Source organism: Centroberyx affinis, unplaced genomic scaffold (assembly GCF_046629955.1).
Source record: "Centroberyx affinis isolate AG114_WGS23_722 - 3 ecotype Tasmania unplaced genomic scaffold, CSIRO-AGI_Caff_v1 ptg003249l_1, whole genome shotgun sequence".
NCBI classification, from domain to species: Eukaryota; Metazoa; Chordata; class Actinopteri; order Beryciformes; family Berycidae; genus Centroberyx; species Centroberyx affinis.
In genome coordinates this window covers 70,001-201,161 of record NW_027281275.1, presented here as the reverse complement: position 1 = coordinate 201,161, position 131,161 = coordinate 70,001, and the positions used below count along the sequence as shown (strand labels likewise).

Genomic DNA, 131,161 nt, shown 5'->3' with positions numbered 1-131,161 from the left:
ATTATGTTTTGTGTTTGTATTTATATGTTTTAAAGGGCTATTGTCAAAGTGACTAAGCTTCATGGTGGATTGTAGCTACACAAAAACATTTGTTATTAGAGTTTAAATTCCAAAGCTATTATTACTATTGTTTGCCCACTGAAGAGGGAATGAGGATGAATATGACAAATTTCATATACAATGCAATTTATCACTGGATACCTGGAGGCATTACCACTGAATGCTGAAGTTAGGCCAAATATTGTCAGTGCCGGTCAACCTCTCTAAGAAGAGTGGAGGACAAATCATGCTGAATATTCAAAAATGTCTTGACAGGCAGGGAACCATTAGGACATGTGGTGGCTAATAGAGATGAAGCCGGTTTCCTAAGCTAATTAATGACTGGTTATTATTAAGGACTCCGACATATAATATTAACCTGGATGAATGGGAATCAGGTGAAGATGCAAAAGTGGTTGAGTAAGCACTAAGTGTAGCTGCTAAGTGTATTCATTAATTACTGGTTCCTGCGTAGTGATAAATGCAAGTAGCAAGTAGTGTTTGCTAGTTAATGGACAGGTAATATCAAGAACTTGGGAATAATTATTGCATAGCACAAATTAATGGGTATCTCAGGTGAAAAGGCAGTAGTTATTGATGGACTAATATATCCACAATTTATAATTTGTTGGAATCAGTAGTAGAGCATAGAACGTTATATGTTCTTTAATTCTTGCTTAGTCCACAGGTACTGAATAGTTATTTCAGGAACTGTATAGTAAAGTGTTGCTGGTTTACCTACTGTTGTTTCTGACGGATGCATAGGCCTTTGACAATGTAAACAAGATTTGCCAATATTTGACATGATATCACAGCTGCAGCCATACTTGCACTTTAGCACACGAGCAGAGGAACATCTGTTTTCATAACACAACAAAAAGCAACAAACATTTTTTTTTTTTTAACAGCCTACACACAAAATGCTACCCTTGCCCAAACCAGAGAAGGGAGAGCAAGAGTCTGGAAAGCTTCCTTAAGCCACATCCAGACTGTGCTATTTTTGCTCTGGTTTTGTCTTTAGGCTGTCCCAGTCAAACTTTATACAAACCTTTCTTGTCATGAACAATGATCAGCTGTCTTGAGTTGTTCAGTGACCTTGATCACATCACACAGTCTGACCTATAATGAGCGTGAAAGACGAATGAAACCCAAGACGGGGGCTGTGGAGCACATTGGGCACCGAGTCGCAACGACAAAATTGGGAGAAAATGGCAAACAAAAAAAGTGTTACTTGCCTATTTGGTGCATCTCCACTTATGAATATCTATAGACTACTTTTCAGACAATTATGAGTCTCACTTGAATCTCAGCACACACTCAAACAACATTGGACTATAAAGTGCAACCGAAAAGATCAACATTGCATTTACTCTGTGACAACTGAATAAATAATAATAGGAGGTGTGAAGTGGTCAGTCAGAGAAAATTATGACTGTTGTGTTTGTTGGAGGAAAACAAGAGACATATCAAACTATGCAAAAAGAAGCCAAAACATATTTTTTTCTAAGATGAACTCCCTGTCTTTGCCAAAGATACAAATTGACAATATTTGAATCCAAATTTCTTACTAACTAATTAGTCATACCATTTTGATATTATTACAAGAGATCAAAGTCCTCTTGGCCTGAGCAACGGCAGATCACACTGGTAAGCTTAAATGTCACTATTGGTTTCCAAGGTTTCTTATAATACTGTAAATACAGAACAATCAGCAGTACTGGGAGTATATGGTGTACAGTGCACAGCATTTGATGTTCCACCCAGCTGACTGGGATTTCAATGGTAGCATAGCAAAAAAAACATGCTGTAGTGGGTTATCATGTGCTCACTATCTAGCAGTCCAGATTGGTGAGTTCTGCATTTTGTCAAAGCCTCCTGTCTGATTGTTTCTGCACAGTTAAATTCAATATGAGAAGTCAAGCTTGTTAGGCTGTTAGTTTTTTACAGGAAGGGAAAACAATATAGTACAAATTGCTGTTCAGTTTGTTGATATCCAAGCAAACAGAGTGGCATTGCTTTTATAAACCTATAGCTGTTAACTGCCGAGGATTTATCCCCTGCTGAGGCCATCTGATCAAACCAAATCTCTCCATTCCACTCCCTCACCACAGCATGCTGTATCAAAGAACAAATGTGGATACACCTAAATATACTATGCTGTAGTAATAATAATAATGATGATGATGATGATAATAAATCATGAGAAGAAAGTCAATTACTATTGCACTTTCTAAAACTGAGTTTACAAAGTGTGGCAATCAAATTAAAGCAAATGTCAGACTCATAAAAAATATATTAAAACGAGTAAAAATAAGGCACCATGAGAAAAACAGATAACAATAGAAGATAGGATAAAATACATCACATTAAAGTCTGTATTAAAATATGTTTTTAAGAAGTGGTTTAAAACATGATTATGGCAGCATAAGCTACTTAGGCAAGCGGTTCCAAAGCCTCGGGCCCTGATGGCAAAAACCCAGTCACTTTTAGCCTAAAACCAGGACTTTGGAAAGGCCAGAAGGGTCCTGCCTGAGGATCTGAGGCTGCACTCTGTCCCATAGGAGGTTAAAAGGTCTGTGATATAGCTTGGGGTCATCTTATCATGCTTTACAAGTGACCCGTATAATCTAAAATTAATGCAAAACAGGTGAAGAGATGCCAGTATTGGAGTGATGTGATTTCATCTCTTTGCATCACTTAACATCCCAGCTTCTGCATCTTGAACAAGCTGGAGATGTGAAAGAGACTTTTGGCTGATGACAGAAAAAAGAGAGTTACAGTAATCGGTGATCAAGACTAAAGCAAGAATGACTTGAAGCTTAATTTTGGAAATGATTTCACCAGCGTAAACAATACATGCCATGATGCAATAATGTTATGCTATTTCTGATTTGCTGTAGACAATTTTGTGCATCCAGCACTTTACCAGTATGTCATTGAAGCATTCCTTGCGAGCGAGTCACAGGGTTTCAGAGGGAGATACAGTATGTACTTGACCCACAATGTCTGTATTTTTAAGTATCTGTCTTAGTCAACAACGGTTTATAAAAGCATTTTTATTTTACACTTTTCTCATCACCGCTTCCCAAGGAAATATCTTGCTATTTTCACGGCTTTATGTACACTGGCATCATCGCCCCGTAAACGACACACAGCCATCTATGTTTTGATCAATACAGTTTGTATTTCTCTGTTGCCCAGAAGTCAGCACTTTTCTTACCCTTTTTCCTACCAAGGGCTCTCTAAAAACTTCCACCGCATTCTAATGTTACGGCTCAGCAGGATATGCCATAAAACTGCAGTTCATTTTTCTCCTCCACAGATGGAGTAGATGGCTACTGCCTCCTTCTGTGCTTTAGTGCCGTGGTGTGGTGTAAGGTCCTGCTATTCACCACTCGTACAGCGTCCTCCTCTGCAGTTAGCTGACTCTCAGTCGGCAACTTCCCCTTCAAGTTAATTCTCCCCTTACAGGAAACAAGCATAAGCCAAATGGACTGTCTCTGTGTGTGTGTGTGTGTGTGTGTGTGTGTGTGTGTGTGTGTGTGGGGAGGGATTCAAAGTTACCAATACAGAAGAAGTTAAGGAAGCAGGAACTTGGGTGCTGATCTGTCAGTGTTTTCTGTATGCCCGTTGCTATTTTTCCAGTCCATTCCAATCCATCCAGCTATTTTTTGCAACTTGATTTTCTTTTTTTTTAGGCTAGAACTCGGTCACTAGTGGAAGTTGCGTTTTTGTACTTGGCATTATTTGCACTGTATGATCCTGACATTGCCTTTGGCTGCAATCTGAAGTTTTGCTGTGATTGTTTTTGAGAGCATATGTGGAAAGTTCTCCTGGCAAAAGCATCTGTGGAGTCTCTGATTTTGGCCAGCAGAGAACTTTCACACAAAGCAAGTCACACTACATGCATGTTTAGATTTTCCCCTAAATTAACATTGGGGGTTGCATTTCACACTCTTTCTCTTTCTTTCTCTTTCACCTCAGTGGTTAGCACTGTTGCCTCACAGCAAGAATGTCCTTGGTTCGAACCCCGGTCCGTCCCAAGGCCTTTCTGTGTGGAGTTTGCATGTTCTCCCCGTGTTTGTGTGGGTTTCCGCCAGGTGCTCTGGTTTCCTCCCACCATCAAAGACATGTATGTTAGGGTTAATACTCCTGTCAGTGCCCCTGACCAAGGCACTGGCAAAAGTACTGGAGTTGGTCCCCGGGCGCTGTACTGCGGCTGCCCACTGCTCCTAGTGTGTATATAGGATGGGTCAAATGCAGAGGAGAAATTTCCCCACGGGGATAATAAAGTATACAAATACAAAATACAAATACACACTGACAGTCTACCTAGGTGCGACCCAACTTTTTTCTCTGAATGTAAGAGCCTTACACTTAGCCCGAACCAGGCAGCGCAGAGGTGTCGACCCCAAAACAGCTTTCCTGCTCTTGTTCATAATAAACGCAGCCTATTTCTGTAGCCCGAGGTAAACACTGACCTTTAATAATACCATTCACTTCCCAGTGCACAGAGCTCTGCTTACCGTTGGGAGTTATATGTGCCTCATTATACCAACATGTCACATTTAGAGATGGATGTTTAGGACGGCATATTCATCCTCACTGGAGAACGACTCCCGATGTCCACACACTCAAGGAGAGGGATTCCCTGAAGTTACGAGCCAGCTTTCCTCTCGATTAATAATTTTAACTCGGAAGGCTCAGAAAAGCTTGCCCATTAGACTTTCTAAAAATATTTAACTTTGAAGATAGAACATACTGGTTCTGACAGGCACTGAAATTTTGATAACAGGCCCCGTCAGTCTGAATGACAATTCCAGAATTATTTCACAATCAACCAATAACAGAGCAGGTTGGTGAAGATCATTAACATCTGCAAATCACTAGCAGCACATCTACATCCTGCCCATCCTGCGCTGCGGGTGCTAGAACCCTATTATTTTGTTGATTCTTCTTCTTCTTCTACTTCTTCTTCTTTTTAACTTGTCAATAACTAAACCATAAGGCCTAGAATCAATTATTTTCCCTCAGATTATGTGACGCACAAAAGGATACAAACAGGACAGGATACATAATTTCTTAACACCTAAATGATGCAACGATAATGATGAAGCAAGCTTATATCATTGTCAAATCATTCGCCCCATGGGCTTGGACAGCGTTAGTGGCCGCTTGCAGCTATAAGTTATATCTGTCGGTCTGTCTGTCCAATAACAATATTCCAAGTAGTTTTTGGATTGTTTTGTAAGCAGTGCTGGACTATGGGAGGTTGTTAGCACAGATTATCTGGTGGATCTGGGCTGTGTTTATAAATGTGCCATTATGCCTGTGCCGCATGATATTTTTGTTTTAATAAAAAAAAAAGATCTCAGCTGAATGAACATTTTCATGTCTGTTAATTTTTAGAATTAATTAATTGTTTTACAATTTCGAGGATGTAAGCAGTCTGTGATTGTTAGATTCATATATATAGCCACAACCCATGGGACACAGAGCCAGGGTTTCCTCAGCAACATGAACCTGTTTGTTCGTATTATGAGTCCTATTACCTTTTCAGATATGCTCTGGTATGTGCCTGCAGACAGAACATAATCCATGTCAAACAAAGACGGGGAAGAGAGGGTGAATCACTGCACTCCTAATGCAGATATACATTGTCCTGCAGGCAATTTGTAGAGAAACTGTGATCAGATTCAGTACTGCTTTCTAGGGAAGGTAAGGACATGATCAAACCTTTGTGCACGGTTTTAGAGTGACAGTAATATCTACACAAACATCATTACTCATTTGCTTTATTACTTTAATTTTATTTTATAGTTTGTTCTCGGATAAATTATGTTTTTTAAATATTGTACCTAAAGGCAACTTCCACATATGATTCAGTTTTTATTGATGTTCATGCCCATTAAGACAATTTAGGGAATATTGTTACATTTGTTATTGTAGGGAAAAGGTGATAAATGCAGCTATATAATTTGTAATCAATGGAACAGGCACAGTGACATTTAAGCAGAATGAAGACATTTACCATGCGGTTTGTTGAGTTGCTCTTCATGATAAACATTGTGTGGCACAGATGGCAAAAGCTTTATATAGATTCCAGATTAAACAATGTCAGTTCTTTTTTGTATTTTCCTCAAAAGCTCTGCAGTGTTTGGTAAATATATTCTGACCCTGCAGCAAAGAGAGCATTTATGACGGTCAGCTCCCCATTAAAGAAGCCACCCAGCTATCTGTCTGACCTTGACGTCACCGAGCGCTCTTTCTCTTGTCTCCCTTAGGTCTGAAAGCTTTACATCCTCCATTATACAAGGTGTTTCACCTCTGTGTGGGCAGAAGATGATGACATTCAAAAGCTTTATTGCACCATAAACGACTTCCATTTCTAACGCCTCTCCCCTCTTCAAAAGATGATAAGGTCTTAATCAGAGAATGTTAAATGGATGCAAATTTAATCAACAAGAGATCAAAAACTTCAGAACACAGAATAATTCCTTTTCTCATAAGAGTGGTGACATTGAGGTGAGACCTACAAACTTCATAACCTGATCACTAAGCCAGCATGCCGCCTTATATTTTGATAGCCATCAAAGACACATTATCAAAGAGCATTTGGCCTATCAAATCAGCTTATTAATTACATTTTGCACTGTACACAGGAAAATGTGAAATAATAGCATATTAGTTTAATGATGGTACAAATTATGGTACAAATGATGTGGTGGAAAACGATAATAAACTAAATGCCATTACACAGCGACATTACAGTGACATCAGCATACCTGAATGGATCTATCTGACCCTGGGGCAACATGCAAGTTAACAGCCCATGCTTCACGTTGTATTAGGTCACTTCAGCAGACAGGAAGGGAAAAGGTGGTTGGTGCACTGGACCCTGAGTTGGACACATAATCAACCATGTTTTATTTAAGTCATGGCTGAGTAGATTATCTCAAAGGAAGATATCAACAATGCAGTAATGTTGATGGTTCATCAGCTCCACACTAGCTGTGTTTCCATCCAACTGCCAAGCAAGTCTTACAGTAAGCAAAATTGAGAAATGTTCAAAAAATCAAATGCAAATTAGGCATTTAGGCAATTAGGCAATTAAGCATTTCCATCCACTGGGTTGCGAATAAATTGGGTTCCTGAACAAAGAGCGTAGCTGCAAATACATCTAAGAAAAATGCAAAGAGCCCCTATGCTATGTCATTATTTATTCAACAAATGCATTTACATCACTATTTGTGTAAGGGGTATTATTGGGTGGTAACACATGCAGGTGGCTCCCTGGTGAAGACTTACTAGGTTGTCATGTATTGATCCTGTCTTTAATCTGTTATATAGGTGGGCAACGCAGGTGGGCAACGCAAGCACAAATCCCGGTAATCCTTGACACCAAAATTGCACTGCGCCGCTGGATCGCAATTGACACACCCGCTACTGTGTCAATCAAGTTCACGGCAAGTCACCAAAATACCAAACAGGTGCAGGTGATAAAACAAACCTGTGTGTGCCTGACAAAAATATCACTTTGCTGGTGGTGCAAAGCCCCGCCACGCGCACTCACAAAAATAGAGACCTTAAACTTTTTTAGGGTAGACAGCTGTGCTTTGGCGGATTTTGTGTTAGAGGGTCAAGCTTGGCCACCTACGCATACCCATGACATGTACCTTCTACCATGGGCAACTAATGGAATATGATTTCAAAGCTGGTTAAACCCACTATATGGCATATTTTTAAGGTATGGTAATATTTAAATTTTCTTGCTTTTTTAAATCTCTTTTCTCAGTAACAAATTGCATTCTGTCACACATTATTTCTTTCATTCACAGCTACATCACACCTGGTTGGCCCAAAGCCCCCGCAAGAAGCTAGACTGCTGAATTAATTCTCGAGTGGCTCTATTTGAACCCATTCAGGTTGACCGTAATGCACTTCTTAGATGATGGCTCGCTACTCTGGAATGGATGGATGGACAGAGCAGAAGCCAAATGGACACAGAGCCAAATTGTCTCTGGTGATTTTGAGAGAGAAAGGCAGCATTGTTGTTTGCTCTCGCCTCCCACAGCGGCAGGTTCTGGGTTTCTTCCATGGGTGGATGCTGTGCTATTCACTTCCCTGGCTCCACACATCTAATACCCAGCAGTGGCCTATAGTGTTTTAATAAAGAATTAAAAGCAGGGGATTTTTCAGGACATTTTTTTTAAACTGTTTGACCTTTTATCTGTGTCTTCAACCATATGCAGGAAAGTTAATTTAACCTTGAAAATTCATATTTAATGCCATTCAATTTCTCTGTAAGACATTTATTAGTTTTAAGCTTCATCTTTTGTTATACAGCCAAGACATCACTTTTTGAAAAGAAACTGCAGCTGAAACTGCAACATTAATAGTTTGCTGGAAAACAAATCCTAATCATCTGTAAATTATGTGTTAACTAATATTCGCCCTCTATAATGAAGATAAAAAAGTATTTGTGAATGATATTTTTCAAAATACAATGGGTTCAATTTGACCTTATATTTTGTAATGATACTGCATCAATCATTTCAAAAGACACAAAAGGTGATTCACAAATATATAAGACAAGGGTGTTGTCATTGACCCTGTCACAGGAATAATTTATAGGGGATAAAACCCTATAAATTTAATAACTTCTGAAGATCCCCCTTAGGGAGCCGTAGACGGGGCTTTAACACTGGGGGTGGTGAGGTGGTGGAGGGGCAAAGCAGCACACACACACACACTGAAATGACAGCAAGCATATGTGGATCATCACACACTTGTTTGTCAATCCTGGCAACCTGCTCCTCTGTGAACCTGTTGCTGCGAGGTGGGAGTTGTGTATACTGGCTGGCTGATAACCACCTAGACATGTTTTCATTTCAGTGTACGGAATATGAATTATGTCAAGCTCCAAAAGAACTTGTCAGTATAAAAGGGCATAAAAACAATAAATGAAAACAAATAGAAGAGGAAAACAGATGACAGAATGACGCATGACATGTCAACGTTTGTGTGCTTTGTTTGACATGTGTTTGCTATCAGATCATATCCCAGTAACAATTAATTAGTAGCCAGTATCATTAATCCATGTACATTCATCCATATAGATGCTAGCTACTAATGTCAGGATCAGCTTGTTGTTACTTGTAGACCAACATTAAACTGCCAGAGACAGCTAACATGCTGGCATCACATTAACTAAATGGGTTAAAAATATAGCTGTATGATAATTTGAGATTTTTCATGAATAAGTCATTTTGCTGGCTGAGCTGTGTTTTGTATGACCACCCTCTCAGGAGCACTAATGAAATATTTTTGCCCCAATAAGCCTCAGGACCCGACACTGAAGCTGCCTTCATTGGCCAGTGATAAAAAACAAAAAATAACTCACCAAATTAAAATGTGAACTCATTTTATTTCATTTCACTTGATCTCTCCTCCTCTGCTGGATTAAAAGTATTTGTAACCATTATTATGAATGTGATTGTCTATTTGTGTTAGGCCAGTGGCATCCAGCATGCTTCCCTGTCTTCTGCCCAGTGTATGCTGGGATAGGCTCCAGTGACCCTAAAAAAGGAATACACAGGTATAAAAAATGAATGAATGTTCAGTGTAGAGGCGGTTTTTTTTTTATCTCAAGCTTATATCGGAATACTCTGAATATAAGGATTCAGTGCTGTTTCTATGGTCAAGGATGGCTCCATTGTTTTGAACATGAGCAACTCTCTCCTAGAGTTAGAAACCAAAAAATAAAATTCTAAGCTGCCATCCACAGCTTGAATCTGCTCCATAGACAATGAAAAGAGACTGTAAACTCGTCAGAGGGACCCTGAACAAAATCCTGCCTCGGATCCCCCAAAGTTCAGGCCCGACCCTGCGTGGGGTAACATTTCTCACAGCACTGATCCATGATAGCAATCTGTTGGGCCGGGGGAAGGGAGGGAGGGTGAAGCAAGAGCTTCTGGCTGCTCTGTGACCTGAACATGTCTTCCTGATAAACTATCTGGGGCTCTGCTGAACCATCTTCACTCAGCAGAGGTGAGGGCCAGTGGTGGGATGGCCTCGCTATCATCATTCATCACAAACAAGCTGGTGGGCAATCCATATTTGTTTGACACACATGATGCTCTTTGGATTGAATCATATTCTAATGTATTCTGTGAACTCTGTATGATTAATTTTGGATGAAGAAAATAATACAATGGCCCCAGAAATCTGAATAGCCACCTTAGTAGCCAACCCAGATATATGCAGGACTCTCATGAGTTCAATAGCTATACATTTGTTATCAATGTAAAGATCAGCTTCTTATCTTTCCATTGAATTTTTCCATTGACTATTTGTTTCTGATCAACAGAGAATTCACTCGTCTTGGAGCTTCCTTTCCTCAGTTCCCTTTTCTGTTCTGTTACATTTACATCTACATTTTCCCAAACCCTGTGTTATTTCTAGGATGACAGTGACAGTGAGTAGGATCACCTCTGCTGAATGTAATGGACACAATTATGGACCTCTTCCAGGACCAAAATACTGCAAATAAAATAGAGAAAAAACATGTTCCCACATGTATGGTTGCCATTTGTGTGGGTAGAAGAGGGGGAAAAAAATCTCTCTTTTCTCTGTATATTCATTCAACATTAAATGATATATACTATATTATTTAAAAAAAAAATAAAGTCAGTGGGAATACAGTGTCTTTTAGCCAGCTGGTGTGATCAACAGAAGCAAAACAGTGACATCACCACAAGAAACCAGGACAGCTAATACTGGTGACTTCGACTTCGTTCATGAACAATAATAATCAATGCATTAGCGGTGGGCTTCTGCACACTGAACACCCTGAATGGACCCCGTTCTGTGGATTTCTCAGATTTAAGTAGCCTAGTTGTTTTGCTGGAACAATTACTCCCTAAAAGCCTTCTCTAAACAAGCCATGCGATATTCATCATATTGTCCTGGCTAGAGGCCCTTGGAGATTTGTGGTTCTGTGTCCATGCACAGTGATATCACAAATTATCGGAATAGTGGCATTTGCCAGACCTTATTAAGGCCTAAATGGCAAAGGCCTGTATGGCAAAAACCCAAGTTATAAAAGTTTCTAGTTGTGAGGGTACAGCCACCATCGTTTATTTAGGGGCAATTACAAGGATAGGTGTAGAATTAATTTGTTCTACAACATGATCATACAATGAAGCAAAAAGGAAGAGCTGAAAGACTTGCTAAAGCCAACATTTTGTTAGCTAGGAGCAGAAAGTAAGGAGAGGTTAAAGATGTTCATAACAGTCTCTGCTTTTAAATGTAAAGAAGTCCAGAGTACCAAAGGAAAACTGAAGTCATCAGAAAGTACTGGTGACGTGGTTGGAGATTTCTGTCACTGCCCTCAGCAACCTACTAATCTTTAATCTTTTTCAGGATACAGATTTTGAAAGCTGTTGTGTTTGCAAAAATGTCCCCCATAATAGGTTTTTTTTCCTCAAGGAGAGTAAAGTTCAGTTCACCCAGGAATTTCAGTGAAAAGCCAGAGACTGAGTTGGAGGAAAAAATCTTCTGTTTTAATATGTCAGCATGTTTGAACCAAAGGTGCCCAGGTGCAAAAAAAGGTACACCCACAAAAAAACAAAAAAACACAAAACAGCAGACTTTTGACACTCAATTTGTCATATTCAGTGCTAAACAAGGCAAGGGATCAGACCTTTACATTACAGCACATTCAGTCAAGTCACATGATTGACTAGTTATGTGCCACTTTACAGGTAAAACAAATCCTGACCTGTGAGTGAAGACATGAATGGAAGTTTAAATATAGGTCAGGTTTGCCTCAGAGAGTCAGGTGGTTAAATCCTGCACCTCTGGAGCCACACATGTGCTCCTGCTGGCTCAGGATCAAACCCACCAGAGCTTTCTCCCACATGTCCTTCTCTGCTTTCTGTCTAAAAATATAAAAAATACTCAAGGTCAGTGGGCTGTGCACTGCGCTGTTTGAGCAAGTATAAATCACATGACAATGTGGCCATCTTTCTGACCAAGTTATGACAATATGAGAGCTACTAGTGGTGTTTTACAACAGAATAGAATACAATACAACAGAATACAATGCCTTTATTGTCCACACGTGGAAGTTAATTTTGTTCGCGTCAGACACATACAAGACAAACAGGGAGTTTGACATAAACATACACAAAAATACAACAGAAATACTGCAAAATAAATATACAGATATCAGGGACACACAAAAGAGGAAGAAAGTGAAATCCTGACGTTTCATGTTGAGCTCTCGGGGGTGCGGTGTACATGTTTGCTAGATCTATATGGCTTCACAGCAAAGTGCTGTATACTCCTATACAGTATATGCAGCATAATGCTATTGGGAAAAGTACAAATTTATCTGGAAGCCAGAGGAGGCGTTGAAACTTGTGGTCAGGTGAAAACTGCTGTGAAAGGGAGAGAGTGAGCCAACTTCAGGCAAACTCACTTCCATTTATCACACCTAAAGCATAATTGCTACTTTCTTTTGCTGCATCTCTTTCTCTCTTTCAGGTGGAGCTATTATTATTTAAAATCACTACCGGCGGTACCACTCTATGGATTATTTTAGGCCTTAATAAGGTCTGGCAAATGCCACTATTCCGATAATTTGTAATAGCGTGGACACAGACCCATGAATCTCGAAGGGCCTCCAGCCAGGAGAATATGATGAATATCGCATGGCTTGTTTAGAGAAGGCTTTTAGGGAGTAATTGTTCCAGCAAAACAACTAGGCTACTTAAATCTGAGAAATCCAAAGAATGTCCATTCAGGGCGTGTGCAGAAGCCCACCGCTAATGCATTGATTATTATCTCACTTCACACAATGCTTATTCTCTCCATTTGTTATGCAACACTGTAGGAGTGTCAAGCTTGCTCGATTTTAAACAAAGTAATCATTAACACTTTCTCTCATAGACACTGTGGTTATGTAGGTTATTGTTGATGAGCAGACATTAATAAACGATTGTCTTGATGTTTGAAGTAAAAAAAAAAAAGCAAACCAATAAAAGCAATTTGCTGTTTCACAAACTGCCAATGTGTGGCTATAGCTATAGAAAACATTCAAAACTTCAGCAGATCACACTCAACTTCTGCTCTGACAAATTTGCACCCAAATGGTTTGCCAACAGGAGATTTCTTTATATTGTAAGAAACTTTCCAAATCTGCTGCACTGTTACAAAAGCATATCTCTCTGAAGGGCTCTCTAGGTATCAAGCATAAAAACAAACCGTAGTGGATATGAGTCATCTGTGTTACAGTCTGTGGTTAAGCACAGTACAAATCTCTCAGCAAATGGCCCACATGGGTATAAATCAGCAGGACCGTGCCTCTGCCCCGGCCCACACGGACCTCCCCTATAATCCACTCATCATCACCAAACAGAGGGGGTGAAGATAACAGACAGGTTTTGTTGGACAATGAACATATGCACTATATTGCACATATATTGGGTTTGATACAGAAGAATGTAGAGCGCTGTCCGCTCCTGCTGATTGGTTGACGAGTAAGTGAGGTGGGATTTCTACCTTCTAAGTTATCAATAATAAGCCTTATCTTTCAAATATCGAACAAACTGGCCACTCCTTTTTGGTGAAACAATGAGTGAATTATTAGAGTCATGTTATCAGCAGTGGTAAAGTGCAGCTGCACAAAGACAATAAAGTTTTATGAGACAATCTAGGAGTGAGTGGTGGATGTCTCATCATTTTCTGGAGAAATATTAACAGCAATTATCGTGCGGCTTGTAGTGAGGTCCTGGCACTGCAACGATACAGTAAAACAATTTCTAAAGGACCAGGGGTGCCCAGTCCAGGGAACTAAATCTAATAAGAATGGGAGAAAAGGGTTCATGACTTGATTAACTGGAAAATGTTGTCATCCGGCACCTTTTTCTTTCATCGTTATTTGTCATATAGCCGCGGATTCTCACTTGGTTTTGCATTGGGACTCACATTTGATCTCATCTGTGAAGTCATGGCCCCATGTGTAATTCATGAGAAAATCAACTAATCAAGACTAAATCGTATGATATCATTTCTGGCGGTAAAAATTTTAATCTGTAAACTCTTACTCATGTACTGCCAATGTCCCAAAATGTACGAGACAGTGTAGTCCTCATATAGGCAACTAACAGATAAATCCCAAATCATTTTTATTGGGTACACAGAACCTCGGCTCACATTATTTAATCACTTCTGGTTATTACTATTTATGTAATGTTTTGTCATATTTGCTTGTTTATTTTGAGTTTATATTTCCTGGAGTTATTTCATTTAATAAATTGATGTATATCCCGAATTTCCCCTAGGGGATCAATAAAGTGCATCTTATCTTATCTTAATACAATTATGCTTAATTTTATGATTTGTTGTATGCATCTTGTGAATTTTGTTTTTAGTTAAGTTGATTATGGTGTTATTATTGTTAGTATCAGTCCCTCAACCCACTGGATAAGAAACACTGTCAGAAAGCAGCTCTCCTGACCAGTTTTGTTGCAGGACTTGAGATGAGAACACATGAGGTTCAAGTCCCACATGGTGAAAGAGCTCAATGGACTCTCCTCACCCATCCACAGCGGAATGAAGCCAAAAACAGCCTCTTTGTACAGTCACCTCCAGGTTAATTAACACATGGAGAAGGAGCCATCTCCCCAAAGCGTCTGAGTTTAGCTCAGAACGGTCGCCTGCCAACAGCAGCTGCAGGTGGCCTGACCAGTGAGCACAAACAAATCCTTCCTTTGTAGGTTATCTTAATTGTAAACCCCACTCCAGAAGAACATACCAACAGCAGGTGCAGCAACCATGGCAGCCACGGTCATAATTACAGTTCAAGTATTTGTCTGTCACTCTATATCCAGAGTCTCTTTCTTTATAAAATGTTGCTTGACAGCATGCCCAGACAACTGCTGAAGTCTGGCTACTGCTCAAATAAATGCAATCATGGCCCATTCAGCATTACAAAGCATGCATTTACATTGATTTGACTTTATCTTTTTCCAAATTAAAAACAAACGCATTTCTTATTTACCTCTGTATGCTCAGTATTTGATATGTTTTTTTCCCCTTGTCGGTATGAACCTATCGAACAACCTACTGAACCTTATCTGTCTCTGCTCTGTGTTTGACCTCAAGGTCACATCTCTTGTTTTGATGTGGCTCTGTGAGCGATAGCCTCCTCACCATACTCCCAGGATGACTGCAGATGCAGTAAATCTCTCGCTGGGGAAGTCCCTATAACAGAGCGGGCCGCTCCGCTGGGTGTATGAGGGACCAGACTGCGTGTGGAGGACTTGCCATGGTAGGTTTCTGTCACGACAGAGTCAGGCCTTATCGTTTTTCTTTTGATGAGAGGAGAGCGGGGGAAGATAGTGTCTGAAGGTCAGCTCTCAGCACCGAGCAGGAACCTGATAAGGACTCAGCTCAGACCCAGCGAAGGGAAACCCTCCTGTCCCAGACCAACCACAACTATACCACTCAAAAATGGATGAATAGAATGGATTTTTCTTTTTCAAAGGAATTGTTGTGAAGACCATTGAACATTGTTGCTGATGTGGCACCTACTCTGAAAAACAATGATTACTGGCATGGAAGTACAATTCATTGTTGAGGATTATTGAGGTTATTCGCTATCTTGAGGGTTTTATTTACTTACAAACTAGGGTTAGGGTTAGTCTTTTTTTAGGGGATGTAACTGTGTGTGTTTCTAAATATTCGAGCATCTGTGTTCTTCAAATATTGAATATCAGGTAACATGTTCTTCCACAAAACGTTTATATATTGTTTTGGAATGAATCCCTTCATATGCGGATGATTTTTGAAGGCGATGTTCTATCCAAGAAGAGGCTTTTTGGCATATCAAATGTTGGAAACATTCTACTCGAACATCCAACCTGCAGCCAAAAAGCCTCTCTGGCTCTACTGCAGGCACTCGCTACTGCCAAAGTGAACGCAAACGAGTCAAACCAGTAGACACCAATGCCTACCGACCAGAAACTGCGACCCTCCACCCTGCACACAAAGTAATATTTAGGCAGATGTTCCCACAGTCACCGAGTTTCATGATAAACTCTCTTTAATCAGGCAGTCTATTTTCGTATTTTTTGCGAGTATAATCATTTTCTAAATTTCCCCTGCAGAAAAAGCATTTTATTGCCGGTGTGATTTGCTTATGGTTATTAGGGAGAGGGATATTTGACCTTAGGTTTAGTTACATTTATATTGTAAGTACTGCAGTGGGCGAGGCCAAGCAGTGTCCTATGATGATTTTTAATAGACTAGGTTAATTTATTGATCTCTCTCCAGTCATGATTGAGATATCTGCACTTAAAATTCACTCCCTTGCACTGTTCCCACAAGGCATTTTCTTACTGTTTTTTGCATTTTCCAATAATAAGCCAGGCTGTAACTGCATACTATGATTGTGTAAGCATAATCTAATCTAATAAGCAATCTCTGTCTGCTTTCTTCACTGATTTGCGTAACCTTAATAAAAGATGTTCAGTTAATGTGCAGATATCATATGACCCATGTTTCAAATGGCAGAAATTGTACTTTTCTATTTGCTATGCAAAGTCATTCACAGTCGTGTATTAACTGTTGTCACGACATGGGAGAATGTTTTTTTAATTTATGTGCCAGAGAATCCACTGTTGGTCATTTGAATGGATTTACATTGTCAGTTGTTATGACAGATGCCGTACAGTTAGAGGTGCAATGTATTGTTGTCAGATAATTAAGTTCCCCACTTCTTTAAAACATGTAGGCCCTACACACAATGACAAATCCACCGGAACAAATCATTTGTAAAATAGAAAAATAAGCCAGTTATTCAGTACTTATTGTATCCATATTCAAAGATGTTGGCTGTTCTCCAGTGATAACAGACAATCCGAGGAACAATATTATCACTCCCCCTTTTATTTGAATTTCAATTTATTTGAATCACAATGGAATGTGTGACATTTCTAACGGTATAAAGAACATTTCAAAGCATTTTGATGTGTATGTTGGCTGCATTTAATTTAAGTACACAATTCAACTTCTTATTTAATTATTATCCTACCATTTTTTAAAATGGATAATACTTCAATCAATCTGTCACTCAGGACCTTTGTATTTGTAATAATGTGCTTTCGATCCATCATGCATATTTCTTTTTACAGCGTCACAAATGACAAAAGATTTGCAGAATTGAATTAAGCTTGTGTTATTGCATTCCTTTTTATGCTGTCTTAAAAGTTGTTTTCATCGCAACAGTGGCTAGTGATCGCACCATTGGACTAAAATCCAACAGAGGAAACCTGAGAGCCAATCCAAGGAATTCTAGTCAGTGTTACTAAAGCAGCAGAGACAATAACCCCCAACAGCACATCAGTCCTCCTGATGCTGCAACTCAGTGTTGAAGATTCACTGGAGTCCTCACTTCCCAAATGTATTGATTTACCATCCGCTGTGCCTGGGCAGAAGAATTGCAGTCACCTAAAACACTTGGTTTTCAGACGCCACCCAAAAAACTCCCTAACACCAACCTTCCAATAAAGGACCATTCACTTTGGGTTCAGGACCAGTTATGGCTCCTGGATGTCCAGCCTTTACACATAGCTGCCCAAGAGCAGCAGCCCAACTGCACTGTGTGCTAATGAAGAGGTTCAAACAGTGAAATAACATTGATTACTGTCCTCTCCAAGGGCTAAGAGGAGGACTAATCTACCTAATAACCTTCAGCAGACTGCATGATGCAACAGCCAGTACAACAAGATGTAATTTTTCTTTTTAGTGGGGGAAAAAAGGAAAATACATGGGACCTGCATGTGACCTTGCCGTCTGGCAAGGCTGGATTCCAGGCCTTTGTTTATTAGTATCAGTAAGATGTCTTTATTGGTAATCCTGAGAGCTGTAAACATGTTTTTGGTAGTTTTTTGCATGAATGTTGTTGCATCTGTGCAATGAGTGAGGCAGCTATTAGTTGTCCTGTTTTGAGAGTGGCTGCTTGCACCTCTCCAGCATTGTCAAGAGTGTGTTTTCCTCCTTAGTCTGAAGTCCAGAACAACTGTTCCTGAATATTGATGACATGCAATAAAGTTGGCCTTTTAAAGATCATTATTCAACTAAATATGGCCACAGAAGACCCGCCAGTGTTATTTGATGTGCATTGCAATCAGCTCACTAGGGTTCATCGCAGTTATAATGCCATAAAGGCAGCAGTCTCCATTGTGCCATGCAGACGTTGGTATTAAACTGTGTATCACATAATCACTGGGATGGTGCAGCATCCGAGGCCTAACACGTGAAAATGGGAAAAGACCATGTCAGAGGATGAATCATTTTTAAAACCTCAATCATGCTGGTTGTAATATAATTGTTATTATCTCAATATGCAAATTTGATTAGGTCTTCAACAGGGTTCAACTACCAGAATTAGAGCCAGTATTTTGGTTATGCAGTGTTATATGGAGCTGAACAATGAAATGTAAAAGTTAGTAGTGCACTGTGATTTGATTGACTTGATAATGCATCTATAGAGTGAACAAGAGAGCCACATAATGCCTTATCTCACCATGGTCAAGGGTACTTGCACTACAAAGCCTGACAAATAAGCCAAAATAGTAACTCTTTAAAGTCTTACATCTTATCCATGAAACTTTATTATTCCACTTAAGTTAGTTTTCTCTCATTTACACACATTCTCAGAACTGACCTTGCAGTTTTTTCTGCGTACTGTATGATGAAATTGAAATTGATTTATTGATCCAAGGTCCGTATGCATTTGGGTTTGACTCCACAGCAGTTATTATGGATCAAGCTGCAGTTGCAGATTTGAACAGCAGAATTTTTGTGTAGATAATGATCATAATATAGATCTACTGATGAGGACGAGGCCTGTGATAATTAAAGAGACCTTCTTTGCCATTTCAGCATCTCAATATCGTCGTTGTCGGGAAGTTCTACCACTCTTGGTGCTAATGAAATTCTTTCAAAACCCCATTGACTAAATTGAAAATTGCACTGTGGTCAAGCTAAAAACAACAAGGCTGTATTCTTAGTTTGTGGAAAGTTGACATTTTGGAGATACAAGGTTTTCACCCAACAAGCGATACACAGTGTAACACCGCTAGACAATCCCTGACACTAGCAAAAGCTTGCCTGGTGTCCAGCCCCCATGAATCGCAGTCTTTAGCACTTTTTTAATTTGCATGGTGATTCATAGCAGTTTGGACACAAGCCTATCCACCAGCAGTTATTTCAGACAGATACTGTCCCACATACCTGATCGAATGGTCGATGTAGGCGGGACAACAACTACCATAATGGCAGCGCCGGCAAAGGAAATGGATGATAGCTAGATTTAGCGATTTCGTCAGTCCTTACACAACTTAATGGCATCGATGAATAAAACAGGAACAATCAGCATGTTTAAAAGCTCGGAAGTGAACGCCGCCATGATTGTTGTTGCTTGTTTTCAGATTACGTCAATCTGCTTTGGACGCTTTGGACACCAGGCACAACAAAAGCAGCAAACAAATGGGGAGACCTGGAGAAAATGAGGATTAACTGAAACACACATGGAAGGAAGTAGAGAAATTGGCCCAGAACAGAGTGAGCAGACAAATCTTTATGTCATTTCATCAGTATTACTAGATAAGTGTTACTAAAGTGTACTAAAGTATTACTAGAAAAGTGTGATGTGGGAATCATAACGCTTTGGGATGTTCTATCCATTTTCTGCTAATTTGCCTGTGGCCAGTTAATTTGAATCTGTAACCCACACTCTGCCCAGCTGCTCCTGTACATTATTGAACAAAACTGAATAAAAACCTTCAGTGAATGAGCAACAACAAAATTTTACGTCACTATAATTAAATTGTGCTCTGTTCAGAGACCATGGGAGTTGCGTGACTAGCTAATTTTATCGTGTCTGTAATTAACTGATGGTCACATGATTTGGAGGAAATATGCTTTCCAACAAATGTCGAGGGGACAACCACACAAGCAAATATGTGTTTGTGTATTGTATGTGTGCACATATGGCACAAAAAATAGAGAATATTGCAGGTTTTCTCACAACCTAAATACCTTCCCATCCTTTATCGTAGTGTCTTCAGGAATATTTTGCAAATAAATTGAATCTGTCTGTTCATCTGCCTGTCTGCCCCAAACCCTCCCACCCCCCCCTCAACCATTTGCATGTGCACACACCCACACACTCACTCACTTATTTTTTCTACCTGTGATGAGATAGATCACATATAAGAGGCTCTCTGCGCCCCCTCATCCCCAATATAAACCTGCTCTCTCTCCACTTGATTCTAGTAGTCAGCGGCTGGCAGGGAGGGGAAATTTCTGTGAGGCTGGGCTGATGCCTGAGACGGTCTTGTGGTGGTGCAGTTCTCAAGTTTTACCACATCAGCCCATTAGGTCATGCATTTATTGCCCATGACAGACTGGAGAGGAGAGGAGCGATAAGAAGAGATGAGAAACCCCAAAAGTCTTTTCCTACTGAGGATGGAATAGACAGAAGAGAGTAAGAAGAGAAAACAAAAGTCCGCCTGCCCTATTGCCTTACTGTCACCATGCAGCTCTACTGTAATGGAGACGAAAAGTAAGGGATTCGGTGTTTGTGGGATATGAACAGCGGCGGATAAAATAGTTCATCTCGATCTGACTGCAAAGGATCATGGAAATTAGTCCACTTGTCATTTAGCCACAGTTTTATGCAATCGACATCAGGATACCTCCGAGTCCGCCGACATCCATCGGCTGATTTGTATGGTTTGACTCTGCCACCCTCATACTAATTATGAAGCTGAATACTTTCCTTTCTTATGTGGCAGTGCAATTTTCAAAAGTGTCGTTTACAATTAAAACGTTTCAAGGACTTTCTGGAGTTGGTTACCTGTGAGATTTAGCACTTATCGACAGCAACGCAACGCACGGTGAATAGTGGAATTTTGATGAGCGTTCTGCCTGTTTGAATTCGTCCTCTGCCAGGACATGTGAAACTGCATTGTGGGGCCGCTGGCTTCCCGTGGAGGCAGCTCTTAAGTCGCCTGTTTGATGTGCCATTTAGGAGCCGGAACGGTCTTGAATGTTATTGGAGGCAGAGGGGAAATGTTAAGGACTCATTAGGTTTAACCTAGGGCAGAGAGAGAGAGAGAGAGAGAGAGAGAGAGAGAGGAAGGATGTGGTGGAGGAGGGGAGAAAGGGGGGAAGGAAGGAGAGGGGCAGACTTCATAGTATGCAAATGACGGAAAAAAAAAAGACCCGAGCAGGAATCAGACTGGAGAAAGAAACAGGGAAACCTCCTGGAGAGAAGAGGGTGGGGAAGGAAGAGAGGGTGTGAAAAAGAGAGAGAGAGAGAGAGAGAGAGAGAGAGAGAGAGAGAGAGAGAGAGATATGACGGACAGCTGCAGAAGGATGGATGAGCCGAGATGATAAACGATACATAAGCTGAGGAGAGTGGATGGAAAGCAGGGGGCCGACTGATTGACAGATAGGCCAATTGGTGACCGATGAGTGGGAGAGGCAGGCTACAAGTCATGCCTGAGTCGGAGTCCATCATTACAGTTTCAGATTTATTTGTCAGAGATAAATCTGTGTAGTCAGTCTGGTAGACAGAGTGGGCTGTGTGGATAGAGACAGAGTGCACCGCCGCTGTAATGTCCACACAGGAGTCAGATAGGACTCATTTTAACGCTAACTATTGCCTCAGTGGCTTTTAGTTATTTATCCATGGAGTGCAAACACTTGGATGCATGTAATACAATAATCTCAAGATGTACTGAAGCTCCCATCTGTGGCATTAAATTAGAAACAACAGGTTATCTTTTTAAAGGAATAGTTCACCCAAAAATTAAAATGAGGTCATTACCTACTCATCCTCATGCCAGTACAAACTCGGGTGTGAGTGTTTTTTCTTCATAGAACTTACCAGGAGTTTTCCAGGCTCACTGCCGGAGGAGCTTTCTTCCAAACAATTGCAGTAAATGGAGTCCAGTCCTTCGGCTTCAAAAAGGGCAGCAAATGTCCATAAAATGACTCCATACAGCTCATGTAGTATAATCCAAGTCTTCTGACACCATATGATCGCTCTGTGAGTGCAAAAAAACGAAATTTGATCCATTATTTCATGAAAATTGAGTCGATTTGCATTGTATTTACTTTCACCTGGAGAACTCCTGGTAAGCTGTATGAAGAAAAAACACTCACCCGAATTTGTACTGGCATGAGGATGAGTAGATAATGACGGAATTAAATTTTGGGGGGAATTGTTCCTTTAACTTACCTTTTTGTGTCAAATACAAGTTACCTGTATTTGACATACAGTTTTTGATATTGGAGAGCTGACTAAGGCAAAACATTATAGCTACAGTAACGGGATTAATGGTAGCACTGAAGGGCTGATCTGCTGGATAAAAGCTTTAAAGGAATAGTTCACCCAAAAATGAAAATTATGTCATCACCTCCTCACCCTCATGCCAAATGAAACACAGGTGAAATGTGTTAGTCCATATAACACACAGGGAGGTTGCCAGCACAACTTGGTAGCAGCCTTCTCCAAAACAACTGAAGTCAATGGGGACCTGTTCTTTAGAGTTCCAAAACAAAAACAGCCAAACAATCACACTGTGAATAGAAAGACCTATACACCATTATTTGTTGCAAATCAATCAGCTGTAGTTACAATTTGCACTAAATTATGGTGTAAATATACTGTAGGTCTTTTTGGAAATCTGAAGAACTGGTCCCCACTGACTTAAGTTGTTTTGGAGAAGGCTGCTATGGAGTTGTGCTGGCAACCTCCCTGTGTGCTATATGGACAAACTTCACCTGTGTTTCAACTGGCATGAGGGTGAGTAGATGATGACAGAATTTTCATTTTTGGGTGAGCTATTCCTTTAACAGAGCAGTTAAGGCTCTTAAAGTTATTCAAATTAACCTGACCTCCACAGGACAAAAAAAAGTGGATGAATGGAATGTGCACTTCACACTCAATTTCAACAACGTTGCATCTGCTCCTTTCCCTCTCATGGTGGATGGAAGTGCGTTTCAGATAAAAGAAAGTCTCCTGCACTTAAATCGAGTGGATAATAACTCGCACCTGAACAAGAAAAAGATGAAAGAAGGAGCAGTTCTTTAAAGCCACACATTTGTGCTCTACCCTCTGCATCGCTACAAGTGATACCATCAGAGACCTGATATGGTTTGAAAAAATTAGACTGAGATGGGTGTCAGTTTTTCAAGCACTCCTTTTGACGATATTATAACTAACGATTGGGCCTACTTAGTAAAGTACAGTACAGTACAATCAGTACAGTAGTCATGCAGTAAGTAGTACACACTTACTCTGCAGCAGCTTACTTTGTAAAGTAGACAAAATCTACTATTTTTAGAATGGTGTATCCAAGTAAGAGCGTTATAAATTCAACTTTGACATGCTAAATAGTTAGATGCTCTCAGTTTGCTCTCCATGAACTGGACGTACAATGTGTGTCTATGATCCGGATACAGAAGGGACGAGAGGCAAAAGATCTAACGTTGGTGAGTCCAGCTTTCTCCGTTTAGGTGACAGTTTGTATTTTCAAGTTTTGATTTGTCACTTCTTGTGGGCAGAGAAGTGAACACACCCAAGACCAGAATTAAATTTGGGTAAATAGGGTGAATTTGAGGTTTCAGTTAGGAGGAATGCAACGCTCTCCTATGTGGCAGCAGCACTGTGAATGTGGGTGTATTTTTATATAAAAATCCTGCCTAGTGCAGCTTTAACCACTCCCTGTGTGTAGAAACAGCTGCATTCACTGCTGTACAAACAAAACGAGCAGTTCCTTCGGACCCATTAATCAAGTTAAGTCAACAGTAGCAGCATCATAATCATTCAAACAAGCACACTTCCGCTTTGAATTAGTTACTTAGTAAATGGTTATGGAGTTGGGGTTAGAGTTTTGATTAAGGACATCGTTTGACACAAATTAGAATGAATCGTTCACAGTATTTGTAGCATTACATATGGTATCACATTTAACAGGAGTATGGAGTTTATGGCAATATGAATGTGCTGTGAAATACTAAAACTAGCTACAAATCCCATTGTGTGGCATATAAAAAAAAGTGTTGACTTTGTGAGTAATTGCGTCGCCTTCTCCAAACATTCCTGGCCAAAAGGAGAGGCCGATTGTTATCAGATAAGAGAGGAAACTTTTTTTTACGGATGAGGTGTGCTGTTATTTGATTCCTGTGGAAGGAGCAAATGAACTGTGAAGGTGAGGCAAGAAGAGAGAGAGATTGACACCTTTTTTTATCATGGAAATGTGTTTACACTAAACCCCCTTACGTAAGTTAGCAGCTGGGTAGTTCAACAATACACATACACGAGCACAACACACACACACACCACACACACACACACACACACACACACCTACCCAGCAGATGGAGACTTCATTATTACAGTAGAGAAGCAAGTCTTTATTAGGAACACAAGCACAGTCAATTCTGACCATAGTGGAGGACTGGCATTTATTTCTTCCAGTAAATGGACTCAATGTGAGCCATTTGATCTGCTCATTGATGTGATCCCAGGGATACAGAATTATCATTTCAATGTGATTTTTTTTTTTTTGGCTGAAAATTAATACTTGGGGCATTTTATAGAGACATTTCAGAACATTCTGTGGTATTGTTCTTTAAGCCCCTTAGTGCGTGTGTGTGTGTGTGTGGTGTGTGTGTGTGTGTGTGTGTGTGTGTGTGTGTGTGTGTGTCTCCAGACCCTGTCTATCTGCAGCTCTGTAGTGTATGGCTGACAGTCCCTTGGCAGGTGGAACAGCACTGCTGCTCCGGGATACTGCTCAGATGTTGTTAACTGCAAATCTGTCCCTACAAGCAAGAAACAGCAAGGTAGTAGATTCTCCCCTCATTCTGCACACTGGGACATCGCAGTAGCTGCAAGCCCATAACAAACATACGACCAAGGAGCCCATACTGTAATACAACCATACAATTCCTACAGCAATACAGCAATGTAGCCCAAACACAAATACAACAAATACAGTGTAGTCCATGTATATAAAAAATAATGTGAACCCTTATTTCCGAACCCGAGTAGAGTAGTAAAGAGTTTTATTCATTTCCATCAAGACAGTTTCAACTATATAGTTACTGAGAGACATACATTACAGCACCATTGTATGCAATATTGTTTCTATCTACATGGCATGTCGAAATCAGTGATACATAATATTACCATAGTGTGTGTGTGTGTGTGTGTGAGAGAGAGAGAGAGAGGGAGAGAGGGAGGGCGGGAGAGAGAGAGAGAGGGAGAGAGAGAGAGAGAGACAGGCAGGCAAGCAGACAGACAGACAGACAGAGAGAGAGAGAGAGAGAGAGAGAGAGAGAGGAAGGCAGGCAGACAGACAGATAGATAGATAGATAGATAGATAGATAGATAGATAGATGATTGTCCTCAGAAAGTCAATTCTTTTCACAGTCGGCACAAAGCCAACCGTATTAAAATGAATCACACACCATACAACAAACAAAATGCACTGACATCACAGAGAACATTAAACAGAGAATATAAAAATAACAGATTGTGTTGGTGAGATTGAGAAAGCAGGCGACTTATGAAAACATCTCACCTCCAAAGAAAGACAGACACAAAAAAAAATGTACATGAAAATGGAATCAAAAGGGAAGATGAGAGTGTGGCAGTGAATATGCATGTGTGTGTGAAAGAGATAGAGAGAGAGCGAGAGAGAGGCAGTGACTCTGTGTGTGTGTGTGTGTGTGTGTGTGTGTGTGTGTGTGTGTGTGTGTGTGTGTGTGTGTGTGTGTGTTCAAAGAAAGAAAAAAATAATGATCTACACAGTGGCTCAGTGGCTAATATTGTCACTTTACGGCATGAGGATCCGGGTTCGATCCCCGGTACTTTCTGTGGGTTTCCACCCACAGTCCAAAGACACGCAGGTCAGGAGGCCAATAGGTATGAATGTGACCAATCGTCTGTCTATCTGGGTTAACCTGTCCTGTGTGTGTTTTGTCTCCTGCCCAATGTGCGCTGGGACAGGCTCCAGCCCCCTGCCGGACACACAGATGGGACGCTCATCTAAACCTGCTGCTTTCTGTGGTGTCTGCCGTTCTGTGTCAGACATGAGCGAGCGTGAAGAGTGTCGGTGCGTCCCACAGGTCTGTGGGTAATAACAGGAATCATGTCCAGACCAACACCTCTTTCAAGTGAGGAAATGAATCATAAAAGAGAGGAATGTAAATGTCAGTGTAAAAAGAGACCGGGGTGTGCGGACGTGACATTTAGAGATGACATCGACATGAGGATCTGTACCGAGCGTGTGAGCGAGACGGCGATGGAGGACGGAGACGCCGGGCCCTTATCGGCCTTATCAAGTCGCACGCAAACCCACAGCGTCCGTCCTCTTCCGCGCTAACAAGCCTTCCTATCAGAATCGAAGAGCAGGCTCCAATTTTCTAATTTTACTTTCTCTGCTGAAACATCAGCAGCATTCCCTCTGAGTACCGAACGTCCTGTTGTCGCTGTGCCGCAAGTGGCTCTGATGCATTTCCCTCCGTCGTCTCTTCAGATCATAGTTTCACACAGTGAGAAATATACACTGGAAATAATCCCCTTTGCCTCGGCGAGAGATGGGCATCAATTACGATTGCTTATTGACAATAAGTCAGGTTGAAAACAATAGGGAGGCAGCGCCACTTTTGTATGAGTGTCAATGCGCTCCCGTGAGAGCCATTGTGTCTTAGCGGACCCCCTTTCTGTTCGGAGGCAAACAAGTGATTATGGAGCTAACTAAGCTTACAGGCAGGATGAAGGAGGGTCTCTGAGGATGCGCGTCTCGCCACGCAGAGAAAAGCTTTACGGTTTAAACACAAACACACACAGGTGCATGTTATTTTCTCTGGGCCCCGCGCTATCTTAGAATAGCACATGTAGGGCATGTTTAGAAATGTGAGAGGGCTTTCTTTCCCATGAGTCCACCTATGAGCTCGTATAAAATGGATTATTTCTCTGATCTCATTTTCTTAAAATGACATATATCGGCCTCTAGTATTATTAAAGCCTCTTTGCTTTTATAAAATTTCTGTATAGAATTGATGAGTTTCATTCCAAAATGAGATATCGACATTTAAAAAAAAAGACTCCTAGTCGAACAAATGATTGTTTTCATTTAAGTAAAGCACGTCATGGGTAACTATTAAAGTCAGCAGTCATATTAAGATCTTACAAAATGGTTTTTGTTAGATGAGGATAGAGTCATCTGTGTTTTCAAATACTGACTGATGAATCTCAGGTGGCGACATTTTTTTCAAAATGGATATACAGCATTTTGGAATGGAAGCCTTCAGTGTCATTTGGGTTGGTTTAAAATGTGCGCCTGTGTGTGTTTGGATAATCTGTCACACATACTAGTGCAGTGTGGAAGCTCTGTGTTTAATGGTCCAGTGGAGCTGCAGATGCACAGAGGTCACCAGCAATGCCCTCCAATTGTTTTTCGCACTCTACTGCTGCATGCACAAGCCAACAAGCCATGCCAGCTGCTATCTCCCTCTACCGCTCCTGGGACATTTTTCTCAGTGTGTGTGTGTGTGTGTGTGTGTGTGTGTGTGTGTGTGGGGGGGGGGGGGGGGGGGGGGGGGGGTCTGTGCCCTGAGATTACAAAATTATATAATTCTTTCACTATCAAAACAACTCCAGTTTTAACAGCATGGGTCTCAGGTGTCCTCAAAATACAGTACATACAATAAAATATCATCAAAAAACAGCACACCTCACCCGTAAAAAAAAGCTTCAGAGTTTCCTCTCTTATCTGATAACAATCGAAATCTGCTCACATCCATCATCTACCAAGCCTGGAGGGAGGGTGATACCTTAACACAGCTGTTCAGTATGTTTGTGTGTGTGTGTGTGTGTGTGTGTGTGCACTACAGGAGAGGCACCTGAATTTCCTCACTAACAGGCTGCCTTGCTAAAGAAAATTGGACAGTTTTGAGAATCGTTGAAAGAAGTAATTGTGAACACAACAGTTATTTGACTGTCTTCAATAAATTCACTACCTGTTTGATGTAAGAAAGCAGTATTATTTATTTTACACCGGCCTCATGGGGTTTTCTTGATTGAGCTCATTCTTTTCTACAAAAGTATATGTTCTGCTAACTCATAATTCTGCGTATTCCAAGTTGGTCAGACAGCAATGTGATTTACTCGATACACATCTCTTTGATGCTTTGATACATAGGCATTTCTTCTAGACTTAAACTGGACACCCTCCATCCCATCCATGTCAGACTGTACTGAACTGAAATAATTCTCCACCATGGGGGAACATTTTAACTATTTAGTAAGTGTGACTCCATTCGAGTTTATGGACAGACAACTATTAACTGTTATTAATTGGCCTGGGGATCTATACTGAACAAAAATATAAACGCAACACTTTTGTTTTTGCTCCCATTTTTCATGAGTTGAAAAACAAGATCGAAGACTTTTTCTATGCACACAAAAGGTTTATTTCTCTCAAATTTTGTTCACAAATTTGTTTAAATCCGTGTTAGTCAGCACTTCCACCTGAGAGGTGTGGCATATCAAGATGCTGATTAAACAGCATGATTATTGCACAGTTGTGCCTTGGGCTGGTCACAATAAAAGGCCACTCTAAAATCTGCAGTTTTATCACACAACACAATGCCACAGATGTCGCAAGTTTTGAGGGAGCGTGCAATTGGCATGCTGACTGCAGGAATGTCCACCAGAGCTGTTGCCCGTGAATTGAATGTTCATTTAACTACCATAAGCCGTCTCCAATGTAATTTCCGAGAATTTGGCAGTACATCCAACCGGCCTCACAACCGCAGATCACGTGTAACCACGCCAGCCCAGGATTTCCACATCCGGCTTCTTCACCTGCAAGATCGTCTGAGACCAGCCACCCGAACAGCTGATGCAACAGTTGGTTTGCGAAACCAAAGAATTTCTGCAAAAACTGTCAGAAACTCAGGGAAGCTCATCTGTGAGCTCGTCATCCTCACCGGGGTCTTGACCTGACTGCAGTTTGTCGTCGTAACCGACTTGAGTGGGCAAGTGCTCACCTTCAATGGCGTCTGGCACTTTGGAGAAGTGTTTTCTTCACAGATGAATCCCGGTTTTCACTGTACCGGGCAGATGGCAGACAGCATGTATGGCGTCGTGTGGGCAAGCGGTTTGCTGATGTCAGTGCTGTGAACAGAGTGCCTCATGGTGGCGGTGGGGTTATGGTATGGGCAGGCATAAGCTACGGACAACGAACACAGGTGCATTTTATTGATGGCAATTTGAATGCACAGAGATACCGTGACAAGATCCTGAGACCCGTTGTCGTTCCATTCATCCACCGCCATCACCTCATGTTGCAGCATGATAATGCATGGCCCCATGTTGCAAGGATCTGTACACAATTCCTGGAAGCTGAAAACACCCCAGTTCTTGCATGGCCTGCATACTCACCAGACATGTCACCCTTTGAGCATGTTTGGGATGCTCAAAAGGCAGCGACAGCGTGTTCCAATTCCTGCCGATATCCAGCAGCTTGGCACAGCCATTGAAGAGGAGTGGACCAACAATCCACAGGCCACAGTCAACAACCTGATCAACTCTATGCGAAGGAGATGTGTCGCACTGCATGAGGCAAATGGTGGTCACACCAGATACTAGCTGGTTTTCAAAAAATGCATATCTGTAGCCCTAGTCATGTGAGATCCATAGTTGTGCCTAATAAATGTCTTTATTCAAGATAAAACTGCACATTTTAAAGTGGCCTTTTATTGTGACCAGCCCAAGGCACACCTGTGCAATAATCATGCTGTTTAATCAGCATCTTGATATGCCACACCTGTCAGATGGATGGATTATCTTGGCAAAGGAGAAGTGCTCACTAACACAGATTTAAACAAATTTGTGAACAAAATTTGAGAGAAATAAGTATTTTGTGTGCATAGAAAAAGTCTTCGATCTTTTATTTCAACTCATGAAAAATGGGAGCAAAAACAAAAGTGTTGCATTTATATTTTTGTTCAGTATACATTTCATGTCCCTGACTTGATTTCATTTTGAAACCTATTCTTTAAAACATACAGCTAACACATATACAACCCTGGTCTAATCAGACCCTGATAATGTTTTTTTATCTGTGTTCATCGTCACAATTGTTCAAGAAGTAATTGTGCAGTAATCAATAAAAAAAGATAAAACATTCTGAATGTTGGTTGTGACCGTGGATTCCCAGAACACCTTCCCAGAGGTTGACTGTTCATGTATGCTGTGCATGAAGTTAAGTGAGTAGCATGTTGTGAACCAAGTCAGACACCTTGTGCATGCTATGCACTTGGCAAATAAATGTGACTCTGATTCTCACTGCTCCCCATCCTCTGCCAACCATCAAAAACCTTTTACCCTGCAGTATTGGTCATTTACTCTGAGGAATAAAATGCCTAGGCTAATTTTCAATGTCTGCAACCCACTTCAAGATAAAACCTATCAGGCTACACTTTACAATGATGGCCCAAGGCAAATTCCAGTCCCGGCAATAGACAAGAAGTCAGAACGCCCATGTTGATAGTATTGGGGATATACAAGATTACAGTAATCTCATACACATGTAGGCGGCCATGACCAGCACTGTTACATCTGTAATTGGATGCAGTGGGGTGCAGCTTCACTGCCCCCATATCTCACCACAATGTAATAAAGATTTTATGTGGGAGTTACCAATGGTCAGTGCTTCAGTCTCCTTCCTATAGCTTTCAACGTCTGTGTCTTATCTTCTGGAAACCATTGGCCAGCCTTTGACTGATACACACACACACACACACACACACACACACACACACACACACACAAACACACTGAACAGCTGTCTAAGGGTTTCACCCTCCCTCCAGGCTTGGTAGATGATGGATGTGAGCAGATTTCATCCACAAAAATTTAACCTTGTTTAGAAAGTAAATAGCATTGACAAGATGAGAAAACCTGACATTCACAATGTGAACTCTGACATCTTTTAATTTTTTAAAAATGCGATGTTAGTTTGTCTTGAAGACGTGTCACACGCACTGTCCAAAGGATAAATGGGTGGTCTGTCTATTCTACTTATCAGCCACTTTATCTTTATTCCATCTATCTGGCCATTTGAGGAGTAATCTACTGGACCCTCCGCTATCCATTTATCTCTTAAACCCATTTTCACTCTGAGTTCTCATTTCCCCAGCTGGTTGGGAGGAAAAAATCAAACAGCAACACATAGACGCAAACTCACTGTGTTGGGAGAAAAATCTGTTAATAAGACGATTTCTGACAGAGGCGAGGAGAGACTTACGTTACAGCTTGATAGAATAAAACACAGCTATTTCTCCAGAAGATGGACTCTTTACCTTGACCATGGCCCCATTCTCACATCGGCCATCAAAATTTAGGTCAGTCAGTCAGACCGAAGTGAGATACTTCAGCTCTCTGTGCCTGCGTACTATCAAATTTCATCAGGGTTTACAGCACTTGGAAAAAACATTTTCTATAAATTATGTATGTTATTCATTTAGCAGTATCTAATTGACAGGAAATTAAAATTATATTAATGTAAACTCCCATAATCCTCTTCTTTGTATTCAGATGAAATTTACATGACATCACGCGATGTGAAAGCTGTCTTCATTGCAATTAGTTTGTGACTGCTGGCAATATAGTACAAGCCATACAGATATATACATGGTGATATATATAGCTTTTTATGATTTTAAGACAAACATCTGGCAGTCTGGCATTTTATAATGAAGCACACTATTGTATGAGCAGTGCTTCTATGTAATCTGCTGTAAGCCACGTTTGCTAATGGTTCAGTTGCTAACATTAACTAGCGAGTCAAGTAGCCTTATGTTACTGTATTCTCCATAGAAGAGATTAAGGCACCTGATCATCTAGGGAGCCCGAGAGCTGAGATCACATTCAAATGAATCATTAATTAATTAGGTCTATTCGTCATTGCCACAAACGCGCAGTGGGACTGCAGAGAATCTGTACTTGTTGATTATTGCCGCCGCAGCTGTGGGGGTATCAGATATCCCCGAGCCTCAGAGAGACGCGCGCAGACTGAGCAGAGACTCGGGGTCTGGCCCCCGAGGCGCAGACAGACACAGCCTGCTGACCTTTGAGCCAGTTGCTGATTCTGCGGGTGGTGGCATGGAGGGTAAATAATGGCGACGTGCCTGTCACCTCAGGGTAACTGCTTGGAAGTTCGGAGGAGGAAGCTGTCATAAATTCAGCAGGCAGCCCAGGCCAGATTGGGTGGTCTGCTCCATCAACTGAGAGGCATTTCCATTTAACCGTTTTAGTAAAAGGTTAATACAGGAAACGCTGTGACGAGAAAAAGGGAGATTTCAGTATTTTTTCTGTACTTCAGTTTAAAATGGTAATAGTTATGTTAGAACCACAGCGGAATGTTGATGTACAAAAACAAGTAACACCTCACTGATAGTATCCTTTGTTATCGCCCCTTTATGTAAAAAAATAAAAGTTGGCCTCCTTGAACTATTCTGTGATTGACTGTTTTCTTAACTTTACTGTAATGGACTGTGTATTTAATGAATTTACTGCTTTAGTGGAGTTTCTGAAATAGTTACTGCATATATTATGTTATCAGCATTATACTGGAAAAAACACATATTGATCAGTTGAAGAACACCACGGCACATAGAGATAAAGCTGACACCATAGGAATTGGCTGAAAATTGCAGATGTCACGCCATGGTCTCAGAGATAAATGCCTAACTCTAGTTCACAAAATCAATTCAGCTCATTTGTCTCCTTCCAATGCTAGAATGGTCCCAGCACCCAAATGCTACTTAGCAACTTAAGGGATCAATAGAAAATAAGAGATTGAGATAGATTTATGAGGAAGGCCCCAGGTTAAGAATAAATGAGTTAGAATAAAAAGGAAGTGTGCACCTTTTGGTCGCCAGATGTAGTCAATAGAAGGGAAATGTATACTGTTATGTTTGTTGGTGACAGTGTAATTGCGCTATTTTCTACTGTGAGCAAAAAAGACCGATTTTTCTTGTCTCAGTGGAAATAGAACAATTCACCACAAACCTCCGTCTGCTGTAATTTCAGATTCTTATCATGGATATGATTGGATTGGAAACTCTAATTGCTTGATCTTTTCACTCTGTAGATAAAGCTTAGGCACCATTTAGTTGAAATAATCTAGATAAACCTTGACAAGGAAATCCAGTTTTAGAGGTAAACAGTTTGTGAAGGCAGTTTATAAAGCCACATTGTACTAACAGAAAGTACATTAAGATATCAGTGTAGCCATTTATTTGGTGGTCAGTGGGTTAATACATTACTGATAGGACAGCGGATGACCTAGCATTATAGGTTTCTTTACTTACTCATAATAGGGGCCAATAGACAGATGGGTTGGATAGAGGCAAAGTGGAATAAATGGTCCCAAGACATATTCTCACAGCAAGTGCAATTGCAACAAAGTTTCCACGGGGGAAAAACATAATTTCTTTTGTGATACAATGTTGTATTGGTTTGGCGCTTCTGAAATTATTTAGTTTATAACACTCCCTTAAAATAATTTAATAAATACAGTCATCAAAATAGTACAAAAGGCATTGTGCACCTGGCATTTAAATCCATTATTGTTTGAATGCTGTGCAGTGTTCAGCAGGATCCTGAATAAAGGAACATATGGTGCAGCATAATGCCCAGATGTGAGAGCAGAGGCGCTGCTCTCCCCTTGACTTGTGGGTCACTAGCAATATGAGCATCTTTGAAATGAATAAATGTATATGCAATATTTTACTGTGCCTAACCATGAACCTGCGAGCCTCTGTCATGTGCTCTTGATCCCTTTATGGCATACCGTGATGCCTGAGCCCCGGCCATTCACACACTGGAAAGACTAAGGGCATAAACATGCCAGAGATTTTAAAAGGTTGGAGATTGCATTGCATGTGTCACTGACCAAGGGCAATTTCAGGGTGGAACTAAATGAATGATGATAACATCTTGGGTCACCCTGCGGTCCAGTGATATGTTTCTCCTCCGTCTAATGTATTTCTGATTCCCCAGTATGAGCCGTGAATCCAGTCACTGGTGCCCAGTTTGCTGTGCGCTGTCAGTCTGTGATGAAAGGAAATAATGAAATATTCACTTCACTCACTTTGCAAGGGTACTACAGTTTTTATGATTTCTTTCCTGCTTATAATGAAAAAAGTGACATTATTCTTTATCAATATTTGAATTTCCACGCTGATGATTTTTTTTTTATCCCTCCCACATAAAAAGATGCAGAGGTTCACATGCTGCACACACTATTTATTCTAAGATCTAAGGTTGTTGGTGCCTGGTAGAAATAGGCAGGCTTGCCATGTCTTGCTAAAACCTGCTATTGTGTGTCATGTGCTTTGTTTAGCTTCCTTATGCTTGTGTTACATCCTGATCAGTTAGATCTTGTTCAGGCTCATTCTCTGTACAGTCCTTTGAGACATGCTTGTGATGAAGGGCTACATAAATAAATGAACTTGAAATATACACTATTATCCTCTATTGAGCCGATTTCACAGTCACAGTTAGGCATTTACTCAATGTTGTACCAGTGACCATGAGGATGAAATAAAGCCCATTCAGTAATTATGACAATGTCATAATGTACAGCTATAATGACTCAGCACTGCATTTCCTGCTACATTATCCCAGCACAAAGACGACCTCTCATCTCCCTCCTTAAGGTTTGTCTCCAGTCCCAGCAGACTTCTGAGATAACTTGGCCTGATCAAAGAATTAGAATGAATCATTCTGGGTCTGCAGGCCTTCAGCTCCAGGGAGATTCACAGCTTGATTGGATTTTCCACTTTCAGGAACAATCCTCCGTAATGTCACTGACACCTCACTAAAGCAACACTGTCATAGTCTGTTATCTGGTTCAATATTCTCCTATTGGCATTTTCCTCTCTGTGTAGAGCAGGGGACACAAGGAGAAAATGAGACAAGTCAGGGAATATTCTCCTTGTTATTTCCAGCCTGCAGGGAGGAAAAAAAGTAAAGCGGGGTTTTGTTACGTTGACAGCGGAGTCGACTGTCACAACATCTTGATACAGGTAGCATCACAGAGCCGTTAGCTCCACAAGTACAGCAGCACATCATCAATTATGCTCAGAGACTAAACATGGAGGCTTATTGACTCTCGTGGGAACACTCGAAATGAAGAGCTTGTTTCGTTAGTTCAGTGAGCTTATACCGCCACAAAGATACAGCTGTGTGTATATATGTGTGTGTTTGCGTATCCGTGTGGGCGGATGAGAATACATGCATGCCTATGTGAGGTAGAGATTGCATTTGTTCATTTGAGAGAACACTAATCTTGAATTGTTTGAGGCTGTTTTCAAACAAAATACTTAATTGACAGCAGTATTCTATAACGGAGCTCCTTTTGGGAGGAAGGGGTTGTTATAAGTGTCTCTTTCTACGATAACGATGATTTTAATGTATATCACCGAATTGTGTGTCTGTGTGCCTACCAAAATTTACATATATATATATATATATACACACTATACTGTCTCTCTGTGATGCCAAAAAATCAGCGTGGATTTTTTTCCTCCCTCTTAATTCTATTCACCTGAAATATGCTGCAAGCTTTAAATAGTAGATGAAAGCTTTCCTAGAGATTAGTCACAGCAGTTTGACGATTCTACTTATGTTACCTCATCAGTTTCTCTCTCATCATGGAATTCTCCCTGATCATGAATATCAGCTCCCTTATGAAAATATTGATTTTAGCTATCTCTGAAGCCAAGATTTCATTTATGCAGCGCAAACACAAAATCTTGCTCTCTCTCTTCCTCCCTCTTCTCATCCTGCTATTTTTTTTTTCTCGCTCACATGTGTACTTACATTCATGTGATTATTTATGAGGAGTTGCAAATGGTCTTATATTTCAATATAATGAACATCAATATCACCAAGGTTTTTGCCCAGGGACCCCCAGCTAAGGCAATTTTCCAATTTTCAAAATTTATTCAGTGAAGAATAATACATTTCATTTTACTTCATTTTAAGTAGGTGCCAGTGCTGGAGAAACGTCTGGTTGAAGCCATTCATCACATCCACAGTAATTGCACTGCCTATCTCATGCTATCATAATAAAAGCAGATAAAAGTATGAGGTTGATGGGCATCGCTTTGTGATTGTGTATACTAGTCGGCCTTTGTTGGCTGTGCCCCCATGTGGGACACAGACACCCAGGTCTATTAAACCGTTGCTGTGGTGCTAATGCGGTGCATGCATGAAAACTGGAGACTCTGATTGAATCATCAGGTGCACAAGCAATTTGCACTTATAAAACTGAAGAAACTTGAGTGCAGATATTTTACGCTAACCTAAACCTAGCAGCTGGAGAAAGCAAGTCAGCATCTCAAGCAGGCTATACTGTTACATGCTACATACTCTTGCTTTGCCTCCCAAAACGCCTGTGGTTGAAGGGAACAGGCAAGGGGACAAGACTGAAGAGATAAAGGGTGATAGATGAAGTGGGTGATGGTAGGAACACCAGGAGAGGGGTCATTACATTTTTGTCTTATGACCAGTTTGTTTTGACAGGGACCAAAGACAACCCCTTGCTTCTCTTTTTTCCCCACAGCATAAATGACCACAACTACTGTGTATTAAAGTTTCATGCTCAGTTAAGTTCTATAATTTGTTCTACAGTCCACCATTAAGTCATTTAAATTGACTCCCTGTCATTTTCCCAGAGTTCCTTGAGTCCCATTTTGAGAAGCACTGAGCAAGACCACATGTAGGGTGGACTAATATATTGGCTTCCTATATCAGGTTGATATTGGATGATACTTTATTAATTAAAAATCAGATATTGGCAAGTCAGTGTCATCTACCTCTCATGTGATGGATGTGATTTATTGCATAATTGATCAATACTGCACTGCGTATATGCTATGGGAAACCCTTAAACTGAATTGATTCTCATTTTGAATAGTATGCACTAATATGTTATTGTTATTAGTAGTAATATTACCATTATTATGGTCCATGGCTTTTAGTGGAGTTTGTGTCACATGATGGTCTAATGCTGCTTCAGAGGCTTTTCCACCCTGATACCATGAAAATGGTCAAATTTAAAGATTTAAAGAAGAAGCTTAAACCCAAAGCTTACAGCTTAAACCCAAAAATACTGATATCGTTGTGGCCCTGCAAAAACCTGAGTGTGTAATCACCTCTGCTGAAGTTAACTATAGACGAGGGGGACATTTATTCTGACATTCTCGACCAATAAATGTGCTCATTATTGCACATCTGCAAGGATTGAATTCATATTCCAGAATGTGCCATGTATCTATCTACCTTGAGGCGACATTTCAGGCATTATTAATGTGAATCATTTTTTTTATCTGCAACAGCCTATTCACATCAGCCTCTTGACATCACACAGACCAGCCTGGTCTCCTGAAATTTCATGAAATGAGCACAAAAGCACAAAAAATGAAAGAAATATGTCTCACAACGAAAGAAGTATGTTTCACAACACAAAAGGATTACATGCAGGAGAAATGACTAGAAGTAGGCTATATTCTGACATTGAAATATTCTGTTCTATGATCAGTTGTTGATCAGTTAGAGTTAGGCTCATTCTCTGTAAAGTCTTTTGAGGCATGCTTGTGATAAAGGGCTATAGAAATAAATAAATGAACAAGAGATAGTGTGGTGGAAAGTAAGGATGTTGTGCTGATGTTGTGGCTACTTTTACCATCAACTCCAGCAATAATTCTCAACTCATGAGGAAGTTTTCATTTTTATCTCCTTAGTCTTTCTTATTTAATCTGACCAAAACCTTACTCTAACCTTAACCAAAGTTGTTTCACTTTCGTAAACTTAACTGTCTAACCTTTTAACGTGATGAACAGGTGAAAATGGCGTGTCCAATTTGTGTTATTGTTATAATCCAATTCATGGTGGAGGAACAATGTTTGCATAATTAGTATCCACATATTCTGTGTTTCAGAGTTTGTGCTCATTTCACAAAGTCTTATGAGACTGTGCTGCATGGACAGCAGCTCCTGGTCTCCTGGTCTCTGGGAAACAGCCGCTGCACAGAACAGCCTGTTCCCAGGTGCAGTCATATCAAGTCCTCCACAGGGCAGCCATGTTTGAACATCCTAATCCTCAGCCTTCATTCTTCCCCAACTTCAATAGCTGCCGCTGTTGCCACTTCCCCCTCAACAACTGCCTCTCTCATGTTTTGCACACAAACCCAAAGAGGGTCCAGGCCGGAGGCTGTTTGCTTTGCACCCAAACATTCGTTAGGCCTTCAAAGGGGAGCTGAACCTGCTTGATGATAAAACACTGTTTCGACCTATCTCTTTGAAGAGTGTTACAATACATGAACTGTATGAAAAGTCTGAACCAACCTCTGAACACACACATGTTGTACAAACACTCTCTCTGTCAAAGGACCTGTGAAAGAATTAAAATCCTAACTAAATAATTTCACTTCCTTTCTACCTACACTACATACTACCTCTCTCTCTCTCTCTCTCTCTCCCTGTCTGTCTGTCTCTCTCTCTCACACACACACACACACACACACACACACACAGGGGAAAGAAGGATAGCGAGGGCGAGTACAGTCCATTTTGCAGCAACCTTCAGATCAATCCAGAAAAGGAAAGGGCAGAGTTTGCGTTCTCGCCCTATCAGTATAACAGAGTCTGTTGACCTTTTTAAATGAGTGAAAGATACGCTAAGGTAAAGTAAACAGTGGTTTGTTTGCAGCATCATGGCAAGCAGTATTGATCCCTATTCTCAGAAAAGGTCATACACTTGAGAGGTGATCGTTATTAGATAACCAAAAAACAGACGGTGAACTTTGTGATGTTGTAGGAGCAAAGGAAGACATTGCACTTTAATTAGATTGGCTCAGTATTATTTAGGCGTTGGAAGTTCTTTTCATTATGTTTCACTGCATGCACGTTTTTGCATTATGTACATTAGCTTGGCTTTGGGCTGACCTTTGTGCTGAGTCATGCACAGAGTTGTGTGTGGCAGGTCATTAGCTAACGAAGGCCAGTCTAATGTCTGCTAAATTGCTATTCTGCACTCTGAGGGATTGGAGCCAGAAGGGGCTAAATACTTTGCAAAATGCTTTCAGCATCCTCCTTGTAGGGCATTTTTAATCTTTAATGTTTTATTGCCTTAATCAATTTTGGTGATGAGGTCATCAGTGTACTTTTGCTGTTGAAATGAATGTCAAGGCAAACTCAAATGCGATGCTGATTTCTGCACAAATTGTCACATAAGCTCTTCTAGCCCTTCAAGCTCCTGACAATTCCCCCCCCCCACCCCCGCACACACAGACACACACACACACGCACACACACACACCCTGTCCCTGTCGCTCTCGGTTTCTCACTCTCCCTTTCTGTCTTTTCTTTCTGTCTGGATTGGGAGTTTAAAAAAACAACAACAGACTTGTTCAACAAACACACAGTCAGGTAAGAGTAGACGCTGTAGCACGGAAACTGAAAAGAGGGCTTTCAGTCAAACTCCAACTGACAAGTGACCAAAGAGGCTATATTGTGGAAGAGGATGTAGATGAAAATGGAGTCAGTGATTTTTTTCAAGGTCACTTTTATTCTTTCAAAATGTTTTTTTTTATCTTGAAAGGAAACACGGCATGATAATGACCTTCTGTGTTAGCCACTTAACGCGTTGTGGTTCGGCTGCGTTTGCCTCTTGCTTGTCTCTCCGTGCTGGAGCGAGTTCCCCAGACTGCTGCTAAGAAAGGAGCCCATCAAACATTGATGAATGCCACTCTCTGCATGCTGCTCCACTGATTTGCATCTCTGTCCTGGCAGTGATTTCCAGCACTAGGTCATATGGTGGGACTTTTACACGCCAATGCACGCCAATTAAACTAGGTACCTTTGTGCAGTAGAACAGCTTTCAGGTATCGAGTGACTGCTCTATTCAGCCAGTTCATTTATACAAAGTGTTAGACATTTTAAGACACACATGCATTGCACACACACACACACATATTGCCTTATTACATCACAATGCTGTTAGGGCAAGGCAGCAGTGCAGTCCTGTCTCAACATGTCCTGGGGGCAGGGCTATTTTCCACCCAAGCGCTTTTCTATTTTCCTCCTGCAAGTCTGCAAGGAGAAGAGCTGATATCCGTCTCATCGTACCTGTCTCACGCACATAATGCCCTTTGTAAACACATCTTTCATGTCCCATGAAAATTTATAGCTGTGGTGTGCGTGGAGCAAGCAGGGAGCCAGTAAAACAATATTTCTGATCGGCATTCTGGAGATCAAATTACTGCTGCGGATGCGGATGCTGATCTAAATCACAGTCTCCTCAGTCATATTTATTCCCTATTAAAAAATAGAATGGCGGCATAATGTTCACTGCATCTAGTTTAAAAGAGAGATCTATAGGGGTGCCTGCGAAAATGACCCGGTAATTCACAGGTTTCTGTATCTAGACACAACTACACAAGTTGAACCTGCACCTGCTGTGAATAAGGACACAGTTTCAACATGATGGCTGTCTTTATGCTGTAGATGTGATTACAGAAAATATTTTCTGCAGGCAAGGATGAAGCACCCATCATCTGTTGTGATTGTGCCAGACTTTATTCCAGCACTTAGACACACAAATTTTCTCTGTTTTGTATACAGGAGGGAGAGAGAGAGAGAGAGAGAGAGAGAGAGAGAGAGGGGGCGAGAGAGAGAGTAGGAGAGAGAGAGAGAGAGAGAGAGAGAGAGAGAGAGAGAGAGAGAGAGGGAGAGAGAGACTTGGGTCCTTTCAGGTCCTTTTATTCACTCCCAAGAGTGATTTGACATCCCCCAGATCTGAGGATTAAGAAGCAGCATGAGGGCCTTGGGGCATTCCCTAAGCTGGCTAAATCTGAGAGGCGATATGGCTCCTATTAGATAAGCAAATGTGTGTGTAAATACATAATACATGACCGCCAGAGGACTATGATTGGCTTGTTTTCGTACAAAGAACGGGTTTGAAGAACAAGGCAGTGTCTTGTGGCGCTGGAATGAATGCACTGTGAAGTACTTAAGGGTTTCTGTTATTCACAATTTACTGTTTTCTGAGCACCGATTTGTTCAAGGGAAAAATTGTGGGCTGGGTGAGAGTGAAAGGCAAAATCACACTTAGGGGTTCAAAGCACCCCCAATGCTTTGTATTGCTCTCATTTCCAAAGCCCTGAGATTGGGTGTCTGTTGTTCGGAGTGGATTGTTGACACGTGAAGCTTTCCTTGTAATGCAGAATATTTTGGACTTGGGCATCTGTTTCTTGCTGATATATACAAATTTAGAACTCTTACTGCACTAGAAATCATCTGGGCTCCCAGGATAGGAGATGAGTAATGTGTGTTCACATCAACTGGAGCTCATTTTAATGTGCAACAACACAAGATGGGGGTTTCTCTACAAACACGTGCCTCCATTACATGGCTTTACTAATCCAACCATGCAAATCCATGTCCAAAATGCGCCTTTTGTGTATAATCCCGACACAATTTCTATGGGATTAGGATTTAGCAAGAAAAAAATGGCTGGTGGAATACACTATGCTATATCAGTCATTGTGGTGTTTGTTGTTCATTCCCCCCCTCTATATACATTACATCACATCAAAGAGTTGGCCCTTTAAAAGAGGCAGCCGCAAGAAGTCGACTTCACAGAATTTGGAACCAAATTCTTCATGTTGATGTGCTGGTATGTGTGTTGTCGCTGTATATAAAGGATGAGAGATAGTCAGCATGTACAAACAGATTAAATTACTTTGTGCCACATCAAAACAATTCATACGACTTCAATCCACCTCTGCACTACCAGACGCAGAAAGATAGACTGCGCACTGTGTATGGTAAGCAGTCATGATATGTTTACGACAACACTGGCCACACTCTCCAAGATATTATCTTGCCCAGCCACCTACTCAGTCAGCCAGTCAGTCAGCCAGCCAGTCAGCGCTCTGCAGTGCAGACTCTCTGGAGCACACTGAGTGGTGATTTGGCCAGCAGCAATATGACTGGAAGAAAATACAAATGCTCCAATGTATCTGAGCTAAACAGATAGACAGGACCAATGACAATTTTCTTTTCCCCTGTGCTAAGCCTAAACATGGCTTCTACTGGCAAGAGCCTTAAATTAACTATTTGTTTACTGATTGAGTGACTTTTCATGGTTTACAAATGAATAGTATCAGTAGTTTGACATTTCCATCATATGTACAGCCTACAGATAGGCCGTGATTTACTAAAGCCTTTCATGGGTGCAAAAACTTTTATCATGTGCAAAACCAGTGACATAACTCCTGATTGGTCAAGCAAAGCCTTGCACCTATCACAAGTCTTAGTGCTGACTTTGAACATTGCAAAGGTTCTTGAACCCACTAAAGGTTTAGGTAAATCTGAGCCGTGGATGGTAAAAAATACCTCAAAAGTTGCAAATTACAGTTATGCCATTGATAAACGCAATAAAATAAATGACATACATACATACATAATACTGGTGGCAAGAAATGCATTTAATTAAAATGCATTAATTTTTTGTATTGTGAAAATACAGAATATAAACATATTTGAACAGTGAAATGTAGATATTCACAAACGTTAATCTCTCTCTCTTTGTTTGAAATATTCCTAGTTCAAGGAATTTTTTCTCTTTCTGTCTTTTAACTTCTCCCTATAAAGTGCCCTCACCTACATATCTGTTCTCTCTCTCTCTCTCTCTCTCTCTCTCTCTCTCTCTCTCTCTCTCTCTCTCTCTCTCTCTCTCTCTCTCTCTCTCTCTCTCTCTCTCTCTCTCTCTCTCTCTCTCTCTCTCTCTCTCTCTCTCTCTCTCTCTCTCTCTCTCTCTCTCTCTCTCTCTCTCTCTCTCTCTCTCTCTCTCTCTCTCTCGGCTTCCCCTCTCTTCTTTGACAGACTAAATGGACTTTGTTCTCTGGACTAACAAGGCGAACAGCCTGTTTACGACACTCGCGGCACCATTTGGAATGCACAACTGTGATCCACCTGAGGACGTCTCTGGGGGCGGCCATCTTATTTGGATTATGAGCCAGTGAACAGCAAAGAGCTCCGAAATGCAGCACAGACTGAGTCAAATCTAGAGGTTCTAAGCAGGAACAAGGGTTATCGTTTGTTTTCAAGTAGGCTTGTATGGGGAGAGAAGTGTGGGCCTACTAATCTATTCCACACATTTTAATTTTCAAACACTTGCATACTTTCTTAAAGTGACAACATAAATAAATAATGCAATTCATGTCAATTCTCCAAACAGGCTGCTCCAGATATAAGAGTGTATTCTAGTATATTTTTTGAAGGTAATTACAAAGCGTCTACAACCAAGAGGATTTGCTAAGATAATCTTCCGCTTTTGCTTGAGGCGGCAGAAGACTTTATTTTCAGAGCACAGCAGTTTGTCTCCTGCTGCAGGGGGAATGTCGTTTGTTTATTATTTCCCATAAATGTTTTGTGTTATTTTCTGAAAATTCCTCCCCAAACTGAAAACGCTCAAAACTAAACGATTTTCTCTGCGATGAGGGGCCGAGTGCATTGTGTGACATAATAAAGCATAAAGGACAGCTTCGTTTTGAGGGCCAAGATCTCAGCCCTTTCGGCTGAGATGGAGACAATGGAGCAGTGTGTTCATTTTCATCAATTTCTCACAGATTAATAATAATAATAACGATTATGTGATACTTAATTAATCCCTGCAGGGACGTTCTCTTTTCACTTGCTCCCCTCAGAGCGCAGGGTCAGCTACAGAACAGCAGAGGCGGGAGGGTCAGAGTGTTGCTCAAGGACACTTCAGCAGGGTGGAGGCTGAACTCCTCTAATCTGTCTTTACTGTAACGCTCCGCCTCAGGATTCAGATTCCACACAGATTGTGGGGCGGGGGAAACAGATATCTAGGTACTCTCTTGCTGCAGGCGCAGAGCAAATCATCTGTATCTTTTCCTGATCTCTATCCAGTTTCAAGCTGGAGGCGACCTACAGCTTAAGACATTAGTCATGGAGGAAGGAGGAGTAGCTCACTCACAGCGCTGCAGTACATGCCTATTCTCAACATCTTTCAACAACATGAGGACAATTTGTAGTGGATCAGTATGACGTTGACAAGAAATGGAGTCTACACAAGAGTGATACGCCAAAGAAAATAGGTTGCTTGTCACAACAAGGCTGCTACAAACAGATGTAGTTAAAGACAGAGTTGTCGAGCCTTTCACACCAATACGGCACATGATGCAGATGCAGAGAGACGTGACTGAACGAGTCAATCATCGCGCTCTATGCATCAAATATCACACCCAAATAAAGCAGTACCACTCTAATTTACAGCTCCAACTTGAAAAGCCTCCTTAACATTCACCTTCACACAAAATGTCACTTCACAGTGCTTCCGGCTTTGAGGTATGTGGTTTAGATAATATGTTACTGGGGAGGTGGGGGGTGGGGTGGGGTGCTCCTTAATGCAAACACTATGCGTCCATAAGGTCTATGCGGCAGTGGGACTTGACCCCACCAGCCCCGACAACAAACACTTGGTGGGATCAAAGGATTGGAACTCACCCTGGGGATCATCTGACCTGAATTCAATTAAACCTTTATAGGCAGACCAGAGGGGAGGCTCCAAGAGGGGAAACACTGTTGTAGATAGCTAACATGTCTGAGAGAGAGAGAGAGAGAGAGAGAGAGAGAGAGAGAGAGAGAGAGAGAGAGAGAGAGAGAGAGGGAGAGAGAGAGAGGGAGAGGGAGAGGGAGAGAGAGTTTGTGTATGTGAGTGTACGTGTGTAATGTATTCCTCTCCCCCACCCACCCACACACACACACACACACACACACACACAGACACACACACACAGCTCTGGTTTACTCAGCCTGTGGGCAAATGTGACTTTAATGAGCCAGTGCTGAATGGACATTAGGCAGAGATTCTCACGCCGGATCACTGGCTTGGTTTGAGCTTAACTGCACTCCAGCATTTTTTGGCAACTACCTCACAGCATGATTTCATGTTTAATTGTTGACCACATGTTCAAGAAATTGAACAGGACATGTGCTTCTTTGATGGTAAGGTGCATTCACTGATCACTGTTAAAACTAATTGATGAGGTAAGAAAAAAAAAGGACTCAAGAGCACATTTAATAAACTGTATGAAAGTGGTTCAAATGCAGTCGCTTTAACATAGGTGGTTGGTTAGTAACAATTTGGCCAGAATAAACACAGCTCCGCTACAAGCACCACACTGGGCTGTGCGTGCATGGAATGGGAGTAGAGTCCGTGACGTCAGTACTTCTCAAACTCCACTCGTCAGTTGGAAACATGCTGCCTTCAAGTGCGTCTTGTCGGCTGTGTCTCTACCTCTAAATGTGGAAGTTGTAGGCATATGACAAGATGCGCATTCAATTGCTTTTGGTAGGAAATAATGACAAAATAGACCGTGGAACAAAAGCCTTTTTTTTTTTTGGTGGTTGGTGTTTTATTTTAATAATGATGTGTCATTGAGCAACTTTGTGCTATACAGCAGCAGAAAGAAGAGGACCAGGGGTGTAATTGATGTTTTAAATAATTTATTAGACAAAGGCTGTTTTATATGCGTGACAAAGCAATCAGTGAAAAACGGAACTTAGGAAAATACTACTTATTTACACAGGAAGCCAAACAATAACATGTTAATAGCCTAATAAAAGACATCACTTTTACCAGCAGTTGTTGATAAGGCGTCTATTCTCTCTGCCCCCTCAATACCACATCTCAGTAACTCGGGTGTCATAGAAAATCCCGATTTTCCCAGTCCTGTGCGATGTTGTGTGTCTTCATGTGTGATCATATCGGAATTTCCGACATCACCTGAAGGCAGCAACAGTGCAACTGCCGTTGAACGATAGTGGAGGAGAGGAACGAGGCAAGTCATGCACCTCTAATGTATCATACACCATGTCTGATGACAATGTGGCTTTGAACGGATCGGATCGGAGCGCTCTGAACCTGTGAAGAATGTGGAATAATCAGTGACGGATTCTCAGAAAGACTTCTCACACTTGCGAGATGTTCGCAAAAACACATTGCCAGAAATTGGCAGGATTTATTTGAAGGGAACTTTGGAGCAGCAGCGGTCATCCAGCTGGTCTGGTGAGTAAAGTGAAATTATCCCAGAAAACACGGGCTTATAGCCTTGCTCTTAAGGCACAGACATCATTGAAATTCCTCTTAAAAACTTTAAGCGCTTCACACTCTAAACATTTTTTTTTAGCACTTTTGAGTAGACGGAACATTTACATCCGACTTTTGTCAAACAACCAAATGTACAAATGCGCGCGCGCACACACACACACACACACACACAGAGAGAGAAAGAGAGAGTACAAGTTGACAAGTTGTCGTCGAGCTGCATGCAGCCCAGGCTTTCTGCAGCGCGCACCAGCTGGAGCTGCAGCCGGGCAACAGCAGTGAGACAGCGCCATCAATCGCATAGCAGCCACACTCCTGTGCCTCTAGTGGGAAGGTAGGCTACTGTAAGCTTGGTCTGAGAGTCAGTGACGATTTCTCTGTGAGGATAACTGTGTGAGGAGGCGACTGATGGTGGGATCAGTGCCTCCATGGCGAACTGAACACTGCCATCAACCAGCCTGTAGTCAAAGTACAGAACCCAGGCCGCGCTAATGGGTCTTTCTAGTTTAAGTTTTAGTTTAGTTTAACCTAACCCCAACTTCAACCTAGTCTGTTTACAACAACTTCAGTAAAAAGAAGAAGATTAAGAATAAGAATGATGATAAAAAACGCGAGGAAGCACAACTGCAGTTGTTATAGCCTGCTTGTCAGGATGTCCTAAACTCCGTTTTTATTTGCAGAATAGTTTACCTATCTTTTTATTGCTAACATAAAAATGATGATGTAGCCTACTTAAGAGGAAATTGACTATTGGATTAAGGTTAGTCCAATCTGGTCAGGGCTTGGCCTTTGTGAGAATATCCCACGTGCCATAGGCCTGCCCTATACTAAAGAAGATTAGAAGAGGAGAAGATAATGGAAAAAACTATTTATATGGAAGCCATATAAAAAAAAAATCATATCAGGGTGTGCGCTGGTTCCCGATAGTTTGGTGACCAATAATTTATCACATCGATCAAATAATAGGCTGATAAAACCCTGCCGGTCATCAATCATTGATCCACTTATCCCCAGAAATGTATTCGATATAGCCTACGGGGGTTTGGTAGTTTTGGTGGCAAATAATGTTAGATCTAGACTTTTCCCTACCTTAATACCTTAGTGAAATGACGCCCTTGAAAAAGAAGTACTTGGTGAAGAAGGATGAACTATGGATTAAGATTTGCCTAATTTAATTGCACTTGCCCCGTGTGGGGCTATATCAGAGGAATATATAATTTAGCCTAAAGTCGGGTAAATCAAAGTATCCGGATAGTGGGTTCAGAGTGGAAAGGTTTTATCCTCATGCCAGCGGTAAGTAGATCCGGACGTGCGCAGCGCGGAGAGATACCGGGCAGCTCCAGTGTGGGAGAGAAAGGGAAGCACTGAGGAAAAAGGAGAGAGCTTGGTAGATGGAGTAACGGAGAGGAGTAGTCCACGTATTACCATGCCGAGATTTGGACTCCATAAACTACATGCAAAACCTCCCAATCTACGACATTATTGATAGAAAAGGTATGTGAAGCGTTGTTTTTGTTATCGGTGGGGTTTTTCGGGCGACGGCGAGTAAGCTTCGGCATCTGTGAAACGTGAAAAAAGTTGAGATAGGTCGGCTATTGTGAGCTGCGGTCTCTGAAAGAAACCAGCCGCCGCTGCTTTCTCTGTCTCTTTGGAGAAGTTTAGCGCCAACAAAACTATCTTATTCTAATTATATCGTGTTTTATGACACTGGAGAGTGGATTGTAGCATGTTTATTTGCCCGTGTTTTATAGCTACATTGTTCTGAACTGGTGCTGGAGAGGAATGGTGTTTTTTTTTAAACAATATCTGCTTAGCGCACGGGTGCCATCGTTTCGTTAAAGTGAATGGATTTAGTTGGGGGATGGGGGTTGGAAACGAAACAGTCTGGAGGCATCTATTTGCCTGAAACGCTTTACTTTTTGCTTTTTGAAAACAAGTCATCGGTTGCAGGTTGCATTGAAATAGTGAAAAGTTTAACTGACGTGTAATCTTTTTGACCTCTATCTAAAGATAGGTACAAGCTACAAGTTTAGTTGCAGTTTAATATTTTACAATGGTCGCGCACCAGCAGATGCATCTTTTGTACCTGCAGGCGATGGTTTCGGATTTGAAGTGATTTGGGCTAGGTTCGGTCACTTATTAACCTCTCATAAAGCATTAATACCTAACCTATGACCAGACACGCCAAAAGTAAATAATGTAACAGCTAGCCTAGATTTTATATAAAGTAGCCTACTCCTGCACAGACATGGCACCGACTTGCTTTTTGTCTTTGTACAGATAGCTGTGCTACCCACACAAAGCTTGAAACGAAGTAAGGCAGCTGTAAACGATTCTTTGTCCATTTAAAAAAAAACACCAAATATATATTCCCCCACTAGTTTTACCCTTAATGGTACCTCGTAAAGATCCAAAGGAGCACCGCTTGTGTGTAATTTACTACAGCAGCTTTTTTCTGTTTGTATAACTCCTGCTATTGATCTTAGAAACCAATTTTAGGTTAATGAAATGGGCAGTCGTTGAAATATGTGTATTAACGTGTTATTAAGATGAGAATTTTTGTCCAAATTATCCATATGAATCCTCAGAAAGGCAGGTCTTTAGTGGTAGACTAAACATTTCAGAAGTATGAAATGTATGGCAATTCCATACAGATTTTTTTTTTGAACACTATGAAAAGGGCATGTACACATAAGGACACATTCTTTACTGTTGGATTCATCACTAGGGAAATTAAACCTTTATCTGTTCTCATATTGCCATATTTTTTCTCATTATGTTATTTCAGCTGATTGGTGTTTTCATGAAGTTGCCGTTTGGATAAATAAGGTTCTACTGTTATAAAATGCACATAGTTGGTGTCTGACAATGTGCAGAAGTGGCAGCAGTGCAGGCTTAGATCTAGTCACCTGACCTCTCTACCTTATCTTATTCCCACATGGCAGCGATTTAGCCATTTATCAACCTAACCATCGCTTGTCAAGGCATTTAAAAGAGTCTGGGGGAAGTGCACAGTAAAGAGAGGAATACGGTTTGCAGCATTTATCTCCACAAGTTGCCAACTCAGGGGGTGATAATTGCAAATAGCCTAATTGTCTCAATTGCTTATTTACTCTTTTGAGCTTGATTAGTAGTAATTATTATAGATTATTTTCTCCACCGACCAGGTCGATGAAAATTGCTTTTATACAGGCTAAAGCTTTCTAACACACTGATTTTAACCATATTGTATTTTGTTTCCAGGTGGTTCTGTGAAGATCACGGTACGATAATGGGGAAACACTTGATTTCACTGCTTGTACTGCTCCTGCAGCTCCTCTGTGGCTGTGCAGGGAACCAAAGGATGGTGAGGGCAGCCTCCATGCAATTCACTCACTCCGTTTACAATGCAACCATATATGAGAACTCTGCTGCTAAGACTTACTTAGAGAGTCATGCCAAGATGGGTATCTATATCACAGACCCGGCCTGGGAGATACGGTACAAAATAGTCTCTGGAGACAATGAGAACCTGTTCAAAGCGGAGGAATACCTGCTGGGAGATTTCAGTTTTTTGCGAATAAGGACCAAAGGAGGCAGCACTGCCATTCTGAACCGGGAGGTTAAAGACCACTACACGCTGACTGTTAAAGCTGTGGAACGAGGCACCAATTTGGAGTGTCGCACCAGGGTTAAGGTGCAGGTACTGGACACCAATGATCTGAGGCCTCTATTCTCACCGACTTCCTACAGCATCTCTCTGCCAGAGAACACGGTCATACGCACAAGCGTGGCCAAAGTCACGGCAACAGACGCAGACATCGGTACTAATGGAGAATACTACTATAGTTTCAGAGAGTGGACGGACATGTTTGCAGTTCATCCAACAAGTGGCGTGGTGACACTGACTGGCAAACTGGACTATTCTGAGACCAAGCTGTACGAATTGGAGATCCTTGCAGTGGACAGAGGCATGAAGCTGTATGGGAGCAGTGGCTTCAGTAGCATGGCCAAACTTGCAGTTAGGGTGGAACAGGCCAATGAACACGCACCTGTAATCACGGCTGTCACCCTGGCCCCTTCAGATGCTGATCGTGACCCCACCTACGCTATTGTGACAGTGGAAGACAATGACCAGGGACCAAATGGAGAGATAGCATCATTAAGTGTTGTGGCAGGTGACCCCCTTCAGCAGTTCAAGGCTGTGAGAACCAGTCCTGGGAGCAAGGAGTATAAAATCAAAGCGGTCAAAGATGTAGACTGGGACAGCCAGCCTTTCGGATACAACCTCACTTTACAGGCAAAGGACAAAGGAAGCCCCCCTCAATTTTCATCTGCTAAATTGGTTCATGTTACTTCTGCACAGTTTAAAGTGGGCCCTCCTAAATTTGAAAAAGCCGTTTACAGGGTCAATCTCAGTGAATTTGCCCCTCTTCATACACCTGTTGCTATGGTAACAGCTTTGCCCAAATATCCACAGCTAAAATATGCTTTTAGACACAAGTCTGAAAAGAACAGATTCGCTATTAATCCAGATACTGGCTTAATCACCACAGCAGGACACATCAATGCTGATTATGCACCTAGATTTGAGCTGGAAGTTACCACCAGTGACAAAAAGGCAGCAACTAAAGTAATCATAGATGTGATTGATGTGAACAACAATGCGCCTGAGTTCCAGCAGACATCCTACAAGGCCAGTGTTGATGAGAATGTACCTGTAGGGACCAGTGTGGTAGTCGTTAAAGCCACTGATCTAGACAGAGGTGAGAATGGCTATGTGACCTACAGCATTACCAATGTGAGCCCGCAACCATTTGTCATCGACTACTTCTCTGGTGTTGTCAGTACTTCAGAGGTTCTAGATTATGAGCTCATGCCAAGGATTTACAATCTCAAAGTCAGGGCATCAGATTGGGGATCCCCTTTCCGCAGAGAGGTGGAGGCATCAGTCACCATAACACTAAATAACCTGAATGACAATAAGCCTCTATTTGAAAATGTAGACTGTGAAGTCACTGTGCCAAGAGACCACGGCGTGGGAGAGCAGATAACAACAGTGTCTGCCATAGATGCTGATGAACTGCAGCTAGTACGGTACAATATTAAAGCTGGAAATGATCTTGATCTGTTTGAACTGAACCCAAACTCTGGGGTGCTCTCGCTGAAGCAGACACTGAGTGAGGGAGAGGCAGCCAAAGTGTCCTTTCATAGTTTACAAATCACCGCAAGCGATGGTGAACACGAGACTCAATCAGTGATCATGAATATAACAGTCATCACAGCGCGCAAGCCGGTCCAAGTAAAATGTGTGGACACTGGTGTTGCCACAATGTTGGCAGAAAAGCTGCTTCAGGGCAGCAAGATTCACACACAAACCGAACCAGAGGATAACTTTATGGACATTCACTCAGTCAACCGCTATACTCCTCAATTTGCAGAATCTTTTCCGAGTGTCATTGAGGTTAGAGAGGACCTTCCTGTTGGGGCCCGGATCGTCCATTTAAGTGCCACAGACACAGATAGTGGCTTCAACGGGAAACTAGTGTATGTTATTTCAGGAGGAGATGCAGAGAGCCGCTTCATTGTAGAAATGGAAAGTGGTTGGCTTTTGGTTCATTCTCCTCTCGACAGGGAAACAACAGACCATTACACACTCAACGTCACGGTGTATGATCTTGGTATACCACAGAAATCGTCATCACGCCTCTTGGATGTTAAGATCTTAGACGCTAATGATAATAGCCCTCAATTTTTGCAAGATTCATATTCAGTTGAAATAAGTGAGAACACACCCGTAGGAACAGAAATTATCCAGGTGGATTCAACAGATAAGGACCAAGGGGATAATGGACTCATCAAATATTCAATTTTGGCAGGCACAGATCATTTTTCGATCAATGAGGAGACTGGTTTGGTGACTGTGACAAAGCCATTGGATCGTGAGGTCCATCCAGTGTATATTTTGAAGATTGCGGCCCGTGACCAGGCAGTGAGTGAGCCGCAGCTAGTGTCCACAGTGTTGCTTAAGATCATCTTGGAGGATGTCAATGATAATCCACCTAAATTTGTTCCCCCCAATTACCGTGTGAGGGTGAGGGAAGACCTTCCTATTGGTACTATTATCATGTGGCTGGAGGCTCATGACCCTGATATTGGACCATCCAGCCAGGTACGATATAGCCTTATCGATAATGGAGACGGGAATTTTGAAGTTGACAAACTCAGCGGTGCTGTGCGGATTGTGCAAAATCTAGATTATGAGACAAAGCAGGTGTACAATCTTACAGCAAAAGCTAAAGACAAAGGGAAGCCTATGTCTTTGTCATCAACCTGTTTCATTGAAGTGGACGTGGTGGATGTGAATGAGAATCTCCACTGGCCTTTTTTCCCATCATTTGTGGAAAAGGGATTTATAAAAGAGGATGCACTTGTTGGGACTTCGGTGATGAAAGTAACTGCTGCAGATGACGACAATGGCAGAGACGGGGAGATTCGATATTCCATACGGGATGGATCTGGCCTTGGGATATTCACCATTGATGAGGAGACTGGTGAGTTTCTTCTCATTCGTCTATGTCATTATTATACAGCTATGTGAAGAGTCTTTCTGTTTACCATTAATCTCTAAAGATTCCAAATGGGTATGCATCAGTTTGAAATAATTAGCATAAGGAAAGTTTTACGCATCTAGAATTTATCACTATTACTATTTAGCTACTTTATGTCACTGTGCATGACGGTGAGGTAAGGGAGGCTTCCAGGAGGCGGGTGAGCTTCCTGATTCCAATCATTTTTCTCTTTCGGGAGAATTGATGACAGGAACAGATGGACCAGCTGTCTCTCAGACCTGCAGTGGACATTCCTAAATAGTTGCTGTGGAACTAAGAGAATTCTGAGTGATTTCACCTCCTCTTTCACCCCAATCATGCTCTCACTGCATAACTGCAAACTCCTTTTTTGGTTCCAATTCGGAAAAATGGACACATTTCTGGCCACATGATATGCTATAAATTCGTTTCACCTAAGGTTGATTTTTTTTTCTAATTTCATTTTTTTTAAAACCATTTAGTCTTTATAACAGCACGTTTTGGATCTTCTGTTGATGGCAGGATTTGCTTGCTGGCTCCTTATGATCTTGTAGGAAATGTATTAATACTTGCCCAGCTGCCCAGAACCTTTTTAACACCTGTGCCAGAGAGTCAAAATAAGCAGTCTGGAATTCCAACAGTTCCTGCCACAAAAATCTAACGATCACCTGATTTGGATGTTTCAGACCTGGCTTGCTGCCCTCCTTTTTAAACTTAGTAACCACATTCTTGGGTGGCTTAATGTGAGTTTTTTTCCCCCGTTTTAAAATTAAATTCTCTTCTGCAGTATACATATTTAATGTCTAAATGAGGCAGTGAAACTTAATGCATAATACATCGTTTTTTCTTGGTATATGTAACCTCAAAGGTTCATATCTGCATAAGAAAGCTGGAAATGTAATTTAGTTCACTGACTTTTACTGGTGTAAAAGTGGTTTATATCATAAGTTTAATGTTTATTAAGAATCGGATCGATGTGAATTATTTAAGGAAATTGACAGGAAGTTTCCTCAGTGAATCTGTGGGGAAATTACTTTCCTTCGGCTAGTAAATTTAGCATGAGGGGATCAGCTGTTATGAAGGATCTCTCCTCAAGGACTGTGTCGGCTGTGGTGTGTGTCCAGTCTTCGTTTGCTTGTTCTCTGTGTGGTAGCTGTTGGTTTGTAATAACGTTGCAGAGATGCTGGGGACATTTAAACTTAAATTTTTGACTGCCATATGTGTTTCATGCTAGAATTATGACTTTCATTTTGTACGTTTTCCCCAAATTATTGAGTTGACGTAATAATGCAGGTTTACAGTGGAGTACATAACTTTCTAGTGGATACATGTTTTGACAGTGTGATGCTGTATTCTTGAAAATATCTTGATGTTGGTCTATTCTAGAGTGACTGGCACCCTTCTTTGGGGCTACTTATAATTTGAAATCCTGTATAGGGTACAGATTCAGGGAGCCTGGCTTCATCTTATGACTTAATCCTCAAGGCCTATATTAAGTGATTTATGATGGGTTGGGTTGTGTTATTATGGATCACATCTGAGGTCAGTAGACAACCAAATACAGCTAAGGTGGTAATGCCCCTCCTATGATTTCACTAGATGAAGGGTGTGGTTCGTTAGGGGTGTGAGGTTATTGTATGCATTTAGAATATATGTTGCTAAAAGGAAAATATAAGCATGGGTGTACACCCTATTATATGTTCAGTGGTGTTACAGTGGTGCAGCTGCATGTTGTGACTCTTGACCAAAATGTATTAAAATGGGTTAAAATTAGAAAACAAATGAAAAAGTGGTACAAGGAAAAATGCCAGAAGCCACACACCTTCAGTTCTGGAATTTGTTTTTTAGAGTGGCAAGGACTGAGGGAAGACTGCTGAAGTCTGTTCCTGGTTTACTTGACAACTATAATTTTGAGCCCATGCACGTGTGTTTGTCTTTACTATGATAAGCATTAGGGTTGGGCGGTATCCAATTTTTGACACCGTTAAACCTTCCCCAAATTTTCCCACAGTATACGGTATTACCGTCTGATTAAAAATCACATTGTAGGGCTTGGAGGGAGCCGCCAATTCCAAATGATGAATTTATGTAGTCGCTGCTGTACCGTTTCCCACCACAAGGTGGCTGCAGTGCACTTCAACTGTGATTTTCACACGACAAACATGTGATGCATGTTCCAGTTTTATTCTCTGAACATCAGAAACGGAATAGCAAACGTTACATATTTACAACATATTTACAGTGGATGGTCCTGCTTGGGCAGCAGCAGCAGCGGGGGGCTTTGAACTGGACGAAATGTTCATCCTCGCAGCTGTTAGTGGGTGACTGATTCTGAGATGGGCACGTAAAACGACAAAAGGACCGGTTCGGGGCTATGTAGCCAGACTAGGTAGCTGGCTTAGCTTGCTAGCTCTATGCTAACGTCCGCCTAGCTTGCTAGTTAGCCTGGCTAGCTAACATCAATATGGCTAGCCTAGTTCGCACCGGGGGTGATCTTCGAAGAATTGTCGAATAGTTGTTAGTTGAATAGTATGATCGCTTCTAACTAGTTAGTCTTTTTTGACAGGTTATTTATTTGACAAATTACATTGTTTACAAAAAGTTCTGTCATCACTTTCATAGCATCTTCAACCACACAGACAGTGGTGCTGGATAAACACTCTTAAGGCGTTTATTATATATATGCGCACATTGGGCAGCAGAATTTTTTTTTATGACGGTAATGAAACACCGTTGCTTTTTTCAAATACCCCGGGATACCGTATTACCGCCCAACCCTAATAAGCATTGCATTTGGTGATTGATTAAATGTCTGGCTATGCATGAAACTAGAGGCAAAGTGTAGAAACCCTGTTTCTGGTAGAGTAGGTGTTGAGATTTAACAAATCTGAACAAAACATGTATTTTATAAAAGAGAAAAAAACTTGACTGTATACTATAGATAGTGTTGCAGGTTACAGCGTAAAATGGCAGGTGAGATTAGTGATCTGTGTCTGAATAGGTAAATGGGTATACATATCAAAGTGCAGAAATTAAACCAGTAGCCTAAACGTTCTTTTATATTTTAGAGTCTACCAAAAAAAAACATTGGAGGCACTTTTAAAGATAACCGAAACTACAAAAATTCCTGCACTTAAGTACTTTTCACCGTTGCACACCTAGCTTGCATTACTAACAAAGACAACACATTTGAACAAAGAAAATGGCCTATCTAGAGGCTACTTAGGGTGAATAATGTGAGCATCATTGTAAAATGTTTGGCAAAAAAATAATTTCTACCTTGATGTTTGCCAAACATAAATCATTATTGATAGATTATCAAAATTGTAATCGATTAATAGGGAAGTCCCAAGCCGATCTAAGATCTAAATTAGACCCAACTGATCGGTATCGGTGTTACGAACACAGGAGGGACCCAAACGCAGGACACGGACAGAGTGGAGTTGGTAAGAAAAAAGGTTTTATTGTAAAGGAGGATCTGGATGAGGAGCTGATGGCAGGGAATGGGAATCCGGTGGCAGCAGGGGTGAGTGATGGTAAAGAGGAGCGGGGCTTGGCGTGAGCGTGGAATGAGGGGAAGCGTAGTAGGCAGGGGTAGCTTGGAGGCTAGGAGGTTGCTAGCAGGCAGGCAGGGAGATAAGCAGGAAGACAGGCAGGCGAGTGATGATCCTGGGACACAAGAGAGGCTGGTTAGTAACATGAAACACGAAGAGACAAAATCACTAGGAGTTCACACTAAATTGGCCTGGAAGCGTATCTACCACTGAGGTTGAAACAACAATCCGGCGAAGAATGGTTGAAGAGCTGGGGTAGATATACTGCAGGCAGATGAGCTGATGAGAGGCAGGTGAGCAGACTGGGAGAGGTGATGAGCCGATTGCAGACAGGTGTGCGGGATGAGCAGAGCCAGGAGCCAGGAGAACGAGGAAGGGAGACCACGCCCACGCCAATACACACACAAACAAAACATAGACAGAGAGAGAGACAGACAGGGGAGCATTAGTAAGGGGAAACACAAGGAAACACTAGGGAATCTTCGGGGGTACGGCCACGGCCCTAACATATCGGCTATGTGACGCCCAAAATTTTTACACAATATCAGTTTTGAAAAGAAAATGTTGAAATGTTTTTGTCTCACAGCAGAAGTGGTATGGCACCACAGGACTATGAGACGAGGAATTATAAAGCTGTGTTTTGTTTTCTTTTGGCTGTTTGTTCCATATGCAAAATATGACCCCTCAGGGTGTCTGAAACTTGTATATAGTTACTAGTAAGTCTTGGCCCACACATAAAAAAATGAACCCAGGTGAGGTGTGTGAGTGGGCTCGGATCAGGCTAATTCTGTCATTTGTCTGTGCTCAGGCACCGCTGTTGGTGTAATTGAGTTATTTAAGGCCCTGACATACTTGGTGGGGGCAAGGTATGCTGCCAACTTGATTGATTTATGGTTGAATTTCAAACTGCTGTCCAAGATCACTTTGTACTGAATACCACCCTATTCTCATTTAAGTCAATTTCAAGTAACAGAAACCCTTTTATGGAAACCACTTCATATTCCCTAGATATAGTTCCTTCCTGCTACAGTCCTAAGGGAGCCATGGCAACTGTTTGCCCAAACACTCTCTCTATTATTAACAGCTCTCTGGCCACTGGCTCAGTGCCATCTTATTTTAAACCTACCCTTGTCCAGCCTCTTCTCCGGCCCCACTTTCTTGCTATGGGACAATTTTTCCAGTTCTCGCTTTTATCTGATCTATTAGAGAAAGTTTACTAACAGCAAGTGACTTCATGAACAAAGCTGGTTTCTGCTCATGTCAACAACGGCATCTTAATTTTAAAGTACCATGAATGTAATGCTGGGCAGTGCTCTGTTGTACTTGTTGTTGACCTAGTGATGCTATTTAAATTTATTATATTAACACATGGTAGAGTAGAGGTCTTCATAGGTGAGAACAAAAGTTCTCTAACCAAAACATAGGCCTATCTGTGTGGCCTACTTTTAATAACAGATAGACCCTGATATCCCTCGACACAGGAATGATTAGACCCAGACCTGAGCAAACTGCTATGTTGAAGTTGTATGTGGAAAAATGCTTGATTTCATACTGTAATTCCATAATGTTGTTTTCAAATTTTCATCAAGGGGAACATTTCTTCTTAAAACTTAAGTTGAGCTCAGAATACATAGGCTACATCAACAAAAGCAGTTTGTTTCTAAAATGTCAAATGAACAAGAGAAATTAGGGCTGTTAATAAGGACAAATTTATATTTTTACTTATTTGTGTCTTTGCTGTGATGGAGTCAGATTACCGTTGCCATAATCTAAGAGCAGGTGACAGCCAATGAGATCCTAATGTTAATTAAGGATTGCCTATTTATGTAGGCTAATGAACAAATCGTCCACTTGTGTTAAAGTTAAAGCTGGTGCTGTGGCTGCATCTCCTGTAGGTTTGGCTTTTGTGCCCTGCAAAACGATAGACGGAGTTCCCTACGAGAACTGCTGTCAAACCACAATGTATCCTCCTGGACCCGGATTTCATATTCCAACCAGTCTGCCAGTTCCAGGAGAGTGGGGATGGGTACCTGGTGTGCGTGAATAACTGTCAGTGTATGTATATACTTGACATTTACCAAATCTTATACATACTAGGATTTCCAGAAGAAGGTAGAAGGTAGGAAAGAGGTAGAAGGGGAAAAGTGAGATGAGTGCATGTGTAAAAGCGCATTCCAAGAATTCTATTCAGTAAATTCGTTCATGACAATTCAGTCATGTTTTTTAAATACCTTATACTTAGTTGCTTTATCATGTAGGCCTAACTGCTTAGTTCTTTTTGGTGTATTGCGCACTCAAGTGCTTTTGGCAAAGTGCTTTTAATATGTTATATAATCAAGCACACAAAGGGTAATATAAAATTTGAATAGAGCAAAGGCGTACAAACACCTATTACACTGCTAACAATTGCCATAGTATTCAAGTATTCAACAATTGTCTCAGTGCTAAATTTGAGGAGTTTGGAAAGGCAAAGTTTTGCTTTTTTATGAGAGAGCAACACTACTCAGTGATCTGCAGTGAAGAATGTCTATTGCTTAACACAACTATTAAACTTGGCCTAGATCAGTGCCACCAATAATCCAAGGGGTAGGGAGGGATGATGTTTGCTATGGGCTGTGCTTGATATGCTTGATTGATCCATGTGCTTCAAAATGAAGGAAGGATAAAAGTGCACTGATCTTAGGCCACACTGTTGAGTACAAATGCACTAATGTTGTCACTCTGAGTACTCTGAAGGAAATAGTGAATTCAGGCACAAGGATACCAGCAGCTATGCCATTAAATTCTTTTTTCTAAACCACTTTCTGAGACTGCAAACAAGCAACTTGCTTCGAACACTTATTTGTACGCTTGAATTGAAATGATGTAGTATTGAAGGTGACCAGAAGTGTCTATGCAGAGTGTGTTCATTGTAGATGCAACACAGATGCTCATTATATAATGTATGCATTGCCCTTTCTTGTTGGATAATGTATGCATTGCCCTTTCACTTGAAGTTGTTTGCAGCCTGTGCTGTGAAAGAGATCTTTGTGAAGGCAAATGAAACAATTTGATGCGTAATGACAAAGCGTGTGTGTTTTCCAGCCCCTTAAAAATATGCCTTCTCCTGCTCTCTTTCTACAGTGTCCTATTGAGGTAAGCTGACCCTTAGCGATGAGAGATAAGAAAGGTATGCGGTGAATTGCTTGGGTTCACATGTTTGGATGAGACGCAGGCTAGTATTGGCTGATGGTCTATTTTCAGGCATCAGACATGATTGACCAAAAGTGAGAACTCTTACCCATAATTTTTCATTCAATGGCTGTAAGTTTGAGATAAAAGTGGGACTGCAAAGTGGCACATGATTCCAAGTAGTCTTTGCTTGAGTGCTGTCGCTGTGGAGACGGGACCAGGAATGTGCAGCGGGCCAAAGTTGATTGTAGGGTGCTAAATGAAAAGCACACGTTCTCCAGTTAAAAGTTTGTTGTTCTCTCAGTCCATTAAATCTTTTTAAAGAAACTTAAATGTGCCTCGTGCAGAGGATGTGCTTCCTTGTGTGTTCATTCTTGTCATGCTAATGCTGGATTTTGGCTAAATATGGTTCAATTTCATTAGGTCTATGTATTGCACCTCTGTTAAAGTATTGTTATTGATTTTATACCTTTACACCTAACCCTAACCTTTCACAGTGGGGCCCAGGAACATCCATGAAGGTTATGTATATTAGCTTATTTCTTTAAAACTAACCCTAAACTTAACCAACCAGAGCCATTGTCCTAAACAGCACTGTCAAAATCTTTTTTTTTTTTTGGCACAGTAGCTTTGAGTTTTGGCATCTAGGAGGCATCTCTTTTCTTTAGGCTATAATAGGGTATAGTTCTGTCAGCCAAATAGGTGAACTATCATTTAACTGAATTCCAGATATAGACTAAATTATAAACCATGTCTATAAAAAGAACTCTGAAACATTCCGTATATCAGTCAGTTTGCATTAGTTCATGTTTTAAAAAATCCAAGCATCTTCATCATGGGCACATCGGAGCATCTTTACCAAGGACTTGTCTTCTCAAATCTGGCAGAGATTTAAGCAATGCTGACATGCTTTTATCCTTTTATTCAAATTTCAGCCACTCTTTCAGGCACTTATGACCAATTTCATACTCTCTGATGCTTGACAAGTGACAGCCTGAACACAAATACAACAAGGCACGATGCATAATTATCTGACACAAAGACCACATGGATGTGCAGACATCATCTGGCCAAATGTGTGTGCACATGCATGTGGTCTTTGTGATAAACAGATCTTTAAGATAGGGCTGACAATACTATATTTAATTCACAAGGGAAACCAAGGCCTTTGTAAAGAGGTTCAGTTTTATCTGATGTGATTTTTCTTTCACTGGCCCAGTTGGAATGGGGTTTGCTGCTCTGACGGGGTTCATGTAATGCAATGAACCTTACCTTATTGGTTATTCTTCAGTGTCAGTATGATGCATTGGCTTTCAAAATACAACTGACTGAGCATCAAAATAAAATGGTACATAAATCCTGAGGTGAAGTGAGAGACAACTTCTTTGAGTCAAACTGAGACATGAAGATGGACGCGTCTTTTGATTGATGTTGCTATTCATTGTGTCCCTTGTACTGTGCTACCTAACAATCAGTCGACACAGTTGAAACCACATTCTACAGGAATGTTTCTTCAGTGCCACCAGGGCAAATCTAACACTTTCCACTTACTACAAATACCAATCTCTTCTCATGGAGAAAGTGCAGGAGACGTACAGTGTGACACACTGTACAGTAGGGCTGGACCCGAATATTCGACTATTCGGATATTCGTTCGTTGGGTAGGTATTCGGTTTTCAATTTTGGGATTCGGATATTCGTTTTTTTAAATGTAATTTTATATGTAATGATCGCTGCTTGGGTGTCTATATATTGACGTCACACTTCCGCTCTTGCGGAGTCAGAGTTTACTTTTGTATGGGGAAGTCGCTTGTCTGAGCCCTTGTCTCTAACTTTATGTTATACCGTAAAACTTCAATTAAAAGCCGAGTCCCTTTTACTGGCCGGATGTGGCTACAAGTTTTGACAAATTACGGCCGGTCTCAATTAGAAGCCGGTTGCCATTGACGCTGCGAAGCAGTTTATTTTTTTTTACTTGCATTCAAACGTCAGTCACATTTGCTGATCGCCATGGTGGCACAGAGAAAAAACTACGACCTGAAATTCAAGCTGTCAGTTGTCAAATTTGCTGAACAAAACTCAGGAGAAGCAGCAGCAAGACATTTCTCCGTTGATCTTTTTTCGGCTTTCATCCTTTCTAAGGTAGGCTACCGGTATTTTGATACGGGGCTCTCCCTCTCTCTCTCTGTGTGCTTTAGAACGTAACCGCTGTGAAACATGCAGAAAATAACGTTTAATTTCTCTGATTCACCGGCTTTCTCGCTACCACCGCTCCTTCTCTTCATTCACTTTCTAGCTCGCTCGACCACCGCTCGCTCGCGCTCTCGCTCACTCGCTCTCTCTCTCTCTTGTGCGAAAGGAATTAAAGGCCTGTCCCATATAGACACCTGTCCCAAATATAGGCCGGTTGAGTTCAGTGTTTGAAGCAAATAAAAGCCCGTGCTATTAATTGAAGTTTTATGTATGTTAAGTATGTTTTCAGCGCTGTGTTTTTGTGAGGAGGAACTGTGACTATGTGTGAACTTTGTCGGGTGAACTGTTGCCCGTGTATGGAAAGCCAAGCAGTTTTTGAAGTTTTTTTGAGATCGTGGATGTTGTGATATATAGCAGCCTACAATCCACATGTAGCAGAATAAAATTTAGCATGTCTAGCATGTTCAACCAGTGTGATCCATCACAGCTTAAAACACCATTGTTTGTAAAATTTACAAAGATAGAATTGGTTCAACAGGAGGTACACAATGAACCTGTTCAGTCATTTTCAAGGGAAGCACCCAAAGGAAAATGCTGAAATCGTAAAATTGCACGGGCTCAACAAATTGCTCAAGGGCATTGTGGAGAACAGCTAAAGCAACCGACCTATGTTGCCTTCAAGTGCTGTTTCAAATACCGTAATTACACGTTGAGCACACATGAATGAGCCAACAAAGTGGCCTGAGAAAGTCTTAATTTTCTCTGATACTCAAGTTGCCAAGATGTGATATTTATAGGTCGGAGAGCATGGAAGCCGTATCAACAACGAACAGTAAAACAAATTCATTTTATTGTTATATGTTATTGTTTGGCAATCCATGTAATTAATTAGTACTGTTGCAAATTTCTATTTTCACTCTTCATTTAACTTTGTCACACATTTATTTTTTTTAATAACTTTTATTAAAACATCAGTTACATGATGCACACTTTCTTTTTATTTTGCTGCTGCAAAGTAGCTCTGTGCCAAAATAACAAAACAAAAAACAGCCAACAAAACTACTTTTGTAACAGGATCCAGATTATTTCCGACCTAAAGCACTTGAACCTCATTGACCTCATTGTTATTGAAAGTGTGAATAGTGTATGTTTGATGTGGTCGTGTTAACTTCAGTGGAGCTTTGGTTGACATGGGGGTGAGTAGATAATGACATTATTTCATTTTGAGGTGAACTGTTAGGAGGATGTGTCAAAGAGCAGCAGTAGAACTTACTGAGACCTATATTTCACAGAAGCTTATCTATCCTCCAAAAATGTTTTTTTCCAGAGAACCCAGTATGATGATGTGAACACAGTTAGGTCTATGTCTGCAGAAAAGAATTCAAGGAGACCATGTGTTTCTCTCATTGTTATCAGAGGAGCGGGCAGAGCTCTGGAGGGACAGCAGTACAGTAACTGCTCCTAAATAATAATGTGATATTAAAACAAGGAGCATTGCTTTAAGGCCTGTTCAAAGGCCTTTTGAAATAACACTGTTCCCAGTGACAATGGGAGCTGTCTTTCTAAGTCCCAATAGCTTTCTCAACTGGAATTAATGCACTAAATTTAACCCCTCAAAAAAAGGAAAGAAAAAGCCATTCAGGCGCGTATCACAGCCATGTATCAGTTGTATCACTCTCTTTCATTCACTCAAGAATTTTTATTCAGGCTTTTTCCTCCGCTCACTTGCAATAAATGCGGATATTCAGTTTTCCTTAGGTATGATTTTTTTTTCCAATGTTTTGTAATAGGGCTACCATGCAAAGACATTATGAATATCGGCAATGTCTGCTGATTTGGTAATACAGTTATCGCCTTTTAAGGCAATAGGATTAGGTTGATATACAGCACGAGTCACAGTGCTCTTCATTGTTAAGATGGTGAAATTATGCAGTTTGTCTAAAGTATAATTTACCCTCAAGCTAGCAATGACAGCAATTTTTCTGCCAGTAGTGATAGTATACAAAATGCACAGTGATGCATGAAGTGGAAATGGTATGGGGCTAGCTCATTGGCTCAGTGGGCCATAATTGTTTGTCCAGGATATTGAAGGAGATTAGACGGACATGGCTTTTGCGTGATACTGTGTCCTCATGCATCTGCTTGATTATCTCCCAGACCTACCCTACTGTATTATGACCCCTCTGAGACCATTAAACAAAACAATGGACACCAGTCTGTGACCTCAATATGAATCAAACAGCCAAAGTACCTAAGCCTGTTCATAGCTATAGATGTATTTGAGTTTATAGATATAAGTCTAACTTGAAAACAATAGAAAGATCAGTTTGGCATGCCTCTCTAAACTATTTTCCTGACCACTACAGAGCCTGAGAATTCTTTAAACCAATTTCAATATAAACGATCGGGGATGAAAATTACCAATCAGTATAGTCTAATCCTCAGATAGACATGTTTTTCTAACGGCATGAAAGAAACTAGAAGAAATTTCCTTGGAACACAAGAACAAAAGATAATTTGTAGTGACAAAAGCCTTTAATTGCTAGTTCACCTTGGACCAACAATCACTTTCTCATCATATTGTATTTAAATGAAAACTTCTGGAAATGCCCTAACCCTAACCCTACCCTAACCCTTTTCTTTTTGCCTTGGACCGCACTTTAGATCTCTGAATTTCTCAAAAGTTTCAGGGATTAATACCAACAGGCTAAAACTTTTTGAAGCACAGATCTTGGCTGCAGATGTCTGGGAACTCTGGTACGATGTGATATTAAGTTGCTGGGGAACAGGAAGCTTAGTTCAGGACTTTTTCTAATACACTAGGCCCTACAATGTGGTCGTGGAATTTGAAGCATTTTGCCAGGGCTGTGGAGAGAGAAGGGGGGAGAAAGCGCTGAGAAAGTTTATGTAAGCATGTGAGCAAGAGGCCTAAGAAGGCTGAGGAATGTGGGGTAGGGGTGAACTGAATTAACAGAGGTAGGCTAGTTCAAAGCAAGTTCTAACTTTTCAAGTACAGAAAAAACTAGGGGGGAGCTGGTGTGAGCTGGATTTGCTGATCTTCTAGTTCTTAAAAGATACCGTAATGGTCTCTTATGTTTTCCTGTGCAGTGAACTGATTCTAACAGACAATCACATCTTATTGGGTCTATGGTTACACTGTTTTTTCATATTCATGTAGAATTACGCTCTGCTTGTCACTTGATAGTCAGGTTGATATAGGCAGAATAGTATTGCCCAATTTTGAATTAGTGTCTTTGCTATTTGGAAAAAAAAAACACAGGGGATAAACTGGGTTTTGCAAATCCTAATCCTCTTTTGACAGCATATAATCGTTATTGGTGCTCTAATTTGTTTCAATTGCCAACTTTTGATATCCATGCAGTGAACAGGTTCTTGCAGCTTCTTGAAAGCAAATTTCACCCTATTCTAGCTATTGGTAACTGTAACTGCTCTGTAACTGTAACTAGTTATGGAGTAAACTCTTGGGGACCTATCCCGGACGTTGATTTAAGTGCACACCTAAAATACCTGCTGTTTTTGAGAGTTCAAAAATCATTTGGCTGTGTGAAGGCTCTACCGCACTTCCGCTAAGCTCAGTAACTTTGGAGAACAATGCCAGAGGGCAGAGAGAAGAGCAGAGAAGAAAAAGAAGGGAAAGGGAATCTGGCAGGGGTTGTTGCTCAGTCTGTTTTTTTTTTTGGGCCCAAGGGCAAGTTTTGCAACTGCCTTATGAGTAGTATAGGTGTGTGGGATGGGTGTGGCAGCTAAATTCTTCAGAAGTATCTTTCATGTGGTTTGTGAGTAATTATCCACTAAAAGCCCATGTCCGATGCCTTTTCATATTTTGTGGTGTTTTACACATTTAGACATTTACACACATTTAGGTGTTTCAGGTCAGGTTTTAGGTCAGGTGTTTTTGAGCCTTGTTCAAGATAAATAGAAATAAGAAACCTTGAGCTTGCAAATTGTCATTGACCATTCAAGACACAGTTGTGTGGACCACAGATTTCGTGCAAGATCCAAGGTCATGTTCTTTGTTCTTTCAACTGCTAGTGTTTAACTACAAAATATGAAGCCATCTTCTCTATGCTGATAGTTACAAGGCTGGCAGCCGCCAGCAAAAAGGATGACACTTGTGAGAGTGGAATTGCTCTGCTATGTCAGTGTCTGCCAGTCAAACGGATGAGCACTCAAGCATGGGCATTTCCTTGGCAGAAGTACAAAAGATGTCTCATACTTTCCTCTTTGCCTCCTCTTCTCTCTTGTGCTTTGTCTTATTAGCACGTTTTCTCATCCTTTTGTGTGCATGTGCACACATGACCACCTCTCCTCTGCCTCCTCTTCTCACCCCCAATCCCTCTAACCATTTTCGCTTTTCACCTTTTCATTCATTCTCATCTTAACTCTCCCCTTATTTCTTCTTCTCGCTCTGTTAGTGTCTTAAACATTCGCTCATTTTCCCTGTCCCTCAGTGTTTCTGCTCAGGTTGCCTCAGTTAGATAAGAATTCACATTTCTTATTTATGTCTAACATTTGCAATTTCCTGCACATGGTTTTCCCAGTAGCGATCCTTAGCAAGATCATAATTTGCCATTACTGCAATATGTCGTTTTCCAGGAAAATTTTAATCAATTTATCATTTTATATCTGTTAATCTTATTTTCTGGCTTGCTCCATATGTCTGCTTGTGCTTCTGTCTCTGTATCATCAGGGTTAAGCAGTCAGTTTCACTACATAAAATCAACCATATTGCATTCAAGATATATTGGCCAGTGCTGTTTTTGCCCTGGGACCCTTGGCTCAAGGAAACATTGGGGAGCTATCTCTTTCCCCTGCCTGACTGCCTCCTTTATTACATGCCTCAAGCTAAGTTAAGAGACCTGTAATGATGAGTAATGACAAGAAAGGAACCCTGACTGAAAATACAGGAACTCAAAAAAGCTGAGCTACAGAATAGATGAGCTGTGCACCCCCAAAATCCCCCCTCCCTCTCCTGAATTTGAGAATTTTGTGACAAGTCATTTGGAGTTTTGTCTCTTTTCTGAGAGATCTTTCATCACCTAAGGCAAAAGGTTTGGCTGCTCTCGGTTACAGTCCTTCAGTGCAGTTCATTGAGTTACAGGGAGTGAACAAAGGCTTTTGAGAAGCTGCAGCAGAAGAAAGGGATTCTATGGTGAACTGCTTGAACCTCTACAAAGTCTCCTTATCTCTGCATGCTGTTGTGGACTCTCCTTTATCTGGGCCACCAGTAAACTTTGACTGTGTGATTACAGAGTCTCATGCAAAATGGCAGCACCCATACCTAATAATCACCAGGGTGTGCCTAGACAATGAGCTCACTTTTATTTTTTATCAGATAATAATTAAACCAAATATGGCTGTGAATTCCATTTGCAATTATCAGGGTCCTGTAGGTATTGCAAATAACACAATACACAGAAAGACAACAGAATTTTTTTTAATTATCAGGGTTGTGAGCGTCTTTACTGTCTGGAAGATATTGAACACAGTTTACAGTTAAATGTCTATTGGGACCAATGAATGTGTTCTTTTTGCACAAGAGAGCATTTTATTGTGTGGTTTGGCAAATATAGCGTTTTAATTTATAAGTAGATCAATAAATGTGTCATTGCAATATCTTAAATCCAAACTAAGCACTGTTTCTTTGTGGTGGCGGGCTACATTATTGGCATAACCAATGTCATTATGAAAAGGGATATCAAAATGTATCAGTTTAACCTCAAAAACACATTTCGGAAAAATAACACAACTGAAAACCTCAAACAGCTCCCCTCCCCTCTTCCACTTATCCCTTTCCTGCAGTGCGAATGGACCTGTTGAGCACCTGGTGAGTGCTTGTAAGTGGGTTGGGGTATGAAAAGCACTAAAGCAAATTCACTCTTGTGATTTGTTTTCTTAATTTTTATTGTTTCTGGTAGCTCTTCCACACAAAATGATCGGCAGAACATCCACGTTGTAGCTAGCTTCAGCCATTAAAAAAATCAGCACTTACTGTTTTTTTTTCTTTGGTAGAAAAAAGAGAGCAACATCTTAACTAGTGGCAACAGATGTTATAATAATCAGTCAACCAACTCAAGCAAGTGATTGTCAGAGTGATAACCATGTTCTATAGGATTGCATTGGTTTTTGAAAACAATTAGGCCTATGTAACATTATTGTATTGGTAAAATGCACCTGATGTTGATACAGAATTCCCACCTCTGCTATTCTTACTTGTGTGTGTGTGTAGATGTGACTGTTGAATCACTGATTGTTGCTTATCCCCGCTCACCAGTCTGCACAGGGACATACTTATCTGACATGTTTGGTGTTTTTTAAGCCGGGTGTATGCCACGTTTAAGTTTCCAATCTGCTTTAGACAGTTGGCAAATTGGGGGAGGAATAAGACAAATCCGTACTTTTATAATAGTTATAACTCTGTGAGTGTTACAGTGGCTTATAACATAAACATTTTCTTTCTTGTTTATTGTCTTTCTTGTCTTTTTTTTACCCTTTTTAACATAAGTTACCATGTACATGCACATATTCGGTCCCATATCTTTATATTACACCTTTTAGTTCTTTTTAGATTCCTCTAGCTAACCATCCTCCACTCTTCCGTTGAAGCATTGTGGAGTGGTGGCTTCACATGTCTCTGAAAGTTGTTCTGTTTGCTCAGCTGAAGGCTATAGCTCCCACATGGCAAATGACCAGCAGTTAAAAAAACCCTGTCCTTGCCAGTGAATGTAAACACAGGAGCACTGCCTGGGTGTTGTGAATACACCACCTTCATGTTTCAGTCCCTTTCATTAACCCCTAAAATTGCCTGATCAGAGTTCGTCTTCAGAGATCAATTTCAGAGCTCACTGATAGTGCAGGCAGTGACATGAAACACAGGTAATGTCTTACAATGTGAAATGTTCTCTGACAGAATACAGACTAAATAGTTTGTTTTTTGTCATTTTTCTCATCTCTTAGGCATCATTCGAACACAAGAACTGCTGGACCATGAGACTACACCTCACTACTGGCTGACAGTCTACGCCATGGATCGTGGCGTGGTGCCACTCTCTGCCTTTGTTGAGGTGTACATTGAGGTGCAGGATGTCAACGACAACGCACCGCAAACCTCAGAGCCTGTCTACTACCCTTCTGTCATGGAGAACTCCCCTAAAGATGTGTCAATTATCCAGATAGAAGCAGTTGACCCAGATGCCAAGGCCAGTGACAAACTCACCTACAGGATCACCAGCGGCAACCCCCAGGGTTTCTTTGCCATTAACTCCAAGACAGGTAAGATTGCTGTTACTGGGATGTCAATTCGTGGCACTATAAATTGCATCATCAAAGCGGGAAGTACATTGTCACAAGCTTAAATTGCACGCCAAGACAAATGCTAATCTTGAATATGGCTGCTAATAAGTTTTGGGGGACAGACCTTTTTTCATGTGCACAGTGAAAAATCTAATCTATGAAAAGTCCTAAAGTTAATATAAGACAATAACTTGTCACAACGTCTTGCATCACTACAGTGACCACTCACGTTTCTCATGTAAGTAGGGCTCAATTAAGTAGGTTATATGTTAACAGATTGGTGGCCATAAATTGCAAATGAAAATTGAGAGCATGAAATTCGACATCCAATTCTTTCAACTGAAGGAATCAACTACTTTAAAGGTGAAGAATAGGGCAAACATATATAAAGAATTGGTCTAGATGTTAAACTACCCTTTGAGACTTGGACAGGTTTTGAGTTACTGTGCATTGCTGAAGAGCTTCTAAGAGGTTCCTGTTTGCTTTCTTGTGAAAGGAAAAGCAGTGTGAACACATGATTTTAACATGGGACAGGAGTGGGCCGAGCCTACAGGGGTTTTTCCACTCAAACACTCTAAAGTGTGTTCACATATGGTCCTCTGGAAATGGTGGGATGATTAATATTTCATTGGGTTCTTTTAAAGCTTGCCAGAGAAGACTATGTTTTAGTTGAATAGCAGAGAAAATACTTGTAATAGGTGCAAAAAGAAGCTTCATGCACAGACAGGACGTCTGCGTGAACATGCAGGTTTTTGCTCTTTTGTGGGACTCTAGTTGGATTTTTGTTCAATACCATTCAAGAATTGGTTCTACATTTGGGCATACTCTATTGCCTTCTTACACATTTTCACTTGTCTACAAACCCACTCACATCTAGAAAAAGTACAATTTGTCTCACTGTACTGGTAACTGACCACTAAAATGTGAAATATTGCAAGAATGTTAATTAGTTAGTGTGAATTTAAATGCTGCCCATTTTGACTAACATACAGTAGATCACAGAAGCAAAATGAGCTGGTTTAGATGACACTGTGCAACTCTGTATGTCTCTCAGTTAGTGCTAATTACTGAATCTGTTTATTTTACCTAATTTGGAGACTGGTCTCTTATTGCTTTGAATGCCAGTACTGATTTAAACTGCAGTGAGGAATGGGCGGTGGAGCAGTTGCTCCCAATTTGTCCCCATTGACTTGTGTGGTCCTATTTTCCAAGGTAGTCACATCAACAAACTGGGGTTATTTTTGTTAGAAGTGGCCAATGTGAATTTTATGACCAAATAAGGATTCATCATGTAGCATGCCTCCCAAACAAGCCTCGGCCTAATCCTGGCTACTCCCCAAAAGACAGGGAAAGAAACAAAAAGTAAATGAATAAAAAAAGGGAAAACCTAGGTGTGGTCTTGCATTTAGCACACTCAGCATAAGCTGGGCAAAGACAGATACGTTTAGTATTTGTGTGCATGCATGACTAGATCAGATTACAAATGCTGATAAAAATCTGGATTGCTGAAAAAGAAAAATGTAGGGAAATTAAATATTTGTCTCCCAACAAAGCAGTCATGCACAAAGCTGTTTTAACAAGGTAGGCAGTCCTTGGGCTGTGAAGAAAACAGTCGCTGTGTGTTGATATATTCAGGCGCCCCCCCCCCCCCCCCCCCTTCTATGGAAGAGTAACTTGTGATAAGTATGGGACCATAGCTAGAAATGAATGTTTACGCTCAAGCAGTTGATCCCATTTCCTAAAAGATTTCACTATTCCCACACGTGCCGACATTTTGACTTGGCACCTAAATAGGATTATATGAAATTTGATTACCCACTGCCTAAAGAACTGCTATGGTGCTGTCTGATCAATGAATGAATCAATAAGGGCCCTCTTCATCAATTCTGGCTGACCTTCAAAGATTTTCATTTAACCTTCCAAATTGAAAGCACATTGAATTCAATTCTGTCTATTTTTGTGTCTATTTTCAGTTAAGCTGCACTAGACACGGTCTCGTAATTATCTCTTGACCCCACTAAAATTGCCTGTCTGCTAGTTTGATGAATTCCTTATAAAAGATTCTGTTGTAAACACAATTCTCTTTATCTACATCTCAACATGCATGGTGTCTGGATTTTCATAAATGCCCCCTTCAGTACACGGCAAAGTTAGTATATCGCTCATTCATTCTTTGCATAAGTTCCTCTTAGCCCACATATCTGAAGTAAATATTTCCCGCTTCCGGATTACGGAGTATTTATGAACCAAAGCTTATGGCCAAGTCCACCGAGGACAGAACCTGTTTACATTAGATTTGGCTGTATCTCTTTGGGCCTTTTTAGAAGCGTCAGAGGAGTGCTATGAAAAAACAGGTTATACAGAGGACACTGAAGCATAAGGATAAGACCCATTCATGCATATCAAAGCATGTTAAAACTTTTATCAGTGGGACACCAGAGCCACTCGCGTCAGGTTCAACAAAGAACGGTTTGGACAAAGAAAACTTCATTAAATCACTGCTCTGTTGCTTTTGTATTTTTTATTTATTTTTTTGGAAGAATGAGGCAGGAAGTGATTGAACGTGAGCTAGAGAAGTAGGTGGGGAGAAAACAAGACAGAATAGGGAGCCAAGAGGTAGCTGAGCACTAGAAAAGGCAGTGAGTCAGAGAGAGTGGCAGTTAAGACAGAGAGCGCCATGTTTATCTAGCCTTTACTGTTTTTCACTTCAGAATTGGCCTAAATGTCCTCAGGAGAGATTACAAATTATCTTTTATTTTGTATGTCTGTGTCATTAAATGGGATGGAAATAGGCTTGATATCTGTCCACATTATCAACTCAATATGACATTCTCACCGCATATTACAGGTTTTTGAAAATGTTTAAATTTACAACATGCAAGTCTCTGTAATTACATGTTCCAAAATTGCAATGGAAGCATAGGCCCTGTCTTGGCATATCTACAAAGCTTTACAAAGGGGTGGGAAAAAGGAAAAGAAGTTTAGGCCTATGTTTTGTGTGTGGGTTTTCGGAACTTTGTAGGCATGTGATTCAAGCTAACTAACTAGCGTTCTATCGCGGACTACGTCCTTATGCTACTTTCCAAGCAGCCTATCAGGCTTCAAACACAGATGAAGGCTTCGCTTGACGCTTTGGGTGGCGTTGGTCGCCCTTTTTCCGTACGGGCTCATATTGGCTCAGTAAAGCCCAGGATGAAAGGCTTAGGCCTACTTTATTTCTGCAGAGTAAACAAGTCCTGCTGTTTGGTTGTTCTCTGACTTTGGTTTGTCGTTAAAGTGCAAGGCCAGCTCTTCTCTCCAGCAGACACCATGGCAATCCCCTCGGCTGAGAGCTCGGAACTCAGCGGCTTGATGCGGCTTTTGCTGGGATTGGAAAAGAGAGAAAAAGGAGAGAGACCTATATGGGGTGAAATTTGTGCCACCAGACAACTGGATTTGAATTACATGTTCTGAATTTGTTTGTGATTAGTGAAATTGAATCGTTCAAATTGAACTTGTATTTACTTGTTTGAAAATCAGTTCTTTAATATTATTCAATTTCAGATTTGTTTAAATGTTTGCAGTGCACATGTCTATGGGATAAGATGTGCGCTGGGTAGGAGGTCACTTGAATGTGTTCTAGAGTAATCTGTTAATTACTTGGGTATAAATGTTGAATAATGATGGTTTGTCCATACACACACACGCGTGCGCACAAGTACACAGGACAGCCAATCCACTAGCTGTCTAGCTTTATTTCCTGTTTTTTAAAAGAAGAGTTGTCTGCCTGGTGAATCACCTGGTTTCTCCTTTTAAATGCCGTTTGTCTGCTGTAACTGACTGGACTTTGAGCAAAGCCGTTATTCCAGAGCACGAGTGTGTGTTAGGGAGAGCAAGCAAGCATAAGATGTAGTCAGAAACACACACACACACACACACACACACACCGGAAGTTTTTATGTGATAGAGAGAGCTAGAGCAAAGATCACACAGATGACTTTATCTTTTATTGCCGAATACTCATAAATCTACTTCCGATTGTACCTTTCACCATGAATCATTTAACATAACTGATTTTCATCAGCCTGGTCACTTAACATAAGTAGCAGTAGTTAGTGTGGGGGAACTTGGCAAGAAGTGGAATGGTGCTAGTTGACTTCTTGTACACTTTTCACTTGTGTTTCTAAAGTTTCTCAATGTGTCCCAGTGTTGTCCAGTGATTTGTTTTAGAATGTATTGCCATTAGTCTGTTATGTTGACCTGTTATATGAGATTTGTGCTTGGAGCACACACAGCCTTTACAAAACTCTACCTATAACAATGGTGCCTCTCTGTGTTCCTCACTTAACAATGGTGTAGTGGAGGTTATTGAATCAGCTCTGCCTCTGTTACAGCTGACAACAGCATGCCTTTTACAGGATCTGGTTGTCTATACCTGATTGTTTTTGCCCTTTAGTGGCAGCTTTCATTCCAGTGGTTGAACTGAAAGGAAGAAAGATAAACCCAGGTGAATTTTTAAGGCCCTATTGAACAATTTCGGCCCATCCTCCTCCTCCTGAGCCTGAAGCCAACAATTCATTGTAGTCAATTGAAAAGGAATGCCATGGATAATGCTTTGGAAAGCTTGGCTACCTCTGACAGGTTTTATATGCATTTGTTATCCCCAGAGTTGAATGAACAGCTGCTAGGAAGAAGGTGTAAAATAGGAACGACGTTCTTGTTCTGGAGCTGCAAATCATGCACTCTCGTGGTGCTCATATCAGCTTTCAACAACACCTTCTCTGTTTGGTGCAGAAAACACACAGACTCTCCTAGACACACACACACACACACACACACACACGCACCAGTGTTATCAGTAGTTCTACTAAGGCCCCAACCAATATCAGTGGAAGCTAGACAGGAAATGGATACTACCTCCAACGACTTCCTGCCATTTCCTGCAATTGTGGAGCGAAAAGACTTCCACAGCTCAGAACAGAGTGTGAGAAGAAAATGTGGAAACAAAAAGTAGTTACCGCTGAGGGGTGTCATGGTGGCTCAGTTGGCTAAGGGGCATTACCATGTAATCGTGATGTCTTTGCGCATGTCACCTCCCAATCTTTCCTGTCTCTCTCTACTGTGATCTATCCAATAAAGGCAAAATGCCCCCCCAAAAAAATCTTAAAAACAAAACATTCTACCACTGTGACTTTGTGGTCTGGTGGCTTATTTTCAGTATATCACGGCCTGTCATGGGTTATAGATTAATTACTTGTCCTTAACTACAGTGGCAGTTTTACACATCTCCAATGTGTCAAGGTACTTTTTACGAACACTGTTACAAACATATACAAGTAGAATTTGAAGTTTCTGTCTAGCTCTGTAAGATTCTACTGGCCTCTGCACTGTGAAATGAAAGTTGCACAGCCAGCTCGATGTTCAGTGTAAGGGAGAAAAATAACTTTCCACTTGTTGACGTACAATTACGTGACTTGTTGAATATATAGACTCCGCTAGCAGCTGGGGTAATGTCACTTCGCAGATGGTAACATCCCAAGTTCAATATTGGAGGAAAAAAGTTAACAATTACACTAGACAACAGCTTTTTTGGAGGGCAGACTGCGCCCTTGTTTACCTGGCAGGTGATGTCTGTCTCACATAAGCAGATGAGGAAAAAAGACATGTGCATGCAGTGTGTTTACAAGCAACAGCTGAGTGAGCACCCCAGCCTCTCCAGATTAGTCTTTGGTGTGACAGAGAACATAATGTGATGATCACCTCTTAGGCACAGCATTAGAGATTGATTTAGATCAATTTCTATACATTGACCAATTTCTTATGCCGATATTGTGGCAGTGCATCACAGATGAGCCTATGTTATGGTTAACACTGGCCGGGTTCACTTGGAGGTCCGAGACCACCTCTCTTAGGCAGAACAGGTAGCGGTTGTTGGTGCGCACAAAAGTTCGATTAGGGCGTTCTCACCTACTCAAACGAGCTGCACCAGGGAATTAAACGCTCCAGAGTTCGATTCAGCCGCTCCAAACATGGCAGGTGTGAAAGTGCCCTGAATAAACGAACAATCCAAAGCTGCACACAATTTGTATGCGGCGACGTGTTTGGCGACGTGTTTGCATTTTGGGCATGTTCAACATTGTTCTAAGTATACCACTGATTTTAGGCCATGTTCACATGAGCATTTGTGATGCATCAAAAACCAGACGGTATCACATATATTTCATTGAGATCATTGAGAGTACATTGCACGAAAATACTGCAACCCATTTTGGCAAAAGTCGACTACACTAGTTGAACTTTTGATGGAGTGCAGGTAAACATCATCCGCTAATGGACTTCACCAGCTAATGAAATTTGCACAGCGGCGGTCTCTGTCCATGCAGGTTCTGCAGTGCCCTGCTGGAAAAAAAATGGAGGAAAAAGATTATCCCCACAGTCCCTGTGTTTCCAGAAGTATATAATCCAGCTCTTAAAATTAAGAAAGATATTTGCATTTGCATGGCGGATGGCAGCCTAGGTGGTTTCGATGCATACTTGTCTGTGAATTTGATTGATGCCCAGTGTCCCATGTGAATGCTGCCTTAGTCTGGAAGAGAGAACCAAATGTTTTCACACCACATTGTCTTTCTTACATGAGTAGTCCTTGGAATGTACACATCAGCCGACAGGAATATCTATCAAAAACATATAATTCACCAGGGATCCCATTTTACACTACTTTTTCACATGCCCACCCACAGACACAGTCTGTCTGTCTGTCTGTCTGTCTGTCTGTCTGTCTGTCTGTCTGTCTGTCTGTCTGTCTGTCTGTCTGTCTGTCTGTCTGTCTTGTCTTGTCTGTCTGTCTGTCTCTCTCATGTCCATGCTTTTGCTACTTCTGTAATGCCCACTCTTGAATGCCCCCCTATTTCATGTGTAAATATGAGTTTATAGGTTTATATCTGTCAAGACTAGCAGTAAGCACTGCGATGCCTCAACAGCTTCATAGCTTCCAATTAGGCTACCCATCCATTTACACAACTCCACCTATCAATCATTCACTTTGACAAGCATCCTCCAACCCCACTCCCCGGGTGTCTTTTCAGAGTTAAAAAAAACCAAAAAAACCTTGCAGCTGTGGAGTGGTTTACATATCTCAGTCCTCTTGAAAATAATGCTCTCCTGCTAAATGCCAGTCATTTTCACAAAGAGCCCCCTTACTGAGAAAGGGAGGGGCATAGCAAGTCTGGAGAATCCGAATCCACTACTGGTGTGTATGTGCATGTCTATATGTCTTGTTGTTAATTGAGCTGCCCATCTGTTTGTATTAGCTCACACAGCCTCGCTTGCTGTGTTTAATTCAGTGTTTTTCTGGGTGACAGAACAGGACTTTTGTTGGACTGCAGAGGCTTTTAAATGTTGTGTCAAGCACGGCCTTTCCTTCTCAACTAAATGATACGTCTGAGAACCGTCAATGGCTGTCGCTCAGCAGTCTTGTGGAGCCTCGGCTATAAAGGAGGGAACAAACAGCCTCCTACTTGAAATGTACCAATCCCTTCTCAAACCCTCACACTAATTTGGATTGCTGGTGTCACACAGTTGCATTCCAGTATATTGATGGTGTCTCGAGTAGTGAAAAACATTTTTCACTGCTGCATCGTTTTAGGCTCTACCAGCAGCCACCTAAATCATAATGAAGTTTAGAATATTGATGCTGTCTGACTTTTCACACATTCTCATGATAAAAAATGTTGCCGTGGGTGATAATTTCCCCTTCATACAAGAGAGAAACAGCAAGCAAATAATGAAATCACATAGCTTAATGTCAGCTCACCAACGGCAATGGTAAATATCTCAAGGAATTTAAAATGGTGGCGGAGACGGGTCTAGCCGCTGTAGACACGAGCGCATTCCCGATTGTCTGCAGTCACAGCTAAATGTGTGTCACGTAAATATGTGTGTCACTCTTAAGACTGCTAATCACAGCAGTAATGCCTGGGTATGAACCAGCCCAACAATGTCCTGGACTCCTTGACTCCCCCCTAGGCCTCCATTTTGGAGCAGTGGTTCCTGCTGAAGGACATGGTTTAGAGTGCCACTGCTGCTTCACTGTTGTTTTTCTCCCCCTCTCAAAACAGCACGGGTATAATTACTGTTGGCCCAGCTCAACCCACGCCTGAGGACGGCTTTTGTGTGTGTGTGTGTGTGTGTGTGTGTGTGTGTGTGTGTGTGTGTGTGTGTGTGTGTGTGCGTGTGTGTGTGTGTGTGCGTGTGTGTGTGTGTGTGTGTGTGTTGTGACAAAGGCTGTGGGTTGGAACTGCAGACGTCTTTGGTGAGCTCTGGCTTACCAACCAATCATTTTACAGTTCCCTAACTTTTAGGTACAGATAGGGAGGTATGCACCTTTACTGGCTTTAACACTAGCACCAGTAAACGCCTACATCAAAGGAGCATTCCTGGTAAGCCTGTAGACTTTTTTAAAGACGGATCAATTTAAGCAAAACCTTTTGGAGTTCTCAAAGTTAATTTTAGCTGTTCACCAGATAGATTGGCTCTGAGAAGTCAACCCATCTCTTCAAAGCTGAAGAAATGAATATGACTGTGGATTAAGATTGAGAGAGAGAAAGAGAGAGAACCCTCTTTCGTCTGGTAAATGCAGCTTATTTGAGTCCACTGTTTCCCTCCATTTAGATGCCTTGCAAATTGATAGGTTTTCATGGCAGCCATAGAGCTGTTTTAGTTAAAAATGACAAAAAAAACTTGACCTATTTAAGAGCCGTACTATCAGCCTCAGATAACCTTACACTCACAGTAAAACCTCAAGCACAAGACTTGAAGGCAATCTATTAGACGAACCTCTTATCTATACTTTCCCCACTCGGTTTGTTGTTTTTACGGGCTGTAAAAATGCTCCTCCCCCACAGCTGGAGCCCCTCCCACCCCTTTTGACCATCCAGGGTCAACCAGCTCCACCTCCCCCAACAATAGTTGCGTAATGCAAAATATGGTGGAGCAGCCAGTCGTAAGAAAATTCCAGTATGCCCCCCAAATTGCCTCTGTTCAAGTAAGGTCAAAAATAAGAGTTAACATTGATTTTGGAACCAAAGGAATTAAAACCGATGCTCAGTTGGGCCTTGTTCTCCTAGATAGGTAAATGCAATTTACGTTATCCAACATTTGCTAGCTGGACTATTGAAACTAGTCTAGCCCTAACTAGATCTAACACCTCATTTCCATTACTCAGAACGAGATCGTGCAGAGTTGTGCAGGGCTGAGCCTGATAAAGGCAAAGAACAGAACTAACTGGGTTAACTTTATGTTTGCTGTGGTGCTGTAGTGCAAATGCACATGTGCTAATGCACATGAAGAACTGGTTAATGCGGTCTGTTCTGGTGTGCCATAGCAAAATTATTAGCTTTGATGTTAATAATCTATAGCTCATGTTGCACTTTGCACCATTTTTCTAGTAACTTTCCTATGAAGTCATGCCACATGGCCATGAGTTATTTCTGCAGGTCCAAAAAAGACACTTATTGGAAATGTGGTCTATTGTTCATGGGTGCTCTTTATTTTCTCCAAATGAATATCGTTAGGCCTATATCTTTGTATCTTTGTATCTCACTGCTCAGCACTGTGAAGATTATATGAAGCCTAAGAAGGAGAGGATAAAATAGAGAGGGGGAGCGAAAGCGACTCCCTCGTTTGCGTCTTTTGCAGTGCAGAGGGAAGGCTATTTCAGGGCCTGTAAGTTGTGGCTTGCTATTCTGGTTGCAGGCATATGTGCCATTGATGGGTTTGGGTTTCGGAAATCCTTTGCTTTATGCTAATCAGGCGCAGTGTGGCAAGCAGACAGCTCTGGTGCGGTCAAAGTTGGCATGTCTACTCTACACTCAATGTCTCTGCAAGGTTGCAATTACATTGGGAGTGAGAACACAACACTGCTTATAATGTAGCCATGTAGCAATATCCTTGCCCCTTTCTTCTGTTTTCTTCTCTTGTTTGTGAATTTGATTCAGAATTGGATTAGCCTGGAACTCAAGACTCAACCCTTGTTTTATTTTTACTTTTGTCAAAGCCTGGCTAAACAAAGTCCTCACTGTTGAGTGTCACACGACATCAATCCTCCTGCTTAAAATGTACGGTAGAGCTCAAAAAGACCCTTGAAATACCTCAACTAATGGCAGGATCTCTGCCGAAGTTCCCCCTTTTCTCTTTCCAACAAAGTGCTTGAGATAGTGCTCATGACTAGGTCTATGTCTGACTGGCTGTGTATTTATTCAGCTTGTGGAAGAACTAAAAGGAGGGTGTTGAGGTTGTGTTGCTGTTTGGGCACCATTGGCAGACCTTCGTGATATTTCACATATGGAAGGCAGAGGTCCCTCATGGTGGACTGTCTGGGCCACTGGGTTGACCAAACAGGGGGAAGACCTACAGGGAAGGCAGTCTTTCAGAGGCCGAATCTTAGCCTTCACAGGTAGCTGAAGAGATAACCAGCAGGGTTTAGATTACGTAACCCAAGAGCGAATGGGAGGCTTGTCTTTTTGCAAACTGTATAAATCAGGATTTTTTTTACTGTCCTGGTGTTTGTTTTAAAGTATCTGCCTGGTCTGTATTTTACACTGTAGAGCAGAACACAGCATGTGCTTGTAATTAATTCACTGCTAATTTTCATGATTTGTGGTATTGTAGCTTGTGGTTTTATGATTCATGATTACGTAAACAATATAAAAGTATTGAATAAAGAAATGCAAAATGGATTCACTTGACTGTTGCTGTATTATTCATCTTTTTAATTATATCAAATAAATTCTATTATTCATCTGTCTAATTAGTTCTATTATTATTTATTCAACAGGTCTGGTCACAACTACGTCAAGGAAATTGGACAGAGAGCAACAAGATGAGCACATTCTTGAGGTAAGCACTTTATTTTGTCTGGTCTGCAACACTATAAAAAAAAACAAAAAAAAACACGGCGATGAGGAGGGAAGACATGCAGTCTAAATGTCCTTGCCTGTCAGGGTGAGCCTCTATTTATTCAAAAAGAAATTAGTTACATGCTAATCAGAAGCCTTCAAGGTCAACCTGTTCAACGCCCTGAGTTCAAAAAATTAGATTTTATTTCCATCTCTCAATTTAGGCTTAGGCTTTTTCAGCCAACTTTGGCTGAGTGCCAGATGTTGCCAACAAAAACATGTCTCCCTGTACATGCAAGGTGGTTCTTTTGGAATAATTTCTCCTTGTTCTGATTTCCGGAGGCGGAGGGAGGGGTGGGGAAGATCCTGGTGACTGTTCCTTTGTTCTTTCCCACTGTTCCGTCTCAGGGATGGAGCAAGCTGGGACAGGAAACTGCCGTCAACCAACAGGCCAATGTCTAAACTTGTGGGTTTTAATTGAGCTCAGCTCTGTTCACTCTTGATTCCTCCCTCATTCCCTCTTTCTCACTACAGAGCCATGGTTGATCCAGCCATTTTAATTGTGTGCCAGGGATTGACGGGGAGCAGATTGGATGCCTTTTAATCATTGTTAGAAGTTGCACAATTCAAGGTTCATTGGATGACGATTAATGCTGGTGCGTCTGGTGCCAGACCACTCCTGTATTTCATACTCTGATTGTACAGTGCACTGCACTAATTGCATTCCAGGACTGCGTGTAAATGATAGGGAGGGAGGAACCGGGAATAAGGGAAGACTGTGTTCCTTGAGGGAGACATTTAGGAGATATTTTATTGCCACCCTCCTTATCCATTCTTGTATCCCTCCATCTGCGACTTAGTGATGAATGAAATTGCCCCCTCCTTGAGAATTGAGTGGTAAGGTCTTCAGAGAAAAAAAAAACAATTGAAGCTTTTGGCACTATTGCCCTCAGGATTGGTTAGTTGGCTGAGCGAAGATTACCAGGCCAGTTCAAAGGTCATCCTCCTACATTACTTGCAGTTTGTTATGAATGTAGAACAGCTACTACCAACCTACAGTTGAAAGCTATTGCATTACTTGGTTGGAATTAGTGTCTCATTCAAACTCCTCACGTCTGGAAAAAACATGACTTGGTTATTTGCAAATACTTGCCTGAGCGGAGTTCATGAATCATTTGTCCAGCTGACGAAATGCCTCCAGACAGACTGTTTAATAACCACATTAAACACCCTGCTCAGATGTCTTTTATGTTTTTCCAAGTTCAACACTCATATTCTGTTCACTCATATTCCTACTTTTCTTTGTGATGTTTATCACTGTTGATTGCAATGTGTAATCAAACAATTCCATTGCACAATGAAGCAAAATTTGCAGCAATATAACTAAAAGTTTCTCAGGCAATCTGTTTTGCGGTATAATTGCCTGAATACTATGCTAATAACTTCTGTGAATAATATGGCAGGGGGTAACTTTTGACCTAAATATGTACAACGTGGCTGAGTGAACACAGCCTTAGAAGAGCCATGTAACCATGGCAACTTCAGAAGTTTTTGCGGTGTTGGTCACTGTTTAGTGGGAATCCAGCAGGAAGCTCTTTATTGAGCTAGATCTTCCTGGAGGGGTAAGGACCCCTCAACCCCACGACTGGCCCTCTTCAAACGCACACACACACACACACACACACACACACACACACACACACACACACACACACACACACACATACACACACACACACACACACACACACCTTCATGGTATCCTCAGGGCAACTAATTGTGAGTCAGAAGTATGTGCGTGTTGTGCTTGTGTGTGTGGACTGGGTACTAGCCCAGAAAATCAAGTTGAAATTCCAGGTAGTGCTGAGGATTTTGCACTAGCTTGTTGCAGAAGAAGAAGAAAAAAACATGTGGGGCCATGTGGAACATGTGGAGCAATTAGGGTGGGGGCTGTGTCAGCATTGTTTGCACCAGATGCCAAGAGGAGGTGGAGAGAGTACAGGGGGCTTTTAGCTTTTATGGTGAGATGGATGGGGGTTGATATTCGTGTGCCTGTGTGTGTGTGTGTGTGTGTGTGAGCCAACACAGTGGGGGAATTTGAGCAAAGACCAGGCTGCTGTCGTTGGTGTGAGTGTGGGCTCTAGCGGAAGGGTGAGAGCTCTGCGCCTGAGGAGGGGGTGGGTAAACAACAGAAGGGGGACATGTCAGGACATGCTAAGGATCCAGCCTGGACCGGTAGAGAAAACCTTGTAAAGGAAAAGCAGAGATGAAAGTTTTCCGTCATTTATATATTAAACAGTTAGTGTATAAGCCTTGAATTTGACTACAGTATATTTAGAGACATCTATGATGCAATTGTCACAGAATTGCAACAGGATAGTGGATAATGTAGTGTTAATTGATTGATAATGTCAATTTTGTTTTAAGAGCTTGTGAAATCGCCAAACTTACCTGTGTGGACAGTCAACAAGGTTGTTGGCCAAGAAAAGTTGTCCATAACTGAACTTTTCAGTCATCGGTCATCAACAGTCATCAACAGCCAGTCCAATTTGCATACTTCCTTGTAATTTTGTTCTATGAACAATATTTCAAAGAATAGAATCATTCTAGTGGCATGCTATCAAATTACTTAGCATATTGACAACATGTAAATCCTAAGAAATGTTTAAATTCAAATAAGCTGCTTCTTTTGATTTGGTGAAATGTAAATGTAAAATATATTAGATGTACACCCATATAATAGCCAAGTGAAGTATGTGCCTTAATTAATTAATTAATTTCATGGTAAGTAAGCAGCTAAATTTGATATAACCCGTTGCCCAGATTATGATGAGGATTTACATAGAATGCATGAAAACAATATTACTTATGCACAATTGGTTGGGAATAGCCAATAAAATTAGGGCAATGGATAATCAGAACCGCAGTGGAGTTGGGTCGCTGTGTGTAGCAGGTAGAGCGTAACGGAAATGCAGAGCTAATGGCAACGAGATGCACTCCCTCTGGTGCAGCTTCTGTTAGTCTGGCTTTTGTGTTGTCTGCCCAATTTTCAAACATGGGGTTTTGATAAAAAATGTTTTTCCAAAGAGAGTCATGTGCTCTCTATCTGTCTGAGTGGTTATGGCAAATGTGTGCGCATACACACACACACACACACGCACACACACTGCATCTCTGGCTAGGTACTGTCCTGGGAAATGTGCTTACAGGGTTTATTTTTTTAATCAATGCTCTAACTCATCTCTCTATTTCATTTAATTTCAATACTGTATATATCCCTTGCTCACTGTACCACCACGGCAGAGGCCAAATAGCTAATTTTGTCATAATGCAAATGTTCATTACACAGTACAGGATGGGCACTAGCGTATTGCTCCAGAGAGAGAGACATTAAAACTCAGAGGTTTCTTGTCATCCCATTTAATTAATTCTGCTCGTGTAAATAGCATGGGCAGCTGCAGACACTTTGTGGAAAAAAACAAAACGCATCACGCTAGTAATTGAAACTATGGTACCAAATGGTGTGTGACTGGCCCCAGACTCCTAAGTGTTTTTACTAAAGCGCTTAGCAGATGGCTTTAAATGGCTCTCTGACATTTGTTCTGCCCTTCTACAGTATTTTGCAGCTTAAAGCTGGAATTGCTCACATCTCTGCCAGCCCTAAGACACACAACCCTCCATTTCTCTGAGACTATATGGAAATCGCGTTTGTTTAGGTCAACCAATTGCTCTTGGTTTTCTTTTAACTCCCTAAACTGTGCACTTAAAACAGGACACATTGAAGTAGACATGTTAAAACAGGGTCCAAAATAGGCACATGCTGAACATGTCATCAGAAAGTCTTGATGCCATGACTGAAATCAAGTCCCCAATAAATTATCTTGTCCAATTGTGTGCCACTTTTTTTATACTGAATATGTCTGGGATTTTGAAAACAAAGATCTAAAATCTAATTTAATATTTTGTTTTTACCAGTGGAGATATTTGCCTTTCAAGAATGTGAGGTTTTTATTTGCAGTTGTGAAGTCCTTTTGTCAAACAGCTGTCTTTGTTAGACATTATGTTTTTTGTGGGGAAGAAGCATGGTGTTTGGATTAGTCTATTGCTTGTTCTTATCTCCGAAACTAGTCCTAGTGTTTGACTTGTACATTGGATTTATTCATTATATAGAAATTATGAGGTTAAAAAATAAATAAAAGGAAACGATTCATCTTTAGTAAGAGCGGAGTATAGCAGCCTGTTCCTGATGCATATTTGTTTCCTGATGTAAAGAATGTGTCTTAGAAAAGACCCTTGACAGCTAATCTCACAGGGAATTGCCTTAATTTTGGCAGCTAGTTGTCTGAGCAAGAAGTGAAATGAAGGGAGGATGGGGGAATAAAAAGCAAGCTTTCCTTTTACATCTCTTCTTTGATTAATTTAAGGCTTTAGAAATGATGAATATCAAACACAGCTGTCTTGATCTTTATAAATTCCCAGGATAGTTGTACATCATTTTCTCTGAGATTGCTAGCTTTCTAAACTTGTTCATTATTCAGTGAAACTGGATTTGTTTGAATATGTTTTTGGAGTAATGCTCCCAATCAGTCAGAGGTTTAAATATAATCGCACCTCCTCATCCCAGATCACGGTCACCGACCATGGAGTTCCTGCTAAATCCACCACTGTCCGCGTCATCATCAAAGTCCTAGACGAGAACGACAACAGGCCACTGTTCCTGGAGAAGATCTACAAAATCAAGCTCCCTGAGCGGGAGAAGCCGGAGAAAGAGAGGGCCCTGAAGAGAGACCCGGTGTACCGAGTCATTGCATCAGATCGCGACGATGGACCTAATGCCGAGATTTCTTACAGCATTGAGGAGGGAGATGAACACGGCAAGTTCTTCATCGAACCCAAGACTGGCCTGGTGTCCTCCAAGAAGTTCTCCTCTGCTGGAGAATATGACATTCTTACAGTGAGTATCTAATCCCAGGCAGATTGTTTTTTAAATTTTTTTTATATCCTTTATTTAACCAGGTAAAAGTCTCAATGAGATTAAAATCTCTTTTTCAAGAGGGCAGCATAAACATTGTTACAACAAGAGACACAAACAATACAGACCGACAAATACAGCTGTCACACTGCAAACGAGAGAACACAGTATCCAGTTAATATGCAATACTAGGTCAAGTATAAAAATCCAGTTATGATGCATAAACAGGTAGAATTTTCTAAAACGTTTTCAGTGAAATTTTAGGCGCAATCACATTGACCAAGAGTACTATTTTCTCGATCCTTTAAAATTCACTTAAATTCCCCCATAGTAATCAGCTCTGACAATTTCAGGTCCTTCTGTACATTATTCCAGGAAGAAGGGGCAGCGTATGTAAAAGCTTTTTTGCCTAACTCTTGGGACCAACATCTGTAGAATATTGTGAGAGCGCAGGCCATATTGATTTTGGTTTTTACACATGTATGTACACAGATAAGGAGGAACCAGCCCAAGGAGAGATTTATATATAAAAGCCAACCAACGCGAAAGTCTGCGGACATACAAAGATGGACACTTAGCAGCAGCATACTGAGTACAGTGGTGTACGAGATTGCCACAGCCAGTAATAAAACGTAAAGCACAATGGTATACAGTATCCAACTTTTTTAGGCACTGGTCAGGTGCATTCATAACGAGCAGATCACCGTAGTCCAATAAAGGTAAAAAAGTTGTCGAAATCAAGTGTTTCCTTGCCTGGAGGGAGAAACAGGATTTATTCCTAAAAAAGAAACTGAATTTAAGTTTCAGCTTGGAAACAAGGTTTTCAGTGTGTGATTTGAATGACAAGTTCTGATCAATAATAATACCTAAATACTTACATGTTGTGACCATTTAAATTTCAACCCCTTGAGTAGTTGAGATCTTAGGAAGATTAGATGGTAGCTCTTTTCCATTTGAAAATAGCATTGTTAACACACACACCCACACACACCAGACACAAGTTCACAGGTTCAAAGTAGCCCGGCAGGATTTCATCATTTCACTGTAATTTTTTTTAACACTTAGGCTATGTTTGCCATTTTACGTGCTCAACAAGAGCCAAATTTGGCTCGGTCAGTCATGGATGAGACACTTCACTTGTTTATACCTCTGCGCTGCACAGCACTTGAGAAAATAATTTTCTACAACTCATGTCTGTTATTTATTAAGCAGCATCTAATTAATAATAGGAAGTACAATTAGTATTGTGAAATATCACTTTTCACCGTAGCTGTAAATTTTCACACAACTCCCATAATCATCCTCTCGTATTCAGTGGAAATTCAAATTACATCACACGATGTGGTTTCTTCATCACAATTAGTTGGCATGGACTGCTGCGTATACACCGTGAAGCGCTATATACAGGCCAAGTTAAATGTTACTAAACGATTAAAAGACAACACAAACTTTGGAATATTGCAATAAAGCAGTGCTTCTATGTGTGCATGTATGTATGTAATATGTAATAAAATATATTGACTGTTCATTTGCTAACATTTGCAGCAGCCAAATAGCCTAACTTTACTGTATTTACCATTGAAGAGATTAAAGCAGATGATCAGCCAGAGAGCTGAGATCTGATTTAAATAAACTGCTAATTATTTCACAACCACAAACATGCGTGGGCCTGTATAGAATCTGTACTCATTTGAAAGAATAAAAACGTGTAGCACAGTCTTTCATGCTGTGTTTCTCTCTCAGATTAAAGCTGTGGACAACGGGCGTCCTCAGAAGTCCTCCACTTGCCGTCTGCATATTGAGTGGATTCCCAAACCAGAAGTGCCAGCCGATGCAGCTCCTCTGGTTTTTGAGGAGCCCCCCTTCTCCTTCTCTGTAATGGAAAGTGACCCTGTGGCGCACATGGTGGGCGTCATCGCCACCGAGTCCTCTGATGTTCCTGTGTGGTTTGAAATCACAGGTATAGCTTCCTTCATATGCATCTCTGTCATTTTGTGTGTGCATGCATGGGAATATTCTGTGTCAAAGAAATGCAGTATAGGCCGATAAGCTCTTACACTTCAGGGCTAACACTGATGAGTTTTGTGCGTGTGTGAGTGCACTGGGATAGATATTTCCTTACTAATTTAACTCAAAACTAGCAACTATGTTTTCAAAGTGTGTGAACTTAATTTTTCTTTTCTTGAATGTGTTTGATTTAACCTCAGATGAACAATTAATGCATGATGTGACTTTCACTGTTTGAACTCTTCATTTCTCAAAAAACACTTGCCTTTTCTCCCTTTCTCCCTCCCACCCTTTCCTCCCTCTAATCAATTTCTGACTGACACATCTCTTTTCTTCTCTCCTTTTTCTGTGCTACTCTTCCGTCTTTTCTCTGGAATGTTCTGTTTGGTTGGATTTTTGCAAGACGACATAGAGGATACTGAGATGTTTTACATCCTTCAGATGGCTTGTGACCACAACTGTACAGCAGAAGGTAGCTGCTGGGATCTCCTGTATTAAGAGATCATCTTACATTGTCTGTTGGTGCTGCCTGTGAAGTGTGGTTGAATTGTGCTGTGCCACTGGATTGATGTTATGCCAGATTTTTTTTTTCCAAACATGTGACCTGATTAAAAATCTCCAGAGGTCATTTGACCAAGAAAAACTCCTCTCCTCCCCTTTATATGACTTTGAGCTTTATTTTATATGCACAATTGTGTGTTATAGCCTTGTGCGGTATTTTTTTTTTTTCATTTTGCATGTAAAAGCTATTCTGTGGATATTGTTTATGTGAACAGCAAATCTATACCAACAGTTAATGACATCAACATTAGTGTCTCCATTCAGTATTAGCTTCAACATCAGTATAGCAAAAAGTTGATGTTTGTAGATCCTCCTCAGTGCCCCCTTTCAGTGTTGCCGCAGCTTGCTCCGTGCACTTAAGCAGGTGATGATGTGTCACTAATCTCCTGTCCCCTCTCATTGTTTGTGAAAAAAAAAACAATCCACAGGTGGTAATTATGACAGCCGCTTTGACGTGGGCAAGGCCAGTGGAACCTTGATTGTAGCGCGGCCCCTGGACGCTGAGCAGAAATCAAATTACAACCTGACGGTGGAAGCCACGGATGGGACACGAACTGTCAGCACCCAGGTAATTGAAACACTAATGAAACGGTTGGAAGCTGATGAGGGAGTTGTCATGGTTATGTTTTTCTCATGTGAAATATGGCAGAAGGCAGGCAACAAATAATGAGCAAAGCACAGGCGGAAAAATTTACAAAACTTACCTGTTTATGTTCTATCGGTGACCTGAAATCGACAGTGCATAAAGGATGAGTTCTTATTACATGTCCGCTGTTTGACTTCTGACCACATAATGCATCTGTTGCTTGAAAAGAATGGAGGCAAGTAACATGTCAGTTTAAATTAAACTATATGATAAAATATTTAGGGGAAGTATTGAGAGGATAGTTGCTGTTGCATTTACATTATTTTGATGCTCCCTCCAGCTCTGTGTATCAGCTTGGTAGATGGGAAGACAGATAATTTGAATTAATTCAAGCTTAAGGTACATCTTCAGTGAGCTATAAAAACATTCTGTAGCATGTTCTCTTACGCTTTCAATTAGATTTGCAGTCGGGTGAATTCGGTTTGATTGAGACTGGTTTTTGAACCTATTAGTAGTCAGCAATCCTCCTCTTCTGTTCTCTGCCATCTTAGAGCAGCAGAATACCTTTTTTTTTTTCCTTTGGCAGAGAGCTCCAGGAATCTTCCATTGTCTCATTCCCAAGGCAGGGCGAGAGGCGGCTGGTGCCGTCTAGCCAGAGGTCTTTTTAAAGTGTGCATTCTTTAGCCCCCAAACCCCCCAACCTCCCCCCTATGCTCCTTCTCTCTGAACCTCTGAGCCTTCTCCTCTTAATTTCTCTTTGAGAGGCACGGATTACTTAAGTCTTTTCTGAGTAGAGAGCTTAATAGAATAAACAAATATATTACACACATAAACATATACAAGCATATCCATGCCACATCAGAACTGACAAAAATATACTTTGAGAAATATGATAACTTTGCAGTAAACCAAGCTGCTCTGTCACATGGTATGTGCAGATTTTCTTTTACCATTTTGATCAAAGAGCATTGGATAAGAACTTCACTCAAGATATACTTGACTCAAAACCAGTTCAATACTTCTATTTATCATATAGGACTGATACCAAGAATGAACTGCAGTGATAAAAGCTTTTATGCATGTAGGTTGTCTTCGGTTTTTGTTCAGATTGTCATGCCTTGTCCATGAGATTTTGAACTTCTAATACATCTGCTCAGAAATCCCTATCTGTAATGGTAGTCTGGGTCATATGGGATCCCAGTATTCAAAATGTTTTGTCCTTTGTCCTCAAAGGGGGGCTTCAGAGAACTGTAGCTGGAAAAGAATCTATTTGTTGTCACTCCCTATGAATAAGGCCTTTCATCATCTTGTTGCTGTGCTCCACTGAGCCTTGGATGAAGCACCGCCTTCACTGGCATTTTACAGCTCATCCACGGAAGCAGCGCGTCCTTAATTCAGTGGAGAACCTTCAAAACGGTCACAGTGTACCTATTGTCGGAGCCATGATTCCCTCTCTCTGCTATCTGCAGTAAAACGCTTCCTCAGAAGCCCTGGCAACAGATACATTCTTAAAAGCCTCTCAACAGTACGGCATGCAGTGACATTTAAAGTCCAAATTAATCATGCTCAAAGGTTAGCCTATTCAAAAAGGTCTAAATATCAACATCTGCAGTGTTTTTCCCGTCTGCATATTTTGACCACAAGAATTTATGTCCACAAAAGAAGATGACATAACACAATTAGCCATGGTATCGATGCGGGTTCAAAGGCACAAGCCCTTTTTTTAATGTCGGCGCTCATTATCATGAAGGCTTTTGTTGGGTCCCTTCAGTCATCACAGTCAATCAGTTACAGGCCCCTTGAAATATCCATATTTATCACCTTCCTGTGTGTGTGTGTCTGTGTGTGTGTGTGTGTGTGTGTGTGTGTGTGTGTGTGTGTGTGTGTGTGTGTGTGCGTGAGCGCATGTGTGCCTCTATGTGCTTCTGCTTAATTTACATGAGTGAGTCTAAATATGTTTTCAGTGTTCATACATATGCATGTTTATGGCATATTTATAAGTAAATATGAGCAAATATTGTATATATATACGTATATATATAGTAAAACCCAGCCTATGTTTCCACTGCCAGACACCACTGCCAATCACACATTTATGTGGTTATCTGCTGGTAGCATTGAATACGTTTTTGGTAGTCCATGTACTTGACAGTTATCTCCCTTTTAGGAAATAATATTTTTCCACAAATCCAGAAGTCAAATATTTGCATTGCTTCAATCCTCTTTCCTATCTTAAATCATTGGAGAGAGAGAGAAAGATCATTCACAGATTCACACATGGAATTGAGAACAATGCCAGACGTACATTGTTCAAACAGTGTGAAAGCCAAACATGTTTGATTCAAGGATTTTCAGCTTGTTTGGAATGCATAGGCTAATGCATTGGTTTGTTTAGAATTAGATTACCAGGGGTGTAATTGAATGGCTTAATTTCATCAGTTTACAAAGACAGACCAGTGGGCTGTGCGTGAATGTCAGTGATAATAGTTCCAAGTGGTTGAGAGAGAGAACAAACAAAACAGAGCTCACTCAACTGTGCTATTCCAAACCGAACTCAGAAATGCACTGTATGTTTTTGATGTCTTATTTAATGGTATATTTTTAATGGTTTTAGAAAAGACATATATTACTTTAGCATTTTTTTCCAGAGCGCAGTTTAGAGTAAGGAGAAAAAGAAAGAGTTAGGGGAAACCAGTATTTCATCAGCCTTTGATTTATTTAAATCTGGTATCCTTGGTAGGAAATATGACCGTCCCGAGCATTTGGGTCACTGATTAGTTCGCCTCTGATTACGTTGTTCAACAATGACAGTACAAGCTCAGGTAGCCAGTGCTTTTATTTAGCAAATGCTGTAAATGCACCTCATCATCTGTGAAAGGTTAGGACTTTAATCAGGCTAGTGGGAAGGACATGGTGGGTTTTTTTCCTAAAAGGATGTATAACCAGTGGGGGCAAAAAACATTTTTCAAGCCACACTGAAATTGATTTCAAACACACAGATTGTCCCTGTACCTTAGATTTGAGCCCGCTTCTTTTAACAGTTAGACTCCTAAGAATTTTCATAGACTTTTTACATGAAAGTGAAACAGTGAAGATTATGTTGAGTAATCATTTTTCACCAAATCTTTGCTTGCAACTTTAAACAAGAAAAGAAAATTTGAACTGGCAAACATATGCAAAGGAGTTGTTTATTTTTTGTTATTGGGTGTGTGTTTGTTTTCTTTGGGGGGGCGGTATGCTGTTTATGCAAGTCGTACAGAATTTCATCGAAAATTAGATCTACCCAATCACACACACACAGTGCACCTCGTGAAAGCTCAAAGTTTGACTTATCTATTCCTCAAATCAAAGTCATGTGGAAGCTGTGCTGCCAGACGGGCTGGCCTATTTTCTCTCTCTTTGGAATGTATTTGTTTTTTTTTTTCTTTTTGTTCTCTCTCTCTCCCTCTAGCCCTCCTTTTCTTTCTTTCTGATTTTCCCCCTCTCCATTTTCCAAAAGCTCCACATTTTTTGGCCAGGCATGCAAGGATTATGATTATTCTGTTTGGTTAGAATAAAGCGCAAACAAGAACACTGGACCTCTGTGGGTAGTGGGCTGTTAATCCTGCTTTGGGAACATGTACAAGTACTTAGTGCCAGTGTCCTGCCTGTGCCCAGAACCTGCCACCTGGCAGGGGGGCATCCTTTCCTACGCATGGCACGGGGAGGGAAGCGGGCACCATGAAAGCTCCCACGTGTCCTGTTTTGGACAACACACAGAAGGTGTTTCTTTATACAGAATGCACCGTTTTATATGTGGTGTACGCCTGTTAAGCACAGTTTCCTTCTTGATCATCTGTTTTATTTTCAACTTCAGCGACAACAGCAACAAAAAGAAAATTAAGAAAATTATTTTGCCAATGATTACTCAAGTCCAGTATGGGTTACCTTGCTGTGACTCTGTTAGCGCCATCAGTATGAGGCTCTACATCTGTGGGTGGTCTATGGAACACAGTCGGCCATTCTTTTTGTCTTCTATATGACCATTGTAGCTCCATGAAGGCGTCTCTGAAGGATCAGCTGATGCAGGCAAGGGGTGCAGCATTCCAGCATGGGCACCTCATAGCCAGGAGCTGCGCCAACGAGGCAGGCTCGGCATGCAGCCCGGCCTCCCTTCCCCCACCTCCAGCTCCATGACATCCTCCCTTGGCCCTACAGGAGTACCTCAAGCTGTTCTGCCCACAATCTGTTCCTGGGCTCCTGTTTCTCATGTTCTATCAGTCCAAATTACAATGACTTTCTATCCATCTGTATGGCTCTCTATCTCTTTCTCTCTTTCACTGGCTCACTTGTACATCCACTTATACTCTACACAATTTCCTCCCCTCTGTAAAAGCTGACTATCTTATCACAGACTCTATCTCCTTGGCACTCATTTAGCATTTTGTTCTCAGTCACCTCTTTTCTTGATATATTTCTTTCATTGTCACGCGTAGCCTATCTTTTCTAAATTTTGACCATCTCCCTTAGCTTTCTTTGGCTTTTCTTTCTCTCTGTCTCTCATCCTTCCCTCTTCCTTACTCTCATTTCACCCTCCCAGCAGTTTTTCCTTCAGTATCTCCATCTGTCACGCCTGTGTCTCAGTCCCGATCTTGTTCCTCTCCAGCGTTCCCAGAGGAAGGTATCTACAAAGACTACAGAATTTTCTTCTGCACCAGCATTTCTACTGCAGTCAGGCAGTATCATGCTGCTTTGTGATGTTTGGGGGCAAAGTTCCTTTGAAGTGTTGTAGAGCCTCCTTGCAAAGGGGAAGGTGTGTTTGTGTGCAGATGGGGTGTGGGAGTGGAGGCGGGGGGAGGCGGGGGGAGGGGCAGAGTAGCCTTTTGTGTGCTTTCCAAACCACATGAAATTGTACATTGTGGATGGTTGTGGATACTAGTGACCAGGTTTCATCCCTTTCTGCTTCTTGACAGCATTATCAGCTCTTGCCACCTTGTGAATGGCTCACTTTTCACAAGACATGTTATCTGAAGCTGGCCAGATTGAGACACATTGGCCAGCCTCTTTGTGTGTGTGGACGTGCATATTTTTGTGCCTATTTGTGTACGTGTGTGTGTGTGTGTGTGTGTGTGTGTGTGTGTGTGCGCGCGAAAGGTGGATTGTACGGCCTCAGGGACCCTGTACAATATGTCTGGCAAGACATAAAAAGAGATGCTTGGAATGAGATACATTGTTGAGGGTATTCTCCGACACATACCAGAGGCCTGGATTCACACACCTCTTCAGGGTTCACGGTTCGCTAGAAAAATTTTGTTTTTTTATTACATCTTGATTAGGCTTCTTGATTAGCAATGTGACGTGGCTCACTCGTGTCACATGACTAGTGGCAAACTGCCAGCTTATAACCCGACAGTTAGCATGTAGTCCTAGCCCCCCTGCAAGATGACATCTGTGAGCCTCACTAGCATTGCCAACATCACAGTGCACAACAGATTGTAAATGTTATCACTCCTGTCAGGTCGAGTCTATATTTGTCTCTGAAATAGGCTAACAGTGCTCTACAAACAGACAAAAACAGTTGTTATGTCTGAAGGGATCTGATGAACACTGGTCAGCTGGTCAACTGGTCAACTCTTTCTTGACTAGTTCCCTTCACTAGTCCAGCACAGGCTTTGTCTATTCCCCTGTAGGACATCACCCCCTGGTGTCTGGTATGCAGGTGTCTAATCTGAGCTGATCCTTTTGTTCCCCATGTTTGGCCATGGTAGAAGCCCCTCACCGGTCTGGGAAGCAGAGATGGCATTCCAGCAGCTCTCCATAATCCTCTGTCGGAAGTCCAGTAGACAAGTGGCTGGTGTTGATAAAACATGCCCCCAGTGGAATTTTACAGTTTGGGGACGTTAGATTCTTTGTTGTGGAAAAAAAACCCACAAAGTTGCAGTGAGTGCAGTTTTTGCTCGTCTTTTTGCTGTCCAAGGCAAGAGACACATATCTGGTGAAAGTTGTGCCATGGATTTACTGTAGAGTCTGAGTGGTTGAGTTGTATTTCTCTTAAAATGTGTGTCTTGTTGAAGTGTTTGTGAATGCATTAGCAGTATATTTAATCAGCAATGCCCTAAAACTAAAACATGATGCATAATCATCCTAACAAATTGCATACATTTTCTGAACTATTATTTCTTTATTTGAAGCTTGTATCAATTGAATAGACCTTTTCACTTTCCACATGTCACAGCCTACTGTCCTGTTTATCAAACATACTTGTAATTTAATCATCTACTCTTTTACAGTCCTTACATAGCTCTCATTTCATCTGGATGCATTAGGGGCATCCAGTATTGATTTCTTGCTTTCGTTGTTAGCAGTGGCAAGTGACCATGTGGTTAAAATATTGCTTTTGCCATTATATGTATTGATCTGGTCTATATCTGCACAACACTGCTTATTACTGGAGAGTGTGGGAGAAAGGGCTTGAAAACTGTAGAGAGAGTGTGTTTGAGGAAAGTCCATAAAGATAAAAGGATGATTTGCCCGTCTTTTGTGCAGTTTGATGCTTTGCTGCAGGTTTAATGTGATTGACTCTTGATCTTTTTGCAACATATGGATTTGTAATTTCCATTGATTCCCTGTCCTGTTAAAACATTTTGTCATTAAGAAAGGGTCACTTGTCCACATTTGTATTCATGGTACTTCAAATTCAGCGTCCTTTAGAATTACAGAGTGCATGCTTCTATGAAATAAATATTCACAAGTAGCCTGTAACATAGGATTTTGTTTGACTGATTAAACCATCCAATTATCCTCTGAAAATTATTGAACATGACCATCCTTAGTACATGGTGAGAAGAGGCCAAGTTATTTCAACATTCATGGTTTGTGAGATGACTAAAATCTACAGTGTATACATAATTTCCTTTTATGACCCCAATAGGTGCTTATCCGTGTCATCGACACCAACAACCACCGGCCGCAGTTCTCCCAGCCCAGGTATGAGGTGAATGTCCCAGAAGACACCCCAGCGGAGACTGAAGTCCTGCAGATCAGCGCTGTAGACGAAGACGAGAAGAACAAGCTGACCTTTACACTCTTGAGCAGCACTGATCCATTCAGCCTGAAGAAGTTCCGCCTAGACCCAGGAACAGGTGTTCTGTACACCGCTGAGAGACTGGACCATGAGACCATGCATCGCCACACCCTCACTGTCATGGTATGGATCAGTGATGATATGCATGATGATGACAGGTTTTATTTGCATGGAGCTTTAGTTTGACTGGTATTCCCCTTAGAATTTGAATGAATTTGAGTATAATTATTCTAACTGCAGGACTCATTTTTTCATCATCTTGTACTGTGTGCGAGCCACAGAATTTCCCATTTATCTTAACAAAACTATAAGATCATTGTTTCATTCAAGAAGTGATTTGTTTAAAGTGACTTTAATTGGATTTTCCAAATAAGGAAACGAGAAATTTAAAGGCCGTAAGGACTGTGAGCTCCCAAACAGGACCAAATTAAAGCATTGATCATATCATTATGGCTTACAGTATGTTTGTAACAGTGATGGGCACTTTTTTGCTAGCACTGATAATTTCAAAACAGTAAATTATGAGAAATTCCTACATTTGACATCTTTAAGCTTTGTCGCATAGGGACCAGATAGTGGAAGTAAATGGCCATCGCTCAGAAGCCCGCCCCCTAAGCTGCGGAGTCCCTCAAGGGAGTGTGCTAGGCCCCTTGTAGTTCCTAGTGTATATAAATGACATGAAAGAGGCATGTAAATGTGACCTGTTCCTATACGCAGATGATTCAGCTCTGGTGGTTGCTGACAAAAACTTGGCTCAGCTCCAGGAAAGGCTTAGCGAACAGCTGACTAACATCAGTGTATGGCTCTCCGATATTAAACTCTTCTTACACCTTGGGAAAACTGAATCAATTCTGTTTGGCTCCAAACCCAGATTAAACACAGCTAAGGATTTCAAAATACATTTTAAGGGTAATGACGTCTCTGTTAAAACATCTGTCAATTACTTGGGCTGTACACTTGACGGCAATGCAGGGGGTGCTGGTATGGCCCTGAAAGTGGTAGGAAAAGTGAACGCTAGAACTAAGTTCTTGGCCAGAAAGTCAGTGTTCCTGGACAGCGAAAGTCAGAAACTCATGGCATCCAGCTTAATCCAATGCCGCTAGCACATCCTGGTACTGTAGTCTTCCCAAGCTGTGGAAGATAAAACTTCAGGTCTCCCAAAATAAACTGATCAGAGTGGTCCTAGGTCTCGGTAAGGATGGTAAGGATCAGAAGCCAGATGGGTGAAAGTTCTTTCAGATACTTGGGTGCCCAGGATTGGAATAAGGTTCCTAATAGAATTAAACAGACTACAAACCCAGTCACGTTTAAGGCAAAACTGAAACACTGGCTTTTATATAACGTACCCCTGTAAAGACAGTTGTGTAGGCAGGGTTGTACATAGCTCATTTAATGGACCAGTTTTAGTATAATAGGAGGTGTGTACTTTAGCCTGTTGTCTGAACAATGCCTGTTAATGCCCAATGTGAATATTTTCTGTATATTGATGTTTTTTGTGCTTTTATATGCCGCTAATGCCGTATTCGACTATCTCCACACGCATGTACGCGCACGCACACGCAAACACCTCCACGACATCTAACTACAACAAGGACCACAATGGAAATAAGTCCTGTAACTTTTTTGTGTTATCCTTGATGTTCTTTTAATTGTGCATGTATATTGGTATTGCAGCCATGGAATTGTCCTTTTAAAGTGAATTGTCAAATAAATAAACTAAACTAAACTAAAAATAAGCCAATAGGTGGGCATTCAGTATGCATTGATTTATCATTTGTTTGTTAGAACCTATTTGTCATTTGTGTCATATTGTGCTCATCAGAAACCATTCTTGTCAGAGTTCATTGTTTAATTGGTGTCTTTGTGGGGAAATTAAGCATCCATTGAGTAAAGATGAGCTTGTCATTACTTTTCAAAGTGTGAACAGTTTGCTGTATTATGTTAGTTCTAAAATCTCTCATGCACTTGTCTGTCTCACTCTGTTTTTCTTTCTCCTCTGCTACCCCACTGTCTTTCTCCGCTTTCTCTTTCCAATTTACTCTTTCCTAGGTGCGTGACCAGGACATCCCAGTCAAGAGGAACCTGGTTCGTGTTATTGTCAATGTGGAGGACACCAATGACAACGCTCCCTGGTTTATAGGCTCACCTTACTCTGGCCGTGTATTTGAGTCTGCTGCCATAGGCTCAGCTGTGCTCCAGGTCACAGCTCTGGACAAGGACAAGGGCCAGAATGCAGAGATTGTCTACAGTATTGAATCAGGTAAATGCCCTCAAAGGCGCTTTTGTCACTCATTCTTGAGAGCTGTAATTTCCCTACCGCTGTCTCTGAGGAGAAACATTCATAGCAAGGGCTTTCATTGTAAAATAATGCAAATCAAATCAGCTTGTAAAAAATGTATGAGTCATCTTGAGTTCTGCTGCCCACTGGGTCTTGATTATGAATGGCATACTTTACAAAGAGTAGGAGAATGTTGAGAACTTTGTCAGAGGATCTCCAAATACGTGGGAGACTAGCTGATTCCCCTCAGAATTTCCCACCATTGTTTTCACTGCCAATAAGCTGTGTTATGAAAGGCAGATACATGCAGCATATTAGCTAGGCCCTTTGTTTGAAGACATACATATTTGAGATTGTTGAGATGACTCAAGGTAATTGAATTATAACTTGCTTTGCTGTGAGCCAAATTGAAGGCATGGGATGACTGGCTTGGAATAAAGAGTAGCACTGCTGATTATCTAATGCGTTGAGGGGTAAAAAAATATTTACCTTAAATCCAGATAACTGGAATATACACAGTCTTTACAAATCCTTATCAATTGCCACAGCTTTCTGAGAAAAAATATGACTAAAAGACTCTGGTGTCCTTATCTTATGTAGTTTTGCATTCATTGTGAGGCACATATTACAGATTGAAAATCATTGTCAAAGCAGCCACAACAATAAATATGTATTGCTTTTTTTCTTCTTTTTCCAACAGGAAATATTGCAAACTCATTTGCAATTGACCCTGTCCTGGGGACAATTACAGTAGCCAAAGAACTTGATCGAAGCAGCAAGAACCTTTTTGAACTCATTGTAAAGGCTTCTGATAAAGGAATATCTCCAATGTCAACTACAGCCACTGTACACATTGTGGTAACAGTTTCTGACAATGCAGCCCCAAGATTCACTGAAAAGGAGTTTTCTGCAGAGGTCAGCGAATCAGCACATCCTGGAAGTTTTGTAAGCTGGGTCACAGCCATCAGCCAGTCGTCTGTTTTCTATCAGATAAAAGGTGGCAATATCAACAGTGCATTTGACATAAACCCAAACTCTGGAGTTGTTGTGACCCAGAGAGCTTTAGACTATGAGACCACCGCTGAATACAGGCTTATCATACAAGGCACTAACATGGCTGGTCTGGCCAGCAACACAACACTGCTGATTCATCTAAAGGATGAGAACGATAATGCCCCCATCTTTCTCCAGAGGGAGTTCATAGGCATGATCAGTGAGTCAGCCTCCATCAACAGTGTTGTTTTGACCCATGAGAACACTCCCTTGGTCATTCGTGCCTCTGATGCTGATTGTGACCGCAACGCCATGCTGATCTATCAGATTGTGGAACCATTTGCTCATAACTATTTTGCCATTGACTCCAGCACAGGAGCTATCCGATCCACAACGGCTTTGGATTATGAACAGAGGAGTGGTTTCCATTTCACAGTCCAGGTCCACGACCTTGGAATGCCACGCCTGTTTGCTGAGATGGCAGCCAATGTGACTGTTGAAGTCATTGATGTCAATGACTGCTCACCACTTTTCAGCCAAGAACTTTATGAGACAACTGTGATAGTGCCAACATACAAAGGTGTAGAGGTCATCAAAGTCAATGCTACAGACTCAGACTCTGGGCCAAACTCCAAACTCCTTTTCTCCATCTCTGAGGGTAACATTGGTGATAAATTCAAAATGGATCCAATCAACGGCATAATCTCCATTCAGAATGTCACACAATTGAGAAGCAGGTACGAACTGAAAGTTAGGGTTTCAGATGGAAGATTTGCCAACATTGCCACAGTAAAGATAAATGTAAAGGAAAACAAGGAGAGCAGGCTGAAGTTCACCAGGGAGTCCTACAGGGCCTATGTTCAAGAGAACTCATCTGAGAAGAAAACACTAGCAGTCATTGCTGCTGTTGGGAACCAGGTGAATGAGCCCTTGTTTTACAAAATTCTGAACCCTGACAAGAGGTTTGAAATCAGCCGCACCTCTGGAGTAATCTCAACCACTGGAATTCCATTTGATCGTGAGGTACAGGACACATTTGATATTGTTGTTGAGGTCACCAGAGAGGACAGAAGTGAAGTTGGGGCCCATGTTCTGGTAACTATGACAGTGGAAGATGTGAATGACAACAAACCCATATTTGTGAACCTTCCCTATCATGCCCTGGTCCAAATGGATGCAGAGGAAGGCCAGGTCATCCGACAGGTCACAGCAGTGGACAAAGACATGGGTCTGAATGCAGATATCTACTATCACCTGAAGGACCACCAGGAGCACTTCCAAATCAGCCCCTCTGGTGAAATCTCACTCAAAAAGAAGTTTGAGAAAGAGTCACTTAACACAGACTTTGTAATCACTGTTATAGCCAAAGATAGTGGGGACCCAGCACTCTCAGCGGAAGTACAAGTGCCCATAACGGTGGTGAACAAAGCAATGCCTGTGTTTGAGAAGCCTTTCTATAGTATTGAAATCCCTGAAAACATCCAGTTACACACACCCGTGGTTCATGTTCAGGCCAATGACTCAGAAGGCCCTCGTATAGTGTACACCATCTCTGAGGGAGACCCCTTAAAACAGTTTTCAATTGATTTCAACACTGGTGTTATACATGTGATTCAACGTCTAGACTTTGAGGCACATCCTGCCTATAAGTTAAGTGTAAGAGCCACGGACTCTCTAACGGGAGCACACTCTGAAGTGTTTGTTGATATCATACTGGAAGATGTAAATGATAACCCTCCTGTGTTCCTGTCAAAGGCCTACAACACCAGTATTTCTGAGGCCTCTGTCATTGGTACATCAGTTTTGCAAGTTGATGCCCAAGATTCTGATACTGGTAACAACAAAGAAATCTTCTTTCTGTTGGTTGAGGAAAAGGGGAAGAGTTCAGATTACTTCAGCATTGACCGTGACACAGGAATAATCTGGACAGCTCAAGGGCTTGATCATGAGGAAACCCAGCAACATAATTTGAGGGTTTGTGTTGTGGATAGTGGAGTTCCAGCCCTCTCTAGTGATGTCACTGTGACGATAGATGTTACTGACCTGAATGACAATGCTCCAATATTTACAGAGAATGTGTACGAAACAACTGTCAGCGAATTAGCTCCTCGTGGTCACTTCATCACGCAAGTCCAGGCATCTGATGCTGACAGCTCAGATGAAGATAAGTTGGAGTTCTCCATCATATCTGGCAATGAGGATCAGAACTTTGCCATGGACAAAAACACAGGCGCCATTGTCATTTCCAACCACCGAAGGCCACATATGCAGCCTCTGTACAATCTCAATATATCAGTGTCAGATGGTGTATTCAGAGGCTCAGCCCTTGTCAAAGTGACAGTCATCGGTGCCAACTTCCACAACCCCACATTCCCTCAGGTGGACTATGTGGTAGAGCTTGCTGAGAACTCGCCTGTTGGTACCTTGGTAGCAGAAGCAAAAGCAACAGATGATGATGAAGGCATTTATGGGGAGCTAACATACCGCATTGTCAATGACTTTGCAAAAGACAAGTTCTCAGTCAATGAAAATGGAGAGATCTTCTCACTAGAGAGCCTTGATCGTGAAAATTCCATTGAGAAAGTCATTCCTATTTCTCTCGTAGCAAAAGATGGTGGTGGAAAAGTAGGCTTTTGCATTATCAATGTCATTCTAACAGATGTCAATGACAATGCCCCACAATTCAGGGCAGTTGAGTACAAAGCCACTATTGCATCAGATGTCCCAAGAGGAACCTCTGTGGTCAAAATTGCTGCTTCAGACATGGATGAGGGAAGCAATGCTGACATAACGTATGCAATTGAAGCAGATGTTGAAAATGTGGAGGAGAACTTTGAAATCCACCCCACCTCTGGGGTCATTGCTACTAAAGAGAGCCTCATTGGACTTGAAAATGAGCTCTATGCATTCTTTGTGAGGGCAAAGGATGCTGGGAATCCATCCAAACATTCTATTATACAGGTTTATATTAGGATTGTCGCCCCAGAGGTACCAGTTCCCAAATTTGTTGAACCACATTACCGTTTCACAATTGCTGAAGACCTGCCCATTGGCACAGAGATTGATGTCATCCAGGCAGAGAGTGAACAACCAGTGGTTTACAGCCTTGTAAAAGGTAACACTCCTGAGAGCAATGAGGATGAGGTTTTTGTTGTAGACAGAGACACCGGGGCCTTGAAGCTTGAGAAAAGCCTTGACCATGAGACTACCAAATGGTACCAGCTCACACTGCTAGCCCAGAGCAAACATGAGAACTATGAGATAGTGGCATCTGTACATGTAAACATCCAGGTGAAAGACCTTAATGACAACAAGCCTGTCTTTGAGTCAGACCCTTATGAGGCAGTCATCGTGGAAAACCTTCCAAGTGGCACACCGTTGATTCAAGTCAAAGCCACTGACCAAGACTCTGGCACCAATGGCCAAGTAGTTTATAGCCTTGACCCCAAGCAGACCTCACAGGAGATATCTGAGCTGTTTGCTATCAATAGTGAAACTGGATGGATGACCACCTTGAAAGAGCTAGACCGTGAGAACATGAACAAATATACAGTTGCCATCCTAGCCACAGACCAAGGAGACAAAGTCCAGCATGTAACTGGCACCAAAGTGGAGGTAACAGTTGCTGATGTGAATGACAACCCACCCCGCTTCACTGCAGAAATCTACAAGGGCACAGTTAGTGAGGATGACCCTCCACCTAGTGGGGTCATTGCTATCCTGAGCACCACGGATGCTGATTCTGAGGACATCAATAAACAAGTGAACTACTTCATCACAGGTGGGCATTTATTATTTTACGAAACAGATCATTAGCAGACTCAAAGAGTTTACTACCCACTCCTTTGTGTAACAGTTCGACAAACAGAGCTTAAGGGGGATTATCCGTTTAGGCCACTTATTATGACGATAATATCTCATCTTTGAAACATTACACAGTCCCTTTATCTGTTAGGAGTCTTTGAGTCATCGCCTAATCTGCCAAAGCTCAAGGCAAATATTTAGGTCATCATAATACAGAAATGTATAATTATCTGAATAACGCTAGAAATTGACTAGGGAAAAATACTTCCTCTGGTGCTAATTAGAAAGTGTGAATAACTATGCCAAGTCTAATATCCAGAGAAATCACAAAGCAGCTCTCTCATTAGCTGATGTGCATTTTCTGTTGTTTCTTGCTGTGCAAAATTGCCTGTATAGTGAACACATTTGATTTAGAAATATGGATTTGCTATGTGAAGTAGTAATGAATCCTTTGTCTGTACTTGGTCTGTTGAGTAATTATTAATAGCTGACAGTGGAACGGAGAACAAAATTTCAGTACAGATTTGTTTTCTTTGCATCCTTTTTTCTAACTCAGGCTTCCTGCTTTTCATTGTCATATTTTCATCAGACAGATAGCAACACAGCAACTCAATATATCTTTATAAGCAGGGGACCTGTGTTGTTCATCATTCTAAAGTGGTATTCTTCCTTTTAACACCAAACAGGAGGGGACCCACTAGGCCAATTTGCCATTGAGCACATCCAGAATGAGTGGAAGGTCTCTGTCAGGAAGCCCTTGGACCGTGAGGAGAAGGACAATTACCTCCTTAACATCACTGCCACCGATGGCATCTTCACTGCTAAAGCCATTGTGGAGGTCAAGGTTCTGGATGCTAATGACAACAGTCCTGTATGCGAAAAGGTAAAGCCAGTATGTTCCCTGTAGGTGCCTGTAGCCAGTTATAAAAAGAGTATTTATCCCCTAATGTGTTGTAATTGCAGACTGCATTGTTGATTAAGTGCATTTATGGAGGTATTCAAATGATTTGTAGTCAGTTTCCTATGCCTGCTATTCAACATTTAAACCTTCTTTTTCTTCCTGTTATTCATTTTCATTTCTTGCCCTTCTCTACCTTCTTCTTTTGCTCACTACATCTGACCCCCAGTCCCTATATAGCGAGAGTGTCCCAGAAGACTCCCCTGCCGGCAGGCTCATCTTGCAGGTCTCTGCCACAGATGCCGACATCCGCTCCAATGCCCAAATCTCCTATGAGCTCCAGGGAGCCGGAGCAGAGTTTTTCACTATTGACTCTGAAACAGGTGTGTGCATCTGTCTATGCGTGTGTGGTAATGAGCATGCGTGCCAGTGCCCCTATGTATAAAGAAGGGGAGTATTGATTTTGTGTAGTGTTTTGTGACCTGTGTGTAAGATTGTGCATGGTTGATCTAAAGTAGTTCTATATTTAATAATTTCTATAGTTATTATAGTTATCTTTTCTTTTTAGTGCCTTCTATGTCTGCAGTCATTTTCAATGAGTTTGCATTCCATCTGTGTTCAAGGTTATTCTGAATGTCGGAAAGGAGTATGTGGGACACACACATGTTAAAGTCTCTCATGAAACACTTTTGGCCTAATGCTTAAAACCACAAACTAACAAAGTCTGAATATTCAGCAGGGGCGTGACAGCAGTCATGCATTTTTCACAATTTTGGATTAATTCTGATGAATCCCTCTGCAAAAAGTATTTTTCACTTGTGTGTGTGTGTGTGTGTGTGTGTATCATTATCAGCTATGGAAGAGGCAAGAGACTTTCCTTGCGCCCAGTTGTTATTTACTTATTTATTTTTGAAACAGCCAAGAACATTTCCCTGCAGGGCTAGTGAAAGACCCTTAGTGGCACTAAAAGATAGGGTTGCACACTTAAATTGAATTTATGACTGCTATACTTCTTGCCTGAAAATTATTTCTTGTGGGAGATCCTCTAAAACCAGCCACTCTAACTGGCTGCTAGAGTTCAAAAAACTGAGTAACAATGCCAGTTAATCACCATGAACCCTTCTTGAAAATAAACAGAAAGTAAAAACATGAAAGGAAAAAAAACTAAGCCAACATCAGTTTTAAACAGAGAGAGAACCGCTGTACAGCACTGCTGCTGCTGCATAAAATCCCTCTGTAATGGCAAAGTTCAGACTCTTTTTTGATATGCTCACAGATTGACGCTAAGGGAGACAACAAGGCAAAGATGCCATCCAGCTGTCTTTTGGCAAGCCTCAATATTGAGTTTCTAGCAGGAACGCTACTGTTATGGAGTGGGAATGCTATTTTTTCAGTGCAGACAAGTAGGATTATTGCATGTAAGGACCGCCAAGAGGCTCTAGAGTTTTCCAGAGAGGCTGTGGTAATGTTGGCTGTCTCACATCCCAGGACACTTCCAAGCTGCTCTTAGCTGCCAACTCCTCTGTTTTCCTTCAGCATCCCACCCCCACCCCAAACCCCCTTCTCTCTCTCCTCTCCTGCTTCAATTACTTATTTATTCCCTCCTCTCCTCTCTTGAAAGCCATTAGCTGTTTGGATGTGTTTTTTACTTGGTAAGTAGGCAAGGGGGTTTATGGTGCACAAGAACATACATGGTTTGTCCTCTACACATACACTTAGTCTCTTTCTTTATCTCTCTCTCACTTACACACATTATCTATTGGTCTGGCTGTCTGTAAATGCAACTGCTTCCATGTTCTTTTTACTTGACTGGTTATGTTATGCAAAAGGACAAAGAGTAAGTGACAGATGACAACCTACTACTCTCTGTGTGGCAAAACTGTTTCCATTTTAAAGTGTGTGTATGTGTCTGCCTGTCTATCTATTTATATGCCTTTCTCAAAATTGTCCTGTCCCGCCTCCAGGAGAACTGAAGACCTTGCAGCCCCTGGACCGAGAGGAGCAAGACGAACACAGGTTCAAAGTGCGAGCCTTGGATGGAGGTGGGCGGTATTGTGAGGCTGACGTCCAGATCACAGTGGAAGACATCAACGACAACCTGCCACAGTTCACCTCCGATGTTTACACCATCACAGTCTTTGAGAACACAGAGATCGGCACGTTTGTGGCAAAACTGCTGGCAAATGATATCGACACTGGTGAGGAATTTTAATCTTGGGCACCATATTTCCATAATATTGTAGTCCTATTAGGACGATATTCAGATTCTATAGTTTTTAGTAGTGGATGGATTCATTTTCCTCCATTCCTGAGTCTATTCTGAGAGGGAAACCTGGTTTTATCTCATATTTAAACTTAAAGAACCCATGTTTTTCACATGTGCATCCTATGTGATAATTGTCAGCATAGGAGTTAAAGCCTCAGACAGCTGTACTGCATGTGTTTTCCTTTTTGTCCCAACTTATGGCTGCTTCAAGTGATTTTGAAAATGTCCCTTAAAGAATCACACTCTAAAGTTTGTTCTCCAACTCATCATATTTGTCCCCTGCTGTTTAAAATTTCAGCCTGTTGGCTCCAATACAGTCAAAATAATTAAAACACCACCGGAGGGTTCAGTTTGTGTCTGCATGGGCATTCCATCCTTGCAAAAATGTTCATTATCAGGATCAAGGTTCAATTTTTTTAGAAACTATCTTATTCATCACTTACCAGGTTCATCCTTAGGGCATTCAAAAAGTTTACATGCTGGAGTGTTTGTTGAGAAATTGGCATCAGCCTCTTGTTCACATTTATTAGCAATTCAGGTGCAAGTCAATGGGGCATGAAACCATTACACTAAAAATTGCACATTACACATATGGAGGTATATGCAATGACGTATCCAATTTTGAGAGTTATGGTTTCACACCCCATTGATTTGCACTAGCATTGCTAACAAATGCTAGCTGGAGATTTGTACCAATTTCTCAGAAACACAAACTCTGGCATGAAAACGTGTTTAATGTCTTAAGAGGGGACTTAATTAGTAATCAATAGGATAGGCTTCTAAAAACGCTGAACCTTTGCTTTAAGGCTGGATTGTAATCACTTTACACTGGCATGCATCAACCAGTGGAAATGGCAAACCTCACCTAATGAGCTTTTTAATAGCATTTTTGCCTCTGTCCAAATTCCTTTTTTGTAAAAATTATTTCTCTATGAGTATTTAGTGCAACAACATTATTGCCAAATTGCAGTAGATGGATAATTAAGTCTAAGAGCAGTTTTTTTGATTAACTTTGGGGGCACCGGGAGATTTGAGGTAAATCTGTTTCAATTCAGTTTCTGCTGAGGCAATTGATGGAGCTGGTAAATGGAAAGTCATCTCTAGCCACTTGAGAGAGACAATAAAAATGGCAACCCAAGGCATTAACCCATTAACTAATATAAAGTAGGATGTACTTTTCACTCAAGAAATAACCTTTGCAGAAGTTTGAAGGGATCATGTTATGTAGATACTTGCCACAATGCTGCCTCACAATACAGAGGTTATTATCTTTCCATTTTACAACTGCATTACTCTAAATGGCAAGAGGGAGGGATAACAAATGTGGAATTTCATGAATGATCAACCCCTCAAATTAAAAGCTCCATTACACTCTAATGAAATTCTTTTTTCTTCAACCACAGAATTCTCAAAAGGGCTGATAGCAATTTTCCATTTGCCTAGTGGAAAGCCACAGGCCACATATTCACCTCAGAAGTCTTCACCTTTCAGCAAACACTGCCACCGCAACAACTGAGAAACTCACAATAGAAAAGATTGAGAACTTAAACTGTGCAATTGTAGCAGTTATTTAAACTCCTTGAGACTTAATCTAAGAAGCTCTTGGACTTGCTGTTCCAAATAAGTGCTTCAGTTTAGTGGGGCAGGGCGTTCTAGCTTGGACAACCATTTCAGCCCGACTGCTGCCAGAGACTCGATGCCCGCCTCTCTCTGTCTCCCTCTCTTTTGCTCTCTCCTTTCAGGTGAATTGACAGCTTTACAGAATGAATGGGATGCTAGAATTGGGTCTCTGAGAATGAAATGTTGAGTGGTGAAAGGAGAGGGTTGGCATTAAGACATTTCTTCCCTGAGGCTTTGCTAGCACAAAATTTGCCTCACATTTTGTACATCAAGGATAAGGGTACTTGAAGGAGGGGTGGAGAAGAAAGGTGTTCCCCTCAGTTTAGCCAGGGGCAATAATTATTTCGAGTTATGCTGACTGAAAAGAATGAGCAGAGAGAGATTTGATTTGTATTTCTCTCACACACGCGGGTATCAAGCACACATCGATCTGTAGAATTCCATTTTTGTCTGTCTAGAGCGGCGTTACATTTGTATTCTTTGATTCAGATCCAAGCTTGAGGCACAACTGGCGACATGCACACACATCCATTTTTAAAGAAAAATAAGCATTATAGCTTGGACCCAGGTCAATGAGGCCCCAGCGGTCTCTGCAGCTAACCATCAAAATGCGAAAGCTAACTTAACCCTGTGCCTAATATAGAAATACTTTTCTATGTAGCTCAGGCATCAATATTTGACTCTGCATATCTCTGTGTAGACTCAATCTTGGCACTGGCTGTCCTGTGCTGCAGCCTCTATCATCCGCCTGCCCATTTGGCTGGAAGATGTTTGATACTTACCCACATCACTGCTCCTCAGTTGAGCCAGAGAGAGAGGCAACTCTTATCAGTGTGGAATGGCTAAGAACCAGACAGACAAACAGACCCAGACTGGTGTCCTTGATCTGTGATAAACGAAAGTTATGCGAGTACACATTCCTTCTCTGTTTCTTCTTTGCCCTTTATCTCTCTGCCTGTATCTGAATGTCTCTCTTTTTATTTGCCCTCTGCACTCTCTTGCTGTAGTTGTTTTCTCCATTCTATTTCTTATGTTGTGCTATTGTGGAGGAGTTTTAGTGTTTTCATCCCTGTCCGTCTTGGTGCTCTGCCAGTCATACATGTTCTGTACAACTCGACAACTCGAGGACGATGTCTTACAGTGCTGCTTGTAATACCGAAATAAGTATTTCTGTGCTTGTAAATCAGCATGCAGTTTGCATGCTCATTTCTTGTCCCGTTGGTCTTTAGTTTTCAAGATCATACAGATTTGCATGCCAGTTATTGAACATTTAAATCCAAAGTTTGTTCCCCACAGCGGAACACAGCTGATTACAACATTGCTTTACTATTTCGTGTTCTATTTTATTCATTCAAAGTCCAGTATTTTTTCACATATCTCCAGTTGTGGGATACAGAGGAGCATAAAATCATAAATGTAGGTGTATGAGGGAATACAGCTAATTATGATTCAGTGCAATTCACTTAACCACCATTAAGCAATTGTCTCAAGAGTGATCAGGCCTGATGAAAGGGATTGGGAACCACATGAGCAGGCCTCTCGATGGCAGTCTCTCCAGTGCGGTAATGAGATCCGTAGAGGGAGGGGACACTTACCTGATAAATGGGAATATAATAGCATATTCCAAATGGGGGCCACCTGCAGAAAGGCATTATGATTATTATTGTGATCCGTCTCTGTCTCATTGCTGGGAGCGTGTTGCTTAGTGGGAGGAGATGAGTTATGAGGATGGCATGGATTAGATGTTTTCCGTCCTTGTTTATCAGCGGCTCTATGAACGATGGATGTTTTAAAATGGAAAATGGGAATACAATGTGCAGAGTGGAATCATTCTACAAGAATCTACTCTATATGCTTGTTTACTTACTGTACTTAAGTACAGTGTCACACCATATAAACATTTAACAGGTGATTTCCAAGGGAATAGCAGCAGCGTCTAACACAATTTTTTCTGTGCTCTCGTCATTCCAGGTCTTAACAGCGACATCCTCTACTCACTGGCTGACTCTGCCGACGGGTATTTTTCAGTAGACGAGCGCACCGGTGTAGTAAGCCTGGAACGCCCCCTTGACCGCGAGGTGCAGGCAGTGTACGAACTGAAGGCCCGCGCCGCTGACCAGGGCTCGCCGCGCCTCTCCTCGCTGTGCCAGGTGGTGGTGTCCGTGCTGGACATCAACGACAACCCACCGGTGTTTGAGCACCGTGAATACACGGCCACCGTGCCTGAGGATGTGGCCGTGGGGACGCAGGTGCTCAGGGTGCAGGCGGTCAGCAGGGACATAGAGGCCAACGGAGAGATCTCTTATAGCATTATCAGTGGGAACGAGCACGGCATGTTCAGTGTGGACCAACGCACTGGTATGTGGCAGTATGACGTGGATGACTTTTGCTTTTTTTTCTGTGTTTTTAAATTTCTTCCTCCTTTCCTGGCTATAACCTCCCCGCCATCTCTCTCTCTCTCTCTCCCTCTCTCTCTATCTCTCTCTCCAGGCGACATCTTTGTAATTGAGCCATTGGACTACGAGGTATCCCACGAGTATTACCTAACCGTAGAGGCTACAGATGGCGGCTCACCGCCGCTCAGTGACATGGCCACAGTGAACATCAACCTGACTGATGTTAACGACAACAGACCCGTCTTCAGCCAGGAGACCTACACAGCCGTAGTCAGCGAGGACGCGGAGCTGGGGAAGACTGTCGTGGCGGTGAGAGACTGGAATAAAACATAGTAGCTTTAGGGACAGGTTCAACTATAGAGAGAATACAACTTTTTCATCTTTCTCATCTAGTTTGGTCTATCTAACTCCAGCTTTATCTGTCATGTCTTTGTCTTAATTACATCCAACAATTATAACTTTGTTCACCTTGTCTTTCTCACTCATTACTACCTCACAAGCCTCTCCCCTCTCTACCCATTGCTCAATACTTAACACTATCACATATCAACACCTGTGGCAAATCACCATCTGGTGGCATAGCTAAATTAGGACCGACGCTCTTCATGCTCAGTGCACCACTGTTCTTGTGCATTATCATGCGCGCACACACACACTCACACACACACACACACACACACAGTTTAATTAAAGACAGTTGACTCATTAAGCCCTCATCCAAGATAAGGGATTTTCTGCATTCTCTACCTTTCGCATGTTAAATCTTCACTGCATCTCATTTTTCTGTACCCTTGCTACCCTCCTCGGCTCCCTCCCCTCACAAAACACCTCTGCTTTTGGCCATTTATCAGAAATGTGTGTGCCTAATCGACCTGAATATAAATTATCCGTCAGAAAATTAGATTTTAATACCTGCCATTGTCTCATACTTGTAAATCTTCACTGTCTACTGATTTCCCGTGGGATCCCTTCCAATATGTGATGGTTGGCAGGTTTTAGGGCTGTGTGTGTGTGTGTGTATGTCTGTGTCTGTGTGTCTGTGTGTGTGGCTGGAGAGGAAGGTGGAGGTGGGGAAAGGAAGAGTGCAGGGGAGAATAAAGATCCTCTATATGTGTATGCTAGTGCTTGAACATGTATGTGCAAACGTGTGTGTGTCTCGCCGTGTGACAAATGGGTGTTTTCGTGGCCTTCTTCATGGGTTGTAATTAAATCCTTACCCTATGTGTGTGCGTGTGTTTTTGTGTGTGTGTGTGGTGTCAAAGGTCATGGCTGAGGACGCTGACGGGCCATCTTACAATCATGTGCGATACTCCATAGTGGATGGTAACCAAGGCAGCCCCTTCACCATCGATCCGGTCAGAGGAGAGCTTAAAATCGCACGCCAGCTGGACAGAGAGAGAGTAAGCAATACAATGCTGATTGTACACATAGATTTTAATCCTTTGAGTAACTTATTGCACTCTATGCAGAATCCAATCAAAGTCAAGTTGGCCCTAATAGAGAAGCTTGTTTGCAGATGTCCACTGCATTATCGCTTACAAAAGCAGATTTGATAGTGAATGGTAATTCTCTCTCTCTCTCTCTTTCTCTCTCCCTCCCTCTCTCTCAATTAGACTTCAGGGTACACTCTGATGGTGCTCGCCTCAGACAACGGGACACCTCCACATTCCAGTAGCGCCACGGTCAACATCGACGTGTCAGACGTCAATGACAACCCACCCCTTTTCTCCCAAGCCAACTACAGCCTCATCATCCAGGTGAGAGGGGGGAGGGGTGGCAGTGCAGAGGGTTGATTAGAGGTAGAGAGGATGGGAATGAGGGAGATGGAATGAAAGCGAGGAGGAGGGGCATGGGAGATTGTAATGGACGCAGAGAGAGGGATTAACAGGGAGGAATAATGGTAGATTGTGCAACTAGAATGTCAAGAAGGAAGTAGAGGGGATAGAAAAAGAACCGAGGTAAGGAGAGGAGAGAAAGAGAGGCGGGGGAATTAAAGACAGAGGCTGCATCTTAAGTATGAGAATGCAGATAAGGGATGGATGGAAGAGACGAGCAGCAGGGAAGGAGAGTAGGAAAGAGAAAGATAGTCAGTAAATAGAGGATGATATGGATGGCTGACAGGAGTGAGGAAGAAATGCGAGAGAATGAGAGGAACTAAAGGAGATGCACCTGCATTGGAGTTTGGAAGATGGGAAAGAGGAACAAAATTAATTTCGGTAGGGAGGAGGGAAGATGATGCATTTCCAATTTTTCTGTCTGTGTTTAGAAAACTGAAAAAGTAATTTAAGAGATACTGTGGAACATGGACTTGGATGCTGTGCAGGGTACACATTGCACAAATGACTAAGCGCTTAAGGATGAAACAGATTGCTTTGCCTGTGAAATGTTCTTGACTGGTTTTACGTTACTTATCACAGAGGCTTAGAGACATTATGCGCAAATTTAGAAAATATACCTGATTATAAAGATAGATCAAGTTAAGTAAAATTTATGTATGAAGCACATTTAAAAATAACTGTAGTTGATCAAAGCACTACACAAAGCCAATAGACATATAAAATCACACTAAATATAGAACATCAATATAGCACTGCCACAAAAAGAAATTCTGAAAAACAGAAACACAGGACATACCACGCAAATTAAGAGGGCTTAAAAGCTAGAGAATTAAAGCTAGTTTTGAGCCGGGACTTGAAAGAGTCAACACGGGGCAGATCTGATAGAGAGGAGAAGGCTGTTCTACAGTCCAGGGGCCGTGACAGCGAAGTCACCTTTGAGCTTAGACCTTGAGCGAGAAACAGCCAGGAGCCCCATGACGGAAGACTCGAGAGGCCTGGAGGTTGTATAGGAGCTTAAGAGGTCTGATAGATAAGCAGGAGCTAGCCCATTCAGGGATTTAAAAATCAACTCTAAAACTTACCAGAAGCCAGTGAAGGGAGACCAGAATAGGGCTGATATGGTCCCAAATACCTAGAACCCATAAGAAGCCTAGCCCCAGTGTTAAGGACCAGGATGACTTGCTAATACTAATACACAGGGAGTTGGAATTATTTAAGTAGGAGGCAATGAAGCATTGTATAACTTTCTCCAAATCTTTAAATGAAAGCAAAGGACTTGATTTTGGATTGATTCTAAGTTGAAAGAAACTGGATTTTACTACTGCATTGACTTGTTTGTCACACCTATCGGCCGAGTCAAAGATCTTGGCATAATGCTTAACATAGGTGGACAGCCGATCAAAGGCATTGGTGATCAATATTATTGAGTCAAGACGGCCAAAGAGGGTTTTAATCTCATTCAGCTGGAGAAAATTTTGTCCCATTCAACAAGGCAGTCCCCGAGGCTGGTTGTTTGGTTTTAGAGGGAGGTGGAAATGATGAAATGTTTGAACACTGGGACATTTTCTCACACATAAGCGATGTAGGATTATTTTACCTCATTACCTCATTATAGTCAAGCATTGCAGAACAGTTGAACAGTTCCAGTAAAACCATTTCCTCTCACCACAAATACTAAACTTGCCTCTCTCGTCCCTCACAGGAGAATCGACCAAAAGGCACCAGTGTCCTTCAGCTCACTGTGACTGATAGGGATGCTACCCACAATGGCCCACCGTTCACCTTTGCCATTGTGGATGGGAATGAGGGTGATGCTTTCCAGATCAATCAACAGGGGGCACTAGTGGCTGTGGGGGTGCTGAATAAGAAAAGTAAAGAACACTACCTACTTCAAGCGCAGGTGAGTCACACCAGTGAGGAGAAACGAGAGTTGAGGTGTTGTATTGATTTAGCTGTCAAGGCGTAGCAGCCTGATCTATTTGGCTTCCTCTTTTCCCTCTCTCTAGCTTTCCCTCTGTCATGCCCACTCGCTTGCTATCTCAGACTTTCTTTCCCACTACTAGTCAATGTTTGACTCTCCGTCTCCATGCCTTTCCCGCTTCTCCCTCTAAACCTTTTCTCTTCATCTTTCATGCCTCCTCATTTCCATATCAAATATACTCCTCCTCAGCTATCCGCCTTGTTAGACCACTGAAATCTAAGATGTTGAAATCAAATGGACAGTAAAACTGCTGCCCTCTCACACTCTGATACTTCAGAGTTCATCTAACAGGAGAAGCATAAATGAAAGGCATTTGCTTTGAGTTGCCCGTGATCGCATGTGTTGCCGGGTGGTGAAGTGTCCCCTTATAGGCGAGAACAGAGCAAGAACTGAGTGGGCAGATGGGATGAGAAATAAGTGTGATTTCGTGTTACACACAAGAGGCACGCTCGCTTTTGAGTCATTGTGATTTTTGGCTTGTTTTTTTTCCCTATAGAACTGATGGTAATCCATGTGAATGTGTGGAAATGCATGAACTGTAGTTGGCTGCCTTGAATAGGTCTATTGGCATTAACACCTAGTGCATCTCAGTGCCGTCAACTGGGGGATAGTAGTAGGAAACAGTGAAAGAGCTTGATTGCCCTCTGCTGGTGGGAAAAATAATGCTTGCAGATCTAAAGGGAATGGACTGTTAATCATAGAATCACTTACCAGCAGTGTTGGGAAAAGTTACTTTTGAAACTAACTAGCTGCTTTACTTAGTTACTTTCCCTAAATAGTAACTAGTTACTTTACTAAGTTAGTCTTTATTTAATGTAACTCATTCAAGTACTTTCAAGTTACCCACTTTAAAAACATGTCTTTACAATACAGTATGTCTCCTGGTGATGTCCTCATTCTTATTGTACAGAAATCATCACTGAGTACACAATCTACTGTTCTAAAGGGAGCTTTAATTTATTTTGGTACCACTGACATACGGTAAACTAGTCAGATCACAGAGGAAGCCTTAATTGATCGTGTCTGGTCTCAAAATAAACAGCAGATGGTGCTTACAACACTTTGGCAAGTGCTTTCAATTCCCCGATGAACAGCTTATAGTTAACAATAATGTTCTTATCCTTTTCTTCGATCTGTTCAAGTTTATTGTTGTGTCCATTATAGGGATGTTAATGATTAATCGACGATCGATTAATCACCGTTAATAATTTGATCGATCAAGCATATATTAATCAATAATGTACGTTATGTGCTATTTCTAATTTTTTTCGGAAATGATTTACCGCCACAAGGGCACAATTTAACTTTCACCATCTATACAGAGGAAGAAGAAAGCCAAGCAAGCGGGCGGAAGCATTACACCCGAAAAGACAACAGTGTTCATTGTAAACATTGTAATACAAAGTTGAAATACAGCACCTCTACAAGCACAATGAAAGAGAATGCATTCCCCCGGCTGGCGAAGTTGGCGCAACACTATTTGTGCCTCGCGACCCGGGACAGCTGTTCCCCTGGAGCGTGTGTTTCAGTGGATGGACTGACTGTCACCAGGCTGCGCACTGGACTCATCCCTGACCACGTAGATACGCTCTTATTCTTAAATAAACCAGTAGATTGTCGTGCCATTGTTTCCAATACATAAACTGTGACAGTGCCACAATATCGGCACGGCCGGCACAACATAAACAGTTAATCAATGTATAGAAATTGATCTAAACCGCTCTGTAATGCGTCTAATGTTCGCATCACATCATGTCTGTCATTTGGCGATGCAGTAGCTCTGTACTCAACCTGACAGTCCGTCTCCCGTTCTGAAAATGTTCGTAAAAAAAATATATAATTCCACAATTTCTCAGAACTCGCATGTGTTGTAACGGTAAAGAGTAACTTGCTACTTTTCAATTGGACAATTCTAACGCTGCTCAGCACTCAGAAAGTTAACATGAGTGCAGTGCAGAGACTTCATGTCAAAAGCTGTTTTTTACATAATGCTTAATCAATTAATTGGTCATTAACGTGACCGACGATCGATTAAGGACATTTCTGAAAATTAAGTAATGCGTTACCCCTAAGACTTCTTACCAGTACGCATCATGTGTCCTCATCATTGTGTATGTGTCCAAGAAATGACAATCTATTTGTGACTCCTTCTCTTTTCTTGTCTAGGTGTCGGACAGTGGCAAACCCCAGCTCCTCTCCACTGCCTTCATCAGCGTACGTATAATCGAGGAGAGCGTCTACCCTCCTGCCATTCTCCCGCTGGACATCTTCATCTCCACTGCTGGTGACGAATACCCTGGAGGCGTCCTGGGCAAGATCCATGCCACTGACCAAGACATCTATGACACTCTGACCTACAGCCTTGCCCCCTCTTCCTCCTCGTCCTCCTCATCCACAGACAGCAGTGACACCTTGTTCACCGTCTCGGCTTCCGATGGTAAAGTTATCGCCCAGCGACCGCTCGATGTGGGCCACTACCCTCTCAATGTGACGGTGACGGACGGGCGCTTCACCGCGGCCGCTGATGTCACCGTGCACGTCCGGCAGGCGCCCCGGCAGGCCCTGGACAACTCCATTGCCGTGCGCTTTGCAAACATCGCACCTGAAGTGTTTATCGGGGACTACTGGCGTAACTTCCAGCGGGCGCTGAGAAACATTGCGGGGGTGAGAAGGAGTGAAGTCCAGCTAGTGAGCTTGCAGCCATCAGAGCAAGGAGATCTGGATGTGCTTTTGGCATTAGAGAGATCTGGCAGCCCGTACCAGCCCCAAGAGGTAAGCCATATTAGAACATATTAGAACTCCAGTATGTGCTTTTTATGTTGTCAGATGTGTTACTGATGGTGCCTACCAATTATCTTGTAACAGAAGATAAAACTTTTAACATGTCAAATTCTCCTGTATTGAGTCTTTTGGTGTTTGTTTAAATTGTGTCTTCAGGTTGTCTTCCGTAAGTTGAACTCTTCCTCAGCTGTGATTGAGGAGATGACGGGGGTGCGGATCGTGCGGGTGGTCAAGAAGCTGTGTGCGGGGCTGGACTGCCCACTGCGCTTCTGTGATGAGGTCATCTCCCTGGATAAGACCGCCATGTCCACTTACAGCACGGCTCGCCTCAGCTTTGTCACCCCGCGGCACCAGAGAACCTCAACCTGCCAGTGTGAAGGTAGACTGATACATTACAGCACGTGCACACACAAGCAGAAAACACGCACACACACATTTACACAGTTCAACAATTCAAAGATCCTGCCTGGTTGGATTCCCCCTCCTGAACGTTTGTGTGTTGGTACTTTTAGGTGGCAAATGTCCCATGTTGAACAAACTGTGTGAGAACAACCCTTGTCCTGAGGGCATGGAGTGTGTGGCAGACCAGAAAGATGCCATGTATAGTTGTGTGTGTCCAGAAGGCATAAGTAAGAGCCAGTGCTCCGGTAAGACCACCCACCTCTTCATCTATGTACCCAGACATCTTTGCCCTTTTCCTCTGAATTGCTCATTACTCTGCTCACTCACTCTTCGCACCACTAACTCTGTCTGTGTTGGCTCTGTGTCTGTTTCTCCATGTCAGATGGCCACTCATTGACGTTCAGTGGCAGCGGCTATGTGAAGTACCGTCTGATGGAGAATGAGAACAAGGAGTTGATGAAACTGTCTCTGAGACTCAGGACCTTCTCCAGCCATGCTACTGTCATGTATGCTAAAGGAACGGACTACAGTATCCTCGAGGTGGGGACACATTCTTGGCTGTGTGTATTTGCTGTGTGTGTGTGTGTGTGTGTGTGTTTGTGTGTGTGTGTGTGTGTCAGACAGTGTTCGTCTAGCCTTATTACTCAGCCAGATTCCTTCAGCTTCTTTCAAACAGAGACGATAACCTTGCTTGTCATAATTAAGTCTTGATTGAGTCCCTCTGCATTCCTTACCTTATCTCCATATTAGCCCACAGCACTCTGAAGAAGGGCTTGATAAACACATAACTGGCCTTCTCTCCCTTGTGGCCATCCAGCTATGCGTACCGCCATTTTGAAATCCCTTTCACAGGAGGGACTATGGGAATGTGGCAGTGGGTTGAAAGAACTCACACACAGGAGCTATTTTAGTGCTGGGAGGGAAACGGAAAGCACTTTTCCACACATTCCTCTTAGAAATGGTCTGGTATAGGAGTCTGTGTGCCAGACTGTAGACCAAGAACCTGGCTGGCTTAGAGGCACTTACTGTATATCTGACTGCCATGTTAGCCTGTTTGTATCACCCTAGGATTGTACTTTTAGTTTAGTGGCATGCACATAAGCTATACTGTTGTATAGAACTATAGTATTTGCCAAAAGTGAGATTAAGTGATAACATTACAGGAAGAAATTTGTATACTCTATTATATATTAATGTAAAATACAATATACTATGCTATACTATATGCTATTAATGTAAAAAAAAAAAAAGTAATTTGGGTGAATTAAAAATCTGCTTTGAAGCCATGGCAGTAATTGGTTGCATACTGGCAATATACTTTGTATTCTCTATGTAAGGGAATGGTTCATGGCAAAGTCAGACAATGATTTATAACAATGACTTGGTGATTTGATAATGATTTATCCACCTGAGTTTTAAACTTATAGAGCCTTAATTTGCAAATAGGGAAACAAACAGCGGAACTGATCCTACAAAAATGAATAGCCACTAAATGTCTGATGTACATTTGGGTACCAGAACAATGTTTATCATATTCTAACTCCTCCTTTATGTGTGTGCCCCCATGTTAGATTGTGAACGGTCGCCTGCAGTACAAGTTTGACTGCGGCAGCGGCCCTGGCCTCGTGTCAGTGCACAGCACCCAAGTCAATGACGGGGAGTGGCACACTGTCTCGCTGGAGGTGGACGGCAACTACGCTAAGCTGGTGCTGGACCGGGTCCACGCCGCCTCGGGCACAGCGCCGGGCACTCTGCGCACCCTCAACCTTGACAACAGCATTTACTTTGGTGGCCACGTACGCCAGCACGCCTCCGCGCGCCACGGCCGCAGCCTGCCTGTCACCAACGGGCTCCGAGGCTGTGTGGAGGCCATCACCCTCAATGGCCAAGAGCTGCCTCTCAACACCAAGGCTCACCGACCCCACGCCGTGCTGGAGGACGTAGTGGATGTGGCTCCAGGCTGCGCGCTCACACCCACTGAGAGTTGTTCCAGCAACCCCTGCACCAACGGAGGGAGCTGCTCCTCCCTGCCCAATGGAGGTACTGCTGTCCCGCTCAGCTCTGCAGAGCATAATGTTACACTCGGTCAGATTTCCACTGAATCAGCCAAATTCTATTTCCCAGTTCCTAAAGTTATTAATTGGTTGTAGGTTGTCTTGGTCATTGAGTAATGATTAGGGGATGATGATAAATATTGGTTTTAATCATATTCTACTGCTCACAGCATCCCTTAATTCTTCTATTATTCATTCATTGCAGTCCTTTACTGTAAATAAAACTGATGCTTTTATGTTGCCTGAAATCAAAAGTAGTCCACAAACACATCTCTTGCTTAGTGTCTCTGTGTCTTCACTGGCCTCTCCTCTGCATTCCATAGGCTACTTCTGTAAGTGCACCGCCTCTTTCATGGGCACCCACTGTGAGATTGGCATCAGCCCTTGTGCCTCCAACCCCTGCCTGTACGGGGGAACCTGTGTACCCCGGGCAGCCGACTTCTACTGCCAGTGCAGAGGGCAGTACTCAGGACAAAGGTATACTATTACAGCTTTTCACTTTTTTTTTTTTGCTAACACACACTTCTCTTTGTTGTCTGAAAATGTGAAATGCTCAGTGATTCTTCAGTATTTCAAGAAATCTCATCCCTTAAAATCATCAATGTCCTCTTAACAATTTTAATATTATAGTTTCAGCCAGAAGCTTGCCTAAGGTAATAATATGTGAACATCTAGCAGAACCAAAGCATTTTATCTGTATTCCTAAATCTATCATTTATATAAAAAGCATTTGCAGAGATGCTGCCACTTGTGTTTTATCAAGAATAACACTTGTTAGGTCCCTGCGGTGTATGAATTTTCAAATTCAGCACTTATGTTCCCGAATACAGCGATTACAATAATTTAACCCAAGACCATCGCATAGCTCCTGTAATGTAATATGCTGTGATTTTGATAACGTTGTATTCTGAATATATAGCTGTGCACTATGGCATCTCAGGTGATAAATGACAGTGTAGGTATTGAATTCATGCTGCATGGACATGTGCATTTATGCACTTGAATATGAGTTTTATCCTAATTATTGCTTTAATTTGAAATAATTAATCAACATATTATTGTATGGTAATTTGACAATTAATTTTAGCCTGTGCAACCAAATAGTACAGGCATATCATCAAATCATTGTCAAAAGAGCTCATTGTGTTATGTTGATTGAAGTTCATACTCATAGGCCTGCTCAGATTCAGATGGAGTCATCTAATTTCATACATTATATAATCTCACCCACCATTTTGCGCTGTAGGTTATTTTGGGGCAACATATGCGCCATTCATATGTAACCCAGTGCTAGTACCCAGAAGTTATTATAATCTTTATAGTTAAATTTGGGATGCTTTAGTAAAAATGTATTAAATTCTCCAGGTGCCAGCTTGGGCCATACTGCAGAGACAACCCCTGTAAAAACAGTGGGAAGTGTATTGACAGTCTGGACGGTCCAGTGTGCGAGTGTGATACAGGCTTCCAGGGAGACAGGTATGTGTCCATTTTGTAATTGAGTTAGAATTTATGTATTGTAATCTCGTTTTATCCCAACCAAACAAGTCAATATATTTGTAGTCGTCTTATGTCTAATCTCTTGCAACATAATTTGCAACATATCCCCCCCCCCTTCTTCCCATGTGTTGTCCAGGTGCCTCAGTGATGTTGATGAGTGTGTCAAGAACCCCTGTGCCAACGGAGGCCAGTGCCAGAACACTTACGGCTCTTACAAGTGTAACTGCTCCCTGGGCTTCAGTGGCCAGATGTGTGAGCTCCGTGCTGAGGTTCGCAACGAATTTGTCTCCACCTCTTGGAACATTGGCCTGGAGGAGGTAATTGGCATCGTGGTCTTTGTATCCAGCATCTTTCTCCTGGTCCTCCTCTTCATCATCATCCGCAAGAGGGCATGCCGCAAGTCAAAGGCTGACAATGAAGACAAACATCTTGGAGGCTCAAACGTGCCTCACTCCTTCCTCCAGAGGCCTTACTTTGATGCCAAGCTCAGCAAGAACATCTATTCAGACATCCCACCTCAGGTCCCCGTGCGGCCCATCTCCTACACTCCCAGCATTCCGAGCGACTCACGAAACAACCTGGACCGGAACTCGTTCGAGGGCTCGGCCATCCCAGAGCATCCGGAGTTCAGCACCTTCAACCCAGAATCTGTGCACGGGCACCGCAAGACCGTGGCTGTGTGTAGCGTAGCACCCAACCTCCCCCCGCCCCCTCCTTCCAACTCGGTCTCGGATAGTGACTCTATCCAGAAGCCTAACTGGGACTATGATTATGATGGTAAGCTTGTTTAGTTGCCAATAACTGTACTTACCTACGCTATGGTGATGAGTAGGCACTAGTTACAGAGAGATTACTACATAACGTGCCATTTGGTGTATACTATCCAGAGAATCATACAGTATTGAATGCACACATTTTTAGTGTGGGTGGTTGCAGTGGGAATCAAACCCCTAATCCTGGCAGGGATACTGAGATGCTCTAGCCATGGAAATACACAGGACTCGCTTTAGATGTATTGTCATCAGAGCAATTACATACTAAAAATATCCTTACTGTGCTTTCCCTTCCAGCTAAAGTAGTGGACTTGGACCCGTGCCTGACCAAGAAGCCTGTTGAGGACAGTGCTTGCCACCCCTACAACACCAGGGGGAGCATGTCTGAGGTGCAATCCCTCAGCTCCTTCCAGTCCGAGTCCTGCGATGATAACGGTAAGCCGCTCATCAGAATGTGGCATTTATCCCTCTTATGTCGTTAGAGATAAGCCAACAAGACAAAAGACATGAAAGTTGAACTTTTACTGTAAGCATAGTTTGTAAAATGGCATGTTGTATGACACGACAGATGTCTGCATGCTTGCAGTGAAGTGATTGACATGGGATTGCTTTTCAGGTTGTTTTTTCTTTTTTTCTTCTGATCTACCTGTATGGTTTTGTAGTAGTTATCCTTGTTTATATGCTAACTCTCTCTTTGCATGCTCAGAATGGATGGCCCAATAGTGGCTCTGGGTCACATGTTATTTTCTCTTTCTTTTTGCTGCGGGGCTTCAGCTCCCATATGGATCAAATCAGTCCACAGATCCAGAACAAGGTTTTAAATAGGGGTCCAGCCTGTAAGTCCTCAATCACCACCGGTACAGAAGGAAGCAATCAACACAACTTGTACTGTGTAATTCTTCCGGGATAAAAAAAAAGAAAAAAAAAAAGCATTCCGACCCTGTTTTCCGTTCTGTCTTCTCTCAGCTTCAAAAGAAGTTTGATGACTAAATCAGGCACTAAATCAGATAACAATTACGTTCTGTTTGAAAATCATTCATGAGGTAATTGGCTTTAACAGACTTTTGCTTTTGAATTTGTTCATTCATTTATTTACATGCATGCTTCTTTATTTTGTTTTGTTTTGTCTTTTGTTCTTTTTCTTCAAAAACTAGCCACAAACAGATGTTTAAAGCAAACAGCGAGGAACCTAGCACAAGGGTATACAGCACATATAATGGCTCTCCCATGCCCCCTTCATATCACATTGACTACCCTGTGTCATTACTGGGAAATCATGATGGGGGTTGGGGTTTAGGGGCATGTGCTGCTCATCAGTCATCAGAAACCTTCATCTCTACCCTGATCCTATTCATTTTAAAGGAAAATGATTCATGAGCATACTGAATTAATAACGGAACGTTAGACAGATATTTGGTATTTCCTTATATCCTTAATTTGTACTGTTTCTAACCAGATACGGGCCTTCGTCTATCTGTTAGGGATGGAAATGCATTTTTATCTCTGGGGAATTTCACTGATTCTTCCATCTGTACTGTGAATGGCACCCCCCCTAGCATCTCAGTATGTTGTTGTTGTGTGTTATCTTGCACAAACAAACCAGACCCTCCTGTCCACTGTGTCCCACCATTGTCTTGTGCCCAGCCATGGTAAACCCAGACATTCAGTGTCAACACGGAAAAGAAAAACATATGTTTCCAGCAACAAGGACAGGAACTTTTGTAGGGAGTGTCGCTTGTGTTGGAAAACCATGCACTCCATATGTGTTTTTTATTATTATTATTATTTACAAAAGCAATTGTACTAATGGTAGATCTCTTTCACCCACTCTCCCCTCCCCTACCTCTCACAAGCCTCCATAGTGACGGTAATCCACCTTGTCAACTCTGCTGTTGACACGGTGGAAGGAGAAGGTACTCTTTTATCGCTTCCCTCTGCCAGTAGTTTTGTCCTTGGTGTTGGGATGTGAAGCATAGGCTGTAGAAATGCCATTTCCTTACACTGACATACCGCATCAAACCCAACATTTTTCCATTTTGGATTCAGTTGCTATTAAAAAGGTATGCAAATGCAAAATTAACCAATTGACAGAGGCACAGAAGTGTCTTTAGATCATTTTCCACTCTCGATTATGCACCTTAAGAAGTCTGCTTAAGAAAATGGCAAGTCTGTTGTCCATAGATTAACCTGTCACTCTCTTCATTATTTTGTCTTTCAATGTTTCATTATCCATATTTCATTCTTGTTCTTAGCTGACTGTTCTTTCTCTCAGGTTTTAATTTGACTTGTTCTTTCTTCTCTCTCCTCCTTCTTGCCTCATATAAAGAGTCTTTTTTGGCTCATGATCTCAAGAACCCAAGAGGTGACTTTTTCATCTTTGTTTGCCTGAAGTCCACTGGTGTTTCCCTGTTCCACCCTCTAACTCTTAACCACTAACCCAGAGCTTAATGAGGAGAGTATTAAACCCTTTGTAAGGCTAAGCTGGTGTGACAGTGAGCAGTGTGTGCATCAGTGGCCTTATGAGGTGTTTATAGTTACTTCTGCCTCTATAAGATTATTTGAGTATCAACCCTGAAGCATTCCCCTGCATGGCTTTGATGCTGTGACAACATTAGAGAAAATGTTAATCCAAGCATTATTGTTATTGTTATCAGTCCAGTCGCTAACGAGAAATATTGTTATTGTTAAATATAAGTTCATTCTAACTTTGTGGGTGTGTGTGGGTGCATGTGTGAGTAACTATTGCTAAGAATCTAATTTTGTGAAAGGACCTGCAGTAACTACATTCAAAACACCTGGACCCCAAAACATGTGTTGCGTTATTTACTAAAATGTTATAGTTATCCCTAATAACTGTGTCTGTTGTCATGCAGTCTGAAACCAGAATGCAACAAAGTTTTGAAATTAAATATTAAGTTTCATTGCATTTTTAAAATAATTGTGTGTGTGTGTGTGTGTGGTGGTGGGAAGAGCAATTCTGCCTGAAGTTTGTGAACGTGTATGTAGTGTTTACCAGTGCTGTCATGAAGTGGTGTGAAATTCAGTGCTGATTAATGAACATCCCAGTGTGTTGGTGTGACATTTACTGTTACTGTTGCATGGTGTGGGTTTTTAACATTAACATGATGGTGTTTGGTGAATGTAAGTAACCATATGTAATGCATTTTGATCTGTTATGGTGATGTCATTTATTTAACATGTGTGTTTTGGTTTTCCTTATCAAACAGGATATCACTGGGACACATCTGATTGGATGCCAAGTGTTCAACTTCCTGGAATCCAGGAGTTCCCCCAGTATGAGGTTGTGGAGTCCCCCGCCCCCCTGTACAGTGACCCGAGCGCCATCGATACCGACTACTATCCCGGCGGCTTTGACATCGAAAGCGACTTCCCGCCGCCGCCTGAAGACTTCCCCGCAAACGAGGACCTGCCGCCGCCGCCTCTGCCCGAGTACGGCGACCGCTACGACACCCTGCGGCCCCTGGGCAGAGACCTGGACGCCCCTCCGGCCAGCCCGGGGGGCTCGGCGGGGGTCCGCCAGCGCCCGGCCCTGCCCCAGCTCTACAGCCTTAACCAGTATCTGCCGCAGCACTCCTACCCGGGCGAGGGGGGCGACAGCGAGGGCCAGGGCGCCAGCGCCGCTTCCACCGCCTCCGCCACCACCACCCCGGCTTCCACCATGGGCACCGGCGGCTACAGAGGGGGCTACCCCATGGGCTACGGTCGGGACTTCGACCCCCCGGCTTTGGACAACATGTCCATGTCTCTGTACACGTCCACAGCCTCTTGCTCGGACATGTCGGCGTGCTGCGAGGAGTCCGAGGTGATGATGAGCGACTACGAGAGCGGCGATGAGGGCCACTTTGAGCGGCTGGCCATACCAGCGCTGGACTCCCAACAGCACACTGAAGTCTGACACTGGATCCAAACAAAAGTGCCTGAACCCACACCTTAACCTTACGCTACCCCTCCCCCACCTCCCCTGCCCCACCACATACACACACACACACACACACACACACACCATCCACCCTAACTCCCTCCCTCCTTTATCCACAGTATGTGCACACACAAAACACAACACTACTCTCTACACACACACACACACACACATACATGCACACACACACACACACACACACACACACACACACACAATGATTAGTGTCACAGCACAGGGGTTGTTGAGACTGGTTGTGAAGGCCACCTGGCTGGGAAGCAGCTATGGGACGGGACCCTGTAGCATGTTGGCGTCTGCTCAGTCCAGCTCAGTCTAGCTCAGTCCAGCTCAGTCCAGCTCCTGCCCTGATGGAAAAACACCTTTTGAGTTGGCGGTGCCATTGCTTTAAGTAACTGTCATCATGCACAAGAACTGGATTGTCTGAAGGAACCACATTTAAATGTACAACAGAAAAAGCATCTACACAATGATGATGATAATGATGATGATGATGAAAAAAAGAAATATTTCAAGGTGATATCTTTATTTCTATAAATAAAACCAAGCAAAATGTTTTTATACAAGTCCTCATTTTCAATGTAAATTTAAATGTACAGTTTTGATTTCAAAGTTGACTAGGTTTTGTAGATATTTTATGCTTTTATTTTCAACAAAAAAACGAGTTAAATGGTGTGACATTATCAGCCTTACTGTGCTTACATTCACAAAAAAGAAACGTAGAAAAAAAAAGAAGAGAGAGAGAAGAGCGTGGCTTTTCCAAACACAATGTATCCGTAAAGTTTATTGTCTCCTGCTCATTTCAAAAAGGGTCTTCAATGAACGACTGCATATTCTTGTGTTGTTGTTTTTTATTTGTTTGTTTGTAAATTTCGACTTTGGAACCTCTTTATTTTTCCACCAAGAAAATGGGACCCAATATATTTATAGTGCAAAGTTATCCATGGACACATGACTTTTTCAGGTGTCTATGTGTGTGTGAGCAATGCTATGGTCTTGTTAAGGTTTTTATTGAATACTGCCACAAGCTCACGCTTTCCTACTGGCAATAAATTATTCCTAAAAAATATTTCCAATGTTGTGCATTTATTTGCCGAGTATATTGTGTTGAATCCTGTTGTATAATGTGTAACTTGGTTATAATTAAAGAGGACCATCTCTTAATCCAAATATAAAGAAAAGAGTCGCCTGGCCACAGAACATCAGTGGGATTGAAGAAATGTAGAAACAATTTCAAGTACATGTTGACAGGCTGAGCACTCAACATGAGTGCTCAGCTCCTTGTGTTGTTTGGTTAGGGTTAAAACATTAACTAAGGGATCTGTGTTTGGAGTGATAATCCGAGGACATGAGACGGTTATGAAAACGTATTTCTCAGCTGCAAATTCTATCCTTCATTTACCCATAATTGATAAACACAAAGTCTTACAGTAGATTACATTGTTGGACTTAAAAAATATAAACCCTTATTGCAATTTAATAGTCCTTTTAAATGTATTACTTTTAAACAAAAATGTGTTGACAGTCACATTACTATGAACCATAAGTTATGGTGTACATCATTAATGGTTTCATGGTGTATTTGCAGGCTTGAGGATATTTCACCTGCATACAACACTGAAGCACAATAATTTTTAGTCATTTGTATCATTTTTCAGTGTTAACTAAAATATACACAACAGTGTCTAAGGATCAGATTTTTGATTAATATTGTGTAATGATTGCATAAGATTATTTTTTAATGTTACAAAACATTTTAAAGATCCAAGTTAATCAAAACAAAAATCAGATTTAATATCGCCTGCAACTCATCCAACAGACTGCCTTGCTTCCAGCCTCCACAAATTCTGTCAAATCCATGTCACCCCCCTCCCACACACTCTCCTCTGACTCCCTGTGGCTGCCTGCATCAAATTCAAAACCCTGCTTCTGGCACACGAGGTTGCATATATAGCCGGACCCCCATAACTCCAGGCCACGGTCCAGTCTGTGCTCTCTGTGCTCAGACTCTGCTTAGCTCTCTTCCCCTGCGCCGGCCCGGTCAGCGCTCCAGCCAGGCTCCACTCTTCTCCCTCCTGGCTCTCCGGTGGAGGAGTGACCTTTCCAACTCCAGTCAGGACGGCAGAGTCGCTCCCAATCCTCTGTTTTGGGCTGAAAACTCCTCGCTTTAAGAAATACCTCACTTCACCTTCTCTCCGCTGGATCATATCTCTTCTCCAATATCTTCCTCCTTAAATCCTCCTTCTTTATCTTAAAGTTAAAAAAAAATCACTTCTACCTCTCTACTTAGCTCTCGTTTGTCTTTTTCCTAGCACTCCATGTTATCTCTCCCTCTATGTGATCATTCTAGTGTGGATTGTCTCTTGGTATTCTGACTGGAAGAACCAGGCTTTAACAACAAATCGGTGGCTATATTTTTCAATATTATTTGCACAACTGGCTGAGTAAAGTCCTGGCCTGGAGAGAAGGAATACCTTCCTCTATTGAGCAGATCCCCTTCTCAAGAACAGACGCATGATGATTTTCAGTGTAGATCTGCATCAGCCGGGCAACCTTTCATTACAGCAGGGATCACACAGATAGCATCATGGAATTCAAGACCAAAGCCAGGCTTCTCTTTCTTTCATATCGCAGTTGAGTTTGAGTTTAAGGACTCGGACTTGGAGACCAGAGTTCAGGGGTTCACTGGTGGCAGAAGTAAGTAGCACAGGTTACTGTTGACTCTCCTCATCTTTGAAAAGTGACACCACTACTGTTCATTAATATGAGCCCAGGGAATTTGGCCCGGCTTGTCCTTGCATAGCAATCTCTGGTGTATTGAACATGAACCTTTAATTGTTCATTTAAAAAGTTAATGAAAAAGTCCATATGAGTATTTTTTTTCTCACTTTAATAAGAATTTGGGTTCAACTGAAGAAACCAGGATCAATTGAAGACTTTACAGGGTTGTATTCCCATCCCTGAAACACTTACCTGCTCTTCAAACAATGTGAATTTCTTCCTACTGTGTCTTGAACTTGCAGTAAGTATAATATGTAATTCATTAAATATGTATATCTATGTATTTGGGACCTTGAGTCAAAGTATCCTCATCTGCAAACATTGACTGAGAGTAAATCCACCTTGATTTAATCTTCTCTATCGGTCTTTATAAGACAACACTCTTATTTTGTGAAGAACCACAATGAAAGTTGTGTTACAATATTGATACTGTGGTTGCTTTACATGGAGGCTTTACCTTGTGTTCTGTTATGTTGGACAAGGATTTCCTAAGCCACACACACACACACACACACACACACACACACACACACACACACACACACTTGTGTGCTAGGGTTATTCAGAACTTGCTTGATGTCCTCCATATCAAACATCGTTACACTGGAGCTCAACACAAAAGAAAGACTCAAATGAAAAACTCTGGGCTGAAAGTCATGTTAACAGCCTTAGAGGTTTCCTCTGTTTGATCATGAAACTACTGGTAAACTCTGACAGGCTGATTATCTTCCTGCCAGATGGAGAAACTTCAGTGGGAGTAAGATGAAAAATGACTAACATGAATAAAAGTGAAATATTGTGCCGCCTGCCTCACCTTTTGCAACAGAATTCATTTCCTGATTCAGACGGTTGCACAGGAAGTTTTCACTGTACGCAGGAAAATAGGTTCTTGCCACAGAAGAACCATTTCTGGTTCCACAAAAATGTTTCAAACCAAGGTTTGCTTGACACCTGCTTGTGTTTTTGTTTATCTGCTCTTGTATAGCCTCATTTGCAATTGCACAATATATATTATGGAGGGGTTTGGTTATTTTCAACATTTATACCATCACCCACCATCCAGTAACTAAGAAATAAGAACCTCTTAATATCTCAAAGAACCATATATGGTTCTTTAGTATATATGGATATTAAAAGGTTCTCTAAAGGTTCTTTGTGGAGCCAGAAATGGTTCTTCTGTGGCAGAGTATTTTGAGCCAAACCATATCTTGATACTTTTCAGTGTGTTTTAAAACACATTGTTATTGACATGTCCACAATACCAGGTGTCACTTTTATTTTCCTTTTATTTTAATAAACTTTATCAGCAATTAACTTATGTTGTCAGTTTCCATTTATGTTGCTTGCCCTTAAAGTTTTTCTTAGCACATCGTGGATGCACATATAGATCAGATGTATGTTGACCTCAAGTATAAAAGTATAAAAATGGAAATCATTTGTTTTCTCAACAAATGGGCTCTTTTCAATACACAATGAAAGAAACACCTTTGTGAAATAATAATAATAATAAATAAAGCCGCAAGCGGCGATTGAGGGGTCCAAGCACAATTTGATAAGACAGACAGATAGACAAAAAATTACAGAAGGTAGAAAGACACACACAAAAAATAACATGTTGTGAAGTTCGGACATGCAGTCTAACACCGGCTTTTGTGTTGGCCCGTGACTTCTGTCAAGTTAATCTTTTCATACGGTCATTTGTCCAAAAATTAGAAACTTAAGACATTTGGCTTAGTTATCACAAGCTTAGTGGTGTGAGGAGACAACATTACCCATGGGATTTGAACTCATGATCTTTGGCATGGTAGACTTATTCATTAACCATTAGGCTACTGAGTCCACAGAGAGGCAATGGAGGGAGCACAAAAAAATAGGGCCAAGTAATGAGACTGTCCAAGCTATAGGCTATTTAAAGCCTTAGAGTATTTTAACTATGGTCAACTATGGTTACAATACCACCAAATGTTGCATGCTACCTCAGAGTTGACCTGTGCACATATGTACCAAATTTGTTTAAGGTAGGCCAACAACTCCCTGCCTTGCCTACAAATTTTGAAAGCCAGTTGTAGCAAAACGGTATGGACTATCAAAAAACTGCTCGATAACTTTTGTGCAGGACAGTCCAGAGATGCTTTGAGCGAAAAATGGTGAAGATTAGACAAAATACGTAGGAGAAGAAGCGAAAAAACAGTTTTGGACAAAATTCAACATGGCAGAAAACCTTGTGGGCTGAAATGGGAGTGGCCTATATGGATAGATGCGACTTGGCCCAAGGAATCCAGCAATCAAGGAATTTTCTACAGTCACCAAGTTATGGCCTTTTAAAATGTTGCTATAGCGCCCCCTATAGGCGAAATGACACCAATTTTTTTGTATTAGCTCAGACTACATACCTGCACACGTGTACCAAGTTTGGTTACCATAGGACAATGCGTTCCTGAGTTACGATTTTTGTGAAATAGGCCCCACCCACAACAGTTGACCAAACTTTAGAAGTCGATTATATGAAAACGGTGTGGAATATCAAAAAACTTTTGTGCAGGACAGTCCAGACATGCTGTGTCACAAATTTGGTGACGATGGACAAAATTTGTAGGAGTAGCAGCGAAAAAAACGGTTTTGGACAAAATTCAAAATGGTGGAAAATCTAGTTAGGCGGAAATGGGCGGGGCCTATATGGATGGATGCAGAATGAACCAAGGAATCCAGGGAAAGTGGACTTTTGATTGTGGCCCATACGGTTCAGAAGTTATAGGCCAAAACGTAAAGTTGCTTGTTATAGCGCCACCATGAGGCCAATTGACGTGGATTTCGTAACCTGAGTAGTGGCTGAGACTTTGGACCTATCTGCTAAGTTTGGTCGCTGTAGCTCTTACGGTTTCTGAGATCCAGATACTTTTAGGGCAGAAGAAGAAGAAGAAGAAGAAGAAGAAGAATCCGAACAAAAATAATAGGGTTCCCCGCACTACGTGCTTGGACCCCTAATAAACTTTATTTGTATAGCACCTTTCATACAAGAAATGCAGCTCAATGTGCTTTACAACAAAGAAGTGGAAATGGATTCAGAATTCCTTCCTCGCTTTCCCACAGGTGATGTCACCATGCTGTGCTGCCTCTCCAGGGTCCAGCAGTACAAATGGAGACGAGACGTTGCTCTATTTGCTTTGAAACAATGGCATCTGTTAACTTCATGCACTGTTCACCCAGACAGGAGGCTGCTGCTAAGACCCATTAATTTTGGGAGTGGGAATGCATTTTTTGTCTTTCTCTGCTGGGATGCAGGATAAACAATATTTGGAGAAACAGGCCTTAGATTTAGTCACAGATCTAGAATCAGTCAGCCTATTAACCCTTGCATATGTGGTGTGATGGAGAAGAGAGTATAACTCAATGTGTAGCAGTGGTTAGTAATCTAACCACTTTGCAACCACTCATGTGCTCCTTAATCTCATGCTTGATGGATCCAATTAAATTCATAAATAGCACCAGGTGTTTTTCCATTAAATAAAGTGCAGTTTCCATCCATATTAATGCATTATGCACATTATGGAATCACAGAATGGAGTGCTTTGGAATTGGAGGCGTTCTGCTTCAGGGGTTGTGATTATTAGCTTTCACTTGGAAGACCA

The 131,161-nt window shown here is 41.6% G+C and overlaps 1 protein-coding gene across 3 annotated transcripts; it reads left to right on the top strand.

The window, feature by feature from the left end:
- Window positions 1-47,738: 47,738 nt before the first annotated feature.
- On the top strand, window positions 47,739-125,242 carry fat1a (FAT atypical cadherin 1a). Of its 3 annotated transcripts, XM_071538295.1 has the most exons (31): window positions 47,739-47,842; window positions 49,592-52,881; window positions 68,814-69,128; window positions 79,963-80,024; window positions 84,648-84,977; window positions 86,739-86,955; window positions 87,406-87,474; window positions 87,992-88,131; window positions 95,060-95,335; window positions 97,262-97,472; window positions 98,191-102,264; window positions 102,974-103,170; window positions 103,415-103,568; window positions 105,150-105,383; window positions 109,043-109,429; window positions 109,562-109,776; window positions 110,730-110,867; window positions 111,081-111,224; window positions 113,008-113,205; window positions 115,453-116,058; window positions 116,224-116,446; window positions 116,580-116,714; window positions 116,852-117,009; window positions 118,041-118,509; window positions 118,847-119,000; window positions 119,889-119,999; window positions 120,157-120,797; window positions 121,091-121,228; window positions 122,647-122,706; window positions 123,120-123,155; window positions 124,021-125,242. In XM_071538295.1, the coding sequence occupies exons 2-31, from the start codon at window positions 49,620-49,622 to the stop codon at window positions 124,707-124,709; spliced, it is 14,043 nt and encodes a 4,680-aa protein (XP_071394396.1). In that variant the 5' UTR covers window positions 47,739-47,842; window positions 49,592-49,619; the 3' UTR covers window positions 124,710-125,242. The 3 variants fall into 3 exon arrangements, with proteins under 3 accessions (XP_071394396.1, XP_071394397.1, XP_071394398.1); XM_071538296.1 differs by lacking the exon at window positions 87,406-87,474; XM_071538297.1 differs by lacking the exons at window positions 87,406-87,474; window positions 122,647-122,706; window positions 123,120-123,155.
- The last annotated feature ends 5,919 nt before the right edge of the window (window positions 125,243-131,161 follow it).

Coding starts and splice junctions, on each gene's coding strand:
- fat1a (XM_071538295.1), top strand. CDS start 49,620: ATGGGGAAACACTTGATTTCACTGCTTGTACTGCTCCTGCAGCTCCTC. Junction 109,777..110,729: donor TGGGGAAGACTGTCGTGGCG/GTGAGAGACTGG, acceptor GTGGTGTCAAAG/GTCATGGCTGAGGACGCTGA. Junction 113,206..115,452: donor ACTACCTACTTCAAGCGCAG/GTGAGTCACACC, acceptor TTTCTTGTCTAG/GTGTCGGACAGTGGCAAACC.